At 35.1% G+C, this 137,417-nt stretch overlaps 6 protein-coding genes, 2 long non-coding RNA genes and 1 pseudogene across 10 annotated transcripts; 4 read left to right on the forward strand and 5 right to left on the reverse strand.

Moving 5' to 3' along the window:
* Nucleotides 1-5,256: 5,256 nt before the first annotated feature.
* On the reverse strand, nucleotides 5,257-7,199 carry LOC130048126 (uncharacterized). The gene is made up of 3 exons (XM_056144391.1): nucleotides 7,062-7,199; nucleotides 6,770-6,957; nucleotides 5,257-5,591 (listed from the first exon to the last, which is right to left on the reverse strand). The coding sequence occupies exons 2-3, from the start codon at nucleotides 6,939-6,941 to the stop codon at nucleotides 5,380-5,382; spliced, it is 384 nt and encodes a 127-aa protein (XP_056000366.1). The 5' UTR covers nucleotides 6,942-6,957; nucleotides 7,062-7,199; the 3' UTR covers nucleotides 5,257-5,379.
* An 11,005-nt stretch (nucleotides 7,200-18,204) lies between these two features.
* Nucleotides 18,205-27,917, forward strand: LOC125656834 (cyclin-dependent kinase 20-like). The gene is made up of 10 exons (XM_048887421.2): nucleotides 18,205-18,365; nucleotides 19,533-19,611; nucleotides 20,487-20,560; nucleotides 20,707-20,746; nucleotides 21,742-21,930; nucleotides 23,027-23,148; nucleotides 25,328-25,390; nucleotides 26,054-26,105; nucleotides 26,961-27,032; nucleotides 27,166-27,917. The coding sequence occupies exons 2-10, from the start codon at nucleotides 19,537-19,539 to the stop codon at nucleotides 27,508-27,510; spliced, it is 1,032 nt and encodes a 343-aa protein (XP_048743378.1). The 5' UTR covers nucleotides 18,205-18,365; nucleotides 19,533-19,536; the 3' UTR covers nucleotides 27,511-27,917.
* A 5,559-nt stretch (nucleotides 27,918-33,476) lies between these two features.
* Nucleotides 33,477-35,858, reverse strand: LOC125656966 (kelch-like ECH-associated protein 1B; annotated as a pseudogene).
* Nucleotides 35,859-50,499: 14,641 nt separating this feature from the next.
* Nucleotides 50,500-65,948, reverse strand: LOC125656969 (uncharacterized). Its single transcript, XM_048887597.2, has 12 exons — nucleotides 62,873-65,948; nucleotides 62,156-62,308; nucleotides 61,398-61,504; nucleotides 60,536-60,768; nucleotides 60,183-60,412; nucleotides 59,845-59,958; nucleotides 59,457-59,525; nucleotides 59,324-59,392; nucleotides 58,290-58,388; nucleotides 57,803-57,973; nucleotides 55,419-55,508; nucleotides 50,500-52,002 (listed from the first exon to the last, which is right to left on the reverse strand). Exons 1-12 carry the CDS (start codon nucleotides 64,043-64,045, stop codon nucleotides 50,500-50,502), a joined length of 4,011 nt encoding a protein of 1,336 aa, XP_048743554.2. The 5' UTR covers nucleotides 64,046-65,948.
* A 2,005-nt stretch (nucleotides 65,949-67,953) lies between these two features.
* On the forward strand, nucleotides 67,954-79,565 carry LOC130048127 (selenoprotein K-like). The gene is made up of 6 exons (XM_056144393.1): nucleotides 67,954-68,101; nucleotides 72,099-72,183; nucleotides 73,546-73,564; nucleotides 73,895-73,953; nucleotides 76,177-76,229; nucleotides 78,623-79,565. The coding sequence occupies exons 1-6, from the start codon at nucleotides 68,080-68,082 to the stop codon at nucleotides 78,655-78,657; spliced, it is 273 nt and encodes a 90-aa protein (XP_056000368.1). The 5' UTR covers nucleotides 67,954-68,079; the 3' UTR covers nucleotides 78,658-79,565.
* Nucleotides 79,566-82,524: 2,959 nt separating this feature from the next.
* LOC125656971 (uncharacterized) lies at nucleotides 82,525-83,353 on the reverse strand. Its single transcript, XR_007363138.2, has 2 exons — nucleotides 83,183-83,353; nucleotides 82,525-82,842 (listed from the first exon to the last, which is right to left on the reverse strand). It is a non-coding gene; the product is annotated as an uncharacterized LOC125656971 (long non-coding RNA).
* Nucleotides 83,354-88,097: 4,744 nt separating this feature from the next.
* Nucleotides 88,098-94,083, reverse strand: LOC125656970 (uncharacterized). Its single transcript, XR_008796955.1, has 2 exons — nucleotides 93,764-94,083; nucleotides 88,098-88,427 (listed from the first exon to the last, which is right to left on the reverse strand). It is a non-coding gene; the product is annotated as an uncharacterized LOC125656970 (long non-coding RNA).
* Nucleotides 94,084-99,186: 5,103 nt separating this feature from the next.
* Nucleotides 99,187-102,268, forward strand: LOC125656967 (complement C1q subcomponent subunit B-like). Of its 3 annotated transcripts, none has more exons than XM_048887594.2 (3): nucleotides 99,187-99,230; nucleotides 101,412-101,561; nucleotides 101,782-102,268. In XM_048887594.2, the coding sequence occupies exons 2-3, from the start codon at nucleotides 101,417-101,419 to the stop codon at nucleotides 102,192-102,194; spliced, it is 558 nt and encodes a 185-aa protein (XP_048743551.2). In that variant the 5' UTR covers nucleotides 99,187-99,230; nucleotides 101,412-101,416; the 3' UTR covers nucleotides 102,195-102,268. The 3 variants fall into 3 exon arrangements, with proteins under 3 accessions (XP_048743551.2, XP_048743552.2, XP_048743550.2); XM_048887595.2 differs by having other exon boundaries at nucleotides 99,218-99,378; XM_048887593.2 differs by lacking the exon at nucleotides 99,187-99,230 and adding an exon at nucleotides 99,243-99,399.
* Nucleotides 102,269-102,789: 521 nt separating this feature from the next.
* Nucleotides 102,790-109,659, forward strand: LOC125656968 (perlucin-like protein). Its single transcript, XM_048887596.2, has 4 exons — nucleotides 102,790-103,449; nucleotides 105,055-105,173; nucleotides 105,381-105,480; nucleotides 109,172-109,659. Exons 1-4 carry the CDS (start codon nucleotides 103,404-103,406, stop codon nucleotides 109,462-109,464), a joined length of 558 nt encoding a protein of 185 aa, XP_048743553.2. The 5' UTR covers nucleotides 102,790-103,403; the 3' UTR covers nucleotides 109,465-109,659.
* The last annotated feature ends 27,758 nt before the right edge of the window (nucleotides 109,660-137,417 follow it).

Raw genomic sequence — 137,417 nt, forward strand, 5'->3', positions numbered from 1 at the left:
CCGTGAGAATCCGGGTTAGGATACATGTCGGTCCTCAGTACCCCTTGCTTGTCGTACGAGGGGACTAAATGGGGAGGTTCTTCGGATGAGACCGCAAAAACCGAGGTCCCGTGTCACAGTTGGTGTGGTACAATAAGATTCCTTCCTGCTCAGAGGCCGAGCATAGGCCTAAATTTTACAGCCCTCCACCGGTAATTGTGACGTCTCCATAATATGAGTGAAAATTTCTCGAGAGGGACGTTAAACAATTTTAATATAAAATCAATCATGTTTGAATGAGGAAAATTCGTACAATACTTCAATGTCATTTGCAGATTTGCATATTGTCGAGACAGGAGGATTCAATTGTTATCGTTAATGTTTCATGTATAGTGGATCCAAGGAGCCCGGTGGAAAATGTAAAACATCTTGTGGACACTTCTCATATAATATTACGGTTTAATACTATTAAAAACCTTGATAAGTGCATTTGGTGGCATAAAAACCCCTCACTCTCTTAAGTACAGCAAGTTTTCTGACAATTTTCTTTGAAATAAACTCCATGTGTGCATCCCATGATAAAGTATTATCTATATAAACACCTAATAGTTTAGCCTGCTTCACAAATTCAATTTGTACACCATTAAAATCTATATTTGACATTCGACATTTCCGTAACCTTTGAGACGTGCCAATAAGCATACATTGTGTTTTTTGAAGATTTATACTGAGTTTATTCTTAAGCATCTATTCTGCACCCAACTTAAGGTCCTCTTGCAATTTTGATTCAATTATATCAACAGATTTATCACTCACATCCTGTGAAGTGTCGTCTGCATACATTGTAACTGAAGAGTGTTTAAGACATTTTGGATAATCGTTAATGTACAAAATAAAAAATAATGGTCCTAAAATTGACCCCTGAGGAACTCCTAAGGATATACTTTTTTCTCTAGATAACACACCTCTCCAACTGACACATTGCTTACGATTTTTAAGATATGATTGAAACCATTTAAAAGTATTGTGACAAATTCCAAAAGACATTTAAGTTTATGCAAAAGTACTTCATGGTTGACTGTATCAAAGGCCTTACGCAAGTCAATAAATAGAACCCCTGTAAGCCTTCCATCGTCCATGTTTTTGAACCATTTATCAGTAAGACTATTCAACGCTGTCTCACATGAACGACTTGACCTAAATCCAGATTGACTATCTGTAATTAATTTGTTTGCGGATAAATATTCATAAAGGGAATTGAAGACATATCGTTCAATAATCTTACTGACAACTGGTAATATAGAAAAAGGTCTGTAATTATTTACCAAATGCTCATCACCTGCTTTATACAATGGAACTACCCTAGCTCTTTTCCAAGCATCCACAAATGTGCATGAGGATATGGATTTGTTAAAAATAAAATGTAAAATATCACCAATATGATTAAATGACAACTTTAAGAGTTTTACAGACAAACCATCAATACCTGTGGCTTTCGAAGATGCCATTTTGATAATTTCATTTGCAATAAATTCAATTGTAATTTCTGAAATTTTAAATGAACCTGGCGGTTTCAGATGTTCCACATCCGGTAAAGAAGAATCAAAATGCTTTCCTATTTCATGTCCTACATTACAAAAGAAATCATTAAAACGGTTACCCATTGATTCAAAAGAGGTACCGTTGTCAGTTGGCAAATGTGTACATGCTGTCGAACTCTGCCTCGATGGTAAAAAAGTTTTCAATCTGAACCACATATCCTTTGGTCGAGTGGTACATTGATCAACTCCACACAGCCCCGTTTCGCTTCTCTGATCTTAAGAGTGACACGGTTTCTGCTTGCTCTGTAGAGAGCCCAGTCATCCTCTGATTTGGACTGTAATGCTCTTTCATGTAGGTACTCACGATTATGCATCTCATTCAATATTTCATCATTTATCCATTCCTCTCATTTAACCTTTATTCGTCTATCTTTAAAAGGAATATGTTTGTCAATGACTTTGAAGAAACGATAGTTGAATTCACACCACATTTCATTTGCATCACTCATGATCAATTCTTTAATATGATTCCAATCGACATCATGGAGGTCACGATGGAATTGATCCTCCTCTAGATTCCGGAAACTGTGGTATTTTACATTAATGTAACAGTTGTACCAGACTTTAATTTCCCACAGACAGCATAAACTAGATGATGGTCACTGATGCCTATGTGTATTACGCCAGATTTACAAACATTCCGTGGTTCGGACACATATATATGTTCAATGAGAGTGCTGGAGTCCTTTGTTACTCTTGTGGGCTCTTTAATTATTTGAAGAAGTCCGTACGTTTTCATTAGGTTTTTAAGATTTGAATTCTTATTTTCATCGATGTTAAAATCGCCCATAAATACAATGTTATTTTTAATAGTAGTTAATGTTTCCACATGTTTCTCAAAATGTTCAAACCATTCACATTTAGAACTTGGCGGTCTGTAGACAATTGCAAAAGTGAACCTGGGTGAGTTACCTATTTTGATGTCAAAATCTAAAACCTCAATGTCTTCATGGTGTTGCATACCAGTAACCTGAAATTTATTTTTGATGTACACAGCAATTCCGCCACCATGCCTATCCCGGTCCCGTCTTACGAGCCTATATCCATTAATTGATAATTCTGAATAAGATATACCACTGTCTATTTTACTTTCTGTAACCGCAAACACATCAAATGAACCTTTACGTAACACGATTTTGATTTGGTCTAACTTACCAAATAAGCCACTGTTCAATATCTTGAATTGGTTTCGCACTACTATCAATTAAATGATGCATGTGTATAACCCTTTTCGATTTTGCACCAAAGGGGGTATATATGTTTTACAAACATTTCTTGTTTCATTTCTGATACAGATATTGCCCTGAACTTTAGTCACAAGCGTCCTCTCAGGTTCAGTTTACAATTCAGCTCGATTGGTCCGTCTGGTTGCTCGTGACATAAGGCTAAAAGTAGGTCAAAAAGTTTTCGGAACTTTTTTTCATTCTAAATACAGATATTGCCCTGAAACTTACTCACAAGCTTCCACTCAGAGAAATACAAGTTCAGTTTGTATTTCAACTGAATTAATCTCTGTGTGTTAGTCTAAGGTAACGTTTTCCGGACTTTTTCTCAAAACGGATGAATGTACAGCGTTGAACTTTGGTGGCAATTTCTTCCTCCAGAGGCATAAGGGTGAGTTTGCATTTCAACTGGATTGGTGCACCGTGACCTATTTTACGGCTAAACAGTTTTCCAGATTTTTTTTTCATTATGCATACAGGTATTGCCCTGAATTTTTATTACAACCTCCGTTTCCGAGATATACGCAATCATTTCACACTTCAATTTGATTGGTGCACCGTGACCTACTTAAAAGTAGGTGAATAAGTTTTCTGGACATTTTTCTCATCATGGATTCTGATGGTACAATCTCCCTCTCAGTTGACATGTCCAATAGATGGGTGCACTATGACCTACTTTAAAACTTCTATTCAGAATATGTGTGTGAATTCAATTCAGAGAGCTTACAGGTTGAATTTCACTTTCCGACGGGCGTATGTTGTACCGTTTGCAGTATTCTTGTTAGTATTGGTGATGCTATATAAAAACTAAATACATTTACATATTTATGAAAAGCAGAAAGGCGTGTACAAGAATTGTGAATTTCGTAACTCCAGGGTTCTGACTAGGGTGGGTTTAAAATAATAATATAGTGTAAATATAACATATATTATAACTTAAATTTATGCAAATTGTCTCAAGAGTATGAGCAATGTTAGGGGCATATGTGTTTTTAAAAAAAAAAAAACCAACCCCACATCTTGTTTTATACTGCTGCTAAAGATTAAGATTTACAGCTTAGATATGAAAATTTCTGAAGAATGTTATTCTACATTTTGTAGATTTCGTAGCCCTTGGGCTAATGGTACTTTGAACTACTACTCAAGTGACCAATACGACCTGCGGGCCTTTTATCAATTAGTTTCACCGTTTCTATTTTTAAATGCATGTATAAGTGAAATGGGGGCCACATGGGGCCTATATCCCCCTGCCCTTTGTTACACTTCTAGAGAACTTTGGTGCTTTATCAGAACACAAAACGACTCTGATTATAGATTTTTTTTTTTAGAAGTGACTATAAATGTGTTTCTATGTAGATATATTGCGTTTATATCGATATTGTAATTCACATTATGTTTTTGTGAAGAGAATAAACCACTCTTTCTTGTTGCAGGAAAATCGTCCCAATCTTCTGATGACGATGTTTGCCAGACTCTATCTAATGATGTTAATATCCTGATGTGATGTAGAGTGCTCTCCTCTTGATGGGAATATCACCACCAGTTCAGCTTTGACATATCATATACATGGTTTTTGTCCATCAAACGTTTGTTAATCTGTATTTTGTTGCTAAAAATATGTTTAAAATGGTTCCTATGAATTGTTTCTGTTGCAAATCCGATATTAGTTTAGATAAAACAACGTTTTATCTATTCTATATATATTCATTTTATTCACACGTTTATTTGATATATTCCAGTGAACCCGAAAATAAGACATCAGAGAGACTTCCATATCGCCTTCAAATTTAGATGAATGTATTTTGTTGAACATAGATGGCAATGGTAAACTAAAAACTCAATTTTATGATAACCATGACATCAGCTTCCCCATCGTCAACTTCCCATATCTACAATGTATGTAGCAATATACCATTATCACCTGCATATGGTGTTTATGAGTTTCAAGTGATTTAAGTCACAAGAGCTCGTTCTGCAAATGATCAGTTGTTAAACTGAGACAGACTACTTGACAAATAAGTTATGATTTATACAGTCTAATTTAACATCAAAATTTCACAAATTTTATGATCGTTATAATGATCTAATTTGCAATTGATAAGGTCGATTGCTGTCTGACACGTTCCACACCAACTGTAAGAATGTTTTTATCATGGATTGTTCAATTTACTTGATTAAAACCTAGGACTTAGGGTGGGTTTGACTGATCAAAAGGAGTTGCTTTTTCCTTTTAGGCATCTGATCCCACCTCTGGTATCTCCTGGAGTCCATGTTTGCCCTACTCTGATTTGGTCGTTATTTTCGCTATTTTTTATGTCCAGGGGTCCGTGTTTGCCCAAATATCTATTTTGTATTGCTTGTAGGAGTTATGAGAATGATCACTGTTCATTATCGTCACCTTTCATGTATATGTAGATTTCTGTATATATTGGAGAAAGAAAAAGAATTTGTGTTATTGTGTCACTTTTTAATTTTCTTGAGAATTGAATATTTCAGTTTTGTATACAAAAGTTTAGAAGGATACAGAATTTCAAAGAACATAAGAGTTCTTATATTGCAAGATTTGGTACAGAACTTTAACATTTAGCTTTCTTGGATCTTTTCTTGAGTACAGTCGCCTTCTTCTTCATTGTGTCATTTTTGTCTTTATGTTCTTTGGGTAACTCAAACATAGAGAATGTGAAGGCAGAAGTAACACCTGGGTTGTATCTCCCGGGGGTCAGGGGTCCAACAGCTGGTGAAGCCTGGGCTTTGGACTTTGCAATCGAGGCTTGGTAGTTGCTCATATCTATTAAAATATAACTTATAATATTGCATGCTGTTGAATTGCATATATAAATATGTGATATGCATTCAGGGCATCATATGATATTTACAGCAAGAGTTTTCAAATAAATCATAAAGAATGAAATACTGCACACAATATTTTTACTATTTTTTTTTATATGCTTACATGTATTTAAGTATATATTGCCAGTGATTTTTAAAGACCCATTTTAGGTCCGAATAACGGCCATTTCCCCTTCCCATACAGACCATTTTTTCCCAAATTAACTTGCACTTTTATTGATAATAAAAACTGACGAAAAACGTATTTGTTACAAAATATGTTCAATGTGAATAGTTTATATATGACATGACAACGACGCATCAATTCTAGAAGATTTAGAAAGAATAGTAAAAAAAACAAATTGAGCTTAAAGAAAAGAAAGTTAAGTATGTAAAATAAATGAAGAATGACATCAATTTGAATTTGATTTTTTGTTTGATATGATATGTTTAGCATATTTACAATAATTACAAGGTTTTCCCAATTTGATAAAAATATTGACAAGTTTTCCCAATTCGAAAGCCACAGGATCCTTTTGAAAAATATCGAAAAATCACTGATTGCAGACATAGAATGATAGTGTTACTACAGACCAACAGAACCAGGCTTATAATTTCTCCAGACTTTGACTTAGTAACTAACCAAGAGGTCCGGGTTCGATGCCGGCGCCGCAACTTAAATCCTAAGACGTTTAATATAGTGACTGTTCCTTGGCCAAGTGTTGCGCATTAGAAGTGAGATCCACTGATCTTTCCTGTATGACCTTGACACGGAGGTCCCGTGTCACGGCCGGGGTTGACATGACAAAGAATCCTCACTACTACAGCCCTGAGCGCCACGCATAGGTTTACATTTACATGTATAGCACTTCACTTAGAGCTGGTCACGTGTCTATGTGATTGAATATTTTCAAATGGGGCGTAAAAGAACAAACAGGATATACTACCTTGGTATTGTATTAACTTCTATACGTTTACAAACGTGAAATACACTCGGCAATCTAATTAAAATCATCCGTTCGGGTTCCGTTGACAACTTACTCTGACTGTTGAAGTACGGATCCCGACCAGATGATTTTAATTAGATTGTTGTCTAAATTAGTTACTGTCTTTGAATTATATGAATTGCAAACTTACGTGATCCAGATTCCGTAATCCTTCCAGGCGTAGACATCAGTGTTGCATTTCCTCTGGTTTTCTTTGGGTGTTGACCAACAGTATTCCCTTTCTTAGAATTGGACCCCATCATCGCGGGTGTTGGTTTTTCTCCAGTGGACCAACTCATTTTTACCGAGGTATCTCTGGCCATTGCATTAATGGGAAGGCTGTTATAAATGTTAAAACAAGCATTGTAATAAAAACGAAAAGTAAAATTTTGGAATGATCGAGACGCAATTTAATATTTTGTAACAGTATATGTGATGGATACCTTTTGATTGCACGGAAATTATGAAGGAATTCTTGTCTTCCGCCAGAATTAATGGGATGCAATTCATAAAATTCTAATTCCACCGTAGAAATCTGAATATTGCGCTTGTCCGGTGTTGTCGCCTTGTAGTCCGATTTCTCCGGCGAAATAGGAAGGACTTGTGTATTGCGCTTGTCTAATGGTGTAACCTTGTGGCGAGTTTTGTGCAAGGTTGTTAAAATTGTGCTATCCTTATCTGGAATGGATTTAGCACTCGATGCACCTGTATTTAGATGGCCCGCAGCAGGGTTAAGGTGTCCCGAGTAAAGTTAAAATAATCATCATAAAATGTACCTCGGTGCACTTCATACTATATGACGTCACAATATAAAAGTACGTCACGACGTACAGGGCCCGGTTTTTCGAAAGCTGGTTAACTTTAACACAGTGGTTAAGTTTAACGCAGTGTTAACTCCTAACCAAGTGATTAGCTAACACAATGGTTAAATTCTGTTTTTCGAAAGCAATTTAACACATTGATTAGTTAACACTGTGTTAACCGAGTTAACCACTTGCTAATCATTTGATTACCCATAATGCACATGTACTTCCTATGTAAACAATATAAATGCAGGAGTAAATAAAAGTCTTGTTTGTGGGAGATAGCTAATGAAATGTTCATGTATTGTTTTGTTTCAAAATACGTGACTGTGAGCCATGCACTTATACTTGTATAAATGCATTTATTAGTCTATTCAATTTGAATAATCATAAAGGTATTGGATATAATGATATATACTAGGCCTTTAGAAGCCTAGTTGGGAAAAACGGTGCTTATGTTGTAGAAAGCAGGCTCATTGCATAGTTTATCAAAGTGGGGGTTTATAGGGAGTCGAACAAGTTGACTTCACAATTGTCTGAAAATACTTGACAAGCCAAAACAAAATTATTTATACCCCCCCCCCCCCTAAAATGAGTTGTTCTGTACGAGCCGAACCTAAAATCCTAAGTTGCGTGAAGGGGGAGGGGGTCGGTTTCATCCTTTATCAGTAAAATATACGGGTTCAGTTCAAGCTTACATTTCAACTACCAATCACTAGTGCTATGATATGAAAAAGCGGGGAAGGGGGGTGTCAGACTTTGCATGTAAAAATAACAGTAAACGTATGTTGTCAGAAATAAGGGGGTGAGGTGCTACATGTTTTGGACTAGGAAATAAAACATGTGGTTTTCTATATTGTTTGATTCATAATTGGACAAAATTTATGGGAGGGGTTTAACGACGATGCTAGCCTATAAAAAATTCTAAATTTCTAAGAATATCTAACTTTCTTTTTTTTTTTAATACTCTTTAAAAGTCTTATTTTCCCCAATACAGATAAAGATATTCATGAAGAAAATGATAAATAAATTTACCTTATGATAGTCTGTTCACATACATATCTATAGCATTTTATATCTATGTTCTTTTTATGCATTTATTTATTTTAATATTCTTTTTATTTTAAACATAACACTTGATCCACCACTCCATTTCTACTAAGGGAGATTAATCTGGAATATCAACAATGAAAAACTCTTCTTCCTAAGTTTGTGTTAACAACTATTCTGTATTAGCCTGAATTGAATACTGTTCTTATTAGACAGCCTTCAAAAAAGAAAATACATGTATGTACGTTTCATGCATGCAAATCTTCATTTGAATCAGTTGTAAATGATACAAGGGATTTTCAAAAGGTCAAGGCCAGTGCAGACAATAGTGTTTTTAAAGTTGGTGTTTCAATGGAGATTATCATCATGAACTAAGGGCCTGCATACACTTTGACATTTGGAAGCCAAAAATTAGGTAAAATTACATCTTAAGCATGGGTCCTGTTGCAGGATTTCATATAAGTGAATATAATACGAGTTTTATTGACACCCCCCCCCCTTTTTGAAAGTTTCTGCCGAAAGTATCTATAGATGCGTGCAAGATATTGCCACTGACAGCAAAGTGTAACACCATCATCCAACTGTACTAGTTTTTTCCATTAGCTGTTCCCCTTAGGTAAATTTCATGAGATTTGACGAAAATATCAATTTATGACAACATAAACAAAACACCGTCATAGTTCAGCATCAATACACACCTCAGAATGTCTAAGCCTTTGAAATTTTCATGATTTTTGGTCCGAGGCGGACAGAAAATGAAGTAGGCGGCCATTTTTAACCACTGTGTTAAGACTTAACACAGGTACTGGAGGTGGATTAAAGTTAACACAACGTTAACACAGTGTTAACGCAAACTCGCATTTTGAAAAACAGTTAATCACATGGTTAACTTTAACACAGAAGTTAACACCGAGTTAACACTGTGTTAAAGTTAACCAGCTTTCGAAAAACCGGGCCCAGGTCTATAGTTGTATCACGGGGAAAATGTCATAATATTTTCTCGCTATTTATTGCCGTTATCTAGTGTTCAAGCTGTATGTGTTTTAAAATCTGTTTGTCAGATGATCCCCCCCCCCCCCCCCCTAAATTTCTTCAATAATATATGTCTCATATATTTATATATAATATGTGAACGAAAGACTGTAAAGTAATCTTTACATGACTTTGTGACCTTGATATCGACCCCGATGTGTATAGTCATTTAGAATAAAGAAAACCAACGGATGTACATATCGACTCGTTACAGGTGAAAGATGACGATATTTTATTTCGACCTAGGCATATTCAGAAAGGTAACTAGTTGTAGATTTAGGATTTTGATACGGAAGGTACAATATTTTGCCTCGTTTAGATACGATTTGGATGTGAATGTGGAAAATGCCCAACATTTGAGTTGAGATTATGGAAATTGCTATATTTGAGAGGATATTGTACCGATCCGTATCACTCTTTAAATTTACTATATTAATGTCGACATATCAAGCCCAAGCTGCAAATGGTTTGAGTGCATCTTTCACCTGGAACGAGGTGATAAACAACTAAAAGTCTAGCGGATAAAAATAGCTCTACGTCACTTGTATGACGACGTAATAGGTAAGCAAAGGATTTCCCCACGTGATACGATGTTTGTTAATGTATTAACAAACGATTTTTGCTAAAAATATGCGACGCTTGAAAGAATTTTACTTTTATATGAATATGCTGTTATTGCTTGTTATTTTACCCGGGACACCTTAACCCCGCTGTGGGGTGAATTGTCATTTGAATACTTCCATATACAGTAAAACACGGTTATAGCAAATCTTCAAGACCAACAGAAAACATTTCATCATAACCAAACTTCGTTATGTCCAATAAAAGTTTCATTATTTTCCTCTCCGAGGGAAATAAATATCACTTTGCAATACGCGTGAATTCGTTAAAAGCGTGTTCATCATAACCGTGTTTTACTGTACTGTATATAGAATTAATATATCATGAGAAGATAAGTAGGTAACTACCTTCTAAACTAACACTAGGATGTTCATAGACTTCACGCCTAATTTTCTTAACTCCGGAGGCAGTGGACGAAGACCCCGCTCTCTTACGGTGCCGAGTTTTGACAGATTCTGGACTACATGTAGGTTGAGATTTACAGCTCTCGGTACCACTGTTGGAGGATATCCTCATCCTAGATACCGCATCTTCAACCGTCTTCTGTTGTTTGCCGAGAATTAACTTGTGAAATGCTGTAACCGATTCTTGGTCTTCCTCGTCAAAAGAATGGTTTGACGACATTGACGTCCTTCGTCTTTTCTCATTCCTTTCTGTTCTTTTCCAGCGGTCGTATCTTTTATCGGTATTTGGTTGGAAGCAGATGTCGTACATTTCTTTTGGTATGTTGAATTCTGAAAGGAAAACAGAGAAAAAAATCTAGTGAAGAATGGAAAATATTATAAGTAAAAATTCACTAGCTCGCAAGAAAGTAATTATTTTACACTTTCAGCTTTTCACAGAGACAACAAGCATTTAATTAGATAGGATAGTGAACTTTCATGAATTACCTCGGAAAACTTGTAGGGGGTGAAGCACCTTTGGGTGGTCACACCCCTCCTTCTTCTTGTTTTTAATAGATGTACTATTCTGAAGAGAATCGACACCGTTTTCTTTTACATGGCGCGGATCTTTTCTGAAATGTATACCCAAAAAGTTTTTACCTTAATGTTTTTGGGAAAAAGAGAGATAAATAATATATAAAATCAATTCATTTGTAATACAGAAACTTCAACCGAGAATACGATTTATACCTGGGTGACAACTCTGGTGCAGGTGGTTGGTTTGGGTTACATTTTGAGGTAATGGGGGAAACCGCATCTGGAAGAACGCCATCTCTCATTGCACTTGACCCTCTAATAGGCGGTAAAGTTTTCATAGTCGCATGGCTGCTTCTCGGCGATGAACGCTGTTTAGTGTCTGATGTTACCGCTGGGGCTACCTTAATTGTTTGAGAGTCCAAATTGCCTCTAGTGATATATCTTTTACTATCTTTATAGTCTACATTTTCTGCAATTGACGGACGAGTTGCGCTGCTATCGGAAACCACCTTTTCACGCACGTCATCATTTCTCAGAGTAGGTAAAGCCGTGCAGCTGTTTCCTTTTGATGTCTGTGATGCCACTCCTGTAGGATCTATCCTCGTTTCAATATCTTTCAATAAGAAATTTTCAATATGTTCAAAGTCAACAGCTTCAGCAAACGATAGACGAGATTCCGTGGCGGCTTCCGGTTCCTTTAACTTTCTGAGTTTAGTGTATTCTGATACATCACTGCTTGGTATAATGTAAAGTGGAAGTTTGTTGTCCTTCTTGTCGTGAAGTGGATTTATTAGCAACGGCGGCAATGTGTTGTCGTCTGCTTTGCCTGACTTGGACACATACAGTGGTGCAACAGATGCCTTCTTTTGATTTGCTAGCTGAGAAGAGTGTCTGGTAGTGAACGTCACTGACTTGGTGTCAAGTACTGTAAAGAGCAATTTTCAATGTAAAGAGAAATGTATTTGAAAAAATAGGAATGTTTTTCATTTCTTTAACTTGATTTGCATTTTGAATTCATGTTAAAATATGCTGTACCAGGTATGTTGGTTTTCGAGGGTGATTGAGACGAGGAAATGCTTGGCCATGCTCTTGCTGCTGGGACGCTTTTTCTGTGCGTGGACGGTGCGCAATCATTTCTCTGTGCATATGATGGACTAATGTGCATGTTGAGCGATTTGTGGTCAAGCACTCTGGGGTCGCACTTTTCGCGACCTAAACGTGGTTCTTTGACGAAATCTGCCGACTGCAAAAGAAAGAAATAAGTAAATATCCGATCTTTGGATTCCAAATAAATAAAATGTATACGATAATTATAACGATGATGAAGTGGCTTTTAAAAAAAATATATTTATTTATCTTGAGGGGGTGACTGAATGCTACCTGAGTAAGTAGTCTTTGCTTACCCCTGATGAAGTAGATGCAGCAATCTTGATGCGATGTCCATCGATATGGAAACTCTTATCCGCCCCTGACTTGTAAAGATTAACAGAAGATAGCATGGCAGGCGCTTTAAAGCTGCTTAACTTTGGCATGTCAGAGTGAAGCATCATTGTGCGTTTCTGACAAGTTCTGGTGTCATTTCTCGCTTGTGCTCGAAGATGAGGCATTATTTGCTGCAAATAGATTCAGTGCACATTAAATAAATTGTAGCAGATCATAGCAACATATAACAGTCAGTGGCGAATACAGAACATATCTAAGAGGGGGTGGGGTGGTGGTGGTAAGTTTGTGCCCTTTCTACCCAAACAAAACTTTAAATAATAAAAGAAAATACCATATATAGATAAAGCCTCTTTTAAAAAAATGAAGTAATGCGTTGTGTATCATAGTAAAGACAATTTGCACGTAGTGCATATAACTCAAGAAAATGTGATACAGACGTGTGATTTGTGCGTATACAATACTTGATATATAGGGTTTCTGACATTTCTGCATATGTGGAAAAATAAAGTATACATTATGCAGAGAACCATTCAATCCTCCTTGATTTCTTGCATAACAGTTCTTTATCATTCTCATTTTACTTTTTTTCTATAATTTTGATTTATCTAATTATTTTTATCTATCATTATTATCAACTCTAATCTAAGAAAGTACATATCAATACAGTATATGTTTGATATAAGAAAAATATCAATAATATGATCTCCCAAATACAAAATACTATAGTAATTACGATGAATTTACATTCCATGAATTCAAACAGATGTCAACATATAAAATATATCAGGCCCGGAAAATAATGTAAATAATTATATTATAGGCAAAGCGAGACATCGACGTTCTCAAATATCGCATTTATTCATTACTTTCACCGCACACATAAAGACTATGCTATTAAAACATGTGAGGATTTTTAAACCAAAGATCTATACATTTTCAGGGGCGGATTCAGGAATTGCGGTTACGGGGGGCGCCAATGTATGAGGCAGGGGGTCTGGGGGCCGCGTTGAGGTCCCCAGAAGCACCCGGAAGCTCCTGGAATTTACAGATTTTATAGGGCCTGAAATTTATGTCTCCTATTTAGTCATTTGTACTATATTTTATCATTTTTAATAAGGTGAAATTATGACGCAAATTTTAAGGGTTTTTGGAAAAAAAATAAGTTCTCATAATCAAGTAATTCAAGAAATCAAAAGATTTTGTCATTTATTTCTCTGGGAGTGGAAGAAATTATTGCTTCTTCTATCGTTTAGTACATTTTTCTAAACAAGATACCGCGATTTACATAAAATTTGAAAATTTTAGGTGGGCGCGCGCCGGCTGCGCCCCCCCCCCCCCCCCCGCCTTAAATCCGCCACTGATTTTGATTGTGTACATGCATATATGTATTCTTTAAACAATAAAATCGTATCCATATGTATTTTTTTTAAAACAATAAATTCATCACCCTAAATATGAATTTAAGAAGGAATATAAGACAATCACTGAATAAGTTACCTTTGTGAATTTGATCCGTTAACGCTTAGAATATATGTGCTGTTAACCTAGAAGCAATCAGGAGAGTGTAATAGTTTAATTCCATTGTGACGTAGAATTTGCATGACGTCACAGAAGTAAATCGTAGTAGGCTTCATGTGTGCGGTTGCCCCTAGCATCCTGTATGTTCATACTAAAGCGCGAAGAGTACTCTGAATTTATAGTCACAAGTACATGAAATGTCTACCATTATGGTAGTACTTGAACAAAAAGTTTATAATTCGTAAGCAATTCTGGCTCTGGAACAATAAAGAATTAGCTGCAGTAAAAAATCTTGGATGTGATAAAAACGGTAAATAAGATCTAACACTGAGAATTACTGCCAGATATATATTTCCAAGTACAATTTTTACTTTTATAAAGTATCAACGTTATGGTGAGAAATTGAGACTGAGATGAAAATTGAGTTCGTTTCAGATTTACAATCCGACCGAGATTTAATGACAAGCAGCGTGCATCTGCTCAGCAAGGGCGGACTAAGGTTTTTCTTTCCAATCAAGGATCGACTCACAATCATGAAGGCATACCGGAATCTACGTGACGAGGTGCAAACAAGAAACGACGATGGTTGCTAACAAAACTATACATATAACTATAGATAGTAAATATAAAGCATATTTAATGTTATATGTATTTTAATTATCATCAAGAATTAAAAAGGTCCGGTTGGAACAGCACCTCAGTAATGATCGTTATTGCAAACATGTTTAATTTTTTCAACTTTCTTCAATCAAGGTATCATTTCGAAGTTAAAATATGGACTGTTTATCTAACAATCATTTTTACTTTCAACGGTCTTTGAATCACATTCAAAGGAAGCAAGTGTGTGTGACCCATGTTCAGGCGCATAGCTGCATATATACGCAAGTACATGTATGCAAATGTGTGTACACATTATTGAGAGAGAGAGAGAGAGAGAGAGAGAGAGAGAGAGAGAGAGAGAGAGAGAGATGTCGTTAAATTATTTGAGATTCAAAATTAACTTTGCGTAATGATAATGCCCATTCAATTAAATTCAGTCCGTTTTGAATTTCAAATGATCAACGATGCACTAAAAAGAATTAAGAAAAGGTGTGATTTCATTCCTAAAAACCAGGACCTTCCAGAACCTCAAGTCGACCACCAGACCCTTTGCCGTACTGTGCGTGCACTTCATTTTCTTTCTGGATACGCGCCTGATGTGTGTACCTTTTCTGCCCAAGGAGATGGGCGGGGTGAAGAGTTTTAAATGGCCAAAAAAAAAACCAAAACCAAAAAAAAAAAAAAAAAAAAAAAAAAAAAAAAAAAAAACCACAACCAAACAACCACCCCTAAAAACCCTCATTTTTATTAAAACTGATCAACCAATAGTTGGAGAGGGGTAACCCCGTAAACTTACGGCAAGTTTTCAAATACTAGTAAACCTAATACATTTAAAGGTCAATAAAATTCATGAAATTAGCTTTTGAATATCATTCAAGATATCCATAACATTTAAAAAGTCGAGGATACATTATGATTCTCCTACCTAAAATCTTGTGAAGTGGATAGCAGGACGTGCCTGGTGTTTAATAATTATGTGTACAGGCGTTAGACAAAATGTGTACATGCAAAACCATACTTATAATTGTATACAAAAATAACACCCATGTCTAGTCCTATTATAACATTGCAATGAAAATTCGATCTGGCCACCATTACACGAAATTTTCAGTTACGAAAAATGCAAAATTTACGTGTGAACACTTAGGCTGTGTCGAGCTGAGTGAGCGAATTCGTACAGAACAAACAAAAAATCCATCAAAAACAGCAACACCTTTTGGAGAAGCGAATAACTTGGAGAAAACAATTTCATGCTAATGCGTTACACTTAAACGTGTGAAATTTTATTTTAATTATCTTAATTTTGTACCAAACGTAGTCTCTCTCAGTTTATTGTTTTGGAACTTGATGTTTCAAATATGGAATCGAAGTTTTAGATAAAGTATAGAATATACCTGGTATGTCTAATGTCATGCTTGTACATTACATGTACATGCATGTCCACTGATTCACATAAAGATGTTTGCTTAAATTAGCCAAGATACTGGTTTTTATTTATTTCAAAATTGTCCAAAACTTTTTTCAGCTGTGGTTGAAATTCAAATTGCGGGAAAGGCTTTAAAATATACATGTGTAGATCACCAATGGTACAATGCACTTCTCGACCCTTTTATGAATACAAGTTTATCATATCGTCTGTTGCCCTGTACCATATCATGACAAGCAACAATACTTTTTATTTCTGTAGTCAGATAATACAATTCGAAGTCTAGTAGGACCACAGTATAGACTCGCTCAGGTCTCTATTTTAGAATTAAAAAATTTTCCGCAATTCTTTATTTATTCATCTTTTTTGTAAATTATAAGAAAAACATTTATCATATAATCTCTCGAGTACACATACTTAAAATAAAGACATCGCAGTTTTAAAATATCGCATTTTTTAAAAATTACTTTCTGAAACTGAAATATGATTCTACATTAAAAGTTTTGAGATTTTTTTTAAACCAAAGAGAGCTCTATTAGATTTTGACTATTCGCTTGGATAATTACATATATATCAGAGTACATATATGATATGTAACTGTTTGACAATAAAATCATCTTCCTATGTATATGAATTCAAAAAGAAGTAGAATCCAGTCAATGAATAAGTTACCTCAGTGAGTTTGCTCCGCCGAAGATGCAATGGCTTGGAATAGCTATTCCATTGTGACGTAGAAATTTAATGACGTCACAGAAGTTTAATGGCACCGGTTGCCCCTAGTATCCTACAGGTTCAGACTAAAGTGCGGAGAATACACTGAATTAATGTATAATCGTTTTGCAATACATGTGTTTACAATGACGTTTATAAATACACGTACACACATGTAGTTCTAGATCTGGCTCTGGAACGACGAAAATAAGCTGCACTCTTGAGTGAAAGCATCTTAGAATCACATATTGTGATCTAAAATTTGTCAATGAAACCAGTTCAAGTTGATGGTTTAATTTATAAAGGATCAACCCTATGGTGAGGATTTAAGACCAAGATGAAAATTCAGTTTTCTCTCTGTGATATTATGTTTATTTGTTCAAAACGATGGGTAGCAGATACATTAAATAAAATAGAACAAATTTTAACTCCAATCATGCACGGTATCGAGAGGGGCAGCATTAAACTACATACAAATGTATCCACATATTATTAGCAAGAAAAGAGAAATAATTACATGACACATTTAGGTACAATGTCACTGTGGCTAATTATTTATATTGTTCTAAATAATTTTTGCAATTATAGATTTAAAATACATGTAGTTGACTGTTGACCGAGAACACAATATGTATATGAATTTTTGTTCATCATAAAGTGTAGTAGAATTCTTTACCGTTTTTCTATAACATCCCGAAAAGGTTTTCTTTCATCTACGAACTTTTCACATTATTTATCTCCTAATGAGCCGGAGTTAAATTTGTTACAGATTCGTTCATTCCTCGTAGTATTAGCAACTTCAATCATTAATTTATGAGCAGATATCCGTAATTTACAAATTGATCTTCTAAACTCAAAATACATATAACTTTATTAGGATAATTTTCAAAACCAAAGTGCTCCTTAAATATATACATAATTAATTTTCTATCGGCAATTTATTTCGATTGTTGTACCTGAGTTCAGTGTGTTTATGAAAGATTAGTTTCCTTACAATGTTCTTGCATTTATATTCAATAAATAAGTATTAACAAAGAAACTTAAGCAAATACCCCCTCCTTTAAATTACCTAGATGTATTCTCTTATTTGCAGTATACTGATTAATTCTGGAATATCCCCAACATATTAATAAATTTTCCAGGAATGCCCTAAAAACTCCATGGGCGGATCTAGAAAATTTTCACAGGGGAGGGGGATTGCAGAGCAAGTTGATCCAAAGAAGAGGGTGTTGCATTACCACACCCCCTGCTTTCCATACCTACCAAGAGCTAAGTTCTCGAGGCTCCCGTATTCTCACTCTTTTACCTCCTACAATCTAATTAAAATCAGACTTCTTACGCTGAGTATACGGGGCGGATCTAAGAAGTCTGATTTGAATTAGATTGTGCCTCCTAAATCCTTGGATCCGTTCCTGTTATGGTTTAAAAACGTCTTACCTCCCTTTCTCTGCTCTTGCGTATTAGGAGGTAAACATCGATCCGTGCTTTCCTGACAACATTCAATGAATCGTGGATCTGTCTTTTATTCTTTGTTGAAAATATATTGTCTCTTGCTATGAACAAGCATCAAAATATGATTTTACCACAGCAGAGCTGATTGAGGATTTATTATTCTTCTGTTAGGTTTGTATTTTCATTCTGTGAATCAGAAATAACACCCGCAAAGCTCACTGCTGTTCACATCTGGCTGTACAATAAGACATACATGTACAAACTGATATATATACACTTTGTCAGATTGGATTTGCGCGATTGTGTGAAAAGAGGTACTATCGATGTGGCTTTGTTCTAGCACCTTAAAAATTTAATGCATCGTACTGTCCAACATCAAACACACACATATTTTAAACATTTTATCCACCATCGTACAGACCCGACCCCCTACCAACAAACAAACACACATAAAGTGGAGTGGTATAATGTCCTGATAGTATAGTGTCCTGGTTTCTATAATAATCATTATGAATACTGGAGGTGACTCATCAGCTCAGCAAATTATCTCCAGGATTGAGAAAGTTTTATAATGTGAAATGAAGACCTAAGCTTCGTTTTTGTATATGGGGTTACTTTAAAGGTGGTCATTTTCATGATTTTCTTTGACACAGTCTTGGTTTATTGAAGTCACGTATGTGTAGAAAAAATACCCACTAATCCCTTGTATATATACATGTTAGATGTATATATATTAACACATCACTCAGCAATGAAATTGTTGACAAAATACAACCTTCTATTTTGTAAATGTAATGTAGTTTTATCAAATTTGAATTGATACATAATAAATGAAGTTAAAAACATGAGTTACAAGCTGATGATAAAAATAGAATACGCATTTATCAAGAAATCTTATGCACAGGCATTTTCGCTAGCCAAGGGTTTTCGGTCCACTCTGCTCCCCATAAACAGCATAGTGGACCGAAAACCCTTGGCTAGCGAAGATGACGCACAGGTAAAGTACAGAACCATAGGCTTTGTTTTTGAGTGATTTTGGCTGTATAAAAAGGGCTATACAATCATTATATGCTGATCTGAATATAAGGAACCAGCAATATTTAAATAACAAGTATGTTAGATTACAATCACTGCAGTGTTTGTTTTTTACTGAATGAATACTAGCCTGGACTTAAATGGAAAAAACCCTATGATTTTCAATCAAACTTACCGACTGTTTCTTGAATTCACAGATCTATCAATACTGTGAATATAGCAAATAGTTTCACGGTGAGTTATTTTCTCCCGATACAGTATGCTATTCTACATCATTGTAGCCTTTTGTTATTTCTTTGACAGAATTATGGATCAGCACACCATTTTGGGTAGAATTGGAGAAGGGGCCCATGGCATCGTTCTGAAAGCTAAGCATATCGAGGTAGGTCTAAACAAATGATTGTAATGAATTGATCTGTATCTCTTTTTTTTTTTAATTAAGAAGCACTTCATAAGCTTGATCTTAGGACTTCATATGAAATATCTCTGACTTTGACAAGATAATCTAAATTGATGTATACATTTATATTTTGATAATGGGACACTTCTTAAGCTTATCTAAGACTTTTGACTCTATACTAGATATAATCCAGTTGATTGATACTGAAGAAAATCATTATTATTTTTTTTTTCAGCAGAAAGTTACAGAGTACATTTAATAGTTCTAACTAATTAGTGATTTGTATACTGAGTAAACTACGACACACATGCTCAAAATATTTTGCAGATATTGGTTAAAAAATAAATCAAGAATTAAAGGAGAATAAATTCTTTGGAATAGGGGAGATGAATTCCAGTTTTGGGGGCAAGGGCAAGCAAATAACTTTCTTATTGTAGCTCAAGCTATTTAAGATCATATAATATTTGTACAGATTTTTTGGAACCCTTAGGCTTATTTAATTATTGGATTAAAAAACGAAGTGTCCTGCAAATACATGTACATTATTTCAACTCATTAGATAAAGGAAATAGAAAGTGACACTACGTGTAGCTTATCTTTCAGCTTTGAATTCATTTTACATGAAAATATTTACGTCCACTCCCATTCTACTTTTCCCTGTACATTCTTACTACATGAAACGGAAGGTTAATATCTCATAAACTTTCAACTATGAAATAGGCTAATCACTGCGTATGAATACTCTTGATCTAAACTATATATATAGGCTAACTAGCGAATGCGTTTATTATTATTTATCAAAATGATTAGAATGATTACATGTATATATATTACATACTATGTTTGACTTTCATTAGAGTGGGGAAGTAGTTGCCTTGAAAAAAGTTCCTCTGCGTAAGCTGGAAGACGGAATTCCCCACACTGCACTGAGGTAAACTTGACCTTAAAACTGACCTTGACTTTGTCATTCATGTTCAGATTCTCTGAAACAATTTGATCAGAGAAGACGTTGTGACTTGTACACCTGTATGAGATTGAATAATCTGTACCTCCACCATTTGATCTTGTCTTTTACAGAGAAATAAAGGCCCTTCAAGAGATTGAGGATAATCCTTATGTAAGTGTTCTGTGATAAACAACAGTATAAGAATTAGTATGAGACACATTCATAGTACATCATATATCTCTATGTAAGTGTTCTCTAATAAACAACAGTATAAGAATTAATATGAGAAACATTGATTCGGGTTTTTCTCTATGTCTATTTGTCTGTTCATAACTTTAACACCTTTAAGTTAGTGTTAACTTTTGAGATATTTAAGACAGAGATTAATTAGGGCTCCACCTACATGTATAGGCGGGGACCCTGCTGAATGATCAGCATGTGTCTGTGCTTTAACATTTCTGCAGATTTATTTTGGCTATCTCTGATGAGCTATGAAAATTATATTAATTTTTACAGATAAAGTTTGAGTTTGGGCTATTTTGACTTATATTTGAAAGAGTTATGGATCTTGTTGACTTGAGCAAATTTCAGGAATTTTATAGTTTTCCAGACTTTTTAAGACCACCTTTACCCCATTGAATTGAAAACTTATTCATAAACTTTTGTACATGTATCAATGGGTTACAGATCATGGTTGAGTTTGGCTTTCATGAGCTATTTTTGAAAAAAGTTATGCATTAAAACAGGCCTGTATTTTGATGCTTGCCATCACAATATCTAGTTCTTCTCTCAAAAGTGAATACCAGTATGTGTTCTCCGTATGATATATTCTGAAAGATGAAAGTCAAAGCCATGTGAATGTAGCTGCAATAATGTAGACCTCTCTGATTTTTTTTTTGGGGGGGATGTCAGAATATAAAATGGACAGGGCTACATTATTGTAGCTAATGTGAATGGTAAAGGTCCCAATCTTTCATGAAGGTTACATGTAAGTTTGCCACAGTTGATGCTTTAAGGACTTGTGTTTCACAAACACATCTTGTTGAAAGTTTTATTCAGAGTGATATTACATTGTATTTTTGTTAGATAGAGTTGGGGACATGATTTGAACTTATTTTATGTAATAAAACACATGTCGTAATTCTTTGAGCTTTAATTTGTTTTAGGTTGTAAAGTTACGAGAAGTGTTTCCACATGGAACAAGTCTGGTACTTGCTTTTGAGTATATGCTGTCTGATCTGTCCGAGGTCATCCGGAACACAGAGAAACCACTGACCGAGGGTCAAGTGAAATCGTACATGCTGATGCTGCTGAAAGGGGTGGCCTTCTGTCACGAGAATAACATCATGCACAGGGTTCGTATGACTGTAGGTTTCGTGAAGTGAGGATTCATAAGTGATACTTACAGAACAATATACAAGTAATATCTCTATTTATTGGGTTTTGGAGATTCGTCAAATGCAAAAGTTTGATAGATAACTTTTCTATGAGCATTCATTGGTCTAAATATAATATACATGTATTATGGATATATATGTTACTTACATGTAAATGTCTGTGTGTTGAAGAAACTTCAAGAAAGTGTTAAGTGTCCTTTTTCATTCTGTGTTACAGGATTTGAAACCGTGTGTCTGGTTGTAAAGTTACTAACACATAAGACATCATATGTTACTTGTCTGTGTGTTGGAGAAAGTATTAAGGCCAAAATAAAAATATTGTATGTTTGGCCAAATGTGACAGACTGAAAAAAAACCCAGCCGAGTCAAATTCTTTATTGCCATTTTGTGGCAATTTCTTTTCTGCGTAATTTTTTACTTGTCTGCGTTGTCACTGTATTCAATTTTTGAGTAAAGTAAGAACTTCACATTTGTGCTTGAAAGAAACCCACAAAGTCTTTGCAAGAAAGCTCCCCAAGGACGCAGTTTATAATTAATTTTATCTTGATATACTCGGGATTTATCATGTCATACTATGAAAACAGTACACCTAGTAAACATGGGAAGATGGCAGATGGATTTTTCACGCTGTCTTCGTCTGTTGTGTCTATTGTGTGATTAAAATGGACAACAAAGTAAAGCCGATCGTGTGAAGAATTATGCATTCATGAACGTCAAACTTTTTTTCCATATGTAGTTCTCTGTGTTTCTAAGTTCTAGTCATTGATACATGTATGTTGTGTTGTTTTACACAGTATTAAAACTCAGTTTGGTTGTTGAGTATTTTTAATGCTAAAATATCTGACAGGACATCTTCAGTTTTGTTGGAGAGACATCTGTTACTTGTATTATATTCGTACACATTAAGTAAGTTTCCAAAATCTGGTAATCAAACAAAAAAAAAAAAAAGAATTTGCCTGCATATCTACCCATACTCAATAATCATGAGTCAGGTTTGGGCAAACTGAAATATATTTAATGATAGCCTAGGGGTCCTTTATTTATTGCATTACAGGACTTGAAACCTGCTAACCTGCTGATCAGTTCTACAGGACACTTGAAGATTGCGGACTTTGGACTGGCTCGAGTGTTTCAGAATAAAGGTGACAGGCAGTACAGTCATCAAGTAGCCACCAGGTAAACTCAGTGTATAACTCCTACAGTACTGTAAACTCAGTATATAGCTCCTACTGCTGTACATACAGTACTGTAAACTCAGTATATAACTCATACAGTACTGTAAACTCAGTATATAGCTCCTACTGCTGTACATACAGTGCTGTAAACTCAGTATATAGCTCATACAGTGCTGTAAACTCAGTATATAGCTCATACAGTACTGTAAACTCAGTGTATAGCTCATACAGTTCTGTAAACTCAGTGTATAGCTCATACAGTACTGTAAACTCAGTGTATAACTCATACAGTACTGTAAACTCAGTATATAGCTCCTACTGCTGTACATACAGTACTGTAAACTCAGTATATAGCTCCTACTGCTGTACATACAGTACTGTAAAATCAGTATATAACTCCTTCTGCTGTACGTACAGTACTGTAAACTCAGTATATAGCTCCTACTGCTGTACGTACAGTATTGTAAACTCAGTGTATAGCTCCTACTGCTGTACATACAGTAACTCAGTATATAGCTCCTACTGTTGTACATACAATACTGTAAACTCAGTATATAGCTCCTACAGTACTGGAAACTCAGTATATAGCTCATACAGTACTGTAAACTCAGTGTATAGCTCATACAGTACTGTAAACTCAGTGTATAGCTCATACAGTACTGTAAACTCAGTGTATAGCTCCTACTGTTGTACATACAGTACTGTAAGCTCAGTATATAGCTCCTACTGCTGTACATACAGTACTGTAAACTCAGTATATAGCTCATACTGCTGTACGTACAGTACTGTAAACTCAGTATATAGCTCATACTGCTGTACGTACAGTACTGTAAACTCAGTGTATAACTCATACAGTACTGCAAACTCAGTATATAGCTCCTACTGCTGTACATACAGTACTGTAAACTCAGTATATAGCTCCTACTGCTGTACATACAGTACTGTAAAATCAGTATATAACTCCTTCTGCTGTACGTACAGTACTGTAAACTCAGTATATAGCTCCTACTGCTGTACGTACAGTACTGTAAACTCAGTGTATAACTCATACAGTACTGCAAACTCAGTATATAGCTCCTACTGCTGTACATACAGTACTGTAAACTCAGTATATAGCTCCTACTGCTGTACATACAGTACTGTAAAATCAGTATATAACTCCTTCTGCTGTACGTACAGTACTGTAAACTCAGTATATAGCTCCTACTGCTGTACGTACAGTATTGTAAACTCAGTGTATAGCTCCTACTGCTGTACATACAGTAACTCAGTATATAGCTCCTACTGTTGTACATACAATACTGTAAACTCAGTATATAGCTCCTACAGTACTGTAAACTCAGTATGTAGCTCATACAGTACTGTAAACTCAGTATATAGCTCCTACTGCTGTACATACAGTGCTGTAAACTCAGTATATAGCTCATACTGCTGTACGTACAGTACTGTAAGCTCAGTATATCGCTCCTACTGTTGTACATACAGTACTGTAAACTCAGTATATAGCTCATACTGCTGTACGTACAGTACTGTAAACTCAGTATATAGCTCATACTGCTGTACGTACAGTACTGTAAACTCAGTATATAGCTCATACTGCTGTACGTACAGTACTGTAAACTCAGTATATAGCTCATACTGCTGTACGTACAGTACTGTAAACTCAGTATATAGCTCCTACTGTTGTACATACAGTACTGTAAACTCAGTATATAGCTCATACTGCTGTACGTACAGTACTGTAAACTCAGATAATACTGTAGATTCCTTATTGAATATTTAATATCATGTAATGACTCATACATACGTCAAGTTGCAAGAACATGATTTCGTGAATGATCTGTTGATTAAGAGTTTTTACATGTATTTTAGCAATATAGAAATAAAAGCAAGTACTCTTAATTCGCAAGTGATGCTTCTTGTGAAATTACACAATAATAAACTCCTCATGCATATTTAGGAATTTACATTCGTTGATATTGCTGTTATCTGATCATAAATACAGTGCACAACCTCAGCTGACAGTTCATACTGCTGTTATTAAATCATAAATACAGTGCACAACCTCAGCTGACAGTTCATACTGCTGTTATTAATCATAAATACAGTCCACTGTTTGATTGGATAGATACATATAATGATTTGTGCAAGATTGACTGTTGATGATTTGCTGTTTGTAGATGGTACCGAGCGCCAGAGCTGCTATATGGTGCCAGGAAGTATGATGAAGGGGTCGATCTTTGGTAAGAAAAACACACTATGATCATGATACAAACTCACTATGATCGTGATACAAATTCACTACGGTTGTGATACAAACACACTCTGATCGTGATGCAAACACACTATGATCACAGTAGCCTAGTGGTTAGAACGTTACTTAACAACTGGGAGGTTCAGGTTCAATGCTGGTGCTCCACCAAACCTATGACATTTAATATTGGTTCACTGTTCCTTCACCAAGCACTTAGCATAAGAAATGAAAGTCGCAGGTCTTTCGGACATGAACTTTTTAAATGAGGTTCTACATTATGACAGGCTTTGGCACTATAAAGAAATCGCATGGGTATGGTGTAAGTACCATGTGTTGTTCAGAATTCTGAGAACTTCACTTACGGCTGGTGACATCTCTACATAAGTGAAAAATTCTTGATCAGTATACAAAGCAATATACAGACAAACATATAAACAAAGATTACTTGTATACATACAATTATAGTGAAGAAGAAAAAACGAACAAATAAATAAATGAAACAGTGTTATTAATATTATTAAAGAGTACTAGTAAAGCTTGGATAGTCAGATCTGGTACATATCTGGTGAAGATATACAGTCATATACTTATTAGTATTATGCAGCATGGCCATTGTTGAAGTTTTTATTATTTGATATGTTTGTTTTGGCAGGGCTGTTGGTTGTATATTTGGGGAGCTCTTGAACAATTCACCATTGTTTCCGGTGAGTTTAAACTTTTTCAGTATTATGCATATACATGTAGTATCATACATGTATTTATAGTATTATAATTGTAATTATGTACATATACAGGCCTGGAGATTACAAAACTTTTCTCAAACACAGCCATGTTTTTTTTTGAGTACAACTCTGAGCAATCTCCAAAGCATACTCGAAAAATCTTGAGCATGTACTCCAAATGAGTATGAGAATTACTTTATAAAAGTTTAACCTTCACGTTTGAGTATGAGTGTGAGTACGGATTAGAGTATGGAGTTTGAGTTTGAGAATGAAAATGTGCTCATAAATGTTTTATGACCTCCAGGCATGTTGATCTTTGATATCTCTAACATCGGTATCTGGAATATCATGGGTAAGTCGAGGTGAGTTGGAAGTCCCAAATATATTTACTTTCATCATCATCACCATCATCATCATCCATTTTGATTATCCAGGCCATATTAATCCTTTTGCAAGGGTGAGGCCTGGCTCTCCTATCGACGTTGAAGTTTGTTTTTTATGTATTTTAACCTCAATGTCTTGGATGCTTCGAAGTTTTTTCTCAACCTTATCAAGTTCGAGATAACAAGGTTTGACTGTACATGTAATTATATATATACATATATATATATAGATGTAATCATGTACATATAAGTTTAATATCATACATGCACATAAATATGTATGTAGATGTATATCTACGTACTTTACACTCAATTGTAGATTTGATTGTGTTATTTACATGCAATTTTTTCGCTGCTTATCTCACTTCATGGATTCTCAGCAAGAAGAACAAGACATAATGAATATTACTGGTATCAGTGCTGAATAGGAAATACATTGTTGTATCTTTCCTAGGGAGAAAATGACATTGAACAGCTGTGTCAGGTGTTGCGTGTTCTCGGGACCCCTAATGAGAAGATCTGGCCTGTAAGTTAACAGAGATAGATATGTGAACTGATTAAATACATGTCTTACACTACAACTTCAGTGATGAATTAGTTACGTACAGTGAAGATGTGTATCACTGAATACCACTCATCAGTATTGTATATAATTTCAGGGTATTTCTGAGTTGCCTGACTACAATAAAATCACCTTCCCAGAAAACAATCCCATCCCTTTAGAGGAGATTGTCCCAGACGCATCAATGGAGGCTCTAGATCTCCTCAAACGGTTCCTCGTCTACCCCACCAAGCAAAGAATTTCTGCCAAAGATGCATTACTTCATCCATATTTTTTCACTGAACCGCTTCCTGCTCATCATTCAGAGCTCCCTATCCCTCAGCGCAGCAGACGTGGGTTACCACGGCGACAACAAACACATGACTATAACATTGATGTCCCTTTAGAAAAGAGTTTGATAGACCCAGAGTTACTGGCACCTCATGTTGTCAAAATAAGATGATGTGTGGTGATTGGATATGCTCTCTCTTTGTGAATTCCATGCGGAAAATCAAACTGTCTCAATATTAATTAGTCATGTGACAGGTTAACCAAAACTTAAAAAAAAATTACTACACCATACAGTGTATTACAATTTGTGATGTAGTACAATTTCCTTACAAGTTATACTTGAATGAGTAAAGCACACACATCTTGCATTGTAATTACAATTTTTGTACACACATGTAACCAGTTATGTTGTGAAATGATGCATATCACATATTTGGCAATTTTTTTCAAAAATTCATTTGAAGTTGTTTTCACTTTTTATGTCGCTCCATGTAATGTGTGGGTGTGGGCGGCATTCATTGCCTTGTCAATCACAAATGTAGATATTTGTAATAAAGTCTGAATTAAACATAAAACAAACTGCATGCTTGGTTACATATGTAACCAAAAGATCAATAAGATTTGGCTTATGGTCGAGTCAATTGTCAAAGGCAAAGTTAATTCACCAAACTTTGATACACTTAAGGATAAATGGCAATAAATGTTTTACTAAAATATATAAAAGGCAATTGAATTAAACAAAGTGGTATTTGGAATTAAATGGTGTTTTCATCTAATACCCTTTTGATGCCAGCGGATTGTTTTGGTATCATACAGGTGAATATAACGGTTAACAAGTCAACATACAAAAATCTCACCACTATCACCCGAGTAATAAATGAACACACTCAAATCTCATTACTGTCACCTGAGTAACAAGTCAACACACTCTAATCTCACCACTGTCACCTGAGTAACAAATTAACACACTCAAATCACATTACTGTCACCTGAGTAACAAGTCAACACACTCTAATCTCACCACTGTCACCTGAGTAACAAATTAACACACTCAAATCTCATCACTGTCACTCGAGTAACAATTCAACGTACTGAAGTCTTACCACTGTCACCCGAGTAATAAATTAAAAAACTCAAATCTCACCATTGTCACCCGAGTAAGAAGTTTACATACTCAAATCTCACCACTGTCACCCGAGTAACAAATTAACACACTCAAATCTTATTACTATCACCCGAGTAACACGTTTAAGCACTCAAATCTCGCCGCTATACACCGAGTAACAAATTAACACACTCAAATCTCAGCACTGTCACATGAGTAACAAATCAAAGCACTCAAATCTCACCACTGTCACCCGAGTAACAAATCAAGGCACTCAAATCTTACCAGTCACCCAAATAACAAATCACAAATATCAAATCTCACCACTGTCATCCGAATAAAAAGTCAACGTACTCAAATTTCACCACAGTCAAACGAGTAACAAGTAACACACTCAAATCTCACCACTGTCACCCGAGTAACAAATTAACACACTCAAATCTCATCACTGTCACCCGAGTAACAAATTGACACACTCAAATCTCATCACTGTCACCCGAGTAACAAATTAACACACTCAAATCTCATCACTGTCACCCGAGTAACAAATTAACACACTCAAATCTCATCACTGTCACCCGAGTAACAAATTAACACACTCAAATCTCATCACTGTCACCCGAGTAACAAGTTAACACACTCAAATCTCATCACTGTCACTCCAGTAACAATTCAATGTACTGAAGTCTTACCACTGTCATCCGAGTAATAAATTAAAAAACTCAAATCTCACCATTGTCACCCGAGTAAGAAGTTTACATACTCAAATCTCACCACTGTCACCCGAGTAACAAATTAACACACTCAAATCTCATCACTGTCACTCGAGTAACAATTCAACGTACTGAAGTCCTACCACTGTCACCCGAGTAATAAATTAACATACTCAAATCTCACCAATGTCATTCGAGTAACAAATCAACACACTCAAATCCCACTACTGTCACCCGAATAACAAGTTGACATACTCAAATTTCACCACTGTCACCATCGTCGGAAACCCACGGTCGGTCGCTCTCCGTTTGCCTCTCGTGGGACACAACGCTAATATTTTCGCTGGAAGGTGTGTCTCGGCTTCTATATGCGACTGCTGGCTTACTATTCCTTATTGTGATATTCAACCAATGAGAAAACCCTTATTTCCAGTCCTCTGGAAGATTTTGACTATGTTGATGTTGGACAAGTTACAAAACTTTCAACGAGATGCTTTATATGCATTGTTGAAGCGGAGGGTGCATTTGTGTCTATAAAGACAGGGAAGGGAAAAACCTGTGTTACCAAGCGTTTACTAGTGCGTACGAGTCTTTGAACAGGTCTAGATGTTCAGCACTCTTAGTCTCGCCACTTTTATTCATCATACGGGAGCAATTAATGTGTTTTTAACGGACTTGGTATTTCATCGGTTTATATAGGTACATGTACAGTGTATATTAAACTTAAATGAGTATTAAGTTACTGCTGTAATTTGTTACATAATTATGTGTTGTCGGCACAATTTGAACCAGTAATTATGACCTTCTCTACATTATGTAAACACAATTGATGTCTCACATACGCTAATTACAAAATGACATGTGAACGGGATTGTTAAATCATATTTTAATTCAAATTTGCATCTAATTTTTAAATTGTAGCATGCATGACTGATTTTATTGACGTGCAATGTAGCAGTGATGATAATAAACATACCAGTAGCGGATCCAGGATTTTCGAAGGGGGGGGGGGGGGGGGCACACGTGAAAGTGAAGTATTAGCCAAAATAATCAGCCATTTTGGATGACAAATCCGGAGTTTTCATCTACATGTATATATCTTTGATAGTGGAACAACAAAACCCACACTTTCATGGGCCCCGTCATTACAGCTGACACTTTGCATGTTCCGGGAATACTTACGGCGATTCCCATTGGCCCTCGATAGGTCACGTACATGTAAGGTCATGCATTTTAATGAGTTATGCGACAATATCGGCGTTGTGTCCCACGGGAGGTAAACAGAGAGGGACCGACCGTGGGTTTCCGACGATGCACTGTCACCCAAGTAACAAATCAACACATTCAAATCTCACCGTAGTCACCCGAATAACGAGTCAACACACTCAAATCTGACCTCTTACTCGAGTGGACAGTACATGTAAATGATGTATTATTATGATCGCCCAGCACGTGCACTCGTCGGGAGTCCTATATATCTTGATTAGGTAAAGAATGACCCAACAATTGATATGAAACACGTCAGATACTACTCGTCCTAATGACAGGTTGTATTTGCAAATAAAATCATTATAAGAATTTGCGAAACACTGACTTTAAACGAGATGATCGAAACCCCAGTAACATGAAGCTATTTGTCGGCCAGCCTCGGTTTCAGATTCGATCACACGCAGAACTTGATCTCGATCTCCTATCCGAGCTGTTTAGATACATAAATACCAGGTATAGGTGATATAGAAACAGTTTTACATGAATATGTAAAGTTGTTGAAGAAGCTGAAGTTATGCTGTTTGTCATAAAGTTGTGTCGTTAGGTTACGTTAACCTCTATGTTCAAATAAAACATCTAAGTTTAAAGCAAATGTAGAAGACTTTTTTTAAATTTTGAAGTCCCTGCGATATATTAAATCGACATGTGAATGAAAGTGAACATTGTTATTGGACAAAACATCGTCGATGTTTGTAAATGAAAAGTTGAAGCCAGCTCAAGAGCTTTTTTCTTGTGTAGAAGCCTTTGAATCAATTCTGCTTCATACGAATACAAAAACATATCAGCTAATAAAGGAACACAACACAGTTGTGACAGCATATCAACTTCAGAGACGCGCGTAGAATCCGACTGGTGCTGAACAAAGTATTTTTTTTTTTGAATGACTGACCACAAGATTTTACGGCGGTATAGAAAGGCCAAATAACAAAAAAGTATTCGTTCGGACGAATTAGTGATTTTTTCGACGAATTGGCAATTTGTTAGGACGAAATACGAATTCGTTTGGACGAAATAGAAATTCATTCGGACAAAATAGAAATTCGTTCGGACGACATAGAAATTCGTTTGGATGAAATAGCAATTTGTTCGGACGAGTTAGCAAATTGTTTGGACAAATGAGTAATTCGTTCGGACGAATTACTAATTTCTGTGAACGAAATAGAAATTCGTTAGGATGAAATAGAAAATCGTTCGGATAAATTAGCAATTTGTTCGGATGAATTACCCATTTGTTCGGACGAAATAGAAATTGTTTGAACGAACGAGTGAATTGGTTCGGACACATTAGTGTGAGGAGGGGGCACAAATATACTCTTGCGCTCTACTTTTGAAAGTGAGAAGGGGACATGGGCAGATGCGCAACATCGTTTTTGAAAGGGGGAACTGGATTGCAGCCAAAGAGAAGGGGGGGGGGGGGGGGGGCAGCTGGACCCAAAAGAAGTTTAACATTTAAAACGAAGAAAAAGAGAATATTTCAAAAAAGTGTGGAGAGTACTAGACCCTTCCTGTCCCCACTCCCTCCTTGTTGCGACGTCCCTGACGAGTCTCCACTGCCAACCCTTCCGATATTCATATACCTACATGTATCTAGAGAGCTCTCTAAAGGTTCTTAAATAGTACGAAGAAATTTCCAATTCGTCCGAACAAATTCTATTCGTCCGAACAAATTGGCAATTCGTCCGAACGAATTACTAATTTGTCCGAACAATTTCCTGATTCGTCAGAACAAATTGCTAATTCGTACGAAAAAACAAATTGGGTAATTAGTCCGAAGGAATTACTAATTTGTTCGAATAATTGCTAATTCGTCCGAACAAATTGCTATTTCGTCCGAACGAAATTTCCATTTTGTCCGAACGAATTTTCTATCGTGTCCGTACAATTTGCTAATTCGTCCGAATAAATTTCTATTTCGTCCGAACACTATTTCGTCCGAACGAATTTTTTTTATTGCGTCAAAAGGAATTTCTATTTCGTTCGAACCACTTCCTATTTCGTTCGAACAAACTGCTAATTCGTCCAAACAAATCGCCAATTCGTCCTAACGAATAATATATTTTTTTAATTTATCCTTTCTACGCCGCCGAAAGATTTTAAATTTAATATTTCAGAGTTACAATTTAACCGGAAGAGGCACCAGTCTATAATATCAAAAAAACTATTCTTTAATTTGTTGTGAATAGTGATGGTGTAAAGTGTTGAAAAGTAGTAGTATAGGTTTTGATGCTACTTATGGAAAGGTTGTTTTTTAACTTCAAAGGTATTAAAAATTCTTTGGAATGTTTGAAAACCCACATTTCATTTACACCACTTGTCGCATATGTTGTGGCACAATCAATTCTTCTTCAAAGCTACAGTATTAATATTTTCGTGAGTACGTAGTAACGATAGGGGCTTGGCAGAACATTTATACCTTAGCGGCAATATTCTAACTCACGAGAGCTGTTTTAAAATAGAAATAAGACTTGTTTGTCAATAGTAGTAAAATAGATATTTTGAAAGTTTTGCATATTGCGAAATCCGAATTTAATCAAGGTGTTCCCTTGTGGGAAAGTTGAGTGCTATATTTAAATAACAAATATGTATGAACAGAATTTCGAAATCAAAACAGACTTGTAGTTTTCATCCTTTAAAATATCAAGCTATTAATATGAATAATACAAATATCAAAATTTCCTCTGTTTGCTTCTACGTGTACAGGATATGGATGAAAATGTTAAGATAACAAACAGTGATTAATCTGAACAATCCTATAAACATACAAAATTGAGAGCAGAGCTAACACGAACCCCAGGAATCAGTAGAAGTGGTATCAGGTGTGTAGGAGGAGAATTAAAGCATCCCTTGTTGATTGATAACACCTGCTATGAGCTCAGCATTTCGCAAGTTATATGGTCTTTATAATGATCATATTTGGAAATACAACCTATCATTAGGCCGAGTCCTATGACTTGTTTCATATCAATTGTTGGGTTGTTCTTTAATTTTGACTTCGCATTACTCCGTTTACTTCATCAATGTACTATTTGGGGCAACAAGAAAAACAACTTCTTAGACTAACCATTTAATAAAGTGTCTTTTGAAAATTGACAATGTACCATACTACCATATACATGTACGTTGTGATATGAAAAACTATGCATTTGATACGATAATTTTGTGAATTCAATGATAAAATATAGCAGTAAATTTCTACATAATGACAAAAATCGAATTTTATGATTCTTGCATTGCTTTGCCATGAAAATATTTTAAAATGGCAAAATATATAGAATGTTAAAATTATGTAAAACAAAAAAACTTTGAAGATGTGTATCAAAATCAGTTTTGGTCTAAACGAAATGAAAAATGTTATACTTAAAAAAATGGAAAGAATTGTATTTCATTTGGAACCATCATAAGACATTGCCCAAACACTTCAAAACTCTTCCCTCCTTTGCATGCAGTCTTTGTCCACGAATCGTCACTTATTGAATAAACCAGATCAAAGTTTGATGGTTCCCCATTGTCATTCCGACCCCCAATCATATGTAATTCATTGTGGCGCTGAAAGAGGCCAAACATCGCACGTTTTTCCGGCGGATCTTTGAGCATAACACTGCGCTTTTTTTCGATGGAATATTTCATGAAATGCCCCTGTTCCGTCGCAATGTAAATGGAATGTCCCATCAACACGGCCCTTCCACCTGAACATTCTGCAGGTAGGTATCCTTCAATCTCCACAGATTTATCTTCCAAGTCAATATATTGGATCACTGATACATTTTCTCCATCGCCATTCTTCCCTCCCAAGATATAGATCCGTTTCTTGTATACAATGGATAATGGTGATTTCACCTTCCATTTCAAATGCCCAATTACTGACCAAGAATTCTGCTTCCGATCAAATTCTTCAATTTGAGATATATTGGAACCTTTGCATGTGTTGCCACCCAAAGCGTAGACATTACCGTTCACGCACTCCATCACGTGATGAGTTCGCGGGTATTTCATATGTGTACAAACTCTCCATTTATTCATGATGACATCACACTCTAGAAATTTCGAAGACTTAATTCCCTCACCGGAAATATATATGTACGGCGGTTCTGTTGGTCCTGCTTGGGAACAGCTTGCATCGTAACCTTTATTTATTCCAGTTACATCTTTGAGATTGACTTTATACGTCTTTTCATCAACAATGTTGAATACATTTGCATGTGTAAACTGGTGGTCACCTGACTTTGTTGTGGCAAACATAACTAGATAGTCTTTACAGTCACGTCTCTGCGAAGTCTCGCTTTGAAAAACATTCCTAGCGATTTTATCTCGCAAAATTTTGTAAGCCTCGTTGCGCGTGTCGGGGTCGTTCTTCCACCATTGATAAAGAGCATCCCTGAGTAGCAGCGTTTCCTTGCAGCAGCGACTTCTTACTAAAGCTTTCATTTGAGAATGTCTGAGTGATAAAAAAATCACATGTACCAATAAAGTCATCAATATTTTTCACAATTTCATCCGCACATTTCTTCAAAACCTCTGGTATTTCAAATGTATCCGCCAAGTCGAAAATCTCAAACAGTTTTTCTTTGTTTAAATATTTTAGAAGCTTGTTTGCGCAGACCTGTTTTAAGGTGGAAAGACCATTAATAGAGTTACATATAGCCAGAAACTCTGGAACACGCTCATATTGGAACAACTCTTCATTGATATTTCCCGTGCAGAAGTACTCTTGGATTACATCTTTGCTTTGAGAGCTGAGTGACCGACACATGCTTACAGCACGTGTACACGTGGAGGGCTGACCACATTCACATTTAACCGAGACCATCTCGCAGAATTCCATTTCCTCCTCTGTACTCATGACTCCGTTGCTTTGAGGTTTCTCCGACATTTCTAAGTATAGAAATAGCTAAGATTAAGAAATACTTATCATTGGGGGAAGTTCCTTGAATAGTAATTGAATGTAAATATAACTGCGCAGTGAAATTTTAAAACACTTATGAATAAAATAAAATGCATGCATCTAAAGAAGAAAATATTTAAATAATCATAAATTCTAAACAAATTTCATAGCATAAGTATATCTGAATTTAGGCCTATAAATATTTTCAAAATGTAGTTGTGTCCAGATTTACAGATAGTTGCAATGTATCCATTGTCAAGCAAATCGACGATGTGTTTGTAGTGCCATGACTTACCTTATCATTTAACATCAGTCAATAAATACACACACACATATATATATAACCTCTTTAAATTCGTTCTTAAGATTGACCGCTGTAATTACGGTCAACACGAAAATGTCCACAACTCCAGTTTAACAGGCAGACGATTGTTCTTCAGAATGCATCACAGCTTTCTGAATATGTAATGTCCATTTAAAAGCCAATGATGTCGAAGGTATGGAAGTAGTTAGCATTTTGAAAGAAAATATGAAATATAATGCAATATAAATAGATGCCATCGCACCATAACTCACCTTGCAAATCTCAAATGAATTAATTCCTTCTTGAAACTGTTCATACGAGTCTTAAAGAATCGCTGTTCGATGCTCCAGATGATTTTTTCCCCCAATTCATTTTGTGTAAGTGCGAAATTAATGCTGCTTGAAAAGATGCGGTTCAGCGAATTCTGCGCAATACACTGTATGATTTATTGAAATCACAAGAACCGCATACTGATATACTAGTACGGTGTGTACAGGTGTATGTAGTCATGATAGATGAATTATTTCCTTCTCCTATAAAATATGTAAATGTATACAGTTCTCAACACACTTATGACTCTATCGTTGGCTAAAAATAAATCAATATTAGAAGGAGTATTAATCGACTCTTTGGGATAGGGGAGATATATTCCAGTTATTGGGCAAGTGCAAGTCAACAACTTTCTAATTGTATCTCCAAAGCTATTTTAGATATATCAGATCATATGATATTTATGCAAATTATATAATTTTCTTACAAAAAGTACCAGATTATTTGGATCTTGCTATTGTATGAAAGATAACTCTTCCATTCGGAATTTCCAAACCAATAATTTCTATAAAGTTTTTTTTATATTATTTATGGCTGCATAGAAACTTCGCTCTATCAATTTGATCTTTTCATATCATTATTATACATGTGTAGTTTCTATTTACAAAAGTTGGTACAGTTTTAACAGTCAGTTTTCAAGAAATTGAAGTTTGATGTAAAACCACCACCCCCAAAAAATAATTAAGAAAATATGATGATTAAAAATATTGTGTTGTTGTATTTTGATATAGACATCTTAAACAGGAATATCTCAAAGATGAAATGAGGAGTTCTGGAGTATGCAATTGAGAATTGATGAAATTCAATTTTCCGGACAAAATGAATTTAAAAAAAAATGTAAAAAAGGAACGACAAATACTTGTGATCTGGGGTTACTACAGATATTTTTATAAATATATGAGAAATTGGTACAAGAAAAATCACCAGGTGTCTCATTCCACCTTAAGTTTTTATTTTTGCTGTAAATTTCCATGATCTATATATTTCACTAAAGTCAAAATAAAATCATAAACTTTTATTACCGAGTATTTTGAATACAATGAAAGTGACTGGACGAGCGTTAAATATACTATCTTACCCCTTCGGCAGCCTCCTTAAGGAATGACTTTTATTCTGGGGCAAGTTATAGGAGTATAACCTGGTTTTGGGTCAGTTTACGCTTTATAATCCGCATATACTCGTATAATTTACCCCAGAATTAAAGTCATTCCTTATAATTTAATGCAAGAGACAAAGATACTAACCTTTGTTTATCAAAATGTACATAAACTCGGAAAAATACAAGTCAAATGAGACGCGCAATGATTCACTTAGCAACATCGACGAAGCGTCTAGCTGCAATCGGAACTCCTCGAATATCTTGTGCACTCAACATCTATGGTGGAGTTCGCGTGTTAACTATAGTCTAGTTAATTTAGTTTACGCATGTCTAGTCAACTAGTGCATGCGAACGAAGTTTAGTTCAGAAATAAAATTTGACTGTCTGCAACAAATCAGTTGTGGAATTGTCAATTTTGCAAAGTAGTGTTCGATAATGGTGTTGAAGAATCACAGTTGTACCAGCATAAATCTACTAGCTACAGCTTGTTTCTCAATAACCATGTTTTTCGGGATCGAAAATTTTCCCAATAGTATGAATCATTTGATATAGAATAGCTTTTTTAATTGCATTTATTAAGCTGGCTTTCCAAATGGAGAACGACTGACTTCGTTGCATTTTACCATGCTTTGGGCAAGGGTAAAATGTAAAGCATGAGCCTAAATGAGTAAAATCGACTAAAATAACTGAAAACATTCATATCTTTGTGATTTCTGTCATATCTTCCTCAAAATTTAATCTGCTAATGTGCTCAAACTACTTTTCACACTTTGTCCGCCATTTATGAACTAGACCGCTAGTACAGTGTATGTGATAGAATAGTTAGTAATTTTCGACTAGACTCATTCACTTCCGGCAAACTAAAGCACATTCGGGTGAACTATAGTTTTACTTTTGTGACTATAGTTTGCAATCGAACTTCACCTATGTCGAATGCGCGAGACATTCGAGGAATTCTGATTGGTCTAGCTGTGAAGGTCGCCATCTTTAATCTTAGTTCTACGGAACCGACCCTATTTATCAAAATAATTATATTGTATCAAAGGTGAAGTTTGTCATGATAAAAAATATGTGTAGACTATGCATGCAATATAATAATTCCGTTGCCCTTTAGAGAAAGAGATCGACTTTGAAGTCGCTCATCTCCGACAAATTGGGAAAATACGGGAAATTGCATTGGTTAGGCCTACCGGAAATAAATCTTCAAATATCAGAAAATGCAATAATTTGCGCTTTTAACTTTCTACTACATGAAAACTTATCCTTGCATGCAACGTTGTCGCTAATAGTAAATATGTACGTGTATATAAAGCAAGTGACAAATTGCGATCCACATGTCAATGCCCTTGTCAAATGTGACTGACGTCGTGTGATAAAATGTGATGTATGAATATTTGTTTGCTTTGTTGAAAGGCGGATCAAGCAATGCCCCCCTCTTTTTTCTCCCAGTGAGAAATGTACTTCAAAATGAACAGGGAAATGTTTACTTAGTAAATCATTAATTCAAATATAATATCTTTGTTTTAATCTATTATTCGACCATCATACAGAGAAAGATGTTTTACAACAGTGATTTGCGTACAAGTAAATGTTAATATTGACAACGAGAAAACAATATGTGTATCAAACCGAAGTATCTTATTCTAAATTTTTCAAAACTAGGTCAGTGGTTAATGTCAAAAGCTCAACTAATGTGGTACGTATGAATGGAAAGGTATTCTCACTAGATATAAAGATATTAAATATAAAAACAGCACCTCTTACAATATGAAAGATATGGCTTGTACCGGGTATAAAAATGTTCTAAAAGTAGGTCAAAGGTCAATATAAAAGTCACCAGGTCAAAGATTTCGGTGTCAATGGAATAAGGAATACACATATCAAATATGAAAGCTGTGCCTCCTATGGTGTAAAGCATATATGTCCAAGGTTACAATATTTTGCCAAAGAGAGATAGGCTAATTCAGGGGACCTTCATTAAATGTTATTGATCATTGTGCAAGTTAATTTAAACAATATTTTATTATGTATGAAACATAAATGGATTAGGCAGCAGGCTTGCAGCCTATATACGCCTTCTCATTGTGCAAGTTTTTTGTGATATGAAGTATTTCATTGGTTAGATGCAGTTTGGGATGTATGGATCCACCAGTGTTACCGATATTCTTGTTTTGATAAATCTGAGAGATTCTGGTCAAGCTGGACTGCACGAAGAACGAAGTATGATGGGAGGAGGCGACTGGATGTATAGTTCTTCCTAAATCTCAGGACCCACGCCAAGGCCAGTCTACTGGACTCATTCTGAATAACGCCCTGTCCATTCAAATTCACTGATGGGCAGTGTGTGTCAGATAAGTGATGGTTAGTTTCAATGTCCAACAATCGGGTCATTTGTATTGTAGGACATTAAGATGTATGTCAGTCAATCTTGTTAATAGTTGAATTGTTACAGGTCCAATATATATCAGTCACGACTATAGAAAAGTCTAATTCTGATTTATATAATTAATAAGTGCAACTTATTGCCATAGACTAATTAAAGTCTGGACTTTGTTGAGACAATTGGTTAATTAAAATAAAGAGTTCGACAAAGGGGAATAACTTTTGGGTAACTCGGAACTTGCGAATTAATATCTTTTAATTCATAACAAAACAAACAATGACAGTTAAAGTCTGAGGAAACTCCAATGTCACAATGTAAAAGCGGGAATTAAAGTCTGAGGAATCTCCGATGTGTCACAATGTAAAAGCAAGGCTTAAAGTCTGAGGAATCTCCGATGTGTCACAATGTAAAATCTGAGGAATCGTGTTCCTGTTAGACGCCAATTTTAAAATTTAAATTATGAACTTCGATCCCGACTATTAAAAGGGCTATTTTTAAACCCGACATTATATCGTATCGTATCGTCGAAACACCGTATCGTATATCGCTGGACAGATGTATACCGGTACATTTCGATATATCGATATATTGATTCACCCCTACCGTATAGTCGGCCACGCAGATATCCAGGTTCCTGTTCTCACTGGTGTATTTATCTGTTTAACCAGATGAAAAGAGAGGACGACCCTGGTCATCAAACTGAATGGTTTGTGTCTGTGGAACCAGAGTAACGCACAACTTTGGATTGTGTTTTATCATCATTGATAATGATAACCAGGATATCATTGGAGGAGGTACTGCAAACATTGAGAGGTTTCCACCCCTGTAGTGTGATCACGGTCTATATCTGTTTATTCTTAACTAGGTTTACAGTGTTACAGTCAGTATAAACAAGATCTCCGTCCCGTGTCACTGCTATGTCCTTTGGTTCCTTCCCTAACTTGGTTTGTATTGATGTCAGTAGTTTACTCTGGAGGTTGAAGAGCTTCGTGATTTTGTTAAACCCACATGTCCAGACTTTATCTTCACTGAAACAGCTAACACTGCGTAGTTCCTGTCCACCATACCCAGTGTCTATGGTGGCGGTGAGTCGCGGTTCATCAAGCAGTGGTTTGACTGGAGATTATACAGCTTCTGGTGACTTCATTGGTTTGACTGGAGGAGATGATACAGCTTCTGATGACTTCATTGGTTTGACTGGAGTAGACGATACAGTTTCTGGTGACTTCATTGGTTTGACTGGAGGAGATGATACAGTTTCTGGTGACTTAACTGTGTCGCCATGTTCTTCTGTGTTAATGGATAATGGTGACAGAGAACCAAACATTTCACAGAGCTGGTCTGTGTTTATTTTCTGAGGAGAGAAACTTGGTAATGGTACTCGGACTTTAGGAGGCAATCTTTTGAACTCGTTATTCCTAGATTTGTAGGTAGAGATTAAAGAGATATCATTGGATTCTAATATTGCCTTCAGGTTTAGAATGATTTGTTTGAGTTCAGTAATACTGTGCGTGATATCATCTGTGTTTTTATCTAAGGCAGTCATATGTTTAGTTTTCATCTCCGCAATGTCGGATTACGTTGGTTGACAATGGCGGTGATCTCTTGGTGCCAGATTTCTTTTTGTTTGTTGGCAGCTGTGGTCAATTTCTCATAATTCGTTTCTAACTTGGCTTTTTCAGTTTGGACGTCAATTCTTCATAGCGGGGATAAATTCTGGTCTCTAGTTCCTCTAAATCGTTTTGTAATCCTTGTGTTTTAGAGCTGAGGTTTTCCAGAATATCTTACATTTTGTGACCTTAACTTAATTTTGTATGTAAAAATAACGTAGAAAGAACGTTATCCGAAAATTAGAAGGGGGTGGGGGTGGGGGGTGGGGGGATGGGGGGCTGTACGTACATGACACGTTGGTATATTAAGTTCTCATTAATATTTTGTCGTGCTCACATCGATATCAATTGATATTGACTTTATAATTTAGCAGCACGATCGACAAAAGATGATGTTCTTAGTTGTATAACACGAGAGAGAGAGAGAGAGAGAGAGAGAGAGAGAGAGAGAGAGAGAGAGAGAGAGAGAGAGAGAGAAGTTGAATTACTGACGGTCGTTTGGTCCCAACCTAGTAAATGTCGTTGATTCACAGTGACCCGTTTTTTATACGGTATGTGTTTACATGGATATCTATTTGTATTTCTCTCATATCTACGTATGTAAGATACAGATATTCTATGAAAGAAAGGTAGGCCTATGTAAGATATTTCTTTCTCTCATATCTACGTATGTAAGATACAGATATTCTATGAAAGAAAGGTATGTAAGATATTTCTATCTTTCATATCACGTGACGTTTATCTTACATATCCCGTGACGTCATAATCAATACACAACTAGCTTGCAACTTACCTCGCCTCGATTGACAAACACTAGCGTCTGCAAAGCTCTTGTACAAAAAATGACAGATTGTAATGTCCCTGATAATCTCCAGGTGTATGTGACCGGACACAAATATACACATTCCTTGAACAATACACGTATCAACACTTCGCGAAAGTTACGTCCCTTGTCCGCCATCTTCCGGATAAAAATCGTATTTCCCTACGTTGGCCTTTGTAATTTTCCTATCTGTGGCTTTGACATCTGTTATTTTTCCATCAATTGCAGTCAACTACAATATGCCCCAGATTGGGGCAACCCATTAACTTGTATGAAAACTTGGTAATTGGCTAAAATTCAAAGTAATAACATCTTACATTTGGTAAGGTAAAGAAGGAAAACTGGGTTTTTCACCGATTGACCTTTGGCTGACCCCGCAAAGGGACGTAACTTGCGGCGAAGTGTTGATACGTGTATTACTGCACACTCAACAACAGTCACAAATTCCTCGTAGATCTACACCTATATGTCATCCGGTGCATTATGCCAGTTCACAGAAACCCAGCCCACACGGTCTATTAGTTCTAGGCTACCTCCACATTCACTCTGTCAACGTCTACTGTCCGTGTCTCAGGTGAAATAAGTGCCTTCAATGTCCATGAGACTCGAGTCCTTGCACGCGTGGAAAACGAAAGTCTAGCCATGCCCATATTCACCAACTAAAACCACTTGGAATCTCTCTTCACACACTCGTCATTAAATAACTGAACAATTATTATCAATATCAATGCTCCTCTAAGAAAAAAAAAACCGTGCAGTTGTGGCTTCATATTCTGATTAGGTCTGTCAAAATGTTTCGCGCTGATGGACTGTCGAGTTACGTCACGCATCACCCTGATTATTGATTTATGCAAAGAGGAATAACTCTAATACAATTCACTTATACACTCGTCGGCCGATTTTTTGTCGGCAACGTAGTTGCCAAAATGAAGGTCGTAGAATTCGATTCTGGTGTTATTTTTAATGTACAGCGAAATATTAATTAATTGGAAAATTTTCAAAATGGCGTCGCTGGGCACAAGGAAAACTCTAGAAATATGAGAGAAAAATACTCTCTTATGAGTTGCCATGAAATATTAAGGTGATTCCACCCTCGGGGTTGCAAAAAAGCTGTAAAACCCTCGGCAAAGCCTCGGGTTTCACAGCTTTTTTGCAACCCTCGGGTGGAATCACATTATATTTCATGGCAACTCATAAGAGAGTCTTATAATCTTTCATATCACGTGACGTTTATGTTACATATCCCGTGACGTCATAATCAATACACAACTAGCTTGCAACTTACCTCGCCTCGATTGACGAACACTAGCGTAGACCTGCAAAGCTCTTGTACAAAAAAATGACAGATTGTAATGTCCCTGATAATCTCGAGGTGTATGTGACCGGACACAAAAATACACATTCCTTGAACAATTTCTGCACACTCAACAACAGTCACAGATTCCTCAAGTACACCTGTCGATCCGGTGCATTATGCCAGTTCACAGAAACCCAGCCCACACGGTCTATTACTTCTAGGCCTACCTCCACATTCACTCTGTCAACGTCTACTGTCCGTGTCTCAGGTGAAATAAGTGCCTTCAATGTCCATGAGACTCGAGTCCTTGCACGCGTGAAAAACGAATTAAAGTCTAGCCATGACCATATTCACCAACAAAACCACTTCGAATTCCTCTTCACACACTCGTCATTAAATAACTGAACAATTAATATCAATATCAATGCTCCTCTAAGAAAAAAAAGTACAGTTGTGGCTTCATATTCTGATTAGGTCTGTCAAAATGTTTCGCGCTGATGACTGTCGAGTTACGTCACACATCACCCTGATTATTGATTTATTCAAAGAGGAATAACTCTAATACAATTCACTTATACACTCGTCGGCCGATTTTTTGTCGGCAACGTAGTTGCCAAAATGAAGGTCGTAGAATTCGATTCTGGTGTTATTTTTAATGCACAGCGAAAAATTAATTAATTGGAAAATTCTCAAAATGGCGTCGCTAGGCACAAGGAAAACGGAAAACTCTAGAAATATGAGAGAAAAATACTCTCTTATGAGTTGCTATGAAATAATATGTTGTACAGTGTGACCGTTGAGACGAGCGAAGTCCATTAACATCTTGCAACACGACTTTTATCCGGCTCTTCATTTAACGCGGGAAATATAACGCGCTTGATGTAAACATTTACAAATTGTGACGTCATATTAGCTGCAATGTTTTTTTTTTTCTTCTTCTCTCAAACCAAGCAAAAACAAAACGTTTGAAGCTACGAGAAAGCTTGTCTGAAATTTAAAAACATTTATGGTACTTTCTAAACAATCTAATTATTTTAATTACGGGTTTGTCAATGAAGTATACCGAAGTGACGGCTACATTTTCCCGGAAGCATTATGGGCGATACTCATCTTTTTTTGAGCTGAAGAAGAGCAAATCACGTGACTCATATGTGTAATCATTGGAGCGAGCTCGTCGCGTCGCGTCGCGCTCGCTATTAAGGTGATTCCACCCTCAGGGTTGCAAAAAAGCGGCAAAACCCTCGGCAAAGCCTCGGGTTTCACAGCTTGTTTGCAACCCTCGGGTGGAATCACCTTATATTTCATGGCTACTCATAAGAGAGTCTTATAATCTTTATCTATTGAAACTACCTCGTTGATAAAATTAATAATCTTACAAAAATGTTCTGAATTCACATCTTGTATAATATGTATACGGTGTGACCGTTGGGCCGAGCGAAGCATACACGCAACTCCGTGTCCCGAGTGGCAATCATAATTCCGTAAAGTACGGTAGAATATTATTCATTTAAGAATAATTCCAATGTTATTTATTACAAGTGTTTTGATTGGACAAAAATAAAGCTGACCAAGAGTTTATACATCAATAAATCCGAAAACGCGATGTATTCATACACGCCTGAAAACAAATAACATAGTGCGGGGAAACTACAGTGTATTCAAATTTTTGCAATTGTTAATGAAGTGAATGAATTGGAATTATAAGAATCAAACATTCTTTTTGAAGAATTTATCGATGTGTAAACTCCGGCCATTTTACTCACAAACTTAACATAAAAGTGCTTCGCACTTTTATTCAGTTTGTGAGTAAAATGTCTGGAGTTTACACATCGATAAATTCTTCAAAAAGAATGTTTAATCCTATAATATATATATTGAATGAAATTTCCTTGCGCTAAACCCCCAATAACATCTCAATATTAAAGGAGTTTATATGGGGACAACAGTTTTACACGATCCGCCTATTCATTGAACGCGGGAAATAAAACGCAAGGTGACGTAAATTGTGCATTGTGACGTCACATTTAGCCTCGATTTTTTTCTCATTTCAAAGCAAACAATTATAAACAACAATAATACATTCCGTATGCAATGAAAAAGGCCGTTAAAGCTAAGCAAAATTAACCAATAACTTCAAAATGTTAAAAAAAAAGAAGTAACCGTAATTTTATCGTATATTCTTATTCAAAGAAACTCATGAACTCGTTCATCTATTTAGTCGTATTACGGTTTTATATGTATTTAATTGCTAAAACCTGTTACAATGGTAATTATACTATTCACTTTGAACAAACTGAGTGTTTAAATTACGAAATGCACGTCAGAGTCTTCTATTATTGGCATTCAAAATAAAACACGAATAACTGTTGAAGCAGGTAATGAAAAAATTAATGGCGGCGCCCATATGGATCACGAAAATTTCAGTGAACGTATATAGAGATTGTCTCTTTTTCTTTTGCTGATTTTGACTTTTTTCTTTTACATACGTGTTACCTTTAGAACCTTTCTTCGCGGACGGGCCTTCGCTCGGTATGAAAGGAGGTTATACAGGGAATAAAGATAATGATATGCAGCTCGTAGCATTGTTGTACAATGTGTACCAAAATTATATTTCAGAGCTCTTGAAATTACCCAATACGAAGTATAATTTTATGATTAAAATAGTAAACTCAATTATTTTATATGAATGTTTTGTGCTTTTCTTCAGGAATGTTATTAATGGTGGTTTGTCTGCAATTAAGAGATCTTAAGAGTCCAAATTTTACTGTGATTTGATGCATGATATGAATATCTAATATCACATGTCTATAACATTCAGATAAGTATTTCAATTTTCAAATAAAATTATTTATTATAATTTAAAACGTTATTAATATTTTTTTGTTAAGTTGTTAATTAGAAGGGGAAAAAATCAGACAAATGTAACTTATTCTTCATAGCAAGATCTTGTTCTATTTGGATGTTTGACCCTGGGTGTTTGATCTTATGACCTTGGTCTGGAAGTTTTGCCTACTTTTGATAAAAATCTGACCTATTCAATATCTCCTGAACTATTTAAGTTAGAGATTTCATCTTTTGTATATACAAGTATATCTCTTATGGTAAGGTCTTTTATATCATATCATGATTGATGACCTTCATTTTATCCAGAACAGCAAGGTCATGTAAATCATACTGGTGTTGAGGCATTTTTATAAGGTGAATTCATTTTCAGTTATGTTTTGATCCTTCATGAGGTAGGTTAAGGCCACAATATGGAGTCAAAAGTTTTCATGGGAATAAAGATTGATAAAAAAAATCTTTTTAAAATCACTACGACAAGGCCAAGGTAACCCAAGTGAGCGATGTGACTTTGATTTATCGTGAAAAATGTTAATGTAAGTGTTGAAAAGTAGTAGGTTTTGATGTTATTTATTTTACAATAATTTTGCTATAGTTTTGTGATTTCAAAGTCTCTAAAATTGAGAACCCACATTTGATTTACACCATTTTCCGCATATGTTGTATGTTGATATACATCTAAAGTTTCTTTTTCACAACGATCCGTGGGAAACCGGGTTAGAGTAGGTAGTCAGTACGCCTTGCTTGTCGTATAAGGCAACTCAATAGGGCGATCCTTCGAATTAGACCGTAAAAAGCGAGGCCCCATATCAAAACAGTTGTGGCACGATGAAGAATCCTCCCTACTCAAAGGTCGTAAGCGCCGAGCATAGGCCTTAATTTTGCAGCCCTTCACCGGCAATGGTGATGTCTCCATATGAGCGAAAAATTCTCAACAGGTACGTTAAACAAAATACAATCAATGAATCTTCACAACAAGTAATGTGTTTGAGAGTACGTAGTAACGATAGGGGCTTCGTTGGAGGAATATTTACTGTAGCGGGAATATCCTAGCTCATGACAGCTGTTAATGGATATAAGCTGTAGACTTGTTTACCAATCGTAGTAAAATTAATAACTTTAAAGTTTAAACTAAACTCTTGTCTATTATGAAATCCGAATTGAATCAATGACCTACATTGCACTCTTCTGTTGTGTATTATATTTGAATAACAAATATATGATCAGAATTTTGAAATCGAAACATACTTGAAATTTTCATCCCCTAAAAGTATTAAACTATAAGAACAGGTAAATTCGTAAGTAATAAGGATAGCAAAACTTCCCTTATATGCTTCTTCGTGTACAGGATATGGATCAAAAGGTCAAGATAACAATGATCAAATTTATAAATCCAACAAATATACAAAATTGAGAGTAGCGCTAACACGAACCCCTGGAATCACCGGAAATGATATGAAGTGTGTAGGAGGAGAAAATACCCCTTGTTGATTGATCACACCTGCGATATATATATATATATATATATATATATATATATATATATATATATATATATATATGTGTGTGTGTGTGTGTGTGTGTGTGTGTGTGTGAAGTTGATTCAGTACAGTTGTAAATAGGTAATGAAAATCTAATAAATAATAATAAAACTTTTTAATCCAAGCCTTAATACGAAATAATTATCTTAATAATTGAACAACAATTCAACATAATATTTCTATATTATTATATATATAATATGGGAATTATTGAGAATTATCAAACGCTACCGGTTAATGTTATTGTGATGTCATGCAGGATTCGTTTCATAACAAAGACGTTGCTAAACAATTTATGTATATTTGAACTGCCCCACGAACCATGTAGACATGGAGAAAGCGCTAGCAGTAAATAATTGTTTTTATGGAATGTGTCATTCTGATTTTCATTACCTAAATATATATATATATATATATATATATATATATATATATATATATATATAATTCCAATGTTATTTATTACAAGTGTTTTGATTGGACAAAAATAAAGCTGAACAAGAGTTTATACATCAATAAATCCGAAAACGCGATGTATTCATACACGCCTGAAAACAAATAACACAGTGCGGGGAAACTATTCAAATTTTTGCAATTGTTAATGAAGTGGATGAATTGGAATTATAAGAATCAAACATTCTTTTTGAAGAATTTACCGATGTGTAAACTCCGGCCATTTTACTCACAAACTTAACATAAAAGTGCTTCGCACTTTTATTCAGTTTGTGAGTAAAATGTCTGGAGTTTACACATCGATAAATTCTTCAAAAAGAATGTTTAATCCTATAATATATATATATATATATATATATATATATATATATATATATATCTTGATCAAATAAATGGAGTGTTGTGAAGTCAAAATTTCAGAATGAAAAGAACTGCCCAACATTTGATATGACAAATAGCACCTCGGCCTAACGACAAATTGTATTTGCAAATAGGATCATTACAACAATCGTATAATCTGCAAAGTACTGACTTCAAATGAGCGTTTGAAACCCCTGTGACATCACGCTGTTTGTCTGTTGCCTGTGAAACCTAGGAATGAACAATGGAGACAAAAGGATGAAAACTTCCATGTAGAAAGGTAGAAGGTTGCATAAAAACAAAGTACGTCTTGTTAGGACAAAGAAGAGACCATTTAGCAAGAATTTGTCCTCAATCATGGAAATCTACGGTTGCGTTATGCACTGGATTTTTTTTTTTACATACAGTTGCCTTTCCTTAGTGCTGTTAGACTAACGTATTAAAGAAAAATAGAGTGTCTTTGCTTGACAAGTCGGTTGACAGGGGATACCTATTCCTCCTAGGCTTCTGACCCCACCTCTGATATATCCAGGGATCCGTGTTTGCCCAACTCTTTATTCTGTATTGCTTGTAGGAGTTATGTGATTGATTACTGTTCATTATCTTCACCTTACAAGTACAATGTATATATATACATGTACGTTGTGACATGAAGAATTAAACATTTGAAATGATGATAATGTCAATTCAATAACAAAGTATAGCAGTATTTTATTCATGAAATCAACAACAACAACAAAAAAAACAAAAACAAAAAAAACACGAATGAATTTTATGATATTTTACATTGCATTGCTATGAAAACAACTGTAAAACGGCAAAATATGGAGAATGTTAAAATGCTGTACATAATGTACATGTATTATTTGAAATTTTTAAGAACTCGTATTTCATCTACACCACTTTTCACATACATGTTATGACACAAAAAATTCTTCAAACCAATTAATATTTTCGTGAGTACGTAGTAAGGGCTCGATAGAACATTTACTTTATCGGCAATATCCCAACTCGCGAGAGCTGTTAATATATACAAGTTGTAGACTTGTTTGTCAATCGTTGAAAAATAAATATTTTGAAAGTTTTGTATATTGCGAAATCCGAATTGAATCACGGCAACATGACCTACATTGCAATATTCTATTAAGTGGACGGAAAATTGAATAACAAATATATGAAGATAATTTCAAAATCAAAACAGACTTGTAGTTTTCATCTCCTAAAAATATGAAGCTATAAGAACACGGAAATTTGTAAGAAATATAAAAAAAAAACCCACCAAAACTTCCTCTGTTTGCTTCTACATGTACAGAATGTGGATGAAAAGGTTAGGATAACAAACACTGATCAACTTTATAAATCCTATAGAAATAGAAAATTGAGAGCAGGGATACCCCCCCCCCCAGAAATCAGTAGAAGAGGTATCAGGTGCGTATGAGAATAAAATTTCCCTTGCCGATTAATAACACCCGCTATGAGCTCAATGTCTTGATGAAATAAACGGAGTAATGCGAAGTCAAAATTACAGAACAGTCCAACAATTGGTATGAAACAAGTCCTAGCACTCCGTCTAATGGCAGGTTGTATTTCCAAATATGATCATTATAACGACCATATGATTTGCAAAATTTTGACTTCAAACGAGACGGTTGAAACCCCTTGCAACATTAACTTATTTGTCAGTTGTGTGTAAATAACAAAGAACATCATCGAGGAACTAAGATTATACCAATTAGCAAGGATTTGCCCCCATCATGGATATTGGTCTACTGATGTGTTATGTACTGAACATCTTTAATACAATTATCTCACCTCAATACTATTTGGGCAACATGAAAAACAAGTTCTTAGACTAACCATTTAATAAAGTGTCTTTTGAAAATTGACGATGTACCATACTACCATATACATGTTACTATATACATGTATGTTGTGATATGAAAGACTAAACATTTGATATGATAATATTGTTTCATTGATAAAGTATAGCAGCATTTTCTATATACATTATGACAAAAATTGAATATTATGATTTGTACATTGAAAAAAAAAAATTGAAAACGGCAAAATATATAGAGAATGTTTAAATGATGTATTACTAGTTTGGTATCAAAATCAATTGCCGTCTAAATGAAATGAACAATATTGACCTTAAAAAAATGGAAAGAATTGTACTTCATTTGGAACCATCGTAAGACATTGCCCAAAAACTTCAAAACTCTTCCCTCCTTTGCAAGCAATCTTTGTCCACGAATCGTCACTTATGGAATAAACCAGATCAAAGTCTAATTGTTCTTCATTGTCATTTCGACCCCCAATCATATATATTTCGTTGTGGCGCAGAAAGAGTCCAAACATCACACGTTTTTCTGGCGGATCTTTAAGCATAACGCTGCGCTTTTTTTCGATGGAATATTTCATGAATTGCCCCTGTTCCGTCGCAATGAAAATGGAATGTCCCATCAACACGGCCCTTCCACCTGAGCATTCTACAGGTAGGTATCCTTCAATCTCCACAGACTTATCTTCCAAATCAATATACTGGATCACTGATACATTTTCTCCATCATCGTTCTTTCCTCCCAAGATATAGATCCGTTTCTTGTATACAATGGATAAAGGTGAACTCACCCTCCATTTCAAATGTCCAATCACTGACCAAGAATTATGCTTCCGATCAAACTCTTCAATTTGAGATATGTTGGAACCTTTGCGTGTGTTGCCACCCAAAGCGTAGACATTACCGTTCACGCACTCTATCACGTGATGAAGTCGAGGGTATTTCATATGTGTACAAACTTTCCATTTATTCATGATGACATCACATTCTAGAAATTTCGAAGACTTTATTCCCTCTCCGGAAATATATATGTACGGCGGTTCTGTTGGCCCTGCTTGGGAACAGCACGTATCGTAACCTTTATGTATTCCAGCTACATCTTTCAGGTTGACTTTATACGCCTTTTCATCAACAATGCTGAATACTTTTGCATGTGTAAAATGGTGGTCTCCTGACTTTGTTATGGCAAACATAACTAGATAGTATTTACAGTCATGTCTCTGCGAAGTCGCAGTTTGAAATACATTCCCCGGGATTTGTTCTCGGAGGCATTCGTAAATCTCGTTGCGTGTGTCGGGGTCGCTCTTCCACCATTGATAAAGAGCATCCCTGAGTAGCAACGTTTCCTTGCAGCAGTGACTTCTTACTAAAGCTTTCATTTGAGAATTTCTGAGTGATAAAAAATCACATGTACCAATAAAGTCATCAATATTTTTCGCAATTTCATCCGCACAATTCTTTATAACGTCTGGTATTTCAAATGTATCTGCCAAGTCGAAAATCTCAAACAGTTTTTCTTTGTTTAAATGTTTTAGAAGCTTGTTTGCGCAGACCCGTTTTAAGGCGGAAAGACCATTAATGGAATTACATATCACCAAAAACTCTGAAACATGCTCATATTGGAACAACTCTTCATTGATATTTCCCGTACAAAAGTATTCTTGCATTAGACCCTTACTTTGAAAACTGAGTGACCGACACATGCTTACAGCACGTGTACACGTGGAGGGCTGACCACATTCACATTTAACCGAGAGCATCTCACTGAATTCCATTTCCTCCTCTGTACTCATGACTCCATTGCTTTTAGGTTTCTCCGACATTTCTAAGTATAGAAATAGCTGAGATTAAGAAATAGTTAGCATTGGGGAATTCCCCTCAATAGTAAGTGAATGTAAATAAAATTGCGCAATAACTTTAATTTTAGGACACTGTTATGAATAGGATAGAATGTTTGTTTTTAAAGGAGAAGAAATCATGTAAATAATTATAAATGTTGATGAATTTAGAATTTTTATAACATACGAAAGTATATCTGTGCAAAATTGGTACCGTATAAGTTTGACATTTTAAAGATATTGATATGCATGTTGTTGTGTCCAGATTTACAAATAGTTTCAATGTATCCATTGTCGAGCAAATCGACGAAATGTTTGTAGTGAAATCACTTACCTGATCAACATTTAACATCAGTCAATACACACATAACCTCTTTAAATTCATTCTACAGATTGACCGCTGTAATTATGGTCAACACAAAAATTTCTACAACTCCAGTCTATGTTTAAATTTAACTCACAGGTAGACGATAGTTCTTGATAATGCATGCACATTCTGAAGACGTAATAAACATTTAAAAGCCAATGATTTCAAAGGTATGGAAGTGGATAGAAAATATGAAATTTAATACTATATAAATAAACGAAATTACGCCATTATTCACTTTGTAAGTTTCAAATGAATACCTTGTTGACAGCGTTCATATGAACTTCAACGAATCATTGTTCAATACTTCAAATGATTTCCCCCCAATGTATTTTGTATACTTGCGAAAATTAAGCTGCATGACAAGCTCGAATCGGTGTCTTCTAAACATACCCTGTTGAATTTATAGAAATAATAAGGACCACAGTACATCATGGTATACAATGTACTAGTGCAGGGTGTATATGTGTGCAAATGCTGTTTTCATACTAGATGATGATCGATTATACCCGTGTCCTATAGATTTTGTTAATGCAAACAGTTCCAAACACATTTAGGACATACTTTATCATTGCATTACGGTATTAGGACATTTCAAAAAGTATATTTTAAAGAAAACCGGAATTACATATATTCATTTACTTGTAGTACATATAACAAAACTTATATATTTCTACAGCCCCACCTCTATTGCTAATACATCTAATATTTGCACATAAACTAGGATCATGTTCGCATTACTTGTCCTTTTGATTTGCTCAAGATTTTTTCAGTATATGATTAATACCTTAAGTCACAGGTGTGAACATTTGAAAGAAAAATATTTTGGTACCCAGTAGAATCAGGTATTAACAACATCTGGAAAAAATAACACAATTTGACCTTGTTATCAGAAAGGAAATTGTATTCTGAATTATGGAGTTACACATAAATTTATTTGTCATTGCACAACTAATTGAAGTACAAGTGAAACTTAAATACATGTACCAGTGGAATATTACATGTACACACAACTACATGTACATGTGGAATACTTAAGGTGGAAATACTGGAAAAAGAAAATAATTACATAAGATCACCTTGAACTGAGTTTTATTATTATCAGACTGAATTCTTCACCGATTTATCACAACTGAGAGATGCAGCATACCTTTATGGCTTATTGGAGTCGAGATCATGTGATCTGAATATTCAAACAAAATATTGATTCTACCAAGATCCACGTTTCCCTCGGCTTACGTGGATGCCTTGCTATATCGAACATTTTAATTTCAGGTACGAAACACTAAATGCGAGCAGTGAGGAAGAAATATCTAAACATTTTATAATTAATTTCCCCATGCACATTCAATCTTCGTTTTCAGTCATCACAACATTCATTTCGAAGCACTACCCAATAAACATATTTCACTGGTTCCTTGTAGATTTCTACGATATAATAACTGTATGTAGCCCGATAACCTGGGTCAATGGGTGAGTGGTTTAAGTAAATACGTATTTCTAATTTCATTAAGTTGTTAAGCACAGTCATCAACCAGATCAGTCCTCACAAATATATTTTATGCTTCGGAAAATTTACCACAAAAAGCTACATTTTGTGTGTAGGAAAAAGTTACGTATACTACGCAATCGGAACACCTCGCCCTTTACTCTGCTCCTTCTTTTTATGAAGTAAAAAGCGAAGGGTTCCGATTGGTATACTACGTAGAGATGTATGGTTGTTTTTTAGTTTGCGTTTTAAAAAAGCTTAAATTATTGTTTTCTCTTTTTGTCGAGAGAAATACTCAGCCTCTAATAACCACTTTGATTTAAATAAAAGAAAGCACACAGTATCATTTCAAACAAATTTATTGGATAGGTAAAATAATTCAAGTGACCATGTCTAGCGTTAGCCACGGTAACCAGGTTTTCACATACATTGTAATTTTAAAAGTAACACTTTGCATGAATTATGACAAATTATAATTATGGATATTAATTGCGACATTGAACTTGCAATTTTAAACAAAACAATAAAATATTTTCTTCAATATTCTTTGAAGAATTTAGTGATTAATTCTAATTTGACATTCATACACAACGTTTTTATCACTAGTTATACCCTGAAAAAAAATTAAACGACAGTGCACATACGTTCGCAGCACACAATCTTATTCAAATCATAAAATGATGAAATATCACAGGAGGCATGGAGTTTTGTTTCAAAGAGCTCGTAAGGAGCATGTACATGTAAACTCTGACACCATAACAAAAACAATGATTGTAATACTGGGGTATTAGACAATATCTGAGATAATACGAAAGATAATACTGATAACGAGGAAATTAAAGTTTGTGAAGTTAACATACAATTGTTTGTCTTTTAAAAAAAATTAAATATAGAGTAAATAATAAAAAAGATGATCAAAAGATCAAATTTTTTGATGGTCGAAGCAACAGGGTACACAGATTGACAAAAGATTTAATAAATATCACAATGTTGTTAATACATGGAATGTGCTACCAATACGTGAACATGGTAACGAACCATGTAATCTAATACTCATAATAGTAGCAGGGCAATAACACGAATTATTACCTCGAAAGATCCCGAAATATGCTATCGAAAGTCAATAACGGAATACACGTTTTAATGGTAGCACAACAACATGAACTCATATAACGACAACATAATTTAAACATTACTCAATATCCTTCACCAGGTCTTCAGTGCTAGCATACATGTAGAAACAATCAGTCATATTATCAAAATATGAGTGGGTTACGAAATAGTGAAACGTTTAGTACTTCATTTAATCATTTCGGTCATTCGACTTACTATATAAAAAATTGGTCGACCCACAATAATAAGTGAAAACATGTTAAGGCCAATTAAAAACAAGCAAAATATTCCAAAAGGGTGGAACATACAACAAATATCCATATCAGAGAACGAGGAAGTCGACACACATTAGTATAACTATATTTGCTAACATTACATTCTACATTACGTCGCGCCATGTTTGGATTGGGCGTAATTTTCTACGGGATACATTTTACGTGGCATATAAACGTTTTTTTGGGCGTGGTGTTGATATGTTCTCTCTTCAGCGCCCGTTGGATTTACTGGACCAACCTGTGCAAATAACAATGATAGATTTAAAATTTATAAACATATTTTTTTGTAATTTTTTCCTGTAATAGCTATAAAAACTAAACAGATTACCATGTGATTAAAGTTCATGACATTATGGGAAAAACTCATAAAAGTTCATCACATAAAATTGAGCAAACTTTTTACAAAATAAAAAGATAAGTTGAGTTACGTTTTCTTAAAACTTTCTTTGAAGTATCTGTTTACAGACATCATTCTAAATTACTGCTCACAAATCCATGCTGTTAGACAAAGTGAATGTTCATGCATAGTGAAACGGACATACATTTCTAACGAAGGGGCGGGGCAAGGCATACAAGTATAGCAAGTAACAGTTTTAAATCCAATTTTGTTGTTTTACCTGAAACTGAAGGCATATGGGATATATTTCCTTAGATAGTGATTCTCATATATAAATTAAATCAGTTCCTCAAGACAGTGTGAAGCAAAAAGGACAAAGTCAAAAATAAAATGAAATAAAACTTGAAATTAGACTCCATCTTTTCATACAACCGGTGTATCATAAACTGCTAATTTAGTCGATTTGGATATTGGTGTACTATATATATGAAACTATTTCGTCAGAAAATGGAACTTGAAATGTGAGTTTGGTGATCAGTGTGTCACAATGTTAACACCAATAAGAAAAATACAAAGATCAGTACAAGTTTAAAGCAACGAATACGACATTCTTAAAGTATTCATTAATCCAACACGCCAAGAGCAGACTGTTAAACATAATTAAAGATCACAACACAACATAAATGAATCAATCTTTAATGCGATTGGTCCGTGCAGATCACCTGACTAGATGATACATTTCAAATGATGGGAAGTAACTTGGACTTTTCCCTTTTCGGAGGTTTGGGGACTTTGAGATACTCGGACAACAAAGAATATTCTCGAGGATTTTTGGAAGATGCCACGCTCATTTCCATAACTGAACGTTGGCGGGGCGTTTTGTAAACGGACGTCCAGTCTGCGCTTGATTTGCCATCCTTCACTGTTGCCCTGGACGGCAAGTATGTACTGGAGGCATAATGACTCTTAGGGGTGCGAGTCCGTGCATTTGACACCTGATGAAAACGATGCATAAATATATATGTTCTCATTACACTGGGTGAAATAAAACAACTCTTCCACTGAAATCTGTAAAGTTCCCTAAGATTTGACACTTAAATATGACTAGTGTTCTTAAATATTCAGTTAATTTTCTTTATTATAAATAAAATTATAAAAACAGTAGTACATGTATTATCAAACCATACCTTACTGCTCAAATTAAGCTAACACTGTTTAGTATCAGCATGTTACTTGAAAAGGTGTTGTATGATGTAAAATTCACCATCAGATGTTACGTAAAGGTAACCAATATTAATAGTGATAAAAGAGTGAAGTCATTGTGAATACTGAAGGGTTTTCCATCTTCCGAGAAAGTACTTTACCAGTGACATGAACTAGGCAGTGTGTCTTAGAAAAGGGGGTGGGGTACTTCTTCCAAGGATATGCTATGTATTGTATTCGAACGTAAAACATTTGATGAATGATGATATGAAACTATTCTATTCAAACAAAACAAATCGAAAACGGAATTAGCCATGGTAGTTATCAAAAACAAAAACTGCAAAATCTCAACAGAATCGAACAACAAAAACTAAGACTGCAAAATGATTAATAATGTTGACAACATAGCACAACCATGCTTCCCTACAGGTACACAGTAACCAGGACCTACCGCTGGATGAATTACATTCTGTAATATTGGGAAATGGGGGCAACCTGCAAACAATTGAAAAAGTTACGATACGTCCGTTTAGATAAACATTGTCAAGATTTTGTATCAGCTTATCCATCGTGGAACTTACTGGTGATTTGTTCTGCAAAACAATTCGCATTCATGCATAATACATCAAGTGAAATATTAAATCTTCAATCGAAGTATAATTATCATTCGGCATGCATTATATCAACTTCAAACGGGTTTGACACTTTTAATAAACTTCTAATAATGGGGTAATCATGCGTCAGTAGGAATTATTAGACAAGCTACAAACCTTATTCGCGCATCTACCACAGACCAAATGAATGTTAAGTCAAACATCTCATGCACATCCCATCATGCTATCATTTTAATCTTTAATTTAGTCAGTGATCGCTATTCAGTTAAGTTAACTAAGCCAAACACTACCCGCAGTTAAGTTTCAGTCAAATTTTAAGCCACTATATCGCATTGCAACATTCGATCATTCACAGGCTTGTGAAAACTGCTAATGAACCAACTCAAAATCAGAGTCTCCTGTTAACTCCATCTCGCGGTCACTGATCGATGTGGCGACAGGGGAAGACAACTCTGTTGACACCTCCGTTATTGGTGTCATTGGACTGACTGTGTAAATCGGGGGCAGTCGCCCGAACCGCTGGTCAGCCTCCTCTTTTTGAGTTTTGACCTGAATCATCACGTCAATGCACAATATTCTCATTATTGCAGCAGAAATTTATTAGCATCTTTTCACATCATGATTAATGAGTTAATGGGAAAATATACAAGTTTAAAGATGTTAATGGAACCTTCTGAAGTCTTTCAGAACATCAAATCCAGTCAAATTGTTAGTGTCAGTAGAAATTTATTCATGAAGAGGGAAGTGTTGATCTACATTTGTTTCATTAAAGAAAGAACAATGATTTGAAATGGGTGCAATGATAACCACAAGTGTCACCGCAAACCAGATTCAAAAACAGGTAGAAAGAGAAAAGAACTCTTACCTGACTCCATTTATATTCCTCATCAAACTGGGCTAATTGTTTCTTCAACATAATCCAATCTGAAGCTTGTCGTGTTAAACTACGGGCCAACATGTTATGCTACAAGGTAAATATAGCTGTATTCATTGTGTACTTCAGAGGCTTTGTCAACATCTGAACAAATTCATCAATGATTAATAACGAATTGTCCCTCTCAGTTCCATTCTCCGAGTATATTAATTCAAAAGATACTTTATTTATCAATATTTTTAAAATTATTCTTTTCAGTGGGAAATGTTAACTCCCCCTCTAAAAATATGTCATGAGATACTTTTTTGTGTAATTGAAATCCTTCGTTGGCATTTCTCCTGTATGCATTAGTGCAAATTATTTTCTGTACATGGTATGACCCATCAAAATCTTACAACTGTGATGTCATGAAATACTCTTTGATTTCACAGGCCATTTACATGCTGCCACGTTGTAAATTCTTAATTCATTTGGTGGATATAATGCAAATTTGCCTCATGCTTATCATATGATGCAACATAATTTTTAAAACTGTACCTACAATACACAATTACAATATACTAATATCACTATATTTTCAATTGAAGTCGATTACTTTAAAATTTTGCATAACTCTAGCGATCTATATAGCTAGCAACATAATATTGTTCGACAAGCATAATGAAATCATAATTGTTTGATAATCTAAATTGAATCAGTGAACAATTTCAATACGTATATAGACAGTGAATTTTGCATGTAGTGCAATTGCAAACCAAATCACCGTGTGGAAAAATATGACAGGTGGTTAAATTTTGTACAATTCAAATGAATTTTCTTTTACAAAATTGTGCACAAAAATTAAGTCTGAATAAAATATTATTCTGATAAGGGTATGGGGGATATCAATACAATTGTATATCAAAAGTGACAAATCTGTGCAAAACAGCAAAGACATCTTGTATATACGATTAATATTTCAAACCATATTGGAAAAACTAGAATTGTGTGTGCAAGCTTTACAGGCACAGCACTCTAGAACCTACTTGTGACTTCTCGCGAGTTAGATCCCTAGAAAGGGTTCTATTTCTCATATTAGATGTCTCCAGACGATGCTGCAAAGAGAGAAACAGTCCTACATAACTAGAGACCTAAGAAATACCCATCTCTAACACCTACTTGTGACCTCTCCTTTGACAACTGGCTATGCATCTTGGCATTCTCTGCATACAATGTTTGAATTCTTTTCTGCAAAATTTCAAGTCATGTTTTCAGCACATATATAGACAGAATCTATGAATTAGAAATTTCTCTCTATCTGTGCTGCCCCAATTCTAGAGAATACAGCAATTGTTAAACCTTACGTATGAGGTTACATGTATTACATTTTGACTTCATGTGCACATGGATCGTTCCTGAAATCCATCTAATGTGAAAACACAGTTACAAAATCTGACAAATTTATATCTACAATGACTAAACTTCAACATCCATGCATCTAATTTTGCGCATACAAATGCAATAAATACAATGTATAATTCACAGCACCCACAATGAATATACTCACAATGATTTCGTCTTTGTCAGTCATGGCATGTTTGGTTTTCTTTATCAATGTGGCATTGTCTTGTTTGAGTCTCTGAATTTCCCTTTTGAGGTTTCCGTTTTCCTCAAGAAGTACCTAAAAATCCACCAGGCTTTCATTCAACAAGCAACAAAAATTTCATTGCATAATGATAGTAATAATAGACATATTAAATTAGAATGGAATTATTATTTAACGTTATCTTTATAACCGCACAAATAAGTACTCTAATATTATATATATAGTTACTATACAAATGTACCATGTCAACAAAAATACACCTTGCATCAACTTTATCGCTATCAAAATTATTTTCCTACCTCATTTTTTCTGATGACATCATTGACCCGCACATTTCCACCTAACAATGAGTATGAAGAAGGATGTGGAACCCTGGGAGATTCTCCCTCCTCTCCCGTTGATACAGGGGTTACATGACCACTTCCTCCACCCATTTTCCTTCTCTCCAGTTCTAGTAGTTGCTGGTATTTCTTAGTCAGTTGCTGGGATTTGTGCAGTTCGCGCTGCATTTCTTTCAGTTTCTCATCAGCTATTCATTTGAACATGATAAATGTGAAGTAATAACAGCATATGAACCTATTCAAGAATATAATCAAAAGTCTATAATTTCAAAAGTTGAAATAAAAGACACTCATTCTCATTGATGAATTACCATCTTTGGCCTTCTTCTCAAACATCTTCATGAGACGTAGTGTGTTTGTCCGGGACATACTGGAGTCATCGTGGAGTTTTTTATTCTGCTGGTTCAACATCTTTGACTCGTTCATTTTTTCATGGAGTGTTAATTCCGTTTTGAGCTTTTGGTTCTGCATTTCAATATTGCGCATGAGTTGAGCTTTCAGCTCATACGTCAGTTCTTGCTCGTCAGGACTTAACTGCGGTTTCCTAGGGAGTATAATAATTTACAAAATAAAGATGTGTAAACAAATCACGCATCCATTTTCGAAAAATAAGAAATATCCATGAACACATATAGTTTTAAAGCACAAGGGTATTAAGTCGAATTCGCTTTTGGGGGTGTATTACTGTTCAATGGAGAAAGTACAGGTAGCGGTAAATGACGTCATAACCAAGCAGAACAATACAAACTGTATCAGCACTGCGTACTATGCCCATTATTTCTGTTTAAATGTTTATGTGAGTTATGAAATGATAATCCAGTGTTGTAATCAACGTTCACCATCACTAGATAGGTTTGAGAAACTTAATTTGACTTTTAATTTTTCCTTGTTGACAAAAAAGTCATAAACACTTACATATCTCAGAACTTTGTCACAAAATTTAAGTAAAAATGGACATGTTTCGAATATAGTATGCAGATGTCTATCTGCTTGGAAAACAAATTAAAGGCTAAGTCTAGTTTTCTAAATAACAACTATGTTAAATGATTGACCTTGGATACAGATTGGGGTATATAACGTTCGTGCATTTATCTGCAGTAGTGAATTTCAAAAAACTAATACTGGCATATTTATTTTTTTTTTTTACCAGTGAATGAACTTTGTCTTACTGACCTTGAATTTGAACCTCCTGATCTTGCAACTTCCTGAGTTGGTTTCTCTTCCCTTTTCCCTAATTTCTTTCCAAGGTCATCCTGAACTTCTTTCAGCTCTCCAAGCGCCTGGATACATACGTACATCATTTACAAAATGAACTTTACAAACGTAATGGAAATTGATCAAATATATACATGTACTCAAAATTACTAATTTCATGAAAAGCTACACTGAAGTGTTTGGAGTTTTTCAAATATATTACCTTTTTGAGTGAATTTCAGAAAGAATATGAAGATGTAGATCTGGGCGGAATGTAAAAATACAAAAGACTTCATGGGGAGAATTTATCATAGATGAAACGGTTTATCAATGATAAAACCCGTGCTGATTATTTCACATATATGTCTATTGGGATCCACTGTCCTTAACGACACTTGTTACAAACAAACGTTTTAAAAACATGAAAATTAATTTTATGTCTTTATAAGTAGAATTAATTCCTTTACCATACAGATTACAAATTATTCCCATTATTTCTCAATGAAGTAAAAAACAACAGGGAAAATTTATGTAGAGTTATATAGGGAGAGGTAATATATTTAAACTTTTGAACATCATAGAAAATTTACAAGTCCCTTATTTCTCTCAAAGAAATTTCATGTTTGTATTCATTACAACCTCACTAAGCCAAAACATATGATGAAACTTTATGTATCAATTGTAATTGAATAAATGTAAAGAATTGCAGGTAGTGACACATTGGTATTTGTCCACACCTGTTGATACAGCTGTTCCGTTTCCATCAGCTGCTCGTACAAAGTTTCCATGATAGGTTTAGCATCTTTGTCTTTCTTTCCTTCTAGCTTTTTCAGATTTTCTTGAATATCCTGTTGTTTCTTTTTAAACGTGTCCAGGGTCTGCTGCATTTTCTGTAAAATAAAGGAATAATATCGTGATCAATTGAATAAAGAGGCGAACTAAACCATAGGTTTAAGGCACAATATTTTTAAAGCAAAACGAACGATTGAGTTGCGGACACATCTGTTCATAATGATACAACAGAAGACATGTCGCCCATATGAAATATTCCCATGTAGAGTGAGGAAATATTTGAATGGGTTCTGCTGAGATTTTACATTAGATTTCATGCTTAGTAAGAGACACAAACATAGCCAGTAATTTTCCCTAAGGCTCTGCACCTTAATCAATAAAGCAAGTTTTCTTCTTTTAATTCTGTATTTCCTGGTTTCTTGTCGATCAGGCAAATATGTATCTAATTTCAGTTTTCTCTCTCTTTTTATGCTTATCGTAAGACTTTCGCTATCGTAAAGCGAATCACAAAATCCCCTGATTTTCTCATATAGTAAACGGGCCTTTCTTTTCTTGGCTCTTTGTTTCTTTTCGAGTCTTTTCATTTTCTTTGTCTTCTTTTTCTTCTTCTTTAACGGTTTAAGATTACTAGTGTCAAGCTCATCCTCGAAATCACTAAACACGTCATCTCTTGAATTCAAATCTGGGGTGTAGAAATCGGTATTTATGGAGTGTCTGTCGTCCTCGGAATCAGTAGAAATCCCGCCATTTCTGGGGTCGCTCATGTTGAATGGATTGTGGGAAAACCCTCTCTCCAGTCTTGGAGTTATAATCACACTTGTTATCGGTTTTAACTCAGAGGAACTTCTCATTTTCCCCACATCGTCTTCTTCCTCCGATTCCTCCATTATTGGCTCTTCCAGCATGAGAAGACTCGATCTAGTATCGCGAGATTCTTTCCTCATTTTAAGTTTTATTTCCTCGCTCAAACTTTCAGTATAAACAGCATCTTTGATTTTTCTTTGTCTTTTCTTTCTGAGTGTTGTGACAATTTTGTTGGGTAACTCTCTAATGGTATCTTTTCGTGTACTTTCAGTAAACAGGGATCTACGTCTCTCTTTTTTACCTTGTCCTAAGGCCTTATCCTTCAATATATTGTCTGTTAATGAGTTTCGTTTATTGTTTTCTTTCTCCTTGGGTATACTCTGCGTCGCTGCAGGTTCATTTTTCTTCTCCTTGAGGTTCTTTTCGTTCGAGATATGCTTGTTTTTCTGTGCATTTTTGTCTTCCGTTTTCTTCCGTTTCTCGGTGTTAGTAGGTTTCCCTTTCGTTGTGTTGTTTTTAGAACTCCCAAGATCTTTAGCTCTACCCTGCTTTTTATTTCTATCATTTGATTTCTTTTCTTTCTTTACTTTCTCTAGGTTTTCAACAGTAGAGATACTATTCTTTGGTTTGTCTTGCTTTTCAACAGTAAAGTCGGTGTTCTTTGTTTTGTCTTGCTTTTCAACAGTATAGTTACTATTCTTTGTTTTGTCTACATTTTCATCATTACTATCCTTTCTCGAATCTTTTCTTGCTTTTTTATCATCCCTCCTCTTCAACACTTCAGAAACCAATTCGTCATCTGTTATGATATTTTTGTCCAATTTATCGACCTCACAACCTTTCCTGTTATCTTTACCCATATCGAAATTGTCATCCATGGAAAATACATGTTCTTTATCGCGTGAATAGTTCAAGTTTCCCCCTAAGTCTTTTGATTCTTCATCAAATGAAATTTCTTCTTGCACTGGAGAATCATCGACATCCAGCTTTACCGGTTGTTGATCCATTACAGTTGCTATGTCGTCTTTCATATCATATTATTCCTCAACTGTACCCACATGCTTGACTATCATATTGGTCAGCAACCAACTTGCTCGTACAGACGTTGTATCACTGCTTCTATTTTCTAGTACTGTAGATGAATCCCGAGCTTGCATTTAGCGTGTGTACTCTTCTACTGGAGAGGCAGTGAGAAACTGTCACCTGGCGGTGGTATCCTAGTAATGTTCCCCCAAACATCGCAGTCCCTGTTTAATATTGTGTTTTGGGTCTAATGTCAATCCTAACATCTTAACTTGCATATTGTACATGTAGTATGCATGATGGGTGTTAAGACGATTAACATGGTTAATACTGCAACGTAATCAAAGTTCATATATAGGTTAGTAGTATACCACACTACTCAAGCTTAAAACATGTTCGGTGCATGCATACAGAATTTTGAAATCGATAGTGAAACAATTCTTGGCATGTACGATGAGCACAATTGGATGAGCACAATTGTTGGATAATCTTTCTTGTTCAATATTTATCTTTCCTAAGTGTTTTGAGTTGGTTTAACGCATTAATTATATTATTATAACGATCTAATTTACAAATACGATCCGTCAGTGGGATAAATACTCTCTGACGTGTTTTATACCCATTGTTAGGCCGTTCTTAACACGCTGATTTGGACTACGGATTACTCCGTTTACCTGATCGAGATATTGGGGTTACAGCGGGTGTGACCGGTCGATAGAGGATGCGTCCTACTCCTAAGCATCTGATCCCACCTCCGGTGTGTTCAAGGGTCAGTGTTTGCCTTATTCTTAATTTTGTATTGTTTATAGTAATTATAAAATTGATCACTGTTCGTTATATTCACCTTTAATTCAGTACATATTGGACACAATCCAATATCAAAGCACATTCTATTTAGTAAAGCATCTTTTGATCAGAAATAGATTGAGGGGAAAGTAAAAATCTGCAATGTAAGACACTCAAAAGCTGAATCATGGTTGGTAAACATAGAGTCACGGGGTCAGATCTGGGTATGTGGACCAAAAACCAATGTTGAAAGACAGTACTTCATCTGAATGAGATTTTTCAACATATATTTTCAAATCTCTGATCAGTTAATATTATTTGTTTCTATCCGTGTAAGCCATTCCGACATTTTATGCTTTTGGTTCTTTTGCAACTTCAAAGGGATTTGGTGTCCCATAAAAATAGCATTGCTCAAGAACTCATGTACTAAAGTTAATGATGCATAAAAACAGTGTTTTTAAAAAGTCAGGGCCCAATATCTATACGAAATTTTATCAATGTTTCACTTTCTGAGGTCTTTGAAAGAGGTGACAAAAAGAACATTACATTTACCAAACACAAAGTCATTATCGCGTTCGTATAGACGTCCATTGTGAAATGTGAAAACCACTTGCAGTGCTAAACCAGAACTGACATTTAAATGGATTACCGTGATGCAGTTTTAATCTTCTTAACACGGCAAGATTAAACTATTAGCAAACCAAATTATTTAGACCCGCTGAAATGGATTTAAAGAAAGCTGCATATTATTGGACAATTTAGAAGTAGTTTAGATTTAAAGGGGAAAAAAATCGAAAATTGGGTGTGTGGGTGGTCCTCCCATATTCTCTTCGATTCCTACAGATTTACATAAAAACTATATATATAGTAAATACATCACAGAATTTTAAAAAAATAGTGAAGATGTTCGTCTTCTTTTGCTGTAGAGCGTGTAATTGTAAAATGCAATTACATTTGTACAACATCATCAATCCCTCCTTGGGAAGGTGAAGTAATTTCTTCATGACTGGTTTTGATATACTTGTATCAAAACTACATCTGCAGAAAAACTCATTTATGTGTATCGTTTTAAGACATTCCATTGTGATCAATCAGACAGTGGAGACACCAGAAGCACAGGATCAGAGCATGCTGTTACCTTGGAGATTCGTGTTCCTGTAAACCCCGCTCGGACTCGCTGATTACAGAGAAAACATTAATTCTCCTATTTAAATGTCACATGGGAAGCGATAATTAGCAGTGCGCAAACACTGTACATGTAATATACGGACACAATGAAGGGGTGAATGACTGGCTTATCTACGACAAAATATACATAAGTTTGTTTGGGTAACAACTTGGTGGTAATTTCTATTTGTGACATTCATTTCGTTGGAAATTCAAATTAAAATAGCATAGAATAATCATGAAGTAGAGAGTGGCATTAACAAACTGCTCATACAATCAAACGAGTGTTTACCACTTTGACACTTTCTGACTAAGCTCCAGAGTGCTTATTTAAAAAATTCAGTACCAAGATTTTTATAATAAATTTGTTATGTACAGAGACCGACTTTTAGCTACATATGTAACAAGAAGCAGGAAGTGGGCTGCTTTATTCAGAATAATTTTTTGAAAACATTGCAAAATGAATTAGACATTAAAACTAGTCTACAGCATCCAAGGTAGATCCCAGGAGGGATTCTGAAGGTAACAATGGCATCAAAGAGGATGTGCTGTTCACATTGTATCCAAACCCACCTAAAGTAAAGACCTGTCCACCCAAAACAACAACCTGTGGTAAAAGACAAGGCTTTCATACTGGGAATCCATAATACATGTAAATAAATTTCCTGCATATATGATAAACAAAATACAATATTAAGTTGAAACAGTCATTAACCCTGTCCCTCTGGCAAACGACCAAGTGCTTTATTGATGGAGTCAATTAGAGAGTAAGTCATGCTAGTTAGACATACACGTGACAAAAATACCACAGAGAAACGTGTACAATTTTATCACCGACAAAGTTCCAAAGAGTTACCATCTAAATTTGGGCTGTGCCTTTGAAATAGTAGAAATTAAAGATACATGTATACATTATGTACATGTACTTATCAAGGCTTCACATCGCATGCAGTGCAGTTAGGCACAAGCAGGATCCTAACTATAGCTCCTAGGCCACTTTCTTCTCTAACGTCTGGGTGCACTTGATATGCATATAATAGTACATAGTGGACGGAACAAGGGTAGCCAGATATTCGGAGATATCTCGGCTCTGGCTATCTATGGAATGACTCTATGCAGAACAATGCACCACTGCGCCAAAAGTCTGGATTCAATTTCCAGCAGATATATCAATTCGTGTGATATCCGATGATTGGTTGTTACAAATCAACCAAGCATTGAACATACGGTACAAATGTAACTTGTAATCGTAAATGAATAAAATAAAATAAATCACCGTATCATGTATTATAATATTGTATTGTGACCTTGAAATTGTAGCTGTTCTGAACAAGTTCTCGTAACAGATATTCATCACATTGATCATTTACTATACACTATGGCGATGCATGTATTAATTTAAAAAAAGAAGTTTGAGCGGACGAGTCTCTTGCATCCACACGTTTTCGAGCAAAATTTATTGTTCATGACGAATGACATTTCTTAAATACCAATAAAGAACAACCTTTACATGTCTTCACCACTCTTTTTACTTTTGTAATATAATTAACTATGTATGTATTTTTATAGTTCAAGTTCAGAAGTTTTACATGAACGCACTTGGAACATACAACAATAATGCTTAGTGCTCTGAGGTTGCGGAGCAGCTTGATACTGAATCATGTCAATAACTACTTGCCTTAATGTTCTCTTTCGTCTCCTTTGATGCCATATTTATTTTCAGGAAGTCTTTATCTCATGGATGTTTACTTTTTCTTTGATAAGGAGAGCACCTGTCTCGATTGTTGACACTGTCGGGAAGCAACAAGGGAAGTAACTGTGCATCGTGCATCAAGTCGTACATAATCATTTCGAGAATTGTTTTGTATTTTGTTTTTTGTTGAAAATTATCAATCGAAGAAAATATAATAAGATACTTCGTGTATCTGGTTGTAAATTCAAAATTAAGCTTGCTCCAAAACAGTCATATTTGCGTATTAGATGTAAACAATATGAAGTCATTGAAATGCTTGATAGTAGTACACATTAATATACATTTAGAAGACGTAGATTGACATCGATGAACAACTCAGCAAAGTGAAAACAGACGATGGTTTACGTCTCACCTGGAGGTAAGAGAACAAAAAGTCTGATTATAAGAGTATTGAAGGATCATTTAACGTATATTTATGTAAAATGAAAACGTATGTAACTTGACAACGCATTACTTAAACGGCATGTACAGAAATAGTGTATATTGAAGATTTCACTTTCTAGAACATTCAAAGTGTGGCCGTTGGTCCCGTTTTCTTCGTGAATGGTGTTGAGTGCTTGATAACCACTCACGTCGTGTGCTTGTATGATACATTTGTTGAAAGTGTGTCTAAACTACTTGTTACATTGGTTTTCAGACCACAATTATCCCTTGTGCTAGTTATCACTGGTTATATAGTTCACTAGTTGTATAGGGTGCATAGAATCACCGAAATTACCGCTAATCACCGAAATTACCAAAGAAATGACCGAAATTACCAATGAAGGGGCCGAAATTACCTCAGTATATGTTCATCTATATACCATCTAGTCACCGATTATTGTGACGTGTGAATCTGAGTTACTTCCCTTTACCGATAGGTACTCAGTAAGCGAACTATGAATAGCCAGTAAGTTCCAAATGGCAATATAAAATTCAGGACAAATATTTTATTTTATCTATTTATCACACATTGTATAAATCAATACCATGAATACGATATATATAACATGGGAAATAACTCGTATAAATTTACGCTTCACATTAATCGGTTTAATGACCATAACTCCTTTAAATTGTTACCAATCTTCATGAAATTGGATGTGTGACTAGATAGTATATAGATAAACATACACTGAGGTAATTTCGGTCATTGCTTCGGTAATTTCTGTGATTAGCGGTAATTTCGGTGATTCTATGTACCGGTTGTATATGTATTTTTGTTTTTGTATCAACATTCAGTTGTAGGATGTCACGCTGCCTAGAACTCACATTTTCCTTTTAATTGAAATTTGTTTTTAATTTCAACATTGCTTCTCTCTTTTCAAAATTGTCTTCTTTCTGAATGTTAATTTGAGAGAATGTTGTGGAGCTGACATTTTCTCACAAACATGACTAAGATACATTTGTAAGTTGTACGTCGGATAGTTATGTTATTAGGAGCAACTTACTGATAGGATAAGATACATTACAATCTATGAAAAAGGGTCCTAAAAAACTGTTGATTCTGTGAAGAAAACAAAATACGGAGCTGGACATTATTTTCGAATACTTAATATTTATCAACATTAACACAATCAAAATAATCACATTTCCTACTGAGATAATCACTTGCCCCATCGGGCAAGTGTGTATTGAGTTTTACTCGACCGAACTGGGTTTTCACTTGCCTCGGGCAATTGGACAATCATTAATGTCTCTGTGTCAATGCTATGGTTATATGAAATGAACCCAAACATTTCATTAGATATGTGTAAGAAAACCTAAGGTTGTAACCATTTAAGTGAAAATAGATTTGATTTTAAGATGCTTTATGTTTTGGGTATACCTTTTTTCAAAATGAACCAAGTGCTGTCCACTGAACTATCTTATTAGCATATCATGTGCTATTTTTCCATGAATTGAATCTTGTATTATATGTGAATTTCTACTGAGAAACTATTGCCCGATCAGCAGATTAGGTAATAAAACAATTATTTCATGCCTACTCGGGGAAACAGTCAAAACTATTGCCCCTGGGTAGTGGCGAAGACTCAGGAAACTGTTGTCCTCTGACCTCATGCAGTCTATGGCCTCGTCCTCGCCACTTCCTCAGGGCAATAGTCTTGACCGTTTCCGGAGTAGGCATGAAATAATTGTATACTGTTTGACGTTTCACACCAACTGTTGAGAACTGTAGGGACTTCGCAGATTATGAAATATGATTTGTATATAATATATATATTACACACACACACACTTTATTAAGGAGGATCCTGCCTGACATGTCACTCTAGTAATAATGATAGGATACAACTAAAATAAATGCCTGTGTTTGGTGAAATCAATCTCTTCCAAGGTAGAAAATAACAAAAGTGTATATATGTTTTCTGTCATTGCCAATCTCTGATTGGTAATACCTTGTGACTACCAAAGCATACATCCACAAGACATTTAAAAGGGGCATGGATACAATTTGTGATCGATTGAAACTGACAGTTATTTTTATAAATAAGTGAAGTAAAAATATTTTTACTCAGGATATACTTTGTATTAACATAAAAAAATCCAGCCCCCAAAATCGTTTTTGTCAAAAAACACGCTTGTCATTGCCATGAAATCATGGGTGGAGGTGAGAACACCAAGATTACTAAAAGTATGTCAAAGACATTCTACATTTCGATCGACGTATGTTAATGATGAAAGATGAAGATAACGAATAGTGATCAATCTCATAACTCCTACAAGCAATACAAAATAGATAGTGGGGCGAACACGGACCCCTGGACACACCAGAGGTGGGATCAGGTGCCTAGGAGGAGTAAGCATCCCCTGTCGACCGATCACACCCGCCTTGAGCCCTATATCCTGTTCAGGTAAACAGAGTTATCCGCAGTCAAAATCAGTGTGCCAAGAACGGTTTAACAATTGGTATGAAACACATCAGACAGCATTTGACCCAATGATAGGTTGTATTGACGAACACTAGATCGTTATAACGACCATAGAATTTGCGAAACGCTGCAGACTTCAATCGAGACTGTTGAAACCTCTGTACCATGAACTTGTTTGTCAGTAGCTTACCTCGATTTAAAAACTGACTATATATATATATATATAATGACTATATATATATATATATATATATTATGACTATATATATATATATATATTATGACTATATATATATATATATATATATTATGACTATATATATATATATATATATATTATGACTATATATATATATATATATATATATATATATATATATATATATATATATATATATAAACAGGGCTTGAAGCTAACTTTTTATGTCACCAGTCCAGCCGGACTGATGGGGTATAATTTCAACCAGTCCACAGAAAAATTTACCAGTCCAACAGAGTTTTCCAGAAATAATTAAACATATTTAATTTCATTAATGTTATCAAAATGAAATTTAGCTCAATATGTCTCAGACAATATTGTAACACTTAAATGTGGGATTTATATTTACGAATCAGATTCGTCTGATATCTACAGATTGAAGCATGCCAAATGTGTGTATAAGATTTCATAAGTATATGCTTTAGAAAATTAGCCAGTCCCACCGGACTGACTAAAACAAATATCAGTCAGTCCGCCAGACTTTTAACCAGTCACAGACTGACGGACATATGTTAATTTCGAGCCCTGATAAAGCACTGAAGAACCAACAACATTCAGTATCCAAAACTGTCGGATCTATATTAAATAGATACAATGGTCATATATATATATATATATATGTTAATGATAAATCAATTTAGGGAGCAAGCGCAAAGAATGAAGAACAAAAAACTTTGATTTTATTTTCATTGAAGCTGTCAACTTGGTGATATTCGAGTCGGGTGACTTGTAAACATAAACTGGCCTTGTGCCTTATTTTGAAAATGAAAATTTTAAATGTCTCAAATACATCTTTGCCTCAGTTTTTGAAAGTTAGGCTTGTTGCTATGTTTTATACTAATCAAATACTATATTATTAATGAAGTATCTAATTAAATAATTTTTTATCCCAAAATCTTGTCCATGCCCCTTTAAAAAACGAACACTATTTGTACATGAATCACGAGCAGATCACTCTAACTTTAAAAACTCTTTAGACTTCTGTCAAAATAGAGTGTTAGTGAACCTTGGTTTTTTATTTGATATATTGATACAGGATAAATACTCAATATGTGATGCAGTGTATATCTGTATGTATACTTGTATATTTTGGAATTCTTAATCATGGTGAAAACGTGTCCTTTGAAAGTTATCATTCTGAGATATATATAGGTAAACTCACATGTGTGGAATTCAAAACCATGCACAGTGTCAGCCACTGACAAGTTTCTATATCTAATCTAGAATTTCACTTTCATTTGTAGGTCAAGTTGTTGACTCCCAGTCTCCATGGAGACTATCCATTATTCCAGAGGTATTCTGGGGGATCATCAATTTTATCGTATTGTTGTAAGTATACATGCGTTTTGATTATGATACGGTGATGCAGTGGTAATGAGGAGTCTGTACTAGCCAAGGGTTACAATATCATCTCTGTTAGATGTATTTTATTTGGCATGCATGATACTTAGTGGAAATTAAAGTTTTGCTTGTCTGCCTTGGATTTAATTTAACAATTTTTTATCAAGTATGTTAAGTCATCCAATGTAAATAAACATTTTACAAAGTACTTGATATAGCAAAAGTTCTCTTCCAAAGGTGCTGAAAAGAATACACTGCCAAATGTAATATGTTGTGAAATGATAACTTAGTTATAATGGAGGGGAACATGGGGGTCAGAAACCTTTTGATGATGGCTAACAGATGCGTCTTTTGCTACATATATATGAAGGAGAATCTGTATGCAGGGGTTGACTCTTAAACATGATCAAGTTAATCCTCAGAACTAGTGGAATCTACACTCGACTTAAGTCCTGTGCATACCAAGGGCAGTTAGCCAAGTCGTGAAGTGATGAAGGGGGAGGGGGGGTGCAGGAGGGTCCCTTCCTGTTGTGGGAGGGGGGGGGGGGTCCAGGAAATTTTTGAAAATACAGAAGTAAAATCTTACATTTTGGATGAATTCTGTGATACAAAGCTGAGACTTTTTGACCACTTTTAATTCCTTTATTTACTTATTTTCACAATCAAACCATGATCATGATGATTGCCAAAATATCACCACAGTTTGGATGCAGTCTAATTAAAATTAGATCCTTTGATCCGCTCACCAACGATCGTAGGTGAGCGGATCAAAGGATTTAATTTTAATTAGATTTAGTATGGATGATGTATGCTTTGATGTAAATTACATGTTTGACTTTAGTTTTTTGACTGCAGTTTCTAAATATGTGCCAAAATGACTGTTACAAATTGTATTCGATATTTGATAATTCTATAAAAAAAACTCTGTGATATAAATTGTAATGAGTGGAAAGTTTATGTCTAAGAGTTTGCAAGACCTCCGTTCAATTTTTTTACTAATCCATTGTACTACTTATACATGTAATTGATACTCAGCTTGTCCAGAGCGAGCTAAACTAGCCCTGGCTACAGGACTAACGTTATGTGAATCCAGAATATCATTAATATTATAGAATTAAGTATCTTAAACTCTAGGTGCATACATGTATGTGAAGAATGAGTTATTCTTTGACTTGAGATACAATAATAAATGTACCATTAATGGATGTGTGACTAGAAATATATATATCAGTCCCTAGTCTGCAAAATGTGAACAGGCAACTTTAGGAAGTCATTCAGCCATTAGATTCTGCAGCAGATATGAAACATCAATAACAGTCTTGTGATAAAGGTTTTCTTTTTTCATTTCAGCTTCAGAACATTAGTGTCAGTAAGTGTTTGATATTATTCTAATATAATGTAGAAATAAACAATATTTTCAGTCTGCTTCTCTGATATTTAGTTTAAAGATGTGCTGAATAAGTATTTTGTAATTTGTACAGATGTAGTTAAATATATGCATTGCTTCAGATGATATTAATTGACAGAATTATTCTTATCAGTGATATAAATATGATTTTCATAACATACTGATATTTTATCTCACTAAATATGATAATAAATAGAAAGGATATAATTATATTTAAGGTCAAGGTACATGATTTTTATATGTATTGTAAATTTTATTATAGTACATGTACTAAACATCTATTTCTTTTAGCCGTCACTGACTAGAAATGGAACTTCACACTCGACAGATTACAGATCAGGAGGTGGAGGGTGAGTATAAATATGTTTCGTTAGAACGGGATTCAATTTCATTAGCCTGTTTGCGACCACCAAGATTTAAACTGATGTTTTGATGACACTCTACATTTAGTTCATGACTTTGTGCTGCTGATTTATTCAGAAAGAGAGGGAATGAGTATCTCACTGAATTAAACTGTAAATGTTGATTATCGTGAAAGAGTCCATGATTATTAGATCACCTGAACTGAAAGTTCAAGTGAGTTTTTCTGATTACCTGTTGTCCATCGTCTGTCTGTCTGTCTGTAAACTTTTACATTTTGGACTTCTTCTCCGGAACCACAGGGCCAATTTCAACCAAACTTGGCAAAAAGCATCCTTGGGTGAAGGGCCTTCAAGTTTGTTTAAATGAAGGGTCATGTCCCCTTCAATGGGCAGATAATCGCAAAAATAGGGTGAGGTCATTTAAAAATCTTCCCAAGAACCATTGGGCCAGGAAAGTAGAAATTTGCATGAAAGCTTTATTAATATAGTGCAAATTCAAAGTTTTAAAAATCATGCCCCCCCCCCCCCCCCCCCCCCCAGGGTCAGATTGTGATCTCACAATAGGGAATCAAAATTTTACATACAAATATATACAAAAGTCATGCCCCCCCCCCCCCCCCCCTTCTTCCCATGGGTAGGTTGGAGCCACAATAGCGGATCAAATTTTACATACAAATTTATAGGGAAAATCATGAAAAAATCTTCTTGTGAAGAATCATTGGGCCAGAAAGGTTTACATATACATTTACACGAAAACTTCCAGAAATAGTGCAGATTGAAGTTTGTAAAAATCACCCCTTCCCCCACCTGGGGTGGGGTCACAATAGGGGATCAAAGATTTACATACAAATATATAGGGAAAATCTTCACAACCAGTGGGCCAAAGAAGTTTATATTTACTTCAAAGCTTCCTGACATAGTGTCACAATAGGGATCAAAGTTTTATATGTGAGTATATAAGGAAAATTTTTATTTATAGGCCAAGGTGACTCAGGTGAGTGATGTGGTCCATGATCCTCTTGTTACATTTAGAATGTATCGATAGTTGAGAAGATGACATCTCATCAGATTGGCTTTCAGCTCTTAGGGTTAAACTTTCAGAATAAGCAAAGAAAAGTTGATTTTTTATCTAGTACAGTAGCACTATTTGATATCTCACATTTAAGATTTGATCATATTCATCTTCGTCAAAGGTTTTGATTCATTACCCTTGTCTTCAGCATGACTGACAGATTTAGTTGGAAAGACACACAGAGAAGTCTTCACATGTAATCAAAATGCATCAAACAAACAACCACATGTTAGAATAATAATGATGAAACAAAACCAAAACTAAATCCTGTAGATTGTGTCACCAAACTCTGCCCCTGAAGACTAGTAGATTAATTTCTATTTACATTTTGTAGTAGTTTTTATATGCCCGTCAAAGACCAGACGTTTATGATATGACATCGACCGTCCATCCATCCAGATATAGTAGGCAAAATAAACTGTAAGCTCCCGGATCTAACAATTTGGTACATTTTATCACCATAATGAGATGCCAAGGTCAAAGCAGTAGAGTATCAGTTGATAGGAAAATCTTGTAGGCAGAATACAGACCAGATTTTTCAGTGTGAATACAGGTATTGGCCTGAAATATTGTCACAACCTCCTTCTCAGAGAAATACATAATCAGTTCACATTCTAAAGTTCAGTTCTCAGTCCCAGTGCCACACGAAACCCAAGATGTTTACTATAGTTACATTTTTTCGTCAAGCACCTGAAATTTAAAGTGAATGTTACAGGCCTTTCATATATGACCTTAACAATGGAGATGATGTATCATGGTTGAGGTTTTGGCATGATAAAAGAACTTTCCCTGCTATGGCATTTAGTGTCATGCATACTGGTAGGTTAGAATTTGTGGTGCATCAGCTAAACCTAGTTACGTCCCTATATGAGTGAAAAATTCTCGAATGGGATAGAAAACAACATATTACATGGACAAACAAACAAGCAAAACATTACCCTGACATAATTGCACATGATTCAATTATCCGATAGTGGTGGGTAGCAAGTACAAAACTGACTCAATCTGCCAAAGTTAAAGATGAAATTAGTAGCTCGTAGCCTTTGGTTTGCTGAGATGAAGGCAACGGCTCGGTACCCAGGCTTTGTGAGTAGTATCATACTCAATTTGACTAATGATTGTTTTATTGATAATTACAGACCACCCCCTCCACCACGAAGAAGAATGGGAGGGTTCCGAGGAGGAGGAGGAGGTAGGCAATTTTGATGCAGTTCTTCCTGTAGTGATTGAATGATTAGTACCTGATGTACATTTTTATGCTCCCTTAAAAATTTTGGGGGAGTAATAGTCGCTGTCATGTCAGTCCCGTTGGTCTGAGTTCATATAGATCTCCTAAACCTTTCATCAGAAATTGATATGATTGATCTCAAATGTTCCTTGAGAGAAGGGCTTTCAGACCAAGGACTTTAAAGGTCATTTTGGAAAGGTCAAGGTCACTCAGAAGTCAGAACAAATATAAGTTCCTTATTTCAACAGTTTTTTTTATATAAAAATTCTTATCCCCTAAATATTTCATCAGAAATTGATCCTAATTTATTACAAATATTCCTTGAGACAGGGACTCTTGAACCAAGGTCATTTTGGAAAGGGAAAGGCCACTCAGAAGATATCCCTTTTATTAGTAAAAATTTCTATATTTCAACAATTTTTTAACACTTATTGATCATATATCAGAAAAATAAGTAATAGGCAAATGGCTTTCAGACAAAGGTCACTCAAGGCCATTTTGTAAAGTTCAAGGTCACTCGGAACACCTTATATGAGGTGACAGTGCCTTATTTCAACAGTTTAGAACAGGTATTGATCATATCACACAAATAAGTAATAGGGAAATAGCTTTCAGACAAAGGTCACTCAAGGCCATTTTGTTAAGGTCAATGTCACCCAACATATACTTGTACCTTACATATGAGAAATTACTTTCATTTCAACAATATTTTAACAGTTATTAATCATTGTGTGAGTTCCTCATATGAAGTTGTTTATTGGTTAGATGTATTTTGGGGAGCATCCATCAGTTTTACTGATATTGTGGTGATAACAAGATTAATTATTTGAATAATTCCCCTGAATTAATGTTGTAGTTTGTTTTTTGTCTGCTTGATGTCAATAGATCCTGATTATCAGTGTTTATTAAACATAAAGTCACTATTGAAAAACTTATAAATCCATATTCTCAGTAGGTACCTGTAGATAATGTCTCCTTATTACTGTTATATCGTATCAAACCGCCGCGGTGGCCGAGAGGTTAGAGCGTTCGCCCCGCATGCGGAAGGCCGGGGTTCAAATCCCGGCCGCGACAGACCCAAGTCTTTAAAACAGGTAGTGACAGTTCCATCGCCAAACGCTCAGCATCAGGTGTGAATATCACGGGTCCTCAGAGATGACCTTAAAAAACGGATGTCCCATGTCACAGTAGGTGTGGCATGCTAAAGAACTCTCACTGTTCAATGGTCGTAAGCGCCAAGCATAGGCCTAAATTTGAAGCCCTTCACCGGTCTTGGTGATGTCTCCATATGAGTGAAAAATTCTCGAGTGAGATGTTAAACAAGATACAATCAATCAATCGTATCATATGTAATACATTGAATTGCCTTACCTAGAACATGTATATTGATTGTAATTAGTTTCCCAAGCTTTGATTATGATATTTGCATATCATTAAACATTCAAACTGTTTTCCAGTCACAAAATGAATTGTTATACACCTTAAATTTTTCCTTTATAAAACTAGTAGGATTTAGAATATTTCAATTGTTGAACCAACTCTCACATTAGTAGTCTATTGACCAGTCAACTGTTTACGAACTGTTGATATTGGGGTATGTTTTCTTTTAATTTTAAAAACTAGTTTTAACGGTGATAAATGCACACACTCTGACAAACTGTCCTGTTGAAAGTCTACAAACCATGTGCATCTAAAAAAAAAAAAAAATCTAAAAATAATTAAGGTGTATATCAAAACAGTTATAGACTGTCCCCTCAAACAATAATTGTTTGTTTGACCTTCGAGCAGATTTTTTGCCTTCAGCCGACAGTTTCTGTCAACAGATCCATTCTTGGGTTAAATAAAACAGCAGTCAGTAACTGTACTGTTACACAGTCTAAGCATCTTGGTGATGTTTAAGCATTCAAGTGATCAAGACATTTACAAAATGACACTTTCTTTTTTAATATACATGTACATGTAGCTAGGCTAAGTAATGACACTGAGGATGATTTGCTGAAAGTTTTAGAAAAAAACAAGTAAGAAAATGCAGATGATATTAATTGTTACAAAGTTAGATAAAAAAAATTATACTGATTATTTGCATTTTTTCACTACTGAATGAAGAATTATGTAGAAGGTTAGGTGATAAACACTTATTGTATGATTTCTCACTAGTGGAGAAGACCTGGGAAATTGTGCCCTCCCCCCCCCCCCCCCCCCCTCGTTTTTACTTGGGCAACAGTTTCCCAGGTCTTCTCCCCTAACGCAAGACAAAAGTTTGACTCTTCTCCAAGAAGCCATACAATAGATATATGTATACACTGAATTTATTTCTTCATTCATTTCTTATATATGTGTATCCTGAATTTCCTCAGGTGCCCCCAGCCCCCCACCTATGGGAGGAGGATGAGGAAGGTAAACATCCAGGAGCCATGTGACAAAGAGACACATTCTGATTGGCTGTCTGGATGCCCTATGTGAAAGGCTGTAGTTTGTAATGGAAAAAACAGTTTAAAAATCTTTTTTGAAACAACAAAGCATGCTTCAGTTGATTTGAAGTGTTTCAGTATTATTGTATGTACACAATACAGTAAAACACGGTTATAGCGAACCTGTAAGACTAATGAAAAACAGTTCGTTGTAAGTAAACTTCGTTATATCCAATAATTTTTTTGTTTTCCTCTAGTAGGGAAATTAATATCACTTCACAATAAGCATGAGTTCATTATAAGTGTGTTCATTATAGGTGTGTTTTACTGTACATTAAATTGTCATTAGTTATTTTAAAAAGAGGCTGCATGGCCTCATATTTTTCCAATGGATAAAAAATTTCTACAAAGGTGATAATATGCCTGTGTGCTGAATTAACATTTGAAAAAACATTTTGTTCCATCATAATACAAGATTTTCAACATAAACACATATTTATGCATTCATGTACAGACTTTTAAGCCATTACTAACTTCAGCCGACTCTGACTTTCACATGTATAGCGGACAATGTTGATGTCTGTGTATGACAAGTAATCCATAACCTCCAGTTCTGAGTTGGATAACTTTGAGTGTAAATACTTGAAAGTCAGAGGAATTTATTTTGGTTCACTTGTTTTTATATTGAACTTACACTTGCTTTAAACTGATTTATAGTATGGGTTATTTATTTATACAGTATGGGCACCTGTGTGTTCCTATTGCTGTGTTTTTGGTATTGTTGATAAATGTTAAAATCATGTCATCAGCATTCATTTCATCATTTCATAAGATGTATGTATCATACTGGATGTCACTTTATCAAAATAAACATACATCAGTACAGTCATGTATTTTTTAAATTATATTTGACAATGACACTCTTTGATAATTTTATTTTTTCATAATGTCCAAACATCGATGTTTGATATAGTTGTTACTTTCACCAGAGGTGGACATTAATGTGCAGTATATGCATTTCATCTTCTTGTTTTTATGTATTGACGATTTGGATTAATTAATCCCCACATCTACATATATGTACTTTGTTTGTATGAGCTTCCAATCCTGTTATGTTTGTCTCAGACTGGAGAAGAAAAGTTTAATAAATCATGCTTTTTAGGGATACTGATTTGATATTGAACTTGATATAAAAGACACGGTCTTCCACATTGGCTTCACACTTGGATATTTTATTGAACATAGATGTAAACGTTAAACTAACAACTCAGACTTTATGATAAACGGGATGACTTCATGAATTGTAAGATTGATCGGTGTTTGTTATCTTCCCCTTCAAAAAAAGGGTGGGGGGGATACCTTATATATGAAAAGGTGCAGACAAAGAACAGCGATCAATCTCATAACTCCTATATAAAGAATACAATTAAATAGAACACCCAGAATGTATCTAGATCTCCAGTTTAAGGCCACAGCAAAAGATTTTTTTAAATAAGAATACAAAATCAGTTGATAAAGGAACATAATTTGTGCCAATAGAAATTTAATGGATTGTATAATTGTTCTTTAGAAGATTTTCAAAACACATTATCCAATGTGTGCTAATAAAAGTATTCTTTAATAATCTCCCGTTTAAAAAAAATGGGGGGGGGGGGGGTCAATCACTTTGATAAACTTGAGTTCCCTTCACTCAAAATAAATTTTTTTGCGTACGTTTCCGGAAAATTGGCTTTGTAGTTCTTGAGAAGTCAAAATTGGGAATATTTTGCAGATGATAAACAAATTAACGGACGAAGATGTCTAAAACGGGTGTTTATATCTACACTGAGAACAACGTGGCTTTTGGGGTGTTGTTCCATTTATGCACATAAAAAAAACCCAGGTTACTCGACAATCGTTTCTGCAAAGAAATCGTCTTGCATGTTATATTTAAAAATAAGGTCGTATTTTAGCAAATTTTAAAAGTGGATATTGATTTTGAAAATACATTGTACACTGAAGGTCGTTACGAGCCGGTATACATCATGAAAAGGTGACGATAACGAACTGTGGTCAATCTCATAACTCCTATAAGGAATGCAAAATTAAGGGTTGGGCAAACACGGACCCCTGAACACACCAGAGATGGGATCAGGCCTGATTGTATAAAGAAACTTAGTTTGAGGAATTCCTTAACCTCAAATCAATTTAGAATTCCTTAACTTGAGGAGATGGGGGAAAAAAAACGGCATGTATAAAACGTTCTCAAATCATTGAAGATTTTCCTTAAGTTAAGGGCGTATTTTATAAAGAACACAAGGGGCCATTTTCATGATAGCGAAAGTATAGTAATCATCTCTGAAGTTCGGAAACGCCTCAGTTGTGTTCGTTGGTGTTACATGTATAAACGTCTCGGAGTTAAACAAATAAATGCAATATAACTGATGGATGATGGGATAGGGAACCTTTTTTCACTCATTAATGCATCACCTTTAGTTCACTATAGACCTTCTTTACATTTGTCTTAATCAGACGCAGGCAGGCTTTAGCGGAACTCAGGCACGTAGAATCGGAGGGGGGGGGGGTTAAGGGATCAATATCTGCTTCTTTTACATGGACATAATTATGTATTGGGTGACTGCCACCCCAGTATTTATTTTTCATAGTAATAGGAAATGTATAAGCTTGAAAGTTTTAAGTTATGAACTGAACTTATGTAGAGAAGGGTTAACACCCCCCCCCCCCCCTTCAACACACGATATAAGTTTAGAAAACGAAACAAAGGGAAATTATTTTTAAGCGGTTCTAGGCTATGAAGTCCCCAAATTCCCCCTCCCCCTCCCCCTTATGATTGGACTTTTTTGCGTCTGAGTTCACGATCTCGCGTTAAAGAAGTGATATAGCGCTATCCAAAACTGAAATGTAATGTAGATAATGGTTCGGAATTTTCACATTGGCCCCAGGGGTCAAATAGTGGCCGAAAATTACGTTTTCTATCATAACGATTATCATTTGAACTCTATCAACATTTCTAAGTGTAGTCATATTATGTAATATAGAATAGTCCAAAACCTATTGAAGTAAATTAGACATAATTTAGCCTAATGTATGAAAGGCTTTCAAAACAATTTTATAATCAAAAGATTTTAAGTTAACTTTCATAAACCAAAGTAGTAACGTATGCCAGTTAGAAAGATACAGATGTGCTGAAAAATAGAAAGTTCACGGGAACGTCTCGGCTGTCGGCGTTGTTGATGCTCTCTTAATTTTTTCATTGCACAGCGTAATATTTGACAGTTTGCTTGCCTTGTCGTCTGTCAAAGTAAACTTTTGAGTTTCCTCAAATATTTTAGGGAGCATAAGACCTCCCGTAAATATTTGATGAAAATCTTAAACTTAAGTGCTGGAAAATCACAAATCTACGCCCATACAATATAAAGTTACGGAAATCTCAACTTTGGGGAGCAAGTAAAAGAAAATCTCAAATACTGAGACGAAGACGTTTCATACAAAACAATTTAAGAAAATTTCAGATATTTATGAAAATACTCAAAGTTAAGGGATTCCTCGCACTCAAGTTTCTTTATACAATCAAGGCCAGGTGCCCAGGATGAGCAGGCTCTTCCTGTCGTGAACACAGTGGCGTGCGTGAAGTGTCGCAGTGCATACCCTTATGTACATGTATTTTTAAAAAATGATTTTTTTTATATTTACATCCTATTTCCATTCCTGTCGGAATTCCCAGCGCTTAAAATAGAGGTACTATATTTAGCAAGATTCATAAGCGCATGTACATCACAAATGCGCAGTGCTTCCATGAGGAAATGGCTGTCATTACCAATTGTAGATATCAAACGCAAAAACGTTGGAAATGTAAGTATCGTCTTATTACATATAAGAAAAAATATGAATAAATAATAAAATCAAATGACAACAATACAAGTAACACAATTTTGCAAAAACTGTTTCCCGTCGCGGACGTCTGATTCTATATGGTACTGTTAAACGAAAACTGTTGTCGGGTGTCATATGGTCGCGGAGTGATAGGATGCACTTCGTCTGACGGACAACAGAGGGATATGCAGCATATAGCTACAACACAAACCATAAAAATAATAAACAACACTGCCACCACCAGTCCTACCACGAGCACGATGGACAAGGCCATACCCGTGTTCCACTCTTACCTGGAAAAAGGTGCAAAAGAAGAAAATTATTAGCAAATCCAGTATAATAGGTATCCTATTATAATATCTCATTAATCCACAGTTCCAGTGTTCTTACAGTTTTTAATCATCGAGATTAAAAATGAGAGAGAGAGAGAGAGAGAGAGAGAGAGAGAGAGAGAGAGAGAGAGAGAGAGGGAGAGAGAGAGAGAGAGAGAGAGAGAGAGGGAGAGTATGATGACGCAGTTTTAGATCAAAGACTCTACATGTATTTAAAGCAATTACAAGTTTTTTTTCTTCAAATGTTTAGATTAAACACTGGCTGCTATGTATAATGAAATGTTTAAGTGAAATCACTTACCATAGAGTAGATTGCTTATGAAAATATTGAAATCCTGGACACCACTTCGGGGATTGATCAAGGAAACGAAGAAGTACTTGCCACCCCTGTTAATGTGTATTATGCGGTGCTACACATGAAGTAATATGATCAATAAAACCGGAAGTGTCCCCTGCTCAACGATAGAGTACACCGAATACTAGAACTTTATACGATTATTAGTCCACCTGGGGCAAGGAGTCTAGCTTTTCAAATCGAAAATTCAAACTGACTGTATCCCACTCTCTGTGTATCTGAGATATAGACAGTACAGAGACTGGGATGTCACTTGTAGGAGTAAGGTGAAATCTTAATTAAGATGTTTCTTCTGTACGTCTAGACATGATTGCTCCACAAGTCGACAACTGGGCATTACTATTATCTACTAAAGAGAACAAATCGAGATTCATTTCTAGTTAATTGCTGTATAATTCGCCCTTTTTACAATTTATAGATATATATATTGATTCGCATTACTATATGAAGCAGCACTTTATGAGTCTTCCCGCGGCTAAGGCGAGCGTTGTTGCCCACGGGCATCTTGTTTGTTAAACGCTTTTTTGTTTGTAAACTGAAACTTACAAAAGAAATGCCAGACTAAGTATAACCTTTCTTGAATACACTTACCTGCAATTAATCGCGTTATTGAATTTTATCAGATTGAACTCAACCACAAGGGGTTCTATTTCTCTGTGTATTGTAAGCCCCCGTAACTTCCTGATCAATGTTTGATATTATTCATTAATCACTGATCACCGTGTGGCAAAAATCGCAGGTCCATTCTAAAATTGAACACTTTAAGACACATAACAACTTTTTGATGAAATATGCAGAATAAATATAGGAAAAACAGTTCATGTAATATCTGCAATAGACGGCAGAACTCGAACCAGTCTTCTCCACAATTTATACGCCATAATGGGACCCAAAATTATGTTGCGACTTATTTTAAAAAATCCAATGACAATTAGGACAAATTGAAATGGAAGCATCATGGTGTCCAGTGCATGACCTAGAGGAGCAAAAGCAGGAATTTTCCGTGTCCAAGGGGCTGTATTAATGAAGCGGAAAGGTCAGACATTTACAAGGGGCTGCATTAATGAAGCGGAAAGGTCAGATATATTTTTTTCTTAAGAGGAAATAGCGTTGCAATTCATTAAATAAACGTAGAACTGTTGGATAAACTTTTCAAAATGTGATTCTGAGATAAAGATAGTAGGCTATCATAGGATCACAAGTTACATATACATGTATGTATATCGCGCCAAATTAACATAAACTCAAATAATTGAAGATATCTTCAATTACTTGAAGTTATCATCAATTCAATTATTGCTCTCATCAAATGAATTAATGTGCGCTTCAATTCAATTATTGCTCTCATCAATTGAATTAATGCGCGCATCAATTGAATTAATGAGAGCAATAATTGATTTAATGCGTGCATCAATTGAATTAATGAGAGCAATAATATATTTAATGCGCGCATTAATTAAATTATTGCTCTCTTATATTCAATTGATGAGAGCATCAATTCTGTAGAAATATTGCTCGCAATAATTAATTTAAAGCTCGGTATAGATAATTTGATGATCTCTTTAATTTAATTGAAGATATCTTTAATTATTTACAATGCTTTTGTATAAGGAATTATTGCGCGCATCAATTGTTTTGAAGAGAGCAACAATTCAATTAAAGAGATCATTAATTCAATTGTGTATATGTTGAATTGAAGATATCTTTAATTATATAGTTGCTCTCTTTAAAAGAATTATTGCTCTCTTCAATTTAATTAAAGATATCATTAATTCAATTGAAGAGAGTTGTAATTGAATTAATGCGCGCATTAAATCAATTATTGCTCTCATCAAATGAATTAATGCACGCATCAATTCAATTATTGCTCTCATCAATTGATTCAATGCGAGCATTATATCAATTATTGCTCTCTTCAATTGAATTGTAGCGCACATTCAATTGTTGATATCATTAATATATTTGAAGAGATCATATATTCAATTAAAGCGCGCATCAATTCAGCTGAAGAATTAATGCTATCATCAATTCAATTAATGCGTGCAATAATTCAGAATTGAAGATATCATTATTTGAAGAGATCTTTAATTGAATTGTTGCGCGCATCAAATGAATTGATGATATCTTCAAATAATTGAAGATAGCTTCAATTATTTGAGTTTTTGTTAATTTGGCGCTCCATATGTATGGGCACACTATGTGAAGGACTACAATGGTACAATTTGTCAAATTAATGAATGAAAGGTTCTCTTGAAACATAAAACCTCCAAACCTTGATCTTCAGCACTTGGCTTTGGCTCCGTTGTGCCCAAGACTATACTTGAGAAATATAACTGGAAGGTTTGTTTAGTATCAGTATCTGACTTGGTAAAATTTCGTGAAACACACATGTATCCAAATCTTTAACATGTACATGTATATTCTAATGCAGTAGTACTCCATAAAGTGTAGATTTTTATTTAACTTTCATAGAAATTATGTAAAATGTATAATATTGCTGCTATTATATATAATAATAAATACAGTGAAACCTTTCTAATCCGACATGCCCTGGGAGACAAAATCTTTGTCCAAATACAATGTACAAAAGAATGAAATATTGAGAATGAAAATATCGTATTATACAGGTGTGGCATTAGACAGTTTTCACTGTATGTGCGTTCTGATAAATCTTTATATATTTACTGTTGATATTTTTGAGATGAAGGGATACAACTCTGATATACAGGAAACGTGACACAAACGATGACAATAATGAACAGGATACCAGTTGTCACCCAAACACGACAGACAGACAAGACACCTATGGAGCGCCAAATTAACAAACTCAAATAATTGAAGATATCTTCAATTATTTGAAGATATCTTCAATTATTTGAAGACATCATCAATTCATTTGTTGTGCGCAACAATATAATTAAAGATCTCTTCAAATAATTAATGATATCTTCAATTCTAAATTATTGCGCGTATTGATTGATTTGATGATAGCAATGATTCTTTTAAAGAGAGCAACTATATAATTAAAGATATCTTCAATTCAACATATCCACAACTGAATTGATGACCTCTTTCATTGAACTGTTGCTCTCTTTAAAAGAATTGATGCACGCATTGATACCTTATACAAAAGCATTGTGAATAATTAAAGATATCTTCAACTGAATTAAAGAGGTCATCAAATTATATTTATACCGAACTCTAAATTAATTATTGCGAACAATGTTTCTACGAAATTGATGCTCTCATCAATTGAATGGAAGAGGGCAATAATTGAAATAATGCCCACATCTAATCTATTATTGCTCTCATTAATTCAATGGATGCACGCATCAAGTGAATTGAAGAGAGCAATAATTGAATTAATGTGCGCATTAAATCAATTATTGATCTCATTAATTCAATTGATGTATGCATTAATTCAATTGATGAGAGCAATAATTGAATTGAAGCGTGTATAAATTCATTTAACGAGAGCAATAATTGATTTAATGCACGCATTAATTCAATTAAAGAGAGCAATAATTGAATTGATGATATCTTCAAATAATTGAATATATCTTCAATTATTTGAGTTTATGTTAATTTGGCGCGCCACACCCCCCCCCCCCCCCCCCCTTAAAGAGAGAGAGGAGAGAAAAATACATGAAAAGTGAAGATGACAAATTGTGATCAATCTCATAAATCCCATAAAGAGTGAAAAAATAAAAGTATGACAAACACGGACCCCAGACATACCAGAGGTGGGATCAGGTGCCTAGGAGGAGTAAGCATCCCCCGTTGACCGGTCACACCCGCTGTGATCCCTGTATATTGATCAGGTAAACGGCCTAATCTGTAGTCCATATCAGTATGTAAATAACAGCCTAAACATTAGTTTGAAACAGATTAAATAAATTAGGTAATTCAAAGTTATATTCACCTCCACGTGCTTTCGAGGTGAATAACTTTTTTAACATCGTACCAAAAATAAATTGGTAATTCCCACTTTGATACAATTGATTAACTTTTTTTCAAATATCATTATTATAATAATTTTTTTTTTGTCCAATGAAAATTTACATCTTTTGTCACTTTCGACAAGGTCATGCACTACAGATTTCTAGCTGTTGAATCTCAACTCAATTAGAAAGATTAGAATAATTGAATTATAATAAATTATTCAATCATACGATTGTACATGTATATACCATTCATATACATGTACTAACATCAGGAGAGGAACTCCAGTGGCGGATCCAGGACTTCCTAATAGGGGGAGGGGGCACGTGTGAAAATCCAAGTACACATTATTTCCAATTTCACTGTGTTTGCAGGGCTTGAATTTTTCAACCTAGTTACCATCTATATATGCCAGTAATGTCTAATAAATTGTGGCGAAAAGGGGTGTGGGGTGGGGAGGGGTGTTTGAAATGTTTCACAAAAATTAAGGTTATACAGGGGGCTCTAAATCCACCATTGAACTTGTAAATTGTTTGTAATCCTCTTGTATATTGTCCCTATGTACAATAAGATATGTTCCAGTTAAATCAATTATAGATCATAATCTCAGTCAATGTGATGTCGTGGCTACCCGCGGAGTAGAATATTGACTTCGCACATCTGGAGTCGGTAAATATAGTGGTTTTTGGGTAGCTATAAAACATTGTATTGACCTCGAATATGCTGTCATGTCACGGAATCATATCTGCCTTTGAAGAAAAAAGTAAGAAATATGAGTTGTCATTTTGGTGTGTATGTGTTTCATTTTCTACTACATATAGTGGTTTATATGCTTGGCAGTGTTTCAAAATTCACAGACTATATCGCTGCAGTATATCATTATCTTCAAATTTGAGACGATGATAACAAGATTTTAAAATGTTGTATTTACCACAATTTAAATTCACCAATCAAATACATACATGTACATGTACAAAAAATGAGAATATACAGTTAAGTAAGATTACACTAGACATAGCTAGGCAGAAACAGATTCAATGTCACACAGGTTGTTGACTGTTCATTTCATTTGGAGAAACTTCCCTGTTTCTTGTCTGCCAGACCAGGACACGTGATCATTATAGCAAAGCCAATCACGATCAGGAGAATCCCCAGAGACAAAACCAGAGCGAACACCAGCAATTGTGGAACAATGATGTGTAGTCCTAGTACAACCATATTGGATTATACAAAGTGCACCCGTCAAAGTCTGCCAAAATACAAAATAGATAATATAGAGCGCACAAGTCAAATTCTGCCAAAATAAAAAATACATTATACAGAGTGCAACAGTCAAATTCTGCCAAAATAAAAATTAGATTATACAGAGCGCACAAGTCAATTTCTGCCAAAGGAAAAAACCCATATTGGATTATAAAGAGCGCACCAGTAAAATTCTGCCAAAAAATTATAAAGACTGTATATGTTCAAATAATGTAAAATCCATCTATTGTATGTGATTATCTAACGCATTAACAAAACACGGTATTCGTCTTCGTGGAAATTAATGCAATACTCTCTACTTATCAAAGGCGATCCTGTGATATTGTTATCTAATTCATTATAACAATTAATTATATGTACATAAAAGGTAATTAACTTAACAATTATACAAAATGGTACTTACTTAATAACGAACGAGGTTAACAATTCGAAAAAGAGTTATGGTCGTGCAGGGTTTTTTACCGTTAATGTGATGAAAATGGAAAGTGCATAGAGGGAATTATCAGACAAGTACAGAACTGTATCGATTTGTTGATAACATTAAATATATGTTCAGCTTATCTTCAGAAACGTATAATATGCATTGGAGATACATTTGGTAGAACGAATATGGTCTGTTTTACCCAGTAGTATTATTACGTCCATTTAAAAAAAAAAAAATCACTAATTAAAAGAAAAAGTTACAAATTTCAATGACCTATTTCTAGATGTACGTATTCTAAACATACACGTAGTAAGTTATCTCTTTTGTTCTAATAATATCATGAATTCTATAACTTGAATATTGCCCTCTGGAATACTTCTGGAACGAAATTTATCCCTGTCATAATTGTCCTAAATACGCCCAATTTTTTTTTTTTTGATTAATAAAAAAATATAGAAGTCATTATATTAGATATACTTAATAGAAGTCCGCTGTATTGTTAATCATTTCTATACTCTCAAAAAAAAAAGAAGAAAAAAAAAAGAAAAAAAAAGAAGTTCCCTCATGTGAATCAATTTATGATTTCATGTGTCCCAACTATCTCAATGATTTATTTGTTTATCTCTCATCTCAAAGTAATAGTTTACGATCTAAATTAAATTTTAAGATCTTTATGTATGTGTGTTTAAACTAGTTAAAATATTTCAATACTCTGGTGTACAACTTTGAAGTGGATTTCATTTATCTATACACAACCCATCACCAGTTGCTACATCTTTAGTCCTAACGCTTTATCGTAAAAAAAAGAGACTTGTTTTCGTGTGATGATTCTACATAATATTCAATTTACATCTTTTAGCATTTCATTTGAAGCTTGCTTGATATGTTTATAATTTATTGACATTGTGTGCGTAAAAATCGCATACTTTTCACATGAAGATCATGCAAATATATTTATATCATATTTCTATGTACGATATTTTGCTTGATTATCAAAACAAAAAAACAAAAACAAAAAAAACACCAAAAACCAAATCATCACGCGATCCACTTTCCCCTTTGTACTCCGACACCTTTATGTCAATTTCAATATTTCAATGTGAATTCCGACCCTATTTTCGATTATTTCCAATTGTCTTTCCTCATGTTTATTACACGATAAAATCTAACATCCTGTTTAATCCGATATTCTGTCTAATCCGACAGGTTTTCTAAGCCGACATCCTGTGTAATACGATATTCTGTCTATAATGACATCCTGTCTAATACGAAATCCTGTCTATTACAACATCATGTCTAATACGATATCCTGTCTAATACGATATCCTGTTTAATCCGACAAACAATGATTATTTTTAACTTCCAGTGCATGTCGGATGAAACAAGTTTCGCTGCTTTATGAAAACCTCTATAACAGACAAAATAACGTGAAACATTTATATTAAAACATGTCGGATTAAACAAGTTTCACAACACTATGATTTCCTCTGGAACAGACAAAATCACATGAAATTTCCAACATTTCCAACAATCTCCATCATTTCAACCTCTTATGATCGAAGTTTGAAGGGGAAAATTGATTGCGCATTTGCTTCAAAACGACGACTTTGGAAAATCGTCAGATTTCTAGTACGCAGGACATGCCTTAATTCACTGCTTACATCTCATCATTATAGCTCAGTTTACAACCTTAATTCACTGTTTTATCTCATCATTGTAGCTCAGTTTACAGCCTTAATTAACTGTTTACACCTCATCTTTATAGTTCAGTTTACAGCCTTAATACACTGTTTACACCTCATCACTATCGCTCAGTTACAACCCGAATTCTCTGTTTACATCTCATCGTTGTAGCTCAGTTTACATTCTTTATTTGCTGTTAACATCTCATCATTGTAGCTCAGTTTACAGCCTTAATACACTGCTTACATCTCATCATTGTAGCTCAGTTTATAGCCTTAATTAACTGTTTTACACCTCATCTTTATAGTTCAGTTTACAGCCTTAATACACTGTTTACACCTCATCACTATCGCTCAGTTTACAACCCGAATTCTCTGTTTACATCTCATCGTTGTAGCTCAGTTTACATTCTTTATTTGCTGTTAACATCTCATCATTGTAGCTCAGTTTACAGCCTTAATACACTGCTTACATCTCATCATTGTAGCTCAGTTTATAGCCTTAATTAACTGTTTACACCTCATCTTTATAGTTCAGTTTACAGCCTTAATACACTGTTTACACCTCATCACTATCGCTCAGTTTACAACCCGAATTCTCTGTTTACATCTCATCGTTGTAGCTCAGTTTACATTCTTTATTTGGGGGGGGGGGGGGGGGGGGGGGCAACAGGCCTTCCAATTACCATTTTCATAGTAAATTAACAGTAAAACGTTAGGTTTCCTGCCCCCCCCCCCCCCTCCGGGTTTTACGTGCCTGGAAAGGGCATGACCGTAAATTAACGATCTGTATTGTATACTGTCAAGCATATGTTGGCAAAAATATTGGAGGGTGGGAACTGGAACTTCCTGTCCTTCCACCAATCATTTGAAAAATCCGATTTTATTAAAAACATAATTTTCTGTAAATCGTTGTGTTTGCAAATTACATTAAAACGGTAATGTTTTTGTGTGTACATGTATTGCCGCTGATCGCTGGTACACATGCGATGGCTCCGAACTCGGGCAATCGAGCCATGGGTTACGTAATTGTAAACAAGAACAAACCCCGGTGTGTATGTAAAATGCTTGCAGTTAATGACTGAATGAAATGAGACTGATTCGATGTGGATTTCTGATGATTTTCTATACATGTTTAGAGTTGGTATAATCATGATAAGAACCCGTGATTTAAAAAATAAAGTTTATAAATTATTTGTTATGCTTACAAAAAGGATCCATTTTTTTCACTCTGTAGAGAATGCAGAAAGCTTGTGTATCAACTGGCTAAAGTAGAGTTAAATCACAGATTGCTTGTCCACATGTGATGAATCTCCAAAATTAAACACAATAAGACGCTTGAGATGTATATATATATTTGGGACGCTCTTGTCTTTTTCATTTCACTTATAAAAACCGCATCTACTTGCACGCATGATTGTATTTAGATGAAATGAAATGAACCGACAAATAAATCCTTCTGTATGCAGACAATTATAAGTTAATAAAACTTAAAACTACTTCATTTTATTTAGTACGATTTTTTCTGACAATTAGAAACGTCACATACCCTTACCGTAAACTTATTGTGAGGAAAATGACAACCCGATAAATAATCAGGAAAATTGTGTAGGTTTTTTTAAATGTATGTATAACTTGACACAAATATTATGAGGTCCATTGATCACTAACTCGAAATGTTTGCGGTAGCATCTTTACAATTACTTTATAATTGAAATAAAACATAATATAATTGTTAATTAAGTATGATATAATGTAAAAGGATTCAAAATGATTTCAAACATAATTTTCCAGTAATTGATGTGTTTATTTATGCGATGGACGAAAGCCGAGTTAGCTTCGATGTTTTTGTTTTGATTATGCAAGCTTGTCACTCTGGCCACCTGCGAGCTAGGCGAGAGTTGGGTTACATAACTGTATAAACAACGCTGACCGTGAAGAATGTAAACAGCTTGCAGTTATTGACCATGATTTATTATACGTTTGAACGTTTTATTTTTATGTATATTAGTTATTTTAATTCTAATATGAAACAAATAAAAGATAATTTATCTCTCTCCTTTTGTTGTTGTTGAAGGTTTGTTTATGTTAAAACGAAAGAAAAAGAGAAATGTATCACTAAATAATTTGTATTTGAACCACAGAGCATGTTAAAAACCTTATTTAAAATGAATATTAGTATCTATTGTAGTCAGGTATGTTATTTTTAGCAAGTTTATTTCAGTTATACGCATGAAGAGTTCTCGCTCACTTGCCAAATGAAAATGGCTACTTGTTTACGGGTATAGCTTTGTACTCTAATATAACACAAGATTCGAACAAAATAACAATTTCATGAGATAAATAAGATGTTAAAGAACAACTTTTCTATCGGAAGCCATATCGAATTCTTTGCCGTTTTTGAGCTATAAAGCGAAAACTTTTAGGGGCCGTAGATCCCTAATTTAAGGGGTCAGCCCCTTTTTACTGGTGTCAAATAAAAGCTCTTGAAATTCTACACAACTTTTATTCTACATGTCTTAACAAAATATTTTTAGTTTAAAAGATACAAAGGAAATTATGTGCACATTTTCGCTCTTTCAGGCGTCCTGATTTTTGACCCCTCTCTATCGCCATTTTAAATGGCGAAATCAAAAAACAAAATATGATGTGCACAATTACAATGCTTCTACTTTACCAATTCAGTGTTTTCTCTGCTCCAATTATTATAGTCTCGGAGCCTTTATCTGGAAACCAAAGCCCCTAAAATTTCACTAAAAGGGAAATAACTCGCAAGCGGAAGAGAATATCCAAAATGTTTAAAAGTATTTTGAAAGTCTTTAGTAAAATGTATTAAAGCTGAAAATTTGAGCAAAATCGGTTGAGGAATGAGCGAGATATGAAGCTTCAAAGTTAGCGTCTAGGAAAAAAAAAAAAAAAAAAGAATAATAAGAATAATCTTAACCAGCACAATAAGTAGAAGGTCTTCCGTTGCTACGGAAGACCTTAATCAATAATATAAAGCATTGTTTAAAAATGTAAATTTTATCTATTTTAACAATATTTTGTGTTTCGAAACCAAACTTACTTGCTTACATGCACGTGTGTCTTTGAACTAAATGTACATGTATAATTGTTTAAATAAATAATTAAATGTAAAGTAACAAAAATGATAATGATCAAAAAGAATAAACGAATAAAATGATGAATAATAAAAAGTAAAAAAATAAACTTTACCTTCTTAAATCTGTGGAGTTTAATTCCTATGCAGATAAAAAGGACAGGTAGAGCTATTCAACGCAATGATTGAAGTGATTATAGAAGAAAGCTGCCGAATGCTTTATGATTTATTTGTGAAAGTACTTAGAGATATATTGATATCCGCAATCGATTAAGACACCTAAGGTACAAGTGTTCGAACGAAACATATTCATTACTCAGCATTTATTTTAACAGGATGGCATTTTACTTAAATAAATGATTAGATTGATAACAGAAATCCAAAAGCCACCCCGAGACTTTGATAAAGCACAGGTAACTACCCGGTCTACTTCTGCGAATATTACCTGCACGTTTTACTCTGAAATTGCCACTTCCTTTTCTAGTTCTTAGAAATACGTGCCACTTCCTGGTTACGTGAATATTCCTTTTTGTCCGGAATTGGAAATGTCATTCAGTCACGTGATATCATCTTCATGATATCATAGTTTATCGAAGCTGTATTTCTACTTTGATTTTAAAGGCAAACCATCATGGAAGTTATATCTGCAACAGCGATTTATCAGTTTTTATTACATCATCAGGACGCACCACCAGCATGTCACAATGTTTCGCATCACTGGACATACCAAAGAGATGAAACTGGAAACATCGCCGTGAGCGATTCATGCTATTTTCAAATGCGGGAAAATCAGAGGATTGTTGCAGAAAATCAATGATAATCAACATTCTTATACATAATGTCTTTGAAATAAAAAAGGGAATCCTCGCAATAATGATTGCCATGGCAACAAAATATGCTTAGTTACAATATTTACATACTACGCCAATAATTGTAATATTGAATAATGAAAATACAATATTAATGCATTTGATAATGAAAATTCAATTACCAGTTATGGAAAATAAGTTTGTCGACACTGTATGATCCGAATCTTTTATCCATGATCCCATCTCAAGGCCATTTAAACAAGGTCGATGTCATTGAGAACATTTTCAAAAAAGAATGTATATGATCCATACCTCTTAACAGAACAATGATCATACTTGATACAAGTGTTAATTTTGATTCTAGGATATGTTAAAACCATCAACCAAGTTCATTTGATCGAGGTCAATGCTATTGGAATGAAAACACTTGAAAAATAGAGTCTAAGCCTTGAATTATAACAGGCAAAACAATTTAGAATCTGATGTTCATATGTAACACATGCTGCTCATGACCCGAGCATACTAATGTGTAAATCCCAAGGTCATTTGGACGAGTTCAATTCAAGTTTTATCTATTTCGGATAAAAGCTTTAAAAAACCCAAAATGTCGTAATTTGTACCAAAAATAAACAACACTGTTCAAACTAGACACTTTAAACTGAAACTATGCATTTAAATGTCAGCTCTTTCTGTTTTGTATAGTTCATATACCGTATAGCGGGTTTATTCCGTGGGTCTAGAATTTGGCGATTTGCTGGCTAAAAGATATGTTAATAATTTTAGCGGAATAAATTTTGGCGGAGAGGGAAGAATTGTCTCTCTTTCAAATACTGAAGCCACAATTAGGTGCATATTTGGCGATTGAAATTTTGGTGGAAAGCTATCTAACTGCTAAAATAAGCCAAAATTATAACCCCGCAGAAAAACCCCGCTATACGGTATTTTGCAATTTGTTGTTGCAAAGAAGCAGACCTGTATGAAATACTTACGATAGCATTCAATGCTAGTTGTGGTAGCATTTACAAGCCTTAAGCATCGAGAGAGACTGGAGACAGCTAAAGGCAGCTTTAAATCACAATTAGGATAAATACCATAATGAATAGCATATAAATCAAATAAAGAATTCAAAATCAGCAAACACGCTATTCATGATAACCAGCATCAATGCCGTAACAGAATTACATGCAGATGGCATGACTTCATACATTAAGGTCAATGTTGTGTATTTCTTAACATCCCACTCGAGAATTTTTCACTCATATGGAGACGTTACCATTGCCGGTGAAGGGCTGCAAAATTTAGGTCTATGCTCGACGCTTACGGCCTTTGAGCAGGGATGGATTTTTATCGTGCCACACCTGCTGTGACACGGGGCCTCGGTTTTTGCGGTCTGAAATTAAACGTCATAACTGTAAACAATAAATGCTGTAACATAATTAGATATCACGACCTTATACATTAGAAATACAGAGGTGCTGGCAAACAATTGTGTTAAATTTGCCATAAACTTGCAGCAAACCTCTGGCAAATGTTTGCTTCAAATTCATAATTTCAATGCAAGTGAGGTTTACGGCAAACAGTTCTGGCAAGTTTACTGTAAACGGTTCTGGCAAACAGGCCTGTCATGCATATTGATATAAAGCAGGTTCTGGCAAAATTGCTGCAAACAATTCTGGCATATGTTCGCAGCAAATAATTCTAACAAGTTTGCGGCAAACAATTCTACGCTGAACAAACTCTTAATTCATTAAAAAAGTGAACAAAAACCGATAGATAGAAATCACTTGCGCTGCGTAAACATTCATTTCGCAATGTAGGCATAACGACGAAACAAAGACCGCCATCTCGGTTCTTCACATAACCGGAGTTTGTACTTAACAAATTTAAAAACGCAAGGTGGAGTACTATGCAACGAATCTTGATAGATGTTCAGAAAACATGGGTACAGTAGGAACTCCTCGAATGTCTCGCGAACGCGACATATATCTGGGATGTAATACGATATGGCATCCATGAGATAATTTGATGCATTGCAATCTATGATGTATGTAACGTAGTGCAGCAGTCGGAACTCCTCGAATGTCTCGCGCACTCCACATAGATGTTGAGTGCGTGAGACTTTCGAGGAGTTCCGATTTGTAGTGCAGTAGGCTGTGAAGTCATAGATCAATGCATCAAATTTTCTCATAGATGCCATCGTATTGCATCCGAGATCTACAATGTATGTCAAGTGCGCAAGATATTCTCGGAGTTCCGATTGGACATGGGTAGGCTACATTTGGGATAAAGTGCAGTTGTTCCTACATATGTAAGCCTAATGTTTACTTCGCAGCGCAAGATCCGACTTTGGAGTCGCTCCGACAGACATCACACAAAATACGTACGTCATCCAACAGAAAATGCAGTAGATCTATAATTTCCGGCTTTATATTCTATTAAAACTTTATCAAAGTACGTTACAACTTACCATAGCGTGAGCATTGTGGCCATTTCAATCTGACACAGTAAAATGCAAACAATTCACATATCGCGATCCACATGTCAGTTGATGTGAGGTGACGTCATTTAACAAGACATTTTATGTTTTGATTGGCGGATTAGGAAACTTTAATCTGTATTGTTTGCAACAGCTGTTTGCCACTAGTGGCAAGTCTTTTTTGAAAATCCCCAGATGTTTATCAGAAGTTTGCTACAACTGTTTGCCACTATTGGCAAACTTCTGCAATGTTTTGGTGAATGATATGACGAACAAATCTATTTGCAGCAAACTTGCCGCAAGTTTGCGGCAAACATTTAATTTTGGTAAGGGTACTTTACCTGAATTAGGGTGGTTGGTTGTTTTACTTCCCGTCGAGACATTTACAATCATATTGATACAACACCATCACTTAAAATAAAAATAAATATTTATTCGGTATATACATTGTACATACATACAAACATACATACATAAATACCAAGGATAACCCATAAAAGCTCGAAAGCTTATTTCCAATGGGGTCCTTTGTTGCACAGATGTTTGCGTTATGGGGTCATTTATGTGGGAGGAAACCGTCGTACCCGGAGGAAACCCACGTGTCCGAGCTTGTAGGTGAAGTACCCTAAATTTAGACCTAGCTCTCAGGACCGTAGTGGTGAGGGTTGTTTAATGTGCCAACGCCTGTAGAGACATGGGAACTCCGTTTTAGGTCATATCCGAAAGACCTGTGAATCTTACTTCAGCATGCTGAACGTTTGGCGAAGGAACACTCACTACCCATGTTACTGTCTTAGGTTTGACACTGCCATGGTGCAAGCGAGGCTCGAACTCACGACCTCTCAATTACGTAGCGAACGCTCTACCACTGAATCACCATTAGATCTCGTGAGAATGTGCATCAGAGTGCAGTAACAGTAACAACTATGATTGAATTACGAGGGCTGTTCGATGTATTGTACGGTATCCTAAAAGCATTCGACTCAAATAGTGAAATGAACATTGCATTCCTTCAAAGTATTCTCCGCGGTTTGAGATTTTGTTGCATATTTGACGGACACAGCGTCCGTCAAATATGCAACAAAATCTCAAACCGCGGAGAAAGAAATTTCTGACTGACACAGCGTCAGTCAGAAATTTCTTTCTCTACCTACGAATTGTCTCAAAAGACACCTGATCAGACCCATAAACTTCCCCCAATTCAGTAAAAATCTGCATATCCGAATGACCGAGTTTTGTGCGAACTCTTATACAAACTCTAATTTCTTCAATATTCTCAACTCGTTTCCCAACCATTTTTACAACAGTGGTCAACGACTGGCTCTAATGATATGACTATAAGTTTAAGACTATGTGGAGCTTGTGTTTCGTGTTTATACCGTTGACAAGGTATTGAATAGAGCTATTCATAAGTATCATCGTTCACGAAATCGGGCGAAGCGTTATCTCGCTGTGGTACAATACACATTACATATCGAACAGCCCTCGTACATAACAATAAAAGCAGTACTCCATCAAGAGTCTTCGATGCACATTATTATTAACATTGATTGAACCTCGTGAGATCTCAGCTGAGTATGTAGCTCTATGAAATGGGAGAAAGTCTTATATCAGGCACTAAGACTGTAAGAACCGTGACATTCCAGTCACGAAACGGTGAACAAAAATAATTTCTATGTTATGCTATCTTTAACTTTATGTGGTCTATACAGCATCGGGTACATACTGATATATGTTCCTATCAAATATTACGTATTCAAATTGATTTAAATCTTTATAAACTTACTGTAATATCTGTGAATTGATGCCTAGGTGACAATAAATTGTTCGTGCATTAAACTAATGACGTTTGTAGATGTTTGACCAAAATATAATAAAATCCCAGCATCTGAACGTTTTAAATTACTACAACTAAAATTATATTTAAAAAGAGATAAAGGAAGAAGGATAGAAAAAGAGGGTTTATATCGAGAATATCCTATCACAGAAGGATTAATCAACATTTGAAAAGTATTCCATGTAAAATAGGACATTTTGTAGTCTGCAACAATGTTAATGATACGCCAGACTGCTCCAGGACATCAAGTGATGAAATCTGTACCATCTGTAGAACTGCATCCGGCTTTCAAAATATTCATTACAGATAATTTAGGAATAATGCGCCATCTGTTGTATATCTATATACCGGAGGCGTGTGTTTGTCGAGACGTCAGAATCCGAGGAATATATCCCTGTGTTTATCAGGATCCTGAGATATTTCATACACAATTCTGGTAGACGGACATAACAAAGCAAAAGGTGAGTAGTCAATTACAGTGGATATTTGTTTGCGATGGGAAGTGTGTGTTTGTTTGTGCAGATGCGAGGTACATCCAGACGGAAATACCAGTAAACTCGGACCTCATTTGTCTAGAATATCAAAGTTTCATTGCAGTAGTAAATAAAAGTATGAACAGTTTTCACTATCGTAAGTCAACGTATATTTTTGTTATACTTAAGTGAAATATATCAGCAGGCGTTGGCACTATAAGTTACGTGTAACAAAATATGGCACTTCACCTCAAGCTTGTGACGTTTTTATACCAGTGCAAAATTCTCGTTTGAGATGTGAAACACTAAAAAGACAATAACACACAAATTCATTTTCATGCAAAGATGAAATAAGTATTTTAAAATATATGACGTTTTGAAGTCTAATTTGAAGGAGCAGATTTTTCTATCTCTTAATCTTTGTTGTTCGTAACCAAAAATTATAAATTTCATGATCCTAGGGTAAGTGTTTGGTTTCATTGTCTTTATGATTTGAAGGAGTTCTTTATGTTTACTAATAGTGTAAAATCTAAGTGCATGTTTAGAAAAAGCAGAAAAAGTTGTACCAAATAGAAAAAAAAAATAATTTCGCAATTTCGGTGCCGGGATCACGAATCGAACCCGGGTCGCCCCATTGCGACGCGAAACGCCCTTACCACTATGCTAAGTTGACAGATTTAAATACAGATGGGAAAACAGTAAAAGTGATATTCATGTGTGCATAATCTTGTACGTTGTTTTGTTATCAATTAACATTGATTGTTAATCAATTCTACATAAAGGTATAGTTTGTTTATTCTCTAATTTAAAACCCAACCAAGAGCAATTTGTAAATAAAAGAATGATTAAGAATTATGTCTCAGGTAATGGGGGTGTAGCAAAATTCTAGAGATGCAGTTTTCTATCCTAAAATCTCCATCTCCATCAATATATAAAGTTTAGAGGACTGCTTCACTAAACAATACATGCCTTGTTGTTGTTTTACATTCCAGGAGGTAACCGATCGCTACACTATATGCCTCTGACTTTTTCTAATGTCTGCATTCGTCTTAGGTCCACGACTTTCCAACGATGGTATTCATTGCACATACATGTATCTTCAACACCCTTAACATTCACAAATCTATTCTTAACATGGCCGTCATCAGAATCCAACAGGTAAAATGCCTGTGATCGCTATATTGATTCAACGCTAAGCATGAACAATCAGTCATATACAGGAAATGCCAGTAGCCACATTAAATTAATCAATATTTAGATTTTATGTCTGTCGGTGAGTTTATTCTACCTAATCACGACCAGAAGATAATCTCAACAGAGCAGAGGATAAATTTAGTACATCGGAGCAAATCAATTGTTCAACTCTGCACATCTACTTAAAATGTGCCTGTAGTATTATTATGTTATATAATAATATTAAATATTATATTAAAGATAATGCATAAGAAAAACCGTAAGTCGTGCATGTTAATAATGGAATATGACGTCATCATGACACGCTGTACATTAAAACATACTAACCCTGTGCAGGAGTTCCGCCAAACGTTTAAAGCTGTTTTTATACTACACACGTACACATGTATCTATTCGTCTTTTTCAATGAAAATCATTCTAGAAATGTTTAATAAACTAATCATATAATAAAATATGGCTATTTTCCGTTATCTTTTATCATGTATTGTAACAGATATCAACCATATTTTGATATGATGCTCCTTATCAAAATCAATCTCAGAAACATCCAGGAAGTTATCTACATGTATTTATTTCTTAAAAATACTTTTTTGTCTAGTTGTAGGTATTATGTACAAGTTCGTGATTCCCGCCTTTCACATAATTCTGATTTTGTAGGTATTATGTACAAGTTCGTGATTCCCGCCTGTCATGTAATTCTGATTTTGTAGGTATTATGTACAAGTTCGTGATTTCCGCCTTTCATATAATTCTGATTTTGTAGGTATTATGTACAAGTTCGTGATTCCCGCCTGTCATGTAATTCTGATTTTGTAGGTATTATGTACAAGTTCGTGATTTCCGCCTTTCATATAATTCTGATTTCGTAGGTATTATGTACAAGTTCGTGATTCCCGCCTTTCATATAATTCTGATATTGTAGGTATTATGTACAAGTTCGTGGTTCCCGCCTGTCATGTAATTCTGATTTTGTAGGTATTATGTACAAGTTCGTGATTCCCGCCCGTCATGTAGTTCTGATTTTGATGTTGCCGCTTGTGGAAACATCCACTCCCTCTGCTTTCATAGAAGAGTTCAATGGCTACAGAAGCGTATGTAAAAAGCTGGGCTGGGAACCAAAACAAGGTCTCTTTTACATCGAATATATAATCCGAGGAATTTCTATCATATCAGATACAACTTTTCCTATTTAAGAATGAAAACCAACTTTCAAAATTCAATTTTGAGAGAATAAAATTGATTTTAAGAAAGAAGGATGTACATGTATGCACTTGTTGTTTGCCTTAAGTGATTCATTTACATGCCGATTTATTCCTGTTCGATACATAAATCTATTAACCCGCAGATTGCACAGCAACTCATGTCATCGCCTTCCATGCCAGTTTGAAGTCTCATCTCAACAACGTTCCTGTAAACGCTACAATCACATTTGGCAATGTCGACCTAAACATGGGCAACGGCTACAATCCGGAGACTGGAGTCTTCACTGCACCGGAAGACGGGGTCTACTCTTTAGCGTGGAGTTACCTGTCACGACAAGGGGGGACGGTCTATGTGGCTGCAGCTGTAGACAACGTGGATCGTGTATTCACCTGTATCGAAAACCAGCAGAGTAAATTTATCAGTACCTCCGGACACCTGTTGCACAAACTCAAGAGAGGGAACCAAGTCTGGATTAGAGTTTTCAACACAGCAGCCACCTTTATCCATGGCGGTTACTACTCCTACTTCTCCGGAAGTAAAATTAACTCCTTTTGACGAGAGCTACTGAGGGTTCAATCAATAAATCGTTTTGGAAATTCGGTTTATTTTGATTAAAAAACAGAGGAGCATATGTTTTTGTGTCTGTCGGTCTGCTCTGTGATGTTCTATTTATCCAGTAAGTTATATTTTCCGTACTTGGTGATGATATAGTCTGTTTCCTATCTGGTTTGAAGATGACTAATAGTAGTGGGATTCTCGGTAGATCTCAATAATACTGCTGTAAAGGTAACTCTGTGTCCGCACTATTATAAAAGGTGTATTTATTTCCATTTGGTAGATAAAATGTATAGGTCATCGCACTTTTTAAGACGCGAGACGTACATATTTATAAACAGAATCATTCGATCAACGTTAGAATATTGCAATTTTCCTTAAAAATTGTCAAAATTTCACAAACATTGGTTATAGCGATATAAAAGTATTCATAACAGTTTCATGAATATTCTTCTTTACAAAAATATACAAAATGTCTGAAAAAATAAATGAAATCCATCGCATAATGGACTTGATAAAGAAATAAATGAAAACAGTCATGACCCTTGGATTCAAGATTTTGTTTTTAAAATAGCTATTGGAAAAGACTCTTAACAAAATTTATATGCCTATTATGCTTTGATATGATAATTGATTTTGAAAAACCGTATGACTTCACATGGGGATGGAATTACTTTAAAGAACTAATTCAGAATCATTACATTTGTGTTATAAATATCACCGATGATATAGGTACATGTAAATCTGATTGCATGTGTATGAAATCCCATAGTGTCCACCCTGAAGTTTTACACGAGGTTATAATGGTGGGTGTAACCAACCATTGGTTATGATGAAAATATTGATCTCTGCCCCGTCGACAACTTTCTTTTTCTTTAGATTTACATTATTTGTCAATCTGCAACATTTGTTTTCCAAGAACACTCTTGAATGTTTTAATTGGTATCACAAGGATTTTCACAATGCATTTTCAATTTTTCGAAAACGCTTGCACGGGACCGTACTCTTAAATAGACGCTGTTCTTCATATATAATTACATGTAGTGTAGAGTATAATGGAATCAAGCACGTGGCACTTAAATTTCGAAGTAGTTTATTAAGTATTGTTATTAAGAAACACAGTCTGCTGACACAGTTGTCTCTGTACAGCAGAGTATAAAATCAGTGTTTGCCAGTATTTCAATATGTATCAAGATAAGAAATTGAAAGATGTGGACGTACCTCTTTGTTCTTCTTTTTCTGGAAGGAACTTGCGGTAAGTGACAACATTTGTTTATTTCCCCTATATTCCTGTTGCAGGTATATATGTATTATAAATATTCAAAGTGGAAGAAAGGGGGGTGGGGCAGCTGGAACAAATATTGGAAGTTGACTGAACAAAAAATCCGGACAAGAAAAAAAGCCCCCCCCCCCCCCCCCCCCCCCCACGATCTTCAGAATCCTAATTCTTGGGTTGGGAGTGTTCAAAGTCTTCTGCTGTGTCTGTCCCAAAATTTCCACCCAACTTCATTTTCGAAAATCTAGGTGGAGGGGGCTTATACCTTCAGAAAGCACACAGTTGCGATAATTGACAACATTTGTTTATTTTTCCTATGTTCCTATAGCGTACAGTATCAGGGAGTACATTTTTAATTTACAATTACCAACATTTAGTAGTATCTATTTGTTCCAGAGTACTTGTAGCTACAGTTAAGAACCAATGAACTCTCTAAACGATAGGCTATTATTTGTTTTTTTTTTTAGAAAAGCGTAGAGACGTTAGTCGAATCGACATGTGGATGTGACATTTGGTCCCATCTCTGATGTTTCCAAGGGGTCCGTGTTTGCCCTACTCTTAAAGGGACTGATCTACGTTTTTTGGAAAAATTCATTTTCATTTTTGATATTGTGGAGTCGGTGGCCTAGTGGTTAGGCCGTCAGACTCTTGACCGAAAGGTCGTGGGTTCGAGTCCTGGCCGCGGCAGGGCTGATGTTGTGTCCATGGGAAAGGCACTTTACATGAATTTCCTCACTCCACCCAAATGTAAAAGAGGTACCTGGCTATAGACAGTGAAAAATATTGTTAGAATGTTAGTGCTCTAGCGCTTGTAATGTCAGCTTGCACTGTATGCTTCCTAGGAGGCTGAGAAAGTTCTAGATTGATATAAGGTCTGCCAGGGTAATAATGTACATTGATTATTGTAAAGCGCTTTGAGCAGCATACGCTGGATAAGGCGCTATATAAAACCAATCATTATTAAATGGAATTCATTTAATGTTGACGGCCAAAATTTTGAATGTAAGAATAAAAACAATATTTTAGCCTTAAATCTCTGTTACATGTAAATAAACACAGGCTCGAATCTTTTTATGTTTATTTTGCAGTCTAAAGCATCTTAATTTTGCGCAGTTAGGATTTAGGGTTTAGATGACACATTTTACATAAAGAACACTTGAATAGTGATAGATAGATGTGATAGAACATATCCATTTCTTTTGAAATCTTCGTAAACAATAACAAATGGTGAACCCTCTAAATTGAATTTCGGTGGTAATGTATAACCTCAATGTTTTGTGAAACCCTTTAAACACATTAGAATGTAGATTTTGATAATTAAAAATTTGGGGGTTATCATGAATCAATCATTTTGATATTGTATTATAGGAGTTATGAGATTGATCACGTTGTTCGTTATCTTTACCTTTTCATCGATGTATACCCCCTCCCCCTTTCCATCATTGGGATGCAACGTATTCTACAGTAAATCTATAGACGTCATAAATCCCGCGGGAGGTGGTGAACATTCATCTACACGTTTTCTGTATACAATCGCAGTGGCGAATAAAATATGTAAACGTTGCTATTCCCTGTTCTTTTAAGGAGTGTCTGTAAACAGAAGTTCCTTGGGTTCGGAGACCAGATGTTCCAATGGATACACGCGATTTGAGGATTCCTGTTACCTTCTAAACAACGAAGTGGCATCATGGATAGAGGCCTATGTAAGGATATGTGTTTTCCACTACATTTCTATAAATATTGTCTATAGTATTTCAATGCAGTTTCTTGTATAGGAATAGGATATATCAAACTTTAGACATAATCCATTTATTAAGCGATTTGGACATCATTTTAAGGCTTGCAGTAGATATACATTTTTTTTGTGGTCATTTTGTGTGATACCAATCAATTATTTTCTATTTTGCTAGCAAATCTGTCTAACTTTTAATGCCTGTCTGGTTGAAGTAAAAAGCTCACAGGAATACACGTTTCTTCAAGGATACCTTAATGAACACGGACAGAGCAAAGGTGAGTCGTATTTAGACTTAACTGAAAACAAAACGTTCATGAGCGACATCGCTGACACAAACGGGTATCTGTAAAATGCAAAACGAAATTGAAACGAAACGAAACCCACAGAAACGAAACAAAACACACAAACAAACGAAACATACCGAAAGAAACGAAATGAAATCAAAAACAGAACGAAATGAAACAGATTGTATATAACTAACTTCTTCAAACAATAATCGGTGCTAAATGATAGACCGGTTAAAATGTTTCAGTCAACCCGAAAAACCACATTGAAAGAGGGGGAGGATTTCATTCCTTTGTGGCAACTTTCACAGGGGTCTGGGATGCTCGTCCATATCATCATTTTATTGTTGTTATAATCAAAGAGTTTGATTATGCCATCTGTTTCGTTTCGTTTTGATTTCGTTAGGTTTCGTTTTAGTAGGTTTCATTTCATTTCGTTTCGTTTCGAATTTTAACGATACCCGACACGAACAGTTACAGATCCCATGCGGCGATGACAACATTTGTGCCACGCAGACTAGATTAAAGCTAGATGTTGTTTGTATACACGCTTTTTTCTTATGAATTTAACATATTTGTATCCTTGTGATTCTTGAAGAGAAAAATGTCATAGAATGTTCTACACATTCCTAGCCTCCTATGCGAAGGTGTGAACAAAACATCGATTTACTCAATGTGAGGAAGACTGCATATCAATTCGACATATAAACGCAATTTCGTAATACTAATTCTCTATGTGCATGTGTCATGTTATGTAAAAAAGCCTTAAACCCCTTTTGACCAACCAAAACTCTAAGGTGTCATGGTTTGAACGAACGAAATTACGGTACTTCATGATGCTTTTATTTAAACAGTAAAATGCTTTCTTTGTTGTTTCATCAGGTGCCGAAGGTAGCTAACATTGCAGAAAAATTCATAACCCGGGTAAGCAGGTTATGCAATTTTTTTTTGCACCGATTCCTACCTTCATCACCCGATGAAACAACAAAGAGAGACATTTTGTTGTTTTTATTTATATTGTTATATATTGTTTTAAGTTATAAACTAGATTTAGGTACTAAAATACAATATGGTTGACCCATTCGTTACATTAAACGGAACACTTTTTGACCTTGATGGTAATGATTACACAGACAGGTGGTACTAAAAACTGGATTTAACTAGTTTGCAACAATCATGCATTCATTGTCGCAGGTGAAAGCAATGTCAAATTTGAAAAGAAAAATAAGAAAAAAATTAAATGAATGTAAATATATCAATTTGACATATTAGGTTTTCTTTTACAAATTACATTACTATATAAAACAATATAGATAAACCCCTCTTTAGGTCCCAGAAAAATTCCAGGAGGTCAAAGTAGAGGTCAAAGTAGAAAACAGTTGACTCTACACTCTATGGATGTACTTCATTTTCATTGACAAACTTTACTCTTTCCTGAGATATTCCTATGTCCTATATATATAGATAAATCTTTAAACATTCCACGAACCAGCCCAATGGAGGTCATCGTGTTAATTGCATTGATTGGTTATCGTGTTAATTGCATTGATTGGCTATCGTGTTAAGACATCGTGTTAACAGCAGTGAATGGTCATCGTGTTAAAATCATTGAATTTGCTCGACATGTGGATGCTTGCATGTTAATTTGACAAACTCGATCGTCGCAGTTTTTTCGGGGGGAAATATTACAGAATGTTCCTAATACATAGGTGTACATATATTCCCATGTTGGAATTTAAAAACGTGTCCCCCTCCTCTGGCACACATATTTGGTATACACTGGAATCTTAATTATATTAGGAAGCCAGCTTATACAAGTTATGGCTATTCTGGTCCTGTGAATTTTGAGAGAGAGAGAGAGAGAGAGAGAGAGAGAGAGAGAGAGAGAGAGAGATCTTCAAAGACGTTTATGTCTTTGGTTGAAATTAGTCATGTAGGTCTTAAAAAATGAAAAGGTGAAACATTTATAAACAGTAGATGCCAAACACCAACTGACGGACATGTTTTGATAAGAAAAGCTTAATCTGAACTTATGTAAGGTAACAGATAGCTTACTTACCTTTGAGTAGACCTATCAATCTGTTAGATGCAGAACTGTAGCTCTCTGAAAAAAGTATTTTGACATAACAGAGAGCTATAGAGCCACCCCTTATAAAAACCTTCGATTTTACGGCGCACAAAAAGCTGCGCACGGTTGAGGCCTTATATCGTTGTATTCTTGAGTTTCTGTCTCATAAATTTAATATCAAAAAATTCTTAACATATTTTCCTACTATACTTGTGTCTTAACATACCTTCAAATATTCATTAAAGCCCCATACGACCCCAAAACTCCCAGTTTTAAATGATTTCTTTTGTTGACGTAGCCATGTTAGGTAGCAGGTCAATTCGAACCCTGTTGTTGTTGGTATCTATTCATAAAATTTGTTATATGTTATGTATTCGCTCTTCATTTATCATCAATACGAATGATTTATAGAAATTACAAAATGTAGTTTTTCTAAAGGTAAAATAAGCTCTTGATTCATGAAAATGCTACTAAAGTCCTTTACACACGCGTGGGAGTGATGGAGACCGGAACAGACTAATGAAAGACGCATTGCCGTGAGTTTAGCTATTTGAATAATTATTATTTCAAGGCACTGGAATGATATATTATTTAAAATATTTATCTAAAATAGTTGTGGGGATATTAGTTCACATCCAAGTATGGAAATTAACCGGGATTCGAATTGACCGGCTACCTAACATGGCTACGTCAACAAACGAAATCATTTGAAGCTGGGAGTTTTCAGGTCGTACGTGGCTTTAATGAATATTTGAAGGTATGTTAAGACACAAGTATAGTAGGAAAATATGTTAAGAATTTTTTGATATTAAATTTATGAGACAGAAACTCAAGAATACAACGACATAAGGCCTCAACTGTGCACAGCTTTTTGTGCGCCATAAATCGAAGGTTTTTATAAGGGGTGGATCTGTTGCTCTCTGTTACGTCAAAATATTTTTTCAGAGAGCTACAGTTCTGCAGCTATCAATCTGCATACTATAGGCTTTGAGTTAGACCTACAATGTATCAATCTGTTTACTATATAAGCTTTGATTTAGACCTATCAAATGAATCTGTATACTATAAGCATTGATAAAGTTTTGTGTTTTAACCTTCCATAAAGATTATTATTATACCTCATATAAAGAATCAATAGTAAAACAGAATCTGATTGACCGAGAAGGTCACGTGACCGTCGTGTTTGCCTGCAACAAAACGTCCGAAGTTTATTGTGATGTCACAATAAGTCCGAGTCATAATTGTACTTTGATAGTTCGCAAGGCACAAACTATGCGGGCCTCTGATATACAATTAAATTGCTTGGTTTGAGTTGATAGAAAAAACAAGCAAGTAAATCAGCGTTCATGGAGAATGGAAATACAAAATCTGGTTATCATATCATACATTTTTGTAGTCTTGCTTTGTTTCGGTATAATAAACAATTTATTGCATGAATGTTTGGGAGATATGAATATTTATTCACCCAAGAAAAATCATATTTCCCGAGGGCGTTGGGTGAATAAATATTCATATCTCCCTCACTATCATGCGTGCATAATTAAAGATGGCAAACATTGAATTCATCGAACACCCGCAAAGAAAAGATTTAATTGGATGTGTTGTCATTTGCAGGAAAATCAATCGCGACCTTCCTGTCCAGGAGCAGCTACGGAAACAGCAATAACATGAGGTACAATAGTTTCCCTGGATACTGGATGGGAGGAAATTCAATGGAAACTCCTGGCAATTGGGTTTGGATGAAATCCAAAGAAAAGGTTGATTTCAGCATTATCGGGAATCCTTTCATAAATGGAACAGGCAGCGGTTGTCTGTATTTTGACAGCGTGAATTTTCACGAGACTCGTACGAAGGAATGCCACACTAAGATGTATTCAGTCTGTGAGAAAGCGCCCACCATGGAATAGAAAATATCCACGTTCATACTCTTTAAGGAATCTAATATTATTTTTGTAAATAGGCAACGTCATTAAAATTCAGCTTTATGTATTAGAAAGCGATGTTGTTAATGTGTTCGCAACATTTTAAAACATGCAAATTGATTTACGAAAGATTATGTGTGGATTGGTTTCTATCATCAATAAAATATTACTCACACTGCATATCTCTGCATTGACGAACTTTCATTTACACGTTTATATCATTCATGGATTTATGCACATATACAATCTCATCACTGTCGCCCGAGTAACAAATTAATGTAGTCAAATCTCATCATTGTCGCCCGAGCAACAAGTTAACACACTAAAATCTCATCCCTGTCACCCGGGTAACAAGTTAACACACTCAAATCTCAGCACTGTCACCCGAGTAACAAGTTAACACTCACATCTCATCACTGTCCCCCGAGTAACAAGTTAATACACTCAAATCTCATCACTGTCACCCGAGTAACAAGTTAACACACTCACATCTCATCACTGTCGCCCGAGTAACAAGTTAACACACTCAAGTCTCATCACTGTCACCCGAGTAACAAGTTAACACACTCAAGTCTCATCACTGTCGCCCGAGTAACAAGTTAACACACTCAAATCTCATCAATGTCATCCGAGTAACACGTTAACACACTCAAATCTCAGCACTGTCGCCCGAGTAACAAGTTAACACACTCAAATCTCAGCACTGTCGCCCGAGTAACAAGTTAACACACTCACATCCCATCATTGTCACCCGAGTAACAAGTCAACACACTCAAATCTCACCACTGTCACCCGAGTAACAAGTTAACATCCTTACATCTCATCACTGTCGCCCGAGTAACAAGTTAACATACTCACATCTAATCAATGTCACCCTAGTAACAGGTTAACATTCTCACATCTCATCACTGTCGCCCGAGTAACAAGTCAACACACTCAAATCTCATCACTGTCACCCGCGTAACAAGTTAACACACTCACATCTATCACTGTCACCAGAGTAACCAGTTAACACAGTCAAATCTCATCATTTTCACCCGCGTAACAAGTTAACACACTCTAATTTCATCATTGCCACCCGAGTAACAAGTTAACACACTCAAATCTCATCAATGTCACCCGGGTAACAAATTAACACACCCAAATCTCATCACTGTCACCCGAGTAACAAGTTAACACACTCAAATATCACCACTGTCACCCGAGTAACAAGTCAACACACTCAAATCTTACCACTGTCACACGAGTAACAAATTAACACACTCAAATCTCATCACTGTCGCCCGAGTAACAAGTTAACACACTCTCATCCCATCACTGTCACCCGAGTAACAAGTAAACACACTCAAAGATCATCACTGTCGCTCGAGGAACAAGTTAACACACTCAAATCTTACCACTGTCACACGAGTAACAAATTAACACACTCAAATTTCATCACTGTCACCCGAGTAACAAGTTAACACTCAAATCTCATCACTGACACCCGAGTAGCAAATTAACACACTCAAATCTCATCACTGTTACCCGAGTAACAAGTCAACACACTCAAATCTCATCACTTTCACCCGAGTAACAAGTCAACACACTCAAATCTCATTACTGTCGCCCGAGTAACAAGTCAACACACTCAAATCTCAGCACTATTACCCGAGCAACAAGTTTACATACTCTAATCTCACCACTGCCTCATCCGAGTAACAAATTAACGCACTCAAATCTCAGCACTGTCAACAGAGTAACAAATTAACACACTCAAATCTCACTACTGTCACCCGAGTAACAATTTAACACACTCAAATCTCATCACTCCACTCAAACACGAACCCCTGTATACACCAGAGGTGGAATCAGGTTCCCTGGAGGAGTAAGCATCCCCTGTCGACCGGTCACATCCGCCCTATATCAGTGGTGATATTTGAGTGTGTTAACTTGTTACTTGGATGACAGTGGTGACATTATAGTGCGTTAACTTGTTACTCGGGTGACAATGGTGAAAGTTGAGTAAGTTGAATTGTTACTCGGGTGACAGTGGTGAGATTTGAGTGTGTTATTTTGTTACTCGTGTAACAGTGGTGTTTGACTCATTAATTTGTTATTCGTGTGACAGTGGTGTGATATGAGTGTGTTGATCTGTTACTCTGGTGACAGTGGCGATATTTGAGTACGTTGATTTGATACTCGGCTGACCTTAGTGAGATTTGAGTGTATTAATTTTTTACTCGGGTGACAGTGGTGAGATTTGAGTGTGTTAATTTGTTACTCGTGTGGCATATCGGAAATGAATAGATAAATATTGCTGATAGTATTTTCATTTATGTTCATAAATGGAAGTCAGCCATTATGATGATGTAGTGTACCTATTTCTCCTTAGCTACGAATGACTATTTTAACTAGATCACGGTAAAGGGATTACGGCGGGTGTGACCGATCAAAAGAGTATGATTACTCCTCCTGGGCACCTGCTCCCATCTCTGATGTTCCCAGAGATCAGTTTGTTCTAATCTTTGTGTGAATTATGACCCGTTCACTCAATAATGTTTGACTGATGTGCATTGGAATTTTCTATAATAAGTATGTATTTAAGGTTTTGTCAGTGTGTTGGATTGAAATGTGGTTTGTTTTTGCATAGTCCCCAAACTACACATATTACATGTAGCATTGGAAATGTGGAGTCATATTATGAAGATTTAAAATGTATAGTATTATTTTTCTCTGACAACTCAGCTGTTACTTGTGTTATAAACAGCGAGCCTTCCAAAAAGCCATTTAATATGTATTTAACTATAAGTCTTGTCTGGGTGTTGAAAACACTCACTTCAAATCTCAACATATTCCCGACGAAGTGAATATAATACCTGGTGATTTATCTCGATTTAACAGGAAATGATTTGCACAACGGCATTGTTGGATCTGTATTAAACTCCCATTCCAACCGAGCTATTGTAGCGACCCCTTAACATAGCTACGTAGATTTCTTTATTGAGCAAAACGGAAGTCTTATGCTAAGATGAAAGATGAAGATAACGAACAGTGATCAATCTCATAATCCTTCAAACAATACAAAGTAGAGTTGGGAAAACTCGGTCCCTTGGATATACCAGAGGTGGGAGCAGGTACACAGGAGAAGAATCATCCCCTGTCGACCGGTCACATTCGCCGTCAGCCCTATATCTTGATCAGGTAAACGAAGTTATCCATAGTCAAAATCGGTGTGCCAAGAACGGACTAGTAATCGGCATAAAACATGTCAAACAGCATTTGACCCAATGATAGGTTGTATTGGCAAACTAGATCGTTATAACGACCATATAATTTGTGAAATGCTGATTTTAAACGAGACTGTTGGAACGTTTGCATCATCAACTTATTTGTCTGTAGCCTGTTTCGATTTAAAAACTGACGATACGACGATGCGTTGAACAAGCTCTTGCGCATCGAATCAGTTGATAGATGTAAACACCATATGCAGGTGATAATGGAATGTTGCTACATAAATATAGGAAGTTGACTATGGAAAAGTTGAAATCATCCCGTTTGTCATTAAGTTGAGTTGTTAGTTTGCCGTTGATATCTACTTTCAATAAAATATCTAAGTATGAAGTAGCAGTGGACGACTGTGTGGTGTCTTTTATTTCGAGTGCACTGGGATATATTGAATCGACCTATGAGTGAATCCTTTTACTGTTCATAGATAATACATCGTCGATATATCTAAATGTCAAATTGAAGACCACAGCAAGAGATTTTTTCTTCTCACGTAGAAGTTTGGGAATAAATTCTGCTTCATGTTAATACAAAAACAGGCCAGATAACAAAGGGGCACAGTTAGTGCCCATGGGCATTTCAACAGACCGTTGGAAGACCTGATCACCAAAGGCCACGAAGAAATTGTCAATGGGGAACTCCAACAAATATTTATTTCAACTTCAGAGTACCTACGTGGAATAAAGTATTTTATTTTTGATAACTGGTCACTAGATATGAATGTTTCCGTTTTCCATCTTTGTTGAAGAAGCAACTATCGATGACGTCAAAAAGTCTAGTCTTTAATTTATCGTGAGGAATGGTCGTATAAATAGTTGAAAAAGTCATGCGTTTTGATGTTGTTGACTTGAGAAAAGTTTTGTGATTGCAAGTTTACTAAAAGTCCTTTACAATGTTTTAGAATCCATATTTGATTAACACCACCTCTGGCATATATAGTCGCACATTACGTTTGTAGTTTCTCCTTCACAGCTGTTAATATTTTCGTGGGGAGCAAATGTAGGGGCTTGGTAGAACATTTTCTGAATCCAGCAATGTATCTTTGTTTGCAAGGGTTTTTATGAAGTTTAGGAATCCAGTATAGGAACGGTAACTCATATTCATCCGACCTATTGACTGGAATATTAGATGTGTCTAAAACTGAAGCATGGCTTTGAAGAATTTCGTCCTTTGAAAGGGCAGTTGAGGTATAGGTACGATTAACAAAAGTGGAAGTAATGCCAAGTTCGTTTAAAATACAGTTGTAATAATGAGCTTTACAAACAAAGACATTGTTGTTACAAGCTTTATCACCTAGAACCAAAACATATTCCTTATGTAACTTATCTAATTCTTTTATCACTTCTGGTTTACTAAACACTGAAGGTCGTGTAACAATCATTTTATTACCTTACTTTTGGGCAAGTCATCATTTTGATTTACCTACATTCAAGATCAGAAAATATAAAACTTATACGGTACCAATTTTGATGCACCAGATGCGCATTTCAACAAAGTAATGCTCAACCGAAAGTTTTGAAATCCGAAATAACAATAAACTTGTAAGAGCTATTTTAGGGAAATGCACAGTGCCAAAACGTGAGGTCAAATTCGTCTAATGATAAGAGTTATGCATGAGGGAGATAATCCTTAATTTTGAAATGAATTCCTAACTTTTATCACAGCAATTAAGTATACATCCGTATTGTCAAGCTAGTAACGAAGTACTTAGCTACTGGACAGTGGAGACCCTCGGGGACTAACAGTTCACCAGAAGAGGCCTCGAGCCAGGGATCATAATGTAAAACTTAAATGGTACCAAAGTATGTCGTTCAGTCTTTATATATGTATATGGAGACTTATTGAGACTAGAGAGTCGCTTGCTGTAATTGTTAAAATGAGCGACACATCAAGATCCTAATATTAACATGTTGCTGTTTAGTGAACAAGGCGACTAAACATCAACATGTCGATGAAAGGTGAAGCTAACGAAGATTGATTGATCTCATAACTCTTATAAACAATACAAAATAGAGAGTTCGGCAAACACGGCCCCTGGACACACCAGAGGGGGATATGAAGAAATCGATATGTCACTCATTTTAACAATGAAACGACTTTTAAAGCTCAATTGGACTCTATATAAAGGCACTGAACGACATATTTTTCTCGTCTTTGTTGTAGATTAGTCAGTATGATGACTTCTAGCTTATCAACAAAAGTTAAACTTCTGGTGTGTCCAGGTGTCCGTGTTTGCCCGGCTATCTATTTTGTATTTCTTATAGAAGTTATGAGATTGATCGCTGTTCGTTATTTTCGCCATTTATTAGTTACTGCCATGGTTATTTCGCAATAAAGGTGATATTTATTTTAAGTCGCAAAAATATGTTGATAAGATGTAAATTTTATGATGTAAATGAATAGTTTTATGACAATATATTCTCATTTAATCAACTAAACGATTGAATGAAAGCGAGCTTGATTACGCCGTTTTGGAAAATAAATCACAACATTCCAAACTTATTTCATTCATTTGTTTGGTTAATTAATTGAGAAGATTTTGAGCATAAAATTAGGCATATGCTCGGCTCTTGTAGCCTTTGAGGAGGAAGGAATCTTTATTATGCTCTCCATTTTTATAAGAATATAAAATACTTGTCGAAGAAACTGGTTTTCTCAAGTCCCGCAGCTTTGTTATCTTTCTTGGCAATTAACAATAGAATACATATTGTTGGTTGAAAATTGTCATTTATTAATGACGATTGAAGAAGCTGACAACTTATTTACAACCCCTATAATAGGGAGATCCCCGAGTATCAAAACTACAACTCAGACAACCTAAACAAGAATGACATTGTGATCTCCCTAATTTTTATAAATCTTGATAAATACAAACATAATAAAATAGAAAAATAAGATGGCACCTTAAACGTTTTGCCACACAACACAAATATAGTAGCAAGTACAAAATAATCCATAAAAACTGATAAACAGTAAGATGAAATGGCACACATTACATTTTGATGAAAGTGGTAAGATTGGGGTGGTGGAGAGAAAATTTTCCTCTATAATCACATAGAAATTAATGCTTCCTTTCACTTGGACAGCTACAAACAAAGACATGATCACGTGACACTTAATCATTATTTCATTGGCTGCTGATGAGGGTGGATAAAAATCTATCTCTGAATCAGCTAAAATGATTGGTTATGATTACTGATGACATCACGTATAAAATAGATACATGTCCTTCACTTGTGATCAAGAAACTAAACAAGATGATACATAACACAGGCTACATAACAGGATACATATATGAACAGCATAAAGTCATGAGTTGACAAATTAGGCAAGTGTTAAAAATTATCACATAAAACATATTATTTGAAAAATAATATTTCATTGTACCACACCTGCTGTGACACGGAACCTTGGTTTTTGTGGTCGCATCCAAAGGACCGCCCCATTTAGTCGCCACTTACAACACGCAAGGGATACTGAGGACCGATTTTTAACCCGGATCCCCAAAAGACTACAACAATTAATGTTCGATATCTTGATTTGGTTGTTAACGGGGCGATGATTTACCCAGTCTGTAGGAAAACCTACACCAGGACAATGATCGAAAAAAAGTCAGAAGCTAAACACGATATAATGCTTGAGCATCACAGAAAAGAATTTGACTTTATCTGTATGTATGGAGATGAATATCATACCGAATTACGTGGTTGAGTGTATGACAATGTTCGGAGAGAGATACTTGTCATTTATCCCGACTCATATAACAGTGATTGCAAAGCTTAAAACCTGAAATTAAATTGAGTTAGCCCGTTTCGCCAATCGACAAGTCAAAGAATTATAATGCTATGATAATCAAAAATAAATTTATGTAAATACTTTTTTTTGTTTGCAGTTTATTTGTGTACTTTTCCCCTTTTTTATTTAGTAATACGGATTTCTTGTATGGCCTTACTGCTGTAGAATTTCCCGCAGGGTACCTTAATCAAGGGGAAGTTTTCCCCACAGGGTACCTCAGTTAAGGGAAACCCCGCGCATGCGCACTGCATGTCTAAGCATTTTAAACAACTATTTTGCAAAGGCTGCCACCACCCTCCCCACCACCTCCTTGAACTGCATTTTTGCCCAATGGGGGAATCGTCCTGTATGGATGTATTTTTATTTTGGGTAGTATATGGTAGTCTATTTTGTAGTAGTACATGTATGTACAATGTAGTAGTCTATTTTGTAATATACTTAAGGCAATGCCATCATGATTGTAGCAGATTGAAGATGATTTTTCCTTTACATTTTACATGTGTATTATTGTCAATGCTACATATAATCGAAATCCGTTACTTTGCGATTTTTTGTATTTTTGACCTGTCATAAGTCACAGGTATAACTCTGTCTCAAATTCCATCTAGTCAAAAAAGTCTGGTCATTTTATACTTGTACCTTTTACTCTTGATGTGATTTACCATTTGTGTGTATCCTTCACTATTTAGTGATTCTGTGTATATATGTTTACATTTTGTAATTTATTGATAATTAATGATAATTTTCTTTCACATTCATCATGTGTTGAGTTATGTTTAGTTAGGAAGCACAGACACCTGGCATACATAAAGACATATTTTTGACTGCCACAAAATTGCCAATAACCTTACTATGGCCACCTCTCCATGATCTCTGAATACATGTGTGTAGAATATCGTTTTTTGCATTTCTCACTCAAGTCGTATCAGACAACCCATTTATTTTTAAGAGCTAAAAGGCTTGTCAAACCGTACTTACAGGACACATATCCCCAAGCTATGAATGGCAACTGGATATTATCTAAATAATTATGCACCATCTGACAAGAAGTACTAAGTTAAGTACACTATTAAACATGTTAGGTCCCTGTAGAAGTTACTTGCAGTCGCTGAAGCTTGAAGCTGCTATTTAGAATGCGATTACAAATTCTGGATTAATACTGCCTGCGAGCATATCTCTTACAAATATTTCAGAAATTCATAAATACAAACAACTTGACATATAAGCAAGGAGTTACATTTTTTAAAGCAAAATACATGATTGCAAACGTCCATTTTCCTTTTTAAAGATTCTCAAAGTTTTTCTATTTTCAATAATACTTTAATGACAAATTTCATGTTTGTGGCCCAAAACTTGAGAAGGCTTCCATGCATTGATATCAAACAATCTGATTTACAATTAAAGGGTTACATACTTTCAAAAAATAATTGTTTTCAAAGAACCATATTATCTACATATGATCTGAAAAACCTTTTCCATGTTTCGGTGCTTTTTAAAGAAAAAAATAATGTTTTAACCCCAGAAGTCGTAAATGTTAAAAAAAATTACTTGTTTTCAAATGCCAATAATATCTATATCTGATCTGAATAGTTTTTCCAGTTTTCGTCTATTATTTTTCCAAATTTTTAGGTTTTTGCCTTCAAACTGGAAAATGTATTCATGCAAACATCTTATTTATAGTTAAAGGGCTACATACTTTAAGAAAGTAATTGGTATCAAATGTCCGTATTATCTATATAGATTCTGAAGAAGTTTTCCATTTTCGGCGATTTTTGAAAAAAAAAATGTTTTAGCACCAAACCTCGAAAATGTACCCACATTTTTATGTCAAACAACTTGATATATAAGCAAAGGGTTACATACATGTACGTTCACAAAATACTTCTTTGCAAATGTCAATGACATCTATATCGGATCTAAAGAGTTTTTCCAGTATTCAGCTATAATTTTTACACATTTCATTTTTTAGACCAAAAACTCATCAACACCCTTGCGGAGAATTGTCAAACAACCTGATTTCTAATCAAGGGACTATGTACTTTCAAGATATATTTGTTTGCAAAAATCCTTAGGGGATCCCCATTACCTTTACTAGACCATGATCTAATATCCTTGCAGTAAAACCCCTTTAGCCTATATTTTTATTATAATGTGTATTCTGATTGAAATCCCAGTGAATGACAATAAAAGGGAACACAAACTTGTTTCTGTTGTTTGAGCAAAAACTACCTTAATTATTATTACAAGCTTATTCAAAGAAGGCAAACATGAAAAAATATTTATTGCATAATAGACTTAAAATACCCCCTGAAACTAATAGTGTGCCCTGGAACTAATTTGCTTGATTTTATTACGCGGTTTGATCAATTATACAATCTAAGCCAAAGGTTTATGGATGCCGTCCATTATTTCCCAACATGCATCTGTGCTCGGACAGAGATAAAACACATTGCTATTGTTGACTGATTTTCAAGATTCAAAATAAACCAATTTTATTATATTTCAAAATATTTGGATATAACTAAGGTGACTGTGTCATTTCAAAATGCTGCTATGTTGGCATATAATTCATACATGTATATTGATAATAATTGATGTACATGGACCACAGAAAAAAATTGGAGATGTAATTTACAATTATATTATTCATTCACACTAAATAAAAATATTTATTTTGAATCTGTATCAGAGTCTTAGGTTTCATGATATCCTTAATAATGGCAGTGTTCATAAGGAAATGCTCCCTTACCTTATGTCACAACAAATGAGTGTAAAACTACTCTGACCCCCCCCTTCAAGAGGCTGACATCGTCTGACCTAGTTGATAAACTGTCTGTAAGTCATTAATTTTGATAGCATGTCGACAAAGAATTGTTATCAGGTGTGTGTAATGCGAAATGTTTACACAGAAATGGCATATCAGTTGTAGATTTTATTACATTTGAGTACAAAATGTGTTTTTCATTTTTGCGCTTTTCTTACTTATTATCTAAGACCTCCTAGACTGTTCCTCTCTGGATACATTAATGTAAGCTGTATCAATTATAACATGGAATCGATTTTAACACTGTCAAAATATGGGCATTGAGAACTGCACTTTATACGTATATCTATGTGATATTACACAAAATGTATGGATATATCTATGTAATCTAACACAAAATGTTGACACTCATTACAATAAAGACACCCCAAGAATGTACACAGTTAAAATTTGCACAAACACACCAATGAAAGGAAAATTCCTCTCTCATTAAAATCATCTGTTGGTGTAGAAGCATTGTTTTGAGAAACAATTTCTTCCTCTGCAACATTAGGTTCAAACTGATATCCCACATTTAATTCATTTTCTGCTGATGACATGCTTATAATGTGCCAAAAATACACGTTGTGTCCTACTGACGTTTCAATGTAGCATCAGTGCTACCCTCTAGTGGATGCTAGTGATAACCCAGCAGTGAGGTAATCCTGCTGCCAGGGATTGAAAATATTGGTCAATTTTAATGAAATATTTCCCTACTGAAGAAAGCTGAATCTTTTATTTTCAGAATTCATTATATACATGTACATCAGAATGAAAAAATTAAAACCATTTGTCATAATTTCATATTCACTTCCTTTAAAATATGTAATACTTTTTTACGTAGATAGGTGCACGTTACACTGTAGTAATCAAGTATTCAATTTTAGATGGTGGCTAAGACAATAAGGGAACAAAATATGCAGGAACAAACAGGACCAAAATACTCTGACTGAGTCAAGATATCTTCTGAAAAAAACCTTTTCATGGATAATTTATAAAATATTTGATATTTTTTGTTACATGAGATTCATAGAAAATTGAGTACTACTTCAAACATATGAGGCATATTTGAGATATCTCTTAAAGGAGCATTAAGTATGAAAGTGATGACAACCTTTTTGTTCTCAAAATATCTCAATGGCATTGTAATTAGCAATTTGTTTTCTCATGAAAAAATAAAAGGAACATGAAACCCTCATCCATGCACTGTTTTCCTCTTGATCCTATAGGAATTATATTTCAGACCTTTGAGAACGATCACCTTGTAAAATGGAGAATGCTATTCTAATAAAAACATTTATTTTGTACAAAAACAATAGAAACCTTATAAAACTACGTTAGATAACCGCTTTTAGTGCAAAGAAATATATAGGGAAGAATTGTTATTTTGCAAGACAAGATTAATAAAAACATTTATTTTGTACAAAAACAAGAGAAACCTAATAAAACTACGTTAGATAACCGCTTTTAGTGTAAAGAAATATACAGGGAAGAATTGTTATTTTGCAAGACAATAATTATTTACTGATGTGGTACTAGGTGCCCAGAAAGAGCAAACATCCCCTATCGACCGGTTACACCTGCCATGAGCCATATATTTTGATCAGGTAAACGGAACAATCCGCAGTCAAAAATCAGTGTGTAAAGAACGGCCTAACAATTGGTATGAAATACGTCAGGCAACATTTGACCCATTGATAGGTTGAATAGAATACCATTCTCCATTTTACAAGGTGATCGTTCTCAAAGGTCTGGAATATATTCCTATAGGATCAAGAGGAAAACAGTGCATGGATGAGTGTTTCATGTTCCTTTTATTTTTTCATGAGAAAACAAATTGCTAATTACAATGCATGATCTGAATTCAATTTTGGGAACTGCATTTTTAAACTATATGTACATGGTTCTTTTGGCTTTAATAAACTCTCTCTGAACTCGTTTATCTTGTTTTATCATTACTGAATTGTTATTACAAAACGAATGACCATTAATGATTGCTCATTCAGGCAGTTACTGATTTAAGGTCACCTTAGCTAAGCTTTTCCGAACCCACACCACTGTCCCTCAGTACTATCAGCACTTTGATATATTAGAGATACCTTAGATACATTGTATGGTGAAACCATTCAAGTTTAGAAACAAGTTTAAATGAATTCTAACACTTGACCTTCAAGGATTTTGTATTTTCTCAGCGTAATAGCCCGAGATGATCAAGTGGTAATCTTATATCTTGGTCATTATTATATGGTAGGAGATAAGCTGCTGAATTGTTGTAATGTGCAGCTATAGGTCCTTAATTACTGCCACAAATCTAATATTTCGGATATCCTGACTAGTTGTTTGTATGCTGTATAGTGCATAACACTTCTTAGATATTAATTAAGATTAGAATACTCGATGATCGACTTATTGTGACGTGAATGTGATTGCATTGCGCATTGTAATATATTTTGACCTTAACTATACTTTTGACGAAAATAAAAAGAAGGGATCGTAGTTTTTTCTTGTCATTCAATGCATTCTGCTATTTGGAAGGATCACATGAACCATTGTGTTGTTGTTTACAATTTCGTGAGTGGAACTCGTACCTAAGGTAATCTAGATTATTATGCTACAATTGTATACAGACCTGTTTTTATATTCATATGAAGCAGAATTTATTCACAAACTTCTACGTGAGAAGAAAAAATCTCTCGCTGTGACCTTCAATTCGACTCTTAGATATATCGATGACGTTTTTGTCTATTAACAATGATAGCTTTCATTCATATGTCGATTTGATATATCCCTGTGAGCTCGAAATAAAGGACACCACAGAGTCATCCACTTCTGCTTCATATTTAGATATTTTATTGAAAGTAGACATTAACGGCAAACTGACAACTCAACTGTATGACAAACGGGATGATTTCAGCTTCTCCATCGTCAACTTCCCACATTTATGTAGCTATATTCCATTATCACCTGCATATGGTGTTTATATATCTCAACTGATTCGATATGCAAGAGCTTGTTCTGGGTATAGTCAGTTTTTAAATCGAGGTAAGCTACTGACAAACAAGTTGATGGTACAGGGATTTCAACAGTCTCGATTGAAGTCAGCATTTCGCAAATTCTATGGTCGTTATAACGATCTACTTCGTCAATACAACCTCGCATTGGGTCAAATGCTGTCTGACGTATTTCATACCGATTGTTAAGCCGTTCTTGGCACACTGATTTGACTGAGGATAACTCCGTTTACCTGATCAGGATATGGGGCTCACGGCGGGTGTGACCGGTCAGCAGGGGATGCTTACTCCTCCTAGGCACCTGATCCCACCTCTGGTGTGTCCAGGGGTCCGTGTTTGCCCGACTATCTATTTTGTATTGCTTGTAGGAGTTATGAGATTGATCACTGTTCGTTATCTTCACCCTACAGATCATCTTCATGTCATATTCAACATTTCTGCTGTTTTTTTCTAAAGCTATTTTTTTTGGCATGAAGATTTTTTGTATAATTTTCGAAATATGCTTCAATTCTATATTGTAATAATTTTACAGTGCCATGTATATTGGCCTGACTAGCGCAGTGGTAATATCACACACTTAGTGATAGAAGATCCCAGGTTCGATACCTGATTAAAACAATGCACTTTTTCTATTTCTTTGTTACATTAACTTGGTAATTCCTCAGTACCATTGTAAGGCAATGTTTTCCGGTGTATTTTTTTCTGTCTTGCACTACTGCAAGGTCATTGATTATGACTTCATGTATTTTCTGTAATTTACATTGCATAATGAAGCAAAATATTCAGTGTTTGTGTTCTGCATATTTCAATTTGATATAGCTTTCTGGGTGACAGACTGGTGTTTTTTAAGAATACACCAAAAATGTAAACCATATTCGGGTATGCTTTTTCTTACAGTCTACTGAGCTGTTGTGTGTAATATTTTCTCCTCAGTAAAAATTCCCAATCCCACACTCATACAAATGAAGGATTCTGTTAGTCCAGATGGAAAAAACAAAATGTGGGGGTAAATGAATATATTACCAGGATTTATCATACTTAAACACTTTCTGGATCAGACGAAAAATAGGTATATATATATATATATATATATATATATATATATATATATATACATATATATATGTATACATATAATCATATATATCTTATAAACATACAACCCGTTTTACAAGCCACAACCAAGAAGCATCTGATAACTGTAAAACTTATAAACCCGAATCCCACTTTATGTTTTTGGACGGAGTGTTACTGTGGTTTTTCTTTTATTCATTTCTTTTGGATTTTTGTTTTGTAGAAGATAGGATGTCTGAAATATCACGAAAATGATGTATAATTCAGGCACGTCGCCTATGTCCTTAAGTCTGTACTCAGGCTAGGATTTCCCGAAAAAAATGTGAAACCTCAATTTGACTTTCCTTTTATTTGAGCAGTCAAAATTTGAACACAATCTCAGACTCAAGTCCAAGTTTCGACTTAAGTTATTTTCAAGAAATCCAGGCCTAGTGTCTCTGTTCTTGAACAGTCTAGAAAACCAAGAAACATTTACCGATAATCTCTCTCCAGTATTGATACATCGAAATATAATGAAAACCAAGTGAAATAACGAATTCTTATCATTCGATACTAAGATATTAAGACATACGATATTCTTCTATGAAACTGAATACAATTTTGAGTGATTTGTCTTCATCTTTTGTATATCCCAGGCCAGATTCTATATTTTGTTTATAAACATACACACAGTTAGATAGAATTATTCAATCTAAATAACGCGCTAACTCTGAATTTTAGAATTATGTTCAGCGATGTCATCACGGCATGTCTCTTGGCAGTCTGCACCATTCTGCATTTAGCAAGCTGTTCATCGCCAGATGATTTCATGACCGACCTTTATGGGTACAGGACCGCCTGTGATCGACTTGGATTCGAGCCAAAGCGAGGTAATTATCATATAATTGAAAATGGTCTTTTCCAAGGTCAGACGAAAAAAGTCTCATGAAAGATAGACAGGAACAAGCTTCAATCTAAACATTGTATTAGAACCGTATAAGTTTTACATTATGACCCCTGGGTCGAGGCCTCTGCTGGTGGACTGTTAGTCCCCGAGGGTCTCTACTGCCCAGTAGCTAAGTACTTCGTTACTAGCTTGCAAATACGGATGTATATTGAATTGCTGTTATAAAATTTAGAAATTCATTTCAAAATTAAGGATTATCTCCCTCATGCATAGCTCTTATCCTTGGACGAATTTGGCCCCACTTGTTTGGCACGCTGTTTTTGGCTATATTTAGATCTAAAACTTCATAGTTATTTCGGATTTCAAACATTTCGGTTGAGCATCACTGAAGAGACATTGTTTGTCGAAATGCGCATCTGGTGCATCAAAATTGGTACCGTATAAGTTTTACATTTGAACACACTATCGAGCTCATTCACTTTTCCATTTGAATTACCTTGCATCTCTGATATGATTCTCTTCAATCCAATCAAAAGTTTTAGTAAAAACTCACATAAATCAATTGCTCATATCACACATTGCCAAAAATTACTTGGTTCAATGCATAACTTTGTTACATCATGTGATCCTTTATTAGCTGACCTGTTTTTATATTCGAACGAGGCAGATTTTATTTAAAAGCTTCTACATGGGAAGAAAAATAATAACTGACTATGGCCTTCAACTTGTTCTTCAGACATATTGACGACGTTTTATCTACAAGTATTGATAATTCTCATTTTCACTCATGCAGTATGTCAATTCAATAAATCCCTGTGAACTAAAAAAAAAAAAGAAGACACCCCAGTGTTCCACATCTGCTTCATAGCTGAATAGTCTATTCAGGATAGATGTTAACGGCAAACTAACACCTCAAATTTATGATAAACGGAATAACTAAAGCATCTCCATTATCAAGCTCCCATAGTTATGTTACAATATACCATTGGGTATGGTATTTCTGTTTTTCAATTGATTCCATACGCAAGGGCACATTCTGCAAATGATCTGTTTTTGAATCAGCGTAGTCTTCTGACGAATAAGTTGTGTTACAGGAGTTTCAACTATCTCTTGTATAAAGTAAAGTAAGCATTTCGCAAATTCTAGATGGTCGTTATAACAATTTAATTTACAAATACAACATGGACTGGCCGTCTGCCTTCTTTTATATCTATTATGTCTTTCTTTATACAGTGATTTTGACTATGGATTAACCCATTTACATGTTTAAGATATAGGGCACACGGCGGGTGTGGCCGATCAACAATAGATGCTTATATGGAACAGTAGACAGTGGTTGGTCATGAAAGAGTTTGAAAAATAGTGGTGTTGACAATGTAAGCAAAGTGCTTTTTCTCAATGAAACATGACAGACCCCCACAGGTGTGTTTCACTCCAATTTTGCCAAGATATCGTATAACTTTTTTGCGTATCCGAAATTTTGAAAAAATACCCCCAAAACAGTGGTTTGCAGTTCTCCAATTTGAATATTAGAGTTACAAATTAATTGACAGGTTTCAATTTCATACAGAACACATATTACTGTTACGTGTGTCATCAATGAACAAGTTAACAGGTGCGTAACCTGGTAAAACACTCACTGATTCAAAATACTGCTATCAATACAACTATTTAAAATTATTTGTAGGTTGGAGTGTGGTCGTAAAATTTGATAAGCCATTTAGCTCCAAGTTATTCCATACGTGTTAGGGATAATTCCACATTGACAACAGCCTCTTCGTCAGCATTTGACTGTTTCACAACTGCGGCAGCATGGAATAGCTGAAATTTGGATTTCAGATAATCTTACCCACATTTGTTTTAAAATTCTCCAAGTCTCTTAGGGATACAAATTAACGTTACTCAACAACTTAACAGGTGTGTGTACAGGGATAACGCCTGGTCATCGTTTAAGATAATGAGTACTTCAAATGAGGTGGTGAGCTTTCAGTCACTGAGTTATTAATATCTTTTAAGACATGGTATACAATTAGTGTAAATTGTATGCGAATTTAATTGTGAATTCAAAAATACCTGCAAAGAAAGCGCAAATTGGATTATCACAAAAAGCCCGTTATAATGTATTCATTCAGGTCGTAAACGCTTGCAAGGTTTACTCCAAACTTAAATTTGGATATTGATGTAACTTCCCAAATGATCTTAGTTTCATCACCTAAAATTCATGGACTGATCATGTAAATTTTTGTCAACAAACCCGTGTCCTACATCTTGATTTACGCGAGATATACATGTTCATATATGATTAGAAACAACACATCGTTTATTGCCACCTGAACCAAGTTGTCTTTTAACAGTTCTTTCAGACAAATTGCATCCTGATCTATTGTTAAATCTCTTTCTCGTGTCATTTAAGGAGATACTCTACATTGTCATAATGGCTGATTTCATTTAAAAACATGAATGAAAAAAAAAAATCAATATCAGCAATAATTGACTTTTCCTTTCCAATTTGAATACCTAGCCGAGTAGCTCAGTAGGTTTGAATACCGACTGCTGAACTGTTGGTCGCAGGTTTGAGTCGAGCAGGTGTTTTATTTTTTTTCAGATTAACTTCTACTATAACTGCATTTTTTGACAAAATAAAGTAAATTTGAAAATTTTCAACTTCAAGATATTGTTATACATATCCTCTACTTTTAATCTACATCAAATTTCTCTAGTGTAGCATACCTCCTTAATGTCTGTCTTCTTTTTCTCTTAACCGTTTAAATACTCTGTCATCCTGTGGTGTTGTCGTTTCCTTACCTCCGCTTCGCTGCTTGTTTTCTATGCTGCATTGCTCGTACACTCTTTCCGAAAAAGTATGAACAGTTCTATCATACAGTACGGTATTCATATTTATCAACATCTGAAACAGATAGATGAAAGGTGAAGATAACGAACAGTGGTCAATCTCATAACTCCTATAAGCAATACAAAATAGATAGTTGGGCAAACACGGACCCCTTGACACACCAGAGGTGGGATCAGGTACCTAGTTGTTTGGCAGAGTTATGATTATTTTCTTTCAGCACGTTAGTCAACTGTTTTTCAAGAGAAACTATCGTGTCTATGCAATCGACAATTTTATTTTTATCAAAGAAATGCTATTTAGAAATAAACAAATTGTTTTCAAAAATGAAAAAAAAAACCAACTTTTGTTTCGATAATATTGAATTGTGATCGTGTTTGAAGACGGAATTACAACATTCAAGATGATATATTTATACAAAAAAGTCGTCATTTGCTAAGCCATTCATGACCAACTACTGTACATGGTAACAAAAACAAAAACATTCCTGTCCCTGAAATTCCACGTATCACCAATATCATATACAGTATTCAATTTAAACGGATGATATCTTGATAAATCGACATCTCATGTGAACTACATGTATGCAAATCACTCAATGATAGTATATGTTATTTCAATAGATATTCAGCAACTTATTCTAATACATGTATCTGTTTCAGATCGTGTAGCTGGTAACATCACCGCCTTCCATGCTAACCTGAAGTCTCATTTGTATAACGTCGCTGTCGATACGGTTATCACTTTCGAAGACGTTTTACTGAACCAAGGGGGAGGATATGATCCCCAAACGGGTATCTTCACGGCCCCAGATGATGGTCTTTACTCTTTCACATGGGCGTTTCTTACCAATAAAGAGGGAACAATTTATTTTTCTGCCATTGTAGATTATGTAACAAAAGTACGTAGTTGTATTAAGAATTTACAGGAAGACTACATCAGTACAACAGGGCATTTACTCTATGAACTTAAGAAAGGTAACAAGGTGTGGATCCAAAGCTATTATGTAGTAGCAACCTATGTCCATGCAAACGCCTACACATATTTTTCGGGACACAGAATAAATTGAATCATGTGAGATCTCAGTGTTTAGATTGATTTCAGTGCTAATGAAAGTTAACCTTAATACATGTCTATATTTGATAAATGAGCCGTTCCTAGCAAAAAGGACCCTTATCTTTTCAAAAAACATCATAATAAAATAATGGGACGTCATTTTTGCATACTTCTAAATAAAAAAAGCATGGTTACCAATCATGAGTTGGTTGTCATCTTTGGTTGACTGTAATATTTTAACGTCAACATTGCTCTAATATTTTGAGGGATATTATTTATAGTTCATACTTTAGAACTAATATACTTAAGGGCCCTTTTTGCTGGGAACGGCTCAAATGAGTGTGATCTATATCCTCTATATGTTTTCGTTGTTTTAGTTCAATCGAAATCTGATGTTTTATAGCAGTGGCAGGTCCAGGACAAAAATCATAGTAAAGTGGGTACGACCCACGTTTGAACCTTTCCCGCTCTAAAAAGAGAGTTGGAATCCAAAATGGCACGAATGACCAATTGTTTGAAAACTATTCTGAGGAGTATGGGTTGCAACCCCATAACTTTAATACCCGCCACTGTAAAATGTTGAAGTACAATTTATCTTATGTTGGTATATTCCGCCAAGCTATAGTAATTCTATCGAAGCTCCACTAGGACCATCTACGGTAGAATAGACTCTTCGTTAGAAGGATAATCAACAAGGAAGGCTTTTTTGTCTCGGTAGCCATGAGCGTCACGCATAGGTTATTAATAAGTTTAGTGGCAGTTCTCCTACAGCTGATGAAGTCCCCACTCGTGTTCAAAATTCTCTAATGTAACGCAAAACAACAAACAAACCGATATATATTGGTATATGTGTTGTTTGTTGTTTGTGTTAGATCGGTGTCTTGAACATCTATATTTTGAATTCAATAAAATAACAATTTTCTATAGCAGTAATATGGTGATATATTTCTAAAGTTTCGCTATATGCTCCATGTAAATTAGAGTAATTAACATATACTATAACATATCATTGAAGTAGGACATTTCCCATGTTAACCATTCCTTTTCATTGGTGTCATATCGGTGTTATATAGGTAAACTACACCCATAGTGATATTTTCACCGGGAGACTGACTATGTAGTGAGATTACCAACGAAAGTGTGGCTATACAGTGAGCCTTTCCCCGGGGAAGTCCCACTTTATAGCCTGTCAACCCGGAAAAATTAATCCCATGACTACATAGTGAAATGAAATAAATATAGAAGATGACATTTCTTGAGAAGGCAAAAGCAAGACATATCTGATATATAGATACAGTATTATTACTTTATTATATAGCTAATAAATAGTCTATTATAAAATCTGCGTAAAATCTAGAGAATATTAGCGTTCAATATCCTGAGAATGTTTTGAACGCTAACTTTGGATTGCGTAAATTGTGTGCGCCCTAAACATTCCGAGTATAAGCTTTCAATATTGACGTTACCGTAACGACGTAAACAAGCCAAAATGGCAGACGACGTTCCTCCGAATCTGACAGAGCCGGTAATTGATATCATATTTATTTAATTAAACAAAATGTTTTACTGTACATAAATCATGATGTCCCGATTCACAAAATCAGTTTGCTTCGTGCGTTAATGCATACTGATATTGCACACCTTCACCTTAGATGCCAATATTGATGAATTCTCGTCTATTTTGGAGTATTTTGAGTGAAAAGGGATAATTATAATTTAACAACTAAATACTTTAGCTATATGATAAAAGGGTTATTGAACTTATATTGGTGAATATTTGCACTCGTTGGCTGTCAAAATGCTGTCGCGCCAATATTCACCTATATAAGTTCAATAACCCCATAACATTAACTTGATCCGAACATCGGATCACGTCGAATTGACAGGCGTGGTTCATCATATCACACGAGACGCGAAGCGTCGAGTTTGATCTGAGGATCTGCGCTTGTCAACGAGACGTTATCCAACTCTTCGGATCATGTAGCATTTGACCCTATGCTAGGTTGTATAAGCAAACTTGATCGTTATAACGACCAAATGATTTGCGAAATGTTGACTTTGAATAAGACTGTTTAAACCCCTGTACCATCAACTTGTTTGTCAGTAGCTTACCTCGATTTAAAAACTGATCATACGTAGAACAAGCCCTTGCGTATCGAATCGGTTGAGAGATATAAACACCATATGAAGGTGATAATGGAACATAGATATGGGAAGTTAACGATGGAGAAGTCGAAATCATCCCATTTGTCATAAAGCTGAGTTGTAAGTTTGCCATTCATATCTACTTTCAATAAAATAGATAAGTATGAGGCAGTAGTGGACGACTCTGTAGCGTCTTTTATTTTGAGTTCACTGGGATATATCGAATCGACATATGAATGTCATTATTATTGTTGATAGATAAAACGTCAATATATCTAAATGTTGAATTGAACGCCACAGCAAGATATTTTTTTCTTCTCATGTAGACGTTTTTGAGTAAATTCTGCTTCATAAGAATATAAAAACAGGTCAGCTAACACAGAATCATCATTCGTGCCCATAAGAATTCCAACAAACTGTTGGAAGACCTGATCACCAAAGGCCACCAAGATATTTTCAATGAGGAACTCCAGTGTATTTTTATTTCAACTTCAGAGTATTTGTGCGTGGTATCAGAGTGATGTTTAACAAAGTAATTTTTGGATGACTGATCACTAGATACATGTATGAATATTTCCGTTTTCCATTTTTTGTTGAAGAAGCAACTGCTTATGATGTCAGAAAGTCTGATCTTTAATTTATCGTGAGGAATGGTCGTGTAAAGTGTTGAAAAGTTATACGTTTTGATGTTGTTGATTTGAGAAAAAGTTGTACAATTTGACTGATAAAAAAAGTTAAGAGTTCAATAACCAGGATATTGATGAAATTGCAAACAGCCACGTATGTGTATTGTAAGGGACGTTTCATTACTAGTGGTTAGGGGATATAGCCACTCCTCTAAAGGGATAATCATGTAGGGCTAAATTAACATAACCTCAAATAATAGAAGATGAAAGATGAAGATAACGAACAGTGATCAGTCTCATAATTCCGATAAGCAATACAAAATAGAGAGTTGAGCAAATATGGATTGATTCGCTTTATTATTTTAAACACAAAGCTGAGTTTCACCACATTAAGTATTCCTCCACAAGTAAATACAAGGGTGATGTGTTTACAATTCAGCGTACTTATTTTGACACCGTTCACCTGATGAAGATACGATATGAAATCGATTGATTCTCCTGTAATGATTTCATCATAGCGCAAACGAAGACTTTATGTTACACGCGGTTACGTTAAGGCGGGTTATACAAATATTTGCTGGGATCAAATCAATCAAACGATTTGAAGTCATAATTGAAATAAGATATCAATAATTACATCAGTATATAATGATTCCGAATCTATTTTCTTGTATGTTTTATTTATGCCTAGAATAAACTACACTGCCACTAAGATCCAAAGAAATACAAGAAGGCATACTGGTGTCGTGTAATTTGTGTCTGATCAATATGAAAGTAAACTGATGACGTTGTAATTATACATCGAGTGACGGTGACACATATAAAGGATTTGTTCACTGCACCGTATAAATATCGAGAAAATGTGAATTATTTAAAACATACGCCATACGATATATGGGATATACAGTTATTTTATTGATATTATGAAGGTATGTCGATTCAAAGCTCAGCATATTCCTGGAAGAGTGAATGTAATAGCTGGTGGTTTTTCTCGATTTAACAGAAAATGATTTGCAAAACAATGCGATTGGATCTGTAATGAACTCCCATTCCAACCGAGCTATTGTAGTGACTCCTTGACGTAGATCTAGTTTTCGAGCAACACGAAAGCCTTACGCTAAGAGTTGGATATTAGTAATTTAGTGTCATCAGTCATCTAGAAGTAATTTCACTTTTCCGGTCTCAGACATTCTTTTAGCAAATTTTATTGATCATTCGTCATTTGTTACCCCTCTTCAAAAGCATCTCGTTTCTCATCTATTGGATTTGATCACACGATTTTTCGTAGCTTGAGCCCATGTCAATCAATTCTCATTAAAACATATGTTAATATGTACCAGGTTATCTGCACATAACCTCTCGCAAGACTCTAGGCTATCCAACACACATGCAATCTTCAAGAAATTGGCGGAAATGTTAAGGATGTCTGTCTCAGACCCATGATACAAGATTAATGCTGAAACTCCTCCATTCTTGATCGCTTATAATGCATCTACCCATCTTGGAGAACTAGTACAAAACAAAAATCAAAAATGGATAAGGTTATACAATATAATGCAATAATGTATCGCTTGATGAACTAGTATATGTTGTTGAAGATCAAATATCACCATACAAATAACAGTGCTTCTTCCAACAAAGCTTCATGTTTATGCTAATGAAACAATTTATTTATATTCGGTTCAGTCTACAAAGTCTTATTTATAAGTGTTTACAAAACCTCGGGCCCATTTTCTGATTCAAATAGAATATATATCTAGGGGTCTGTTTTTGTCCAACTCTGTATTTTGTATTGTTCATAGGAGTTATGAGATTGATCGCTGTTCGTTATCTTCACCTTTCATATATCAATGCTTGATTATTTTGTTACCAGTGAAATTAGTAAGGCAACTATCCTGTTTGGTCTAAATATGAGTACTATAAGTGAGTACTATAAGGACAAAGTTTCAGATGCACATCGTAAAGTTTGTCAGCTCAAGTTATTTAGAATTGTGCAAGTGCAAATCAAATGCGTTTCACAAATACATCGGTTTTTCCAACACGCCATGATAGGCATGTGTTGAAATTATTCTTAGTGATCAGCATATGGTTGAAGTAACAGGGAAAAAATCCATTCTGAAAGCTCCAGTATGGGTGTTTAGAATTGAATAAGAATGCTTGCAAAGTTGTGTTTTGTTTCGTGTTCATCTCTATTAATTGCAGTGGATAACATTTGATTAAACTACACATTGATATAAGTTGTAGATTGTACATATACAGCATAATGTATTACTGCTTTTTAATTCTCACATTTCACTCGTATCGAAATGTTACCACTTGTAGGTGAAGTACCGCACCAATATTTATCGTTCGAGGTCGTAACAGTACCAACGCTAGCCAGTTTAAGGTAATTTTGGATAGACAAGAGATTCCCACGCTTGGCAAAGGAGCGATCACTACCTACATTTAAAATGTACGTCTTTGACGCGGTCATGATACGAACGGGTCTCCAACTTCCTCGTTTGTTTGTTTGTTTTGATGTTTTCTGCCACATTCAACAATTTTTCAGTTATATGGTGGCGCCCAGTTTTTATTGGTGGAAGAGAGAACCCAGATACAATGTACCTGGGAAGAGACCACCGACCTTCCGAAAGTAAACTGGGAAACTTTCTCACTTACCGGCGCGAGCGGGATTCGAACCCGCGCCGACAGAGGTGAGAGGCCGTGTGATTTTGAGCGCAATGCTCTAACCACTCGGCCACGGAGGCCCGTACCAACTTCCTAGTAACGAAGCGAATGTTCTACCATTGTGCTATAGGTTTTGTATCAACCGTATTTAGTTTTAAATTTTGTATGAAATATATTGTCTTCTCCAACTGCCTTCAAATTGGGTTTCCCAGAAGGCTTCCTACTGCACACATGTATTTCACCGTGTCTTTGGTAGATTTTTGATCACCTTCTTTAAATAATTTATTACCGGGGTTCCTTTGGCTTTCATAATTGAGATGATCATGTAATATGATTGAAATAAGGTGCGTTTGGCCTATATTGTAATATATAATGTTTTGATTGGTCTCCAAGTATTTCATAACCATACTCAGTTACCGTCGGGATTCGGGCTAGGCCTCGGTACCCTTTGTTTGTCGTAAATGACGACTAAATGAGGTGGTCCTTCGGATGAGTCTGCCATAACCGAATCACATCAGGTACGGCACGATAAGTGTTCCCCTTCTCATAGGATGTAAGCTCCGAACATATGAGTGAAAAATTCCCGAGTGGGACCTTAAACGATGTACATCCAACGAACCTATCTCATTTTTATTATCAATTATTATTACTTGTGTTTTGCTGTTTCAGCAAAATTCTAGCAACATTGAATGCTGTACATAATTATAATGAGGATTTCGAGAAGTTTTATCTAGATATGTTATGGTAATAAACTGTTTAAGATAACGTTTGTTGAAGGATAACACTTATACATTCTATCTTCCCATTTTGCAATTTGGACCCCATTTTGTATGCTATATAAACGTGCAATGTGTTCCCCGTTGGCGACCCCCAGTGATCCTTGCGTTTTACAGCTAGCTAATGAATGAAAAACGTCATTATCATTTGTGTTAAAGTGGCTGCTGTACAACCCAAGTCAGTCTAGATGTTTTATAATACCTTTTTCTAACGATAATGTGTTAATATTGGCAAACTATTTCGCTTTGCTTTTATAATTTAGCATTTGGACTCACGTTTTCTTTTCATATTTTAGATGATTAACTAATATGTTGCAATACAACCTCTTTGGGTAAGATTATCATGTATTCCGATTGGCCTCCCAGTACTTCATAAGTATTCTGTTATAATGTCATTCACTGAATGACAATGATAAGGAACACAAACTTGTGTTCTGTTTTTTGAGGAAAAACTACCTCCACTGAAGTTAGCACACCAATACATGTATTACAAGAGTTCCGAGAAGTTTTATTAATATATGCAACAAATTTTATCTAGATAGGAAAAGGTTTGTAATCAAGTGTTCATTTCATGTTAAAAATACCTTAGATCTTTTGTATGGTGAAAATGTTCATGTTTAGAAACCACTTTAAATGATTTCTAACACTTGACCTTCAAGGAGTTCATTTTTGTTTACAGTAAGAAAGTGAGATGCCAATCTATGAGTGTAATGCTATTGCTATATTTTGTTATCATTATATGGAAGGAGATAAGTTATTGCTTTGTTGTACTGATTATGGTAATTAATAACGGTGACACATCTAACATTTCTAATCTATGATGTATAGTGCATAACGATCTAGTTCGTCAATACAACCTATCATTGGGTCAGGTGCTGTCTGATGTGTTTCATACCGATTGTTAGGCCGTTCTTGGTACACTGATTTTGACTGCGGATGGCTCCGTTTTCCCGATCAGGTTATAGGGTTCACGGCGGGTATGACCGGTCGACAGTGGATGCTTACTCCTCCTGGACACCTGATCCCACCTCTGGTTTGACCAGGAGTCCGTGTTTGCCCAACTATCTATTTTGTATTGCTTATGGGAGTTATGTGATTGATCACTGTTCGTTATATTCACCATTCTTAGATATTAATTAAGCACAGAATACTTGTTGGTTTACTTATAGTGACGTGAATATGATTGCATTTCTATACTTCCGATGAAAATGAAAAGGAGGGATCGTAAGTTTTTGTTTTCATTCAATGCATTCTGTGATTTGGAAGGGTAAGGTGGAACGTAAAGTTATTCTTTACGATTTCGTGAGTTGAACTCGAACTTAAGGTAATCAGGATTATTATGCTATAATTGTATACAGATCATCTTCAGGTCACATTCAATGTTTCTGCTATTTTTTTCCAAAACTTTTTCTTCGACTTGAAGAGTCCATGTATAATTTTTCAAATAGGTTTAAATTTTATATTGTAATGCTTTCACAATGCCACATATATTATCGGCTTGGCTAACTCACGTAACTCGTGATACATGGTCCCAGTTTCTACATCTGATTGATGCAATGATTTGTATCCCCTTATTTGCTACAATAACTTAGAAACTTAGTAATTTCTCATATAAGTACCATTGTAAGACAATGTTTTCTGGCGTAAAAATGTCAAACGTAATTTGTTATTTAGATAACAATACACAATTATCTCCTGTGTATGGTGTTTATGTCCCACAAGTGATTTCATACGCAAGAGTATTTTCTGCATTTGATAATTTTTGAAACAAGGAATGCTACTAATAAATAAGTTGATGTTACAAGGGTTCCAAGTCTCGCTTCTCACACTATATATGGTCGTTATAACGATCTAATTTACAAATTTAACCTGGCTGTCTGAAGTGTTTCATACCGATTGTTAAGCCTTTGTGAGAAAGTTTCCCAGTTTACTTTCGGAAAGTCGGTGGTCTCTTCCCACGTACATTGTATCCGGGTTCTCTCTTCCACCAATAAAAACTGAGCGCCACCAGATAACCGAAAAATCCTTGCGTGTGGCGGAAAACATCAATCAATCAATCAATCAACGGATTACTACGTTTTCCTGATCAAGATATAGGGTTCACGGCTGGTGTGACCGATCAATAGTGTGTGATTACTCCTCCTCCCACCTTTGGGTTGTTAAGGGTCTGTATTTGCCCCACTGTTAATTTTGTATTCTATTAGGAATTATAAGATTGATACATATGTTCGTTATCTTCCTTTTTTCATCATACGAATATCAGAGACGGATCAGTAGACAGTAGTGGGTCATGAATGAGTCCGCAAAATAATGACATCTTCGATGTAAGCAAACTGCGTTCTCTCATTGAAACGAGTTTTCGTATCAAAATTATACATCACCTTTCTTCAACTTATACAGTTTATTCTTACATCAATGACATTGCAACAAAGAGGAATTTTTGACAATGTAATGCATCCGTTATTTTCATATACATGCAGATTTAATTGGTCGCGACCCTTCCTCCTTTTTATGACAGTAGCTAAACGGTAGTGGGCTAGTAATGCTTCTACCGAATAGACCCCCTCCTACTTTGAAAAGTGATGTTACGGGTCTGCACATACATTACCACTATTTCATGGGAACGATACATTCAATGGACTATACTTTGTTTAGACTAATCCGGAACTAGAACACGCAATTTCCTGATTCCGGTTTATTTCTTATTATAGAGCCAACGATTGAGGATTGTTTCCAAAAACTTAGACCCAGAATTAAAAACACATATTCGTGATCAAGTAATTGAAATAAACGTCTTTCTAAAACAATACGATAGAGGCATAATGATACTCAAAATCGAGCTGCGTTCGTGATTTAAAAAGAAAATACATAAAAGTATAAAGGTAGTTTAAGGAATTCAATGTATAACAAAAGGATAATGAAAAATTTTGAAGGATTTAAATCAACAAAAATGTATATTGTTAAATAATGATGGAAGTGAA

Source organism: Ostrea edulis, chromosome 7 (assembly GCF_947568905.1).
Source record: "Ostrea edulis chromosome 7, xbOstEdul1.1, whole genome shotgun sequence".
In the NCBI taxonomy this organism is placed as follows: domain Eukaryota; kingdom Metazoa; phylum Mollusca; class Bivalvia; order Ostreida; family Ostreidae; genus Ostrea; species Ostrea edulis.

Coding starts and splice junctions, on each gene's coding strand:
- LOC130048126 (XM_056144391.1), bottom strand. CDS start 6,941: ATGGCCAGAGATACCTCGGTAAAAATGAGTTGGTCCACTGGAGAAAAA. Junction 5,592..6,769: donor GATTACGGAATCTGGATCAC/GTAAGTTTGCAA, acceptor ATATTTTAATAG/ATATGAGCAACTACCAAGCC.
- LOC125656834 (XM_048887421.2), top strand. CDS start 19,537: ATGGATCAGCACACCATTTTGGGTAGAATTGGAGAAGGGGCCCATGGC. Junction 21,931..23,026: donor AGAATAACATCATGCACAGG/GTTCGTATGACT, acceptor ATTGCATTACAG/GACTTGAAACCTGCTAACCT. Junction 27,033..27,165: donor CTAATGAGAAGATCTGGCCT/GTAAGTTAACAG, acceptor ATATAATTTCAG/GGTATTTCTGAGTTGCCTGA.
- LOC125656969 (XM_048887597.2), bottom strand. CDS start 64,045: ATGAAAGACGACATAGCAACTGTAATGGATCAACAACCGGTAAAGCTG. Junction 60,413..60,535: donor TGAGAAGAAGGCCAAAGATG/GTAATTCATCAA, acceptor TCAAATGAATAG/CTGATGAGAAACTGAAAGAA. Junction 55,509..57,802: donor GAGACTCTGATTTTGAGTTG/GTTCATTAGCAG, acceptor TTATTTGCACAG/GTTGGTCCAGTAAATCCAAC.
- LOC130048127 (XM_056144393.1), top strand. CDS start 68,080: ATGGTTTACGTCTCACCTGGAG. Junction 68,102..72,098: donor GGTTTACGTCTCACCTGGAG/GTAAGAGAACAA, acceptor TTTCATTTGTAG/GTCAAGTTGTTGACTCCCAG. Junction 73,954..76,176: donor TACAGATCAGGAGGTGGAGG/GTGAGTATAAAT, acceptor TGATAATTACAG/ACCACCCCCTCCACCACGAA.
- LOC125656967 (XM_048887593.2), top strand. Junction 101,562..101,781: donor GGGCTGGGAACCAAAACAAG/GTCTCTTTTACA, acceptor ATTAACCCGCAG/ATTGCACAGCAACTCATGTC.
- LOC125656968 (XM_048887596.2), top strand. CDS start 103,404: ATGTGGACGTACCTCTTTGTTCTTCTTTTTCTGGAAGGAACTTGCG. Junction 103,450..105,054: donor TTTTCTGGAAGGAACTTGCG/GTAAGTGACAAC, acceptor TGTTCTTTTAAG/GAGTGTCTGTAAACAGAAGT. Junction 105,174..105,380: donor CATCATGGATAGAGGCCTAT/GTAAGGATATGT, acceptor CTATTTTGCTAG/CAAATCTGTCTAACTTTTAA.